General features: G+C 45.5%; 1 protein-coding gene across 1 annotated transcript; it reads left to right on the top strand.

Annotated features, from left to right (window-relative positions):
• Nucleotides 1–29169: 29169 nt before the first annotated feature.
• On the top strand, nt 29170–141070 carry ANKRD34C (ankyrin repeat domain 34C). Its single transcript, XM_069624181.1, has 3 exons — nt 29170–29382; nt 76943–77077; nt 137037–141070. The coding sequence occupies exon 3, from the start codon at nt 137088–137090 to the stop codon at nt 138693–138695; it is 1608 nt and encodes a 535-aa protein (XP_069480282.1). The 5' UTR covers nt 29170–29382; nt 76943–77077; nt 137037–137087; the 3' UTR covers nt 138696–141070.
• The last annotated feature ends 3109 nt before the right edge of the window (nt 141071–144179 follow it).

The raw sequence follows: 144179 nt of genomic DNA, 5'->3' as shown, positions 1-144179 counted from the left end.
TCAGCACTCTGGTACACGCAAGAGCTCTTCCTCAGCAAAAGAGTCAACTCCGAGCAACCCGCCGACAACTAATCAACACAGCCAATGCATCCAACTATCAGAATACCATAGCAGAATCCAACAACAAAAGCAGCACTCTTTTCAAAGCGGTCAAGTACTTCATCAACCCGCTACCCAATCCTGCCATACCACACTCCATCGAAAAATCCATCACAATCAACACCTTCTTCATTGACAAAATCAGCAAGATTCACAAGCACATAGATGCCATCTCTACATTCACAGACCCACCTCACATCCCTCTCGCAAAATCTCAACACCCTGGAAAATATTCAAGACACTCTTGGCAGAGGTCCTGGTAGAGACCCTGGCAACCCTCAAAGCCACATCGTATACAGATGACATCCTCCCGGCACCCATCTTCAAGACCCTCCCTGCAGAAGCTCTCCTTCCCCACCTGGAGATCATCAACAGCTCCCTAACTTAAGCCACCTTCCCATGGACCCTAAAAACAGGACAAATCCTCCCTCTACTAAAGAAACCCACTCTGGATCACAGCAACCTACGGAACTATAGCCCCATCACCCATCTTCCCTTCTTAGGGAAGATCATCGAAAAAAGAAGTAGCCACACAATTGCAGCAACACATCAACACCAACAATCGACTCCAAACCGATCAATCCGGATTCAGACCCAGGTGCTGCACAGAGACAGCAACCATACAGGTGGTCGACGATGCCCTCAACATCCTTGACGACGGCCACCCCCGCCTCCTGGTTCTACTTGACCCCTCTTCTGTTTTTGATACAATAGACCAGCAGGTGCTTACAGACACACTACATCAGCGCATGGGGATCAGCAACCTTGTCCTACGCTTGTTCAAGCCCTACCTTGCCAACAGCAAGCAGTTTGTTCAGATGGACTCTCTAGAGCGCCAATGCTACCCGTCACCTGTGGAGTCCTTCAGGGTTCCATCCTCTCCCCAGTGAACTTCAATCTATACATGGAGCTGCTGGGAGCCCTCTTAGCCACACATAACATCCACATCCACTAATATGCCGATGACACACAGCTATACCTCAAGATCGACTCACTCAAGAACATCCATAGGCTCAAAATCTGCCTCTCGCTGATCCAGTCTTGGATGTCCAGTGCATACTTGAAGCTCAACCCCTCCAAATCCAGATTCCTACTCCTCACCAACAACATCAAACACCCAGACATACAGACCTGGCTATTGATTGATTGATTGATTGATTTATAGAGCGCTTTACACCAAGGCGCTGTACAATGGAACAACAAAATACAGAGTAATAACAACAAATAACAATGTGAGCAAAGTGGCAACATGAATCATTCAACAGCAAAACAGTGCAAAGAGAAATTGTATGAGAGAGGGGGGGAAGTGGAGTGGGAACAGGAGAGTAAAGGGAGGGGCGGGGAAGGATTGAGTGAGAGTAGAAGGAAGGGAGAGAGAGTGTAAAATAGAAAAGGGAAGGTGGAAAGGGAGTGGAGGGATTAGGAGAGGGGAAAGACGGGGGGAATAGAGAGGGCAGGGGGGACTTCAAGGTGGGAATTGGAGGAGGAAGGATTTAAGGGAAGTGCGAAATGAGATGAGGGTAGTGGAAGAGCGGATTGAGAGGGGGAGAGAGTTCCAATGCAGGGGAGCAAGAAGTTGGAAAGAGCGGAACCGGGAGGAAGCGCAAGGGGAAGGAGGTACAGAGAGCAGGAAGTGGTCAGCGGAACGAAGGGAGCCAGAGGGGGAGTAGAAGGAGAGAAGGGAGGAGAGATAAGGAGGGGCAAGACCATGAAGGGATTTGAAAACAAGGCAGAGAAAGTGGAATTTTATTTGTAGGTGGAAAGGTAGCCAGCCTAGTCGAGAGAGCGAAGAGGAAATGGAGTCACAGGAGGTAAGGAGACAGAGGGTTCGAATGGCAGAGTGGTATATAGATTTAAGAGGGGCAAACTGAGATGAGGGAAGACCGAAAATTATAGAGGAGCAGTAGAAGAGGCGGGAAAAGATGAGAGAGGAGATTAGGAGTTTGGTAGCATGGAATGTGAGGGAGGGACGGATTTTGCGAATATTGTAGAGGTGGTATCTGCAAGAGCGGGAGGTGAGTGAAATGTGTTGCGAGAAGGTGAGAGAGGAGTCAAAAAGAACACCTAGGTTGTGAGCGTGAGTGGAGATAGGGAGATTGGAAGGAGGAAAGTGGATGAACAGGGGAGAAGAGGGAGGGGGAAGAGAGTTAGCGGGGAAGAAAAGGACTTCAGTTTTATCAGTGTTGAGTGAGAGAAAGCGGGAGGACATCCAGTTCTTGATGGCTGTGAGAATCGAGGAGAGTTTAAGGTGGAGGTCAGGTGTGAAGGAGGAGAAAGAGAGAAAGAGTTGGGTGTCTTCCGCATAGAAATGATGGGAGATGCCAAAGGAGGAGATGACAGGAACAATGAGGGAGGTATAGAGAGAGAAGAGGAAAGGGCAAAGTACAGAGCCTTGAGGAACACCGTAAATAAGAGGGAAGGAAGGAGAGGTCTGGCCTCCCTATGAAACAGCAAAGGAACGAGAGGAAAGGTAAGAGGAGAGCCATTTTAGAACAGGGCCTTTGAACCCGAAGGAGGAGAGAGTGTGGAGCAGGAGAGGATGATCGACAGTCTCAAAAGCGGCAGAGAGATCAAGGAGAATAAGTATGGAGGATTGCTTTGCATGGCGAGCAGAGAGGAGCGAGTTGAGAATCGAGGTGAGAGCAGTTTCAGTGGAATGTTTGGGACACAAGCCAGATTGGAAAGGAGGAAGGAGAGAGGAAGATGAGACAAAGGAGGAGAGTTGAGAGTAGGCGAGTCGTTCAAGGAGTTTAGAAAGGAAAGGCAGAAGAGAGATAGGTCTGTAGCTGGCAGTGAGCAGTGGATCAGCAGAGGGTTTCTTAAGAATAAGAATGATCGTTGCATGTTTGAAAGCGGAGGGAAAGATAGATGAGGAGAGGCAGGAGTTGAAGAAAGTGGTAAGGTAAGGGATAAGAAGAGGGTAAATTTTAGGGATGAGAACGGAGGGGAGAGGGTCAGAGGGGGCGGCTGTGGGGTGGGCTTTGGATAGAAGGGAGGATACTTCAGAAGGGGAAACAGATGAGAAAACCGACATGCTGGAAGAAGGAGGAGTGGGGGAGGAGAAGAGAGGGAGTCAGAGAGGGAGTTAATTTTTTTCCTGAGTATGATAATTTTGGAGGAAAAGTAGTTGGCGAAGTCAGAGGGAGAAAGTGTGGAATTAGATGAGGGGTCAGGAGAGGGAGGAGAGAGGAGGCGGGAAAGAGTTTGAAAAATCCAAAGAGGATGTGAGTCTTGAGACTGTAGAAGATTATAGTAATAGGTGGATTTGGCCATAGCAAGGCAAGAGTTGTAAAGTGCATGATAGGAGAAGTAAGAGGTTTGATTAGAGAGCGAGGGAGTTTTGAGCCAAAGTCTTTCAAGGCGCCTGAGAAGGCGCCGCATAGAACGAAGATGGGAGGTAAGCCAGGGTTGAGGAGGTTTCTGGGTAGGGCGGAAGAGAGAAAGGGGATAGAGATGGTCAAGGGCAGTGGAGATGGAAGATGAGAGGGAAGAGAGAGCATCATCAGGAGAGAGTAGTGCAAAGTCATGGTGAAATGGAAGAGACTAAGAGCAGGTGTCAGAGAAGAGGGTAGTGTCGAAATCACGCAGGTGACGACGTGATTGGAACTGAGGGATTAGTAATAGTGGAAGAAGAGCGAGGAGAAAGGGAGAACGAGAGTAATGCATGGTCAGAGAGATAGACAGGGAGAGAGGAGACAGGGGAGGAGGGATAAGAGGAGTTGAAGATGAGGTCAAGAGTGGAACCAGATGAGTGAGTAGGGGAAGAAGGAAGGGGGGAGAGGAGGTAGGAGTCAAGGATAGAGAGGGGGGAGAAGATTGGGGGGATGGCTATCAACCATGAACATTGAGGGCCTCACACCCAAGCTCACCTCCCGCTCCAAGTCCCTTGGGTTCCACATCGAAAGACACCTCTCGTTCACACATAGCTAAGTAAACTCAGACAGCTTGGCATCAGCTCTCCCTCCTGTCGAAAGTCAAGACCCTCCTCCCTCCGGACAGCTTTAGATCCACTGTTCAAGCACTGGTCCTATCCCACCTGGATGGAGGCAATGCACTCCTCAAAGGCATTCCGTCATCCTCCCTTGTGCCCCTGTGAAGTGTCCTAAATGCGGCTGCATGCCTCATCAAGGGTCTACGCAGATACAACCACATCACCCCGGCCCTCATTAACCTTCACTGGCTCCCACTGCATGCAAAAATTAACTTCAAGTCTTGCTGCATCATTTATAATGCAGTCGCCCTCAAGTCACCCAGCTACCTCGCAGAGAAATTCTGCATATCTGGCAGACAGCACACCACCAGAAGCCAGGACATGTGCAGACTTGAAATCCGCCGCTGCAAAATGGAAAGGACCAGAAAAAAAGCCTTCTCTGTCTATGCCCCAAGACTATGGGACCGCCTCCCCTTTGGCACCATACTCGTCCCCAGGATCCTACAATTCAGAAAAGAACTCAAGACCCACCTCTCAAGGAGTCTCTCCTCCTCAACACCTAGGCAATCACATCGCCCCATGCACCACCTGACTCGCTAGAAGCCTCCCGCCCCTATATTCTCCGCCGGTACAGCTGTACCCCACCTCTGTCCCCCTCTGTATCCTACCCCCCTGTATATCTGTTCTGTTGTTATCACTGGTAAGAGCTCTGTTATGCATCTGTAATGTTGTACACCTCTGTAAATTGCTACATTATGAATCTGTATTGGCGTATACCTCTGTAAAGCAGTCTGTTGCTTCTTGGAGCTAGGCCCATGCTCAATAAATACAATAATGATAATAATAATAATAATAATAATAATAAGGACTGTCCTAATCGGGATAAGGACTTGTACCTGGGAGCGGGAAAGGACTTCCTCCCAAAACGCACACTCCAGTATAACGTGTGACTGTACCCTGAGGCAAAGGATCCCTATCCCATGGCTTTACCGGTGCCTGTGCTGGCACAACTGAATGTGGCACATAGGTCTGTGCATGTTTACAAATATGGGTGTGCCCCTGCCTATATCTGAAACGGAAGGAAACTGTGTAAAGATTATCCAAAGTCCTATGGATGTCTAATTTAGTATTCCATTGTCCACACTCCTTATTTGTGGCGGTTTGTGGACAATTAATCTGGAGGAGGAAACTCACTTAACTCATACATGTACAAACAATGCACAGACATTGTAGGTGAAAATGAAAACCCAATGAAAGGTCATATCATTTTAAATTTTTCATGTGATTCAAAAATTCTTTTTGTTTTAAAGACTAAGAAATACAAAAAACACAAATTGTTCTAAATACAACATCAAAAGTAAGACAAAGAAAGCCATTAAAGATCAAATATAAATCAAATATTGATGCATAATGAAGGCAAGCGTCCCCAAACAGCACGATCCTCCCCGCAATGAGAGACAATGAAGGACTCTCCCAAAATGGGAATAAGGCCAAGACAGAGTGCGGGTGAGCGTAAATGGGAGTTTATCAATCAGAATAGGGCATGCAAAGGACTCTGCAAACTCCGAGAGCGCTCTGTCTGACAATAGCAAAGACAGGCGTATATATTTACAAAAAACGTCATAAGAACATACACACTATAGGGGGCACAAGTTCATGGGGATTGGGTGGCGACGACTAACTATAGGTGCTGCTGTGATGTGGTTGGCTTTGGCTGGAAGACGTCACTGGTCAGCCTCGTGGGTTGGGCTGGGCCTGGCAGGGTGGCAGAGTTCATCCAGGCGGTGTTGTGGGGCCATCGCGGCCAGTGGCAGAGATGAATGTCTTTTCCTGACTTATTAGCCCTAGGCCATGCACACCGCAGTCATTCAGGCATTTTGATATTATCTTCTTTAGTAAATCTTTCAATAGGTTATACAACAGGTTAATGCAACACAGGAGGAATGCACCTTGTGAGGGGACTGGAGGTAATACGTCAGGGCATGGTTACCAGTGTCCTGTTGACCGGGGCCATAGGTCGAGGGGCTAAGCTTCAGGGCCTGGGACGGGCGGTACATGTCTTTCTGCCTTGTTAGAAGTTGTTATAGATGTTCCGCTGTGTGTTGTCAAAGTGTTGGGTGTCTTGATTGCACAGGGCCATAAGTCTGAGATGGTCCGGTGGGTTGTGAGGTTTACGAGGGGGCGCGTGTGTTCAGGCAGAGGTTTACTGCTGTGCTGTAAATAATGCATGTGGCAGGTGGTGGCCTTGGGTGCTACAGAGGGGGTTACAAATCTTTGAAGCGACTCCAGTCTGGTTGGGGGAGGTAACGCAGCGCGGCGCGGTCTCTGCTCTCATGCCTTGGCAGCCTTCGTAGGGTAGGAGGGGGAATGGCCTTGCACGTATTTCACAAAGGTATCTTCCTCGTGTGTTGCCGATTTAGGTAAAGACATCACAAACATTTGAACACTCTTATAATACTTAATCAAAACATTACAAAACATGCATTTAAACTTTGCTGGATGTGTCTTGATTATACCCAGTCTGAGCACCTTATTTATACATTATGTTTTAACCAGTACAGTATTTAGTTATATGCATATATATTTGCAGTAAGTGAGGTAGAGTTAGGATTGGTGGAGAACATAGAAAGTAACTCGCCACTTGCTCGTGACGGTGGTGGCGCATGTGGGGCCTAGACATGCACACATGACATGTGCCTTCTTTTGCATTCTTCACATGGGCCCTTTGTATGGTTACATTCGTTTTCTTGTGTCCTCTAGCAGCTTTAGTTCAGTTATGGCGCGAGCCCATGGGGTGTAAGTTTTTCAGTCATACACGTAACAAACAGATTTCTGGTGCGTTCCTTTATTATTAGCAGCCAACTGCAATGGTATAGGCTCACCATCGCTTATATCATGGGAGCATGTTTTCTTGTAATTATACATCTTACCGGCTTTTGTAATATAAGGGATTTTATGGAAGAAAAGCATCTTTTGCAAGTAGTCTCAACATTAATATACAAAGATTGTCTGTCATCTAACGACCATTTTACTGTTCTTTTCATTTGCCTAGGCCTGTTGGCCGGGTCATGCTGGGAGCGATGATACACTGCGGGAGGTGAACTGTTACAATGTTAGTGTATTACACTAGCTCATGTCTGTCTTGTTCGTGGGAACGTGCTCGCAGCGGATCTGCCAGGGTGCTGCGGCAACAAGGATGACTGAAACCCTCCAAGGGTGGGGGCCGCGCTACAGTGCGCTGAGCTCACACCATCTTTACCAGACAAAATGGTTTCTGGGCCTAGCTAAATTATAATACATGTGGGCATTTAATATGTGCGGGCAATGTCTCCAGTGGGTGAGCCCTCCACCACCTGGGCCCGGGTGGCATGAGGGGACGCCCAAGAGAGCCATAGTCCTCACCTGGGGAGAAAGCGTAGGCGAGGGGAGGTCTTCTTGGACCAGTCCTCCCCTACATTTCCCCCCTTTCGTTACTAAAGTAACGAATTCTTTAAATCTTCTATCCTCCTACATTCTGCCTCGTCCATCACCGCCTCATCCCATGCAGGAGTTCCTTTGATGGGCATCCATGCTCTGCACACTCCCCTTAAGCTCTCACCTCTCCGGGCGTATTCATCTGGGGTACACATTAGATGTATGCACCCACCATCTCCTTCTAAATCTACCCAAACTTCCTCATACCATTCTAGTATACGGGGCTCTTTGATGGTGGTGTGCCACAACTTGTCTACAATATCTTTATCATGGTATATAGGCACCAGTTGGTACCTGGGCGAGTTATCTATCCCTGTTTGTACTTGTGCTTCTTGCATCGTTTTTATTGTACCGTGTGAGTTGCCCATTGTCACCATCATCATTGCACCATTTGGTACTGCGTTAGCACAAACTCGAAGACCCACCTGGCACAGGCAAAAAAGTAGAAGGAGGAACACAACAGCTGGTATTAAAAATTTCACAGTTGTTCCTAGCCATGAGGGAACCCAGGAGAAGATGTTGTCGAACCATGTACTCGCTTCTGCTCCACCTTCCATTTTCATTTTTTCTCCTAGGTTGTGGACTGCTTCGATCACATGGGACAGGGAGCCATTCTCTGCGTCTTCAGAAGGTACGAAAGTGCAGCAGGCACTTCCTATTTTTCGGCAAACACCACCGTCCATCGCCGTCAACAGGTCCAGGACATACCTGTTTTGCATGGTCATTAGTCGTAAAGCTCTTAGTTCCACTTTGATTATATTGAATCCTTCTTCAGTATCGTTTGCCAGCTGAATTAGTTCCCAGCGTGTTATCTGGAGCCATTTTGCGTTTGCCCTTGCTTGGACACTTGAGACGAGTGAGGCAAAAAATGTTTCTGCTGAGCTGAATAATCGATACTTGTCTGGGATCTGAGCCAATAGTTCTGATGATGCCTTTGATATGTAATTTGATGCTCGTCTGTTACGGGTCAGCACTTCTCCCTTGCTTCCAGAAGACAGGACATATATTTGTGACTCTGCAGTTGGTTGAGCCACACTCTGCATGCGTTCCTGTGTCCTTTTGCTCCCATCGATGTGGCTTTCTGGTATCACCATTAAGGCTGAGTGCAGAGTGGCCATTGAGCAGCTGCCACTCCATGATTGAGGGAGGTGTAGGTATGCCTGGTTGCCGCATACCCAGTATGTGTCCATCAGGGCCGCTGTTCCTTTCCTCAGATCTGGAATGGTGAGGGTCTTGTTGCAGTTCTTGTTTGTTCCCATGGGGGTTCTCCCTTCTCCTTTAAAGCACAGTTTATAGTCCATTTCGCTCTGCAGTTTGAACGGCTTTTCAATGGCAGTTACCCAAGTTAGTTTTGAAATGTGTTCTCTCCATACTGGTGTACATGTTTCCTCTATCCACTGCAATTTATCCGGTGCCACACCTCTTAGTGCTTCCGCTTTGCACAGTACTTCTTCATCCTTCCGCTTGTTGTCAGAAAAAAGTGTCCCTTCTATCACAAAAAATGGTTCTTTCAAACATACCACTCCTGCCGTTTTTGGGTAACACGTTTTCTCGTTCTGCAGCATTTGAAAAGTCACTTCGTGTGCCTGGAAGGTGTTCTTAATCCTGCACAGCGTGAGATGAAGGAGACATTGGGCATCCACAATAGGCAACTCTTTGGGTAACAACACTTTGGGTGTACCTGATGCATGGGGGATGAGGGAACAGACATAACAGCTCTCGTTTGTTGTCCTTTTAGCTGTGGCACTCATGTCTGCATACCACTTATTTGTTTGATGGGGGTGTCGTGGGTCTTCCATCTTATCTAGACCTAGCCCATAGTACTCATCATACTTCCTCCTCCCTGCTTCTCTCTTTCGTCTGTTGTTCTTGTTACTCATGTACTTCCCAACCCCCAGGACAGTGGACAAACTAGACCCCCCTTTCTCATTCCCGCCCCCCTTGGCCCATTCATCATATAATATTTCGTGCATTGCTAGTAGCTTTTCGTCTTCTTTCCTGACGTTATCTGGCAGATTGTTTTTTGGGATGGGGGCAAGCTGGCTGGTGGGGGTGTTATACAACCATGATATGGCAGACGGGTTTCGGTCATTGAGACTGTGGGCATTGTAATTGGATACCCCTGGTGGAGACACTGTGTTGCTCTGCATTTCACCATGTGGCTTTTCTCTTTGTGAGGTTACAACACTGGATGGTGTGGTATGATACCCCCACACAAGTTTAGTTCCGTCCCATATCAAAAAATCACCTTCCCTGGTATTGACACCTGCAGTTGCATTGGGCCCGGTGGTACTGTTAATTGGTCCAGTAGTGTTGTTACTCCCTCCCCCCTCGTACATCTCGATAGAGATGAACGCTATAAACCAATATGTACCCAAGCCAAACATTATCATAAAAAACAATGTGATGCATACTGATAATCCACACTCATACGAATATCTACATCTCTCATATACTAATTCTCTCATTCTACTAATTCTATCCGTTGCAGGCTGCCCGTTAGATGCCATGGAAGCTCCTGTTTGAGATATAAAAGTGCATTAAGTGCATGCATGTAAACGTTTTGTTGGCACCGTCTGTGCCAATACATTTGACGGGGAATGGAAGCGGGTAGGGATGCGGGGGAGGGGTATTCACAGACAAGGGTATAAACAAGCTATAATATTATTATTTCATTAATTACATACCACTCAACAAGATAAAAAAAAGAAAGCACATACACATTTTTTTTTTTTTTTTTTCTTTTTTGGAATATCCTTGTCAGTCATTATTCCATTCTAGTCCAGTGCTGACACACACACACACACACGCAAGTTGATATTTAGACATCCTACTCATTTGCATCGTTTGCTGTTGTTTGTGCCTCCTCATCTATCTCCTCTTGTACATTGCTGTATGCTTTTCGTACGTCGGTCAAATGCACCCAGTACCTCAAGCCCTTCACCTTCACTGCCGTGGGTGTGCAGAATATTACTTCGTATGGGCCATGGAATCGTGGTGCATTCCACCGACGCACAAAGCTTCTAACATAAATTGAGTCACCTGGCATCAGCTGTAGCTGTTGCTCTCGCTCCGTGACAGATCCTGTTACGTTTCCCTCTTCTCTAGTGAAGGGTGGGGAGAGTTGTTTTGATATGGCGCGCGCTGCTCTTGTCAATTTTCGTAAATAGTCTGTAAACTCGTCTCCCAATATTGCGGCACTTCTGTGAGCATCTGAGTGTTCGCGCAGTGGAGAGTGTGCTGTATTCATTCTCCTCCCAGTCACGATCTCGTGCAGGGACAAATGGTGGTCTTTGCTTGGCTGATTTCTTAGTTCAAATAGCGCCAGGGGTAGACAGTAAATCCAATTTTTCTTCAATGAGAAGCATAGTTTTGATAACCTGCCCTTTAACAGGCCGTTCATCTTTTCCACTACGCCATTACTTTGGGGATGATAAATCGAACACAATTTATGTTTTATACCCAGTAATGTGGTCACTTCCTTGAAAAGTTCATTCACAAAGTGAGAGCCGTTGTCTGAGCGAATCACGTCACAAATTCCCCAGCGCGGGAACACTTCCCTTACTAGGAACTTGGCGGCGCTTTTGGCATCAGGTCGCGCACAGGGTCCTGCTTCCACCCACCTTGAAAATGGGCACACAACCACGATCATGTACCGCGCGCCATTACACCTTTCCCCCATGTCTGCATAATCTATATGCAGTTCTCTGAAGGGGCCAATGGGTTTTGGAATTGTTCCCCGGAGTGTGCGTAATGTCATTCCTGAGTTATATATTTGGCATGTTGTACATTCCAGTGCTAATCGAGACACATGCTCCTGGAGACAGGGCACAAACCATTCTTCCTGTATTTCTACTGCGATGTGTTGTTTGGTATTATGTGCAGGGAAGTGTAGCTGTTGAAATGCAACTTCTAGTAACTGTAGTGGCATTACCACTTTCCCTGAGTTATTTTGCCTCCATAATAGGTCTGTTCCTGATTGGCTGCATCCCCGTTTTGTCCACGTCAATTTTTCTTCTGCACTAGCTCCTTCCTGCAATTCTAGTATTTGTGATAAGGACATCATGTTGTACCCTTCTGACAGTTCTTCGGTTGTTGTGTTCTTGATCATGAACTCACCTGTGTCGTATTTCTGAAAATAGGAAGCCTCCTTGGCGGCAGCGTCCGCTGCCGTGTTCCCTAAAGACACAACGTCTGTGTTGGATGTATGGGCCTGGCACTTCACTATTGCTACAGCAGTAGGGTTTTGTAGGGCCTCAATTAATTCTTTTAACAATTCTGCATGCTGCACTGGTGTTCCGTCTGCCCGTCTGAATCCCCTACGGCCCCATCTTGCTAGACCTCCATGTACTGTCGTCGTCATGTAAGCTGAGTCTGTGTATATTGTTACTGCACAGCCCTTTGCTGCGTGTAGTGCTTCTATGAGCGCAATCAGTTCTGCTGCCTGTGCAGAGTAATGCGATGGGAGGCGGTACTGTACTAGTGTTTCAAACTCACCTTCCTCTAATCTCACTACCGCCATGCCAACGTGTTTTTCTCCCGTGTCCATATCAATTGATGCGGACCCATCCACAAAGTACACTTCCCCCTCGCTGAGAGCGTTTTCACACACCACTGTGTCCTCCCCTCCTTCTCCTGTGTGGGTTGCGCAGTCGTGATTTTGCATATCCTCTAATGTGCACGCTTCTGTAATGAATGTGGCGGGGTTCACTGTTTTACATCTCACTATATGGATGTTGGCGCTGGACAATATAATCTCGTATGCTGTTGCCCGCTGTGTGGTCAGTGTGCTTTTTGATCTTTTAAGTATTGCAAATAATGAGTGTTCCACAAACAATGTCACAGGGCACCCCATTACTATTGTGGCACTTTTCTCAATCGCGAATGCGGCTGCTGCGAGCGATTGTTCGCACGCGAAATGACCCTGCATCACGGCATCCAAAGTACCACTATAGTAAGCCAGGGGCTTGTGTCCTAAGGATGTTTTTTGTGTCAGTACCGCTGTCATAAGTGTTCCTTTGCAATGGGAAAATAGGTAGAATTCGCGTCCATAATCAGGGTTTGCTAGTACTGGAGCGCTTGAAATTAGCTCTTTCAGTGATTGAAACGACATGCTCATTTCTTCTGACCATTTTATTTTTTCATTCTCCTGTTGTGCTTCTTTGAGTGCTTGTAGGAGGGGTCTCGTGTATGCTGCATAGTCTAGTATCCATGCTCTGCAATAGTTGCACATCCCCAAGAATTTCTGCATATCTTTCACTGTTGTGGGTTCTCCTACTGATCTTATTGCCTCTATCCTGTCGGGAATTATTCTTTTTCCATCTTTTGATATGAGCTGTCCCAGGTATAGGACCTCAGTCAGGCAATACTGTAGCTTCTCCCTGTCTACCTTGTATCCTTTGTTGGCTAGTAAAGTCAGGAGCATTGTTGAATCTTTTCTACATGTTGCTTCGTCTTGTGCACACACCAATAAATCATCCACGTACTGAATAATCGTACTCTCTACTGATAGGTTTCCCAAGTCTTCATGCAATATGCGGTTGAATATGCTCGGGCTCTCACAGTATCCCTGTGGCAGTCTGCAGTGTTCATATCTTTTTCCCCCCAGTGTGAACGCTGTAAGGTATCTACTCTCTTCAGCCAGGGGTATTGAGAAAAATGCGTTTTTCAAGTCTACTACTGTAAAATGTGATGCTGCTTTTGGGATACTGCATAGTATTGATGCAGGGTTCGGGACTAGAGGGAACTCTTTCTGGATTACATCATTGAGGGGGCGTAAGTCCTGTATCATCCTTCAAGATCCCCCTTTCGCTTTTTTGATTGGATAAATACATGTGTTACATGGGGAGTTTGAAGGAACTATTATCCCTTGTACTAGTAGTGCATTTATCGTTTCTTTTATCCCTTCTTCAGCCTCACGGGACAATGGATACTGTTTGACTCGGGGTAAGATAGCTCCTTGTTTTAGTTTTATTATCACAGGTTGTACTCCATGCAACAGCCCTACATCATGGGGGCCTGTTGTCCATAAATTGTTTGGTACTAGCCTCATGTCGTCATCAAAAAATGACGGTGGTGTTCCTACCACTGCCATCAATTGGACAGGGATCTCTTTGGCTTGGATCAAAATGTCACAGGGCATCGCTATTTCCATTACTATCTCACCATCTGCTTCTGTGTCTGAAAAGAGATCCTCATCTGTTACCTCGCGTAGGGCGAGGTTGGCGTTTGTACACAGCACTGTGCGCCACTCACATCCTTCTCTGTCCATTCCAATCACAGCGATCCATTTCGTTGATACCTGCACTGCGTGCAAATCCAACGACACCACTGATCCTGGTGCTGCGTTTGGACACACTATGGGGCGGAAGAGGAACTCTGCTGGAATCCTCCAATCCATGCTTTTTAGCTCTGGAACTATAAGGGCCAAAGTTTTTAGCCCTTCAATAAACATCTCTTCATTCTGTGGCAGCCCTCGTATTTCCTGTGTGGTTGTGTAGGCTTGCACTACCAACATTGCACGCAAGGGGCATATCCCGGGTGTAGAACACACTATCCCTCCTTGGGAAATGATATGGTCATGTTAAGTTTACTCATAAGGTCCCTCCCCAGCAAATTTATCGGGGACTGTTCATAATACAGTAAGGGTGCCTTTACAGTCTTGCCCCCTACGGTTACATCCAAAACTTCTGTGTAAGGAACTTCAATTACAGCCCCAGAGAACCCCTGCGTCTCTAACTTCCTGTTAGATAACGGGAACCGGCCCTCCCTGACACATGATTTCTCCGCTCCCGAATCAACCATGAATACAAACTGCCTGTCTCCTATCTGCGCCCCTACCAATGGTTCCTCTGCTGCACTGTGGGTGGTAGATAGAACTGGACACGCAAGTGTTCTCTGTGGGCTGTCCTATGCGGGGTGTCTCATCGCCCCCCCTTCATTGAATACGTTACCTGAGACCACTGACATGCCGTTGTAAGGTGCTGGTGCGGGGGCCCCGTTTGCTGCTGTCGCGAAAGGGTTGCCTGGTGTATATTGCATACTGTCGTTGTTTTGCATGTTTTGTGGGTGGTTCTGTGTTCTGTACTGGGGTCCCTGTTGCTGGCCGGCATTACCTTGGCTTGGGTTTCTTAGTTGTTGTTGTCCCATTGGGAGGCCATATGGGCTTCCCGGGTGGGGATGGCCATATTGTTCTACCTCTTGGAACCCGTTATTGGGTCTGCTTCTGCACTCTCTAGAATAGTGCCCCCATCGCCCGCAGTTCCAGCAACTTCCTTGTGCACCTCTAGGGCCCTGCCATCCATTTCCTCCCATTCCCCCGTACCCCGTTCCGCCTCCTCTTCGGCCCCTGTACCCACCTCGTCCCCCTCGAGGGGTCCACTCTTGCCACTGCGGACCTCCACCTTGCTCTTGCTCATTCCACTGCCGCTGTCCTGCTCCCGCCCAATTAGCTGCCATCCTTCCTTGTATTGCTATCAGCCCCTCCTCCTCATCGTCTCCCTCCCTGCTGTGTGGGAGTGCGGCTACTGCCGCTGCGACCTTCACCAATTTTGTTTGTACTAACTTTGCTTCGTCTGCCAATCTTTTCTGAGCTACCTCCCTCTCCCTTTCCTTTATTCGTTTACAATGGTGTACTATTATGCTCTGGATTTCTGGCCATCCCTTTGCTTCAATACCTGCTATCTTGTCGAGCGCTTTCTGCACTTCCTTTGGGAGCCCTCTTTTTATAATGAAGTAAAATAAAGAGGTCGATTGATACCAAGGCGTGCCCGTTTCCGCTCTCCACATCTCTTGGACCCGAAAAATGTAATCCATAGCCTCCTCCCCGTCATTCATTGTACACTGCATCACGGATTGTAAGTCAGGTGTATCTGGAAATGTTTCGCGTAAGGCGTCCCACACCCTAGCCCGTACTGTGTTAAAGGAGGCCCCATCATGGCGGTCGCAATCTAACGTTACTCCCGGGAAACCGGCTTTAACCCATACTCTTTCAGCCTGATCGCCCACTGTGGATACGAGCAGACTTTTCACATCTCCTACAGCTAGGGGTACTCCAGCAGTATGTTTTTCAAAGGCGTATATCCACTTACTTGCCCCTCCTGATAACGGGGGCAATAGCTTTAATAAGTTGGCTTTGTCCATTTGTGCCCATGGGATATAGTTCGGTCTCCCTCCTCCTCTGTGTATCAACGGGAGCTGTAGCTTTCCTTTCGTTATGGCACCCGGACCCGATGTGGGTGCTGATGCTTCTAGTGATGCCATTTTCCCCACTCTGTTCCTTAGTCGTCCCGACCACTCATCGTCCAGTGTTCTCACTGAACATGTGCCATCCCCCCCCTCGCTTCCCCCTCCCATAGCCATGCTCAACCTGTCACTTTCTTCTAACTCGTCCCTTATGTCGCATAGTAATTCCTCTCTATCCCCCATAGGCCTTTCATCATTGTCAGTATCTCCCTCACGTGTCTCTATTTCAATTATTCGTGTTGGTTCTTCTTCAATTCTGAACAGTATCTCACCTTTCTTCCACCCCTCTTCAGGTCTTCTTGTCTCGCCTGGCGCTCTAGACGTGCGCCCTGATCTAGTCGCATTAAGTGCTGTTTGTCCGCACATGTCTTTTATCCTCGAGAGCTCATCTTTTGCTATTGAGAGTCTTGACTGTAAATCATCTGTGAGTTTCTCTATGTCCACCCTTTGTGTACTCGCCTGGCCTCGCTCCCTTGTACTTTCATATGGTGGGGGTGCAGTGGGCCGGTGGGGTGTAGTAGTTGTCGGGGGAGGTACATACGTTGGATCACTGTATCCTTCTGCGGGTACAGGCTTTTTTAATATCGGGTACAAACTTATTACCTCTATTGGTGGCGCTACACTTGACAATTCTTTGATATCTTTCTGTATCATCAGTGGATTGTCTGTAGTGGATGGGAGATCAGGATTTAATGCTGGTGCTTTAGGCGGTGGTATCTCTTCAAACAACCTCCAGAGATCTATTATTTCCCTCCTATTTTGCAACTGTTTTCCTTTATACTTCAAGAAAATGCATGTGACCACCATATCCAGAACGCTTTTATCAAATGACCCTCCCTCTGGCCATATCTGGGGTAGCCCCTCTCCCTTCAACTCAGTTACCCATTGGTCGTGATATTTCTTAATCCGCTCCGCGTACCCTGGAAGACTTTTACAAATATGTGATAAGGGTGTTTCAGCCCCCATCTCTGTGCCCTCCTAGTGCTTATGTGTCTCTGTGTGCCTGCAACTACAATGTGAATGTAGTATCAATATTATTTTTCGTATTCTACCTCACATTCAATGTTATGCTCGGTTGGGCTCTCCCTCCCTTGACTGTACAAACAAAACTGACTGTACACAGTTTCTACTTTGTTCTCTTTGGGGGACACATACAAGAGCAACCCATCATTTATTTTGACAATATCAACCCGGAAATCAAAAGGCACCCACTCACGTCACTGTATCAACGTTGCCTTCAAAAAGTTTTATCCGGTCACACTTACCATGACCATTTAACAATTATACATTTATAGCCGTTTTACACATTCGCAACATCAAAGTCGTCCCCTGACACATACGAGGTGCACACACCTCTTAGTAGCATTCAATTCACCATTCGAGCTGCCCTCCCTTTCCTCCCTAGCCGGCTGTCCCTGTCTGTCTTACTTAGATAAATGGATGCGCATATACATATATTTGTGTTTTTTTTTTTTTTTTTTATTCTCCCCCTACCCCTAAAGAAAAAGAAAAGAAAGCAGTAATAGCGATCACTAATATATTCTCAGTGCCCCCTTTTGCTGAACACTTTTATCTTGTATTTCACTTCGTCATATATTCCCAGTACTAGTCAATATAGCACTATGCGGCGCCGCCTTCCACCCCCTTTCGGAGCTAGGTTCCCGTCACTTCTATCTCTTATTCACCTCGTAGTCCTAATGGCCATATGCAAAGAAAAAGAAAGGAAATTTTAGAATAATCTTTAGTATATCTTCGTACCCCCTTTTCGTTCCCTGTCCTACACTTCTCTCCCCGCTCCCTTTACAATCGCTCACACTCAGTACTCACGTGCCCGTCTTGAACCGATAGTCTCCGAAACTGGGTCCGTCCAGGCAGTGTCGCCGTCAGCTCAACAGTCAGCCCCGACTCCGGCGAGCGGTACTCAAAGGGGATTTTTCAACCGGGATCCCGTACCCTTTCTCTATTGAGTGCGCACTTCTTAGTGTACCGGTCGCCGTTGGCGGGCAGCCTCCCGGAGCCGGCTCACCGTGCGTATCCCTTTTCGACCGGAGATTCTCGTGCCAAAAGGGGACGGTTATAACGAGTTTAGGAAGAAATAATATCACGCTATCGGGGTCACCACTGAAGGCAAGCGTCCCCAAACAGCACGATCCTCCCCGCAATGAGAGACAATGAAGGACTCTCCCAAAATGGGAATAAGGCCAAGACAGAGTGCGGGTGAGCGTAAATGGGAGTTTATCAATCAGAATAGGGCATGCAAAGGACTCTGCAAACTCAGAGAGCGCTCTGTCTGACAATAGCAAAGACAGGTGTATATATTTACAAAAAACGTCATAAGAACCTACACACTATAGGGGGCACAAGTTCATGGGGATTGGGTGGCGACGACTAACTATAGGTGCTGCTGTGATGTGGTTGGCTTTGGCTGGAAGACGTCACTGGTCAGCCTCGTGGGTTGGGCTGGGCCTGGCAGGGTGGCAGAGTTCATCCAGGCGGTGTTGTGGGGCCATCGCGGCCAGTGGCAGAGATGAATGTCTTTTCCTGACTTATTAGCCCTAGGCCATGCACACCGCAGTCATTCAGGCATTTTGATATTATCTTCTTTAGTAAATCTTTCAATAGGTTATACAACAGGTTAATGCAACACAGGAGGAATGCACCTTGTGAGGGGACTGGAGGTAATACGTCAGGGCATGGTTACCAGTGTCCTGTTGACCAGGGCCATAGGTCGAGGGGCTAAGCTTCAGGGCCTGGGACGGGCGGTACATGTCTTTCTGCCTTGTTAGAAGTTGTTATAGATGTTCCGCTGTGTGTTGTCAAAGTGTTGGGTGTCTTGATTGCACAAGGCCATAAGTCTGAGATGGTCCGGTGGGTTGTGAGGTTTACGAGGGGGCGCGTGTGTTCAGGCAGAGGTTTACTGCTGTGCTGTAAATAATGCATGTGGCAGGTGGTGGCCTTGGGTGCTACAGAGGGGGTTACAAATCTTTGAAGCGACTCCAGTCTGGTTGGGGGAGGTAACGCAGCGCGGCGCGGTCTCTGCTCTCATGCCTTGGCAGCCTTCGTAGGGTAGGAGGGGGAATGGCCTTGCACGTATTTCACAAAGGTATCTTCCTCGTGTGTTGCCGATTTAGGTAAAGACATCACAAACATTTGAACACTCTTATAATACTTAATCAAAACATTACAAAACATGCATTTAAACTTTGCTGGATGTGTCTTGATTATACCCAGTCTGAGCACCTTATTTATACATTATGTTTTAACCAGTACAGTATTTAGTTATATGCATATATATTTGCAGTAAGTGAGGTAGAGTTAGGATTGGTGGAGAACATAGAAAGTAACTCGCCACTTGCTCGTGACGGTGGTGGCGCATGTGGGGCCTAGACATGCACACATGACATGTGCCTTCTTTTGCATTCTTCACATGGGCCCTTTGTATGGTTACATTCGTTTTCTTGTGTCCTCTAGCAGCTTTAGTTCAGTTATGGCGCGAGCCCATGGGGTGTAAGTTTTTCAGTCATACACGTAACAAACAGATTTCTGGTGCGTTTCTTTATTATTAGCAGCCAACTGCAATGGTATAGGCTCACCATCGCTTATATCATGGGAGCATGTTTTCTTGTAATTATACATCTTACCGGCTTTTGTAATATAAGGGATTTATGGAAGAAAAGCATCTTTTGCAAGTAGTCTCAACATTAATATACAAAGATTGTCTGTCATCTAACGACCATTTTACTGTTCTTTTCATTTGCCTAGGCCTGTTGGCCGGGTCATGCTGGGAGCGATGATACACTGCGGGAGGTGAACTGTTACAATGTTAGTGTATTACACTAGCTCATGTCCGTCTTGTTCGTGGGAACGTGCTCGCAGCGGATCTGCCAGGGTGCTGCGGCAACAAGGATGACTGAAACCCTCCAAGGGTGGGGGCCGCGCTACAGTGCGCTGAGCTCACACCATCTTTACCAGACAAAATGGTTTCTGGGCCTAGCTAAATTATAATACATGTGGGCATTTAATATGTGCGGGCAATGTCTCCAGTGGGTGAGCCCTCCACCACCTGGGCCCGGGTGGCATGAGGGGACGCCCAAGAGAGCCATAGTCCTCACCTGGGGAGAAAGCGTAGGCGAGGGGAGGTCTTCTTGGACCAGTCCTCCCCTACAATAACACAACATAAATAAATGTCAAGGTATCCCATCAATTAAGATTCATTGATGTTCCAGTGCATATCTGAATAAAAATTCAAAATGGAAAAGTGATGTATAAGTGGGTGATTAATTTCTGTAATCTTGTTTCATTCTTACATCCCACAGTACATCAATTTGATGCTTGAAATTGACATAATTCAACAGTTAAAGGACTATTCCAGTATATGGAATGTTCATTGTTAGTTAGAGGATTTCCAGAGTTGTCCTCCTAGTCCTTTGGCTGTGTGAATCCTATGTTAGGGTCTTGGGGTAAAATATTTCTTTGCCAATACATAGGTCTGTGCAGCCTCAGACTCCAGGTTCTCTCTTAGCTGTGCTTGCTGTGGCTGTACATAACCTGGGGACTATGGCATGGTCAGAGGTTGCATCTGTTCCGAGGGATAACCTGCAAACCTACTTGCTGGTGCATTGGGATTGACACGTGGGTCATAAAAATATGATGGACTCATTCTACAATCTTGTGACAAATGTCCCATCCTCCCACAAGACTAACACAGAGCTCCATGTGAGGAAATGAAAAGGGAGCACTAGACACTGAATCAACTTTGCGCAGAACTGGTAAGATAAATACACACATTTTTAAAGTTTTTAAAAATCACAGAAACAGGTGAACCTACAGCATGAACACAGTAAGGGAAAGCGTTGCCCACACCTCATATGAAATAATAGAGAAAAGTCATTACCTGGAATCTTGTGATGGTTCAACCAATAAATAATCAAGAGAAATAATAACATATGAGTCTCTGTAAGATGTAATGTGAATGATAAGTGAATCAACCAACACGTGTTTTGACGCTCGTGGGTCTTCCTCGCTGTTATGTACAGATTTGGGGAGCACTATAATAATCTCGGCTTCCTGGCAGTAGCACCCAACCTTTGGTATAAGTCTAAACTACACAGGTTGTAGTGTGGTAGAGCAGCCAGGCTTATCTCAAGAGGGGTCAATGTGAGCAGTAGAGGGATTACACAAAGAATCACAGTGACAGTTATTCAAACAAACACCTAAACTCAAGGCTTCTTGATAAAACAATTATTTATTTATTTACCGGTCATTTATATAAGCATTCTTTAGAAGGGAGCAATATTATAGGAACACACAAATACCTTCAAAATACACGCTCTTAAATCAGCAAGCACCCATTGGGGATGCCACACAGACACTTCCTACACCCTCAGGTGACATTAATTGTTAGGACACTGTGGACATTGATATGTTACTGTTAGCATTTAGAATAGTACTGAGATGTGCCAAAGAAAAGGTTACTCAGAACAAACAAGGGATCACAATATTCTTAAGAAGGCAAACACTTTTCAACCCTCCCCAGTGTCACAGGAGAGAAGAGTATTTTAGTGGAAACATGCTAGGGCAAAATCAATAGGCAAAAGTCTATGTAGCTGAAGCACTTCTTGCAGGTAAGTAGAAAAGTATTTGCACAATGTTTTAGAAGTCTTTAGTGAAGAAGAAGAATCAATGTAGGGGCACAAGCTGTTAGGCTTGTGAAGAGTAGAAACAAATCTACAACAAGAGTTACGTTCTCTTAGACTTTACAGTACCTTTAGTTAGAAGAAAAGCAGCAGATGACTTCTATTCCCATGCAGCTCTGCAGATCCTGGTGTTCCTGGGCCTCGGTCGTGGGGACAAGAGGGAGGACTTCTGGAGACCCTTGCAATTCAATGGGACAATTACCGACAGCAACCGGCTATCTTCAAACAAGTGGCAATTCGGTGTTTCAGCTCCTTGTGTCTACCGCAAACAGCACCACCGCAGTTCCTGGATGTTGAGACAGGCTTTCCTTGCATCTGGGGTCTAGCACTCTGTTAAGGTGGCCAGGCTCGGTCAGTCCTGCTTCCTGGGAGTCTGGAGGATCTTCCTAGAGCTCTTGGCCAGCTTAAAAGCAATGCACACAAACTGGTGTTCTTCTCCCTGGTATTTCGGTTCCAGCAGCAACTCTGTGGAATTTCAGCCAGCTTCGAGACAGACGTCCAGGTGGCTTACTTCGGGGTTGATTGGTCCCACCAACTCAAAGCGAGAAGTTGTCCTTGCAGGGGATTCTCTGTCGATGCGAATTTGGAGTTTCAGCACAGCAGCAGGGCTTCACCAGGCAAACCAATGGTCCAGGAGTTGCAGCAGGTGTCCTCTCCAAGTTCTTCTTTGGATTCCTTTGTCCAGTGGTGGACTCTGCCTTCCAAGCCATAAGCCTCACCTTTTATGCAGGTTTCTCTCATTCATTCCAGACTGGCTGTCAATCACCCAGCAGTGTGGCTGTCCTTGCTGGACAGCCAGCCGGACAATCAACTAGAAGTGCATTCCTGTCTCCCAGGAGACTAAACACATTGAGTTTTGGGCACCTTCCTCACTACACCCTGGAGCCAGAGGCAGGCTTCACTCGTGAATCCCGCCAAAGACAAAACAAACAAAGTGACCAAACCTGGTTTGGTGCACAGAGTAAATCTCAAGAAGGACCTTTCCACAAAGAAATGGCGAAAAAAGAAGACCGGGGACATTTTGACAAAAATGACACCCAAGGGTACTTTACTGCAGCTGAAAATGCAGCCCACCGTAAAGACACACCACGGTAGTTAAAGGTAAACCACTGCCAGCAGCCTTCATCAAGGAAAGACTAACATTAAAATGTTACATGAGAGGCTAGACAAAGGGGATACTATGTAACTCCTCCAGCACCCTATTGTGAGATAGTGTGTGCTGGGTCTAGAAAAGTGTAAAGTAAAGTCAATTTCACCTTACTACTCTTGGAAACAGTAGTTTATCCAAGAGAAAGGTGTTTTAAGCGTTTGGGGAAATCTGAAAGACTTCCCTGTAGCATTTCACCGAACGTGCTGTGTGCTACAATGTAAAATGATGCCAGTGGAGTTTGTCAGTCTCCAAAAACCAAAGTAGAATCACATTAAATTACATGAGAGAGCGAGAAAAAAGGGCCTCACTCTCTCCAGGTAAAAAAGAATAAGTCCTAGAATCCAGCAAAAGAGATGGGGGTCTCTAAGGTAGAGAGGAATTAGCACATTTCTGAAAATTCTCCCTAACACTCATGGCAAAAACATGTGTTCCTAGTCCCAGCACAATCTGGGTTTGACACTCAGTGTGGTTGATTGGATCTCAGATGTTGTACCTCCTTGGGGAGTCCCTTCTTTAGCATATGCTAATATAGGGCCACTTTTTTATTCCATGCCTCCCCTGTCTCCAATCTCCACATCTTCTGAATCTGTTGTATGTATCCTGCGGGGTCATCACCCACCTTCATGGTTTTAGACATAATTGAATTAATATTCAGCATATCGGGTTACATGACACTTAAAGCTGCCCAAAGTTTTGCCCTGCAATTATTAAAAGGTGACCCATCATGATTATTAGTGTCTAGCTGTACCCCTGGATACTCTGTTTTTTCCCCAAATTTCATATGCTGGTTCCCCAATAAGAGCAGTAAAAGAACAATGTTGTATCTCTGATGGCCAACATAACACATGCTGATTGTTTTTCTAATGCGTGAATCCACTTCCCTGCCCCTGCAGTGAGCGAGGATAGTGATGTCATTAGATTATGCTGGTCTCTATGTGACCATAGGACATACTGTGCTCTTTACAACCTCTTCTGAAGTAACGGGAACTGCATCTCTTTTAGCCTTGTCAGGGTCTTTCTCCTTTTACCCTTACACTTCCTTACTGCTACATGACCACCACAGCGTGTCCTAAGACCCCATAGTGTGATTTCCCTAATGGCTGTTTCTGGTGTTGTTCTGTGTTCTCCAGCCATTTCACATTCTTCCTCTTCATCTACCTCTACTACATTACTTATCCTTTCTGAGCTCAACAAACCGTAGCCTACTCCACCATGGTGCACGGTTTCTCTTTTTGCCAGTTCAAGTTCTGCTTTCAAAGAAACACATCCCTCTGCTAGGTCCACCTTGATATCTTTGATGATCACAATATCTATTTTAAAATGAAACTGTCCCAACGTACACTGTTCCAACCCTGTCTCTGCTACTTGCTTGTTATCTTCTTCCTGCTCCTCTCTTCCTAACTGTCTTACGTGTGCCAATTCTTCCTCTGCCTTCTGCAGTGCTTCCTCTAGACTTCTATGCTGTCAGGACTTCAGCAGTGGCTGGTGCAGGTCAGGGGCATCAGGTAGACATTGTGCACAAAAGACAGCAGCATGAGCCTAGGAAAGGCTTGGTGTTTAGACATTTGTATTTCAAGGCATTATTGTGCCTTTATTGAAGGAGAAAGGCTTGGGCGAAGCAGAAAGCATCCCCAAGCATATGGGTTGCCAAAATACTCCAATTCCCAGCAAGCTTGCGTGCTCTCGAGCCAAAGAACTACAATGGGACAACGCCCGACGATCTGCGCAACTTTGCCAACGGCTTTATACGTCACTCTATGTCACCAGTGTCATCACCATTGTTCTTTGTCCTGAAGAAAACTGGAGACTTAAGAACCTGTATCGACTACAGAGCCATAAACCGAATAACCATAAAAAAAACGATACCCGCTACCCTTGATACCCACCTTGTTGGACCAGGTGCGGGATGTCAAGATCTATAGTAAACTCGATCTACGAGGAGCTTACCATTTGGCGCGGGTGTGTGAGGGGGATGAGTGGAAGACTGCTTTTAGAACCAAGTATGGGCTCTATGAGTACCAAGTCATGCCATTCGGACTCTGCAATGCATCCGCCACCTTTCAGCACTTCCTAGACGAAGTCTGGCAGGGTTATTTGGAACTTTTTGCCATTGTCTACATAGATGAAATACTCATTTATTCCCGGAACTTGGCGGAGCATGAAGGACATGTAAAAGCAGTCCTGCAACGTTTAAGAGAACACCAATTATATGCCAAACTTGAGAAATGTGTATTCCACCAAACCACCATGGAATTCTTAGGATTGGTTCTCTTGTCTGAAGGAGTGACCAATGACCAACAAAGGTGCGAACCATTATTGAATGGCCATCACCCAAGTCAGTCAAGGATGTACGGACAGTAAAGGGGAGGCAGGTGTACGTGCTACCTCTGCGCAAGATTGAGTTCCTGACAGATGCACTTGAATTTCTACCTCCATTTACAACTGTTCCTCTATCCTGGCCACTGAAAGCATTATTCTATTTTCTGATTCCATTCTTAACCGTACGGCTTGCCTAGCCATTGAGGGTGTTGTTCCTTTCCTCCTCACAACTGCTGGGGTGGAGGATTGAGATGATGGAGGCTCATACTGGGGATTAGTATATCCCACAGTGAGTGATAAAGGAAGACACCCATAAGATGGCGAGGCGGTAGGGGACTCCGAGCCTTCCTGCATCTGCCCTATTTCTCCAACCTTATCCCCAGGGGCCTTCCCTGACTCTTCAAACATCCTCAAAAACGTTAAGATGTTCTGCCATTTCTCCAATGTCTTTCCCTTGTATCTTGTGGATAAAAAGGTGTACATATTCTTCAACACCCCTTTCTCATATGGCCCCCCGCTGGGTCTAGAACTGAACATTCTACCCTTAGTCTCTTGTACGAACTCTTTGTGGTACCTCAGAATCTCTTTCTTGTACTTTGCAAGCATCTGGCGTATATGATCCAGTGAAGTCGCCATACTCCAACACAACCTTTATCTAACAATACTCGAAAAACAATACTTTAACACAAAGCCAATCCTGCGGCCCTCCAAAAATTGCTGAAATTCCAGAACAAAAGTTGATTCTTTCCCCCAAAATTCTTTTAAATTTCTCAACAATTGCTCACCTCGCTCTCACCTACACCACAATCACCTTACTCAAAACTAATCCATAGAAACACGTTTAGACATAAGATAGGATAATATCAATAAAACATAATTACGGTGGTTCCTCCACTCCTTTACTGAAGCACAAATGAATGCAATGTTTTCCACTAAAACACTGCTCTCTCACTCCTTTATCACTAGTACAGTGCGTTTTACTACAACACTGCCTTTTCCCAACTACGGGAAGATTTACTCTCTCTACTTTGACTACCAAAAATAATAAACAAAGTAAAACATTGAAAAAAAGACTTACAGCATATAACAACTCACCATACCATCATAATCAGAAGTCAAATCTTACATTCTGTTTCAATTAACCTCCTGACTCCAAACAATTTGAACAACCTCTCTGTCTCCATACACCTCTTGCAAAATGCCAGAAATTAAAAAATAACTTTTCCATCTACCCCCTTGGTTTTCTCACAAAGTGCACTCACATAAATAGACGTCATTTGAAGCTCTCCGAGGGTGTGCCTCATCAAATAGCCTGCACAGCTGGACTGCTGCACCTTGGGTGAGTGAACAGGAAGGTCTTAAATCAATATGGTGCATGCAGGACATTCTTTGATGAGTACAGAAACTAATCACTTGCAGATAGGAGCCGCAGCCAAGCACGTGTGGCCAAGAACCCCCCACAGCGGAGAGCCTGAAGATCACATCAGGGTGACCAAATGTAGGAATGCGACTCCAAAACCCAATGCAAAAAAAACCCAGCTCCAACAAAGAGTAAATGTACTTTGTCAGAAAAGCATGTTTATTGTATGCTGACAGCCGAAAGGAGTTAAACAGCCTTGTGAAGCTAAAAACGAACATTTCCTTCCAGTGCTCAACAAAGTTGCAGCTTTTTTACAGATTTGAACAATTCACATAATCTCACATATTTTGTTACAAATTCATCCCGCAAAATGCAATTGGCTAACCCTGTACAAGGAAATCTAATCCCCCAACATTCTCAAACCCCATTGGGCACATTGACAAAACACAATCCCCTTCCCCACATTCTTTCTTTTCATAATCAGTCTTGACATTCTAAACATAATCTCCTTATTATCTAAAAACAATTCAATGTCTGACTTGTCCTATTTGGTAGGAAACCTTTAAGCCAGTACGTTATGTACAAGGCTTTAAAAAGAACTCTTCAAACTAGAGGAGGGAGAGAAACAAACAACCATGTTTTTGATCAAGCAATAAACATCTTATCATCCCAGATGTGATAGCGTCCCATGTTATTCCTTCTGCATTCCTTCAAGTCACGTTATTTGCAACAAACATCTCAGATCATACAGCCTCCCGCACACATCCTGCTTGCCTTCCTGAGCGCCCAAACAAAACGCATAAAACACTGGAAATCTCTGCCCTCCAGCACCCCTTCCATGTGTTTTATTAACTAACCTCAATTCAACTCACCATTTGGCCGGACTTAACAACAAGACTCTGTGCTCCCAGGAAGGTCTGTTCCCATATCCACAAACCCATCTAGTCGTGAACCCACGACCCAATGGCACTTCATTTGATCTTTGCCTCAGGTAACCATTTGATGCAATCACCAGCTACCCAAATGTGGTTCGCTTCATTCCTCCTTCCTTGATCTGGTCATCCAACCATTCAGGCAATGTAAAGTTCACCTGTGTAAACCAAACTCTCTGCGGCCTACACGAAACCCAGCTGTGTGAGAACGGTGCTCTGTGATTTTTCGATGTACTCGCAACAAACCCCATATTCCTCTAATATCCCAGAACATTTCTCCCATCTAAACCATTATCAAATCCCACATGTACATTTTTCAGGACTACCGCACCGCTCACAGTGGCTTTCCCCTCGCAGACTTCTCTTTCTCGCATGCATAAAGCTCCTTGCTTCCCACACTAAGCACTACACGTTCTACATTGCACATTTACATTGCCGTCCCCACAGCTTCTATTATGTTGCTAGTGATGCAAATCTAAAATGTATCCAAACTGAACACAAAGTAACACTTATAGTGACATTCAACCCCATACATTTATCTACACTGAACACGTTAAACTGCAACATTGCGTCAACATCGCATTTAACCTAGCCACACCATTGTTCTAATATGATTTGCGCAACGTGAACCTCTTCCCTACATTGGGATATGAAACATGCATTCCGAAATACCCGTTCTCTTTCTTTTGAGCATATGATGCTCTATGGTAAAACTTCTTAGCACCCCTCCTTACCTTCACTCTCTGGGCAGGATACATTAACACCCCATACCTTCCTACCCTATGCTCTCTAGGCAGGAGAATTGTCACTGCCCCGTTCTCTTTCTTTTGAGCATGTGATGCTCTATGGTAAAACTTCCATACAGCCCCCCTCTTCTTCGCTGTCTGGCAGGATACACTAAAACCCTGTACACTCTACCCCCGTGTTCTCTGGGCAGGAATTGTCACTGCCAAATCCTCCCTTTTGAGCATGTGATGCTCTATGGTATAACGTCTTTACCCCCCCCCCCCTCCTTACCTTCACTCTCTGGGCAGGATACCCTAACACCTCCATACAGAGGATAGCACAGGGGCAACGTGCTGGTCTTGGATGCAAGACCACGCAGAGTAACAGAATTTCGAATCCCTAATGTGCGCTTAGAAGCCCTACTCAGGTATTAAGCGCATTATAAAAAAACAACAAATAAATAAATAAATATTTTCTTATCGTGTATTTTCTGGGCAGGAATTGTCACTGCTCCATTTTCTTTCTTTTGAACATGCTCTGATCTATGGTATAGCTTTATTGCACCCCTCCACACCTTCACTCTCTGGGAAGGATACACTAACACCGCCATAGCTTCTAGCCCAATACTCTCTCAGCAGGAATTGCCACTGCCCCACTCCCTTTTTTTAGCATGCGATGCTCTGTAGCTGGACGCTTCTTTGCACCACGCCTCACCTTCACCGTCTGGCAGGATACACTAAAACCCTGTACCCTCTGAACCTCTGTTCTCTGGGCAGACAGCCCGTCTTCTTCGTGCACTCTGCAGGAACTTCACTGCCTGCCGTCCTCCCTGGCCAATGCCTTCTCTGCAACGATTCTCTCTGTGCATTAATGTGCACTCTGCCCTCCCACCCACATATCAGTAACCTCTGCCCCATGCACTGTGGGCCGGAGTCTCCTCTCCCCCGCCCCCACCTCCTCCCTGCTCCTGGAGACCCCAGAGCTGACAGCCTCGGGGTAGTTAGGAAAGAGCTGCCCTTATTGAATTACACGACAGTCTGCCACGAGAAGCTGCAGGTGCCTTGCTCACAAGACACAGCGGAGGAGCCTGGCAGAGCAGCCTGGCAGGACGTTGCTAAGGAGTAGTGTGTGTGTGTGAGAGAGAGAGGGGTGGGGGGGTGTAGTGGGTGTGAGGGGGGCAGTGTGTATGAGAGAGGAGGCGGGTGCAGCGCATCTCCATCTCTGTGGATATATATAAACTCTCCCAGACACACACACACACACACACACACCCCGGCTCCCACTCGTCCTCGGCCCTGCACGGGCGAGCGGGGCTCCTCTGCCAGCGCGCGGGGCACGTGTTGGGGAGGATCGCACTCGGGGGTCTGAGTTTGCTTCCTGCCGACTTTGCTGGCGGAGATCAAGATCGCAACCCAAGGGGTGCCCTATGAAACAACATCGGCCCGGCAGAGGTGAGAGCATGCGGCGGGGGACGGAGGGGGGAGAGGGGGAGTTGGTTCGGGCGTAACACCTGGCGACGCCTTCTCAAGAGACAGGAGCAGATCCCGCGCGCTGGAAGGATACCTAGACCCCGGAGAGACATTGAGCCCACAAGAGACTGTCAGCAGGGGACGCAGCGGATGAGGAGGGAGACACTTGAGAGGGGGGGGGAAATGCGGTCTGGGAGGCGCTGGTACAGGATAAGAGACTGCCTGGGGCGCAGTAATGACTGGGAGACGTGAATGGGGATCAATAGGACTCTTAAGGCTCAGTGAGAGTATAGGGCGCCCACATGGCTTGGAGACACTGGTGCTAGGGTACACTATATACTGACAGAGTATAGGGCTATGGTCAGCGAATGGCTGCGAGACACAGGCGCTGGGTCACGCTATAGAATGGGAAACGACCGACCAGGGCACCTGAGCATGCTGGACACTGGGGGTCATTTTGGGCTAAGGGAAACTGCAGACTGGCAGCCAGGGGGCTAGGGTAAGTTAGGACACTAGGAGATAATGGGGTGCGTGAACAGTATGGCGCGAGAGGCATCAGGGCCTTCTCCAGAGTGTGATGTGCTGGGGCTAGGGCACTTTAAGGTTCTGGCCAAATGTGGGTCTACAACAGATTAGAGCGGGGTGCACGGGGCTCTGGGCACTCTAGGGATACAGGCACCCGGCACTCGGAGGGACTGGGTCCGTGGGATTAATGCTAGGGCAGATCACAGCACTGGGGCGTACAGTGCATGGGGCACTTCAGGGACTGGGGGACACGGGTGCTGGTACCATCAAGGCACTGGTGGGTTAAAGCACACCTGCACATTGAATGCACAGAGGCTGGGGGGCATACAGGTTTAAAGGAGACTCGTGATAAGTCAAGCCAGGATAGGAAGTGGGCCCTGGACTAGACACACTGCCCACGAGACCGGTTGGCAATTGGGGGCAAGGCAGCATACCTGACAGGGAGATGCTTGGTAACATGCAACATGAGGAACTAGGATGAGATTGGGGCTAGGGGGCACACGGGGCAAGGCACCCTAGGGACTGGCGGACTTGGGATGAGAGTGTGACTGCGAACTAAGGGTGCTTAACCACTGGGGCTAGAAGATGCTCAAGATGATAGAGCTAGGTCAAGCTGGAGACTAAGAAGCACACAGGCTAGAGCAAGCTAGGCACTAGGAGGCACCCCGACCAGCCCTCAGTGTAGAGTGGAAAACCCTGAGCCACCATAGGAACCGTGAGACGCGGTGACTAGGACACACTAATGATGTGGGACTAGTGCAGACCCGATAATGGCAAGCACTGGGCTCTATGGAGGCTAGGGGACTGGTGCGGCACGGGCTCACAAGGGACTGGAAAACACTAGAGCTATTACACACTGGGAACTGGCGCAGACTAGGGATCCAGCACCCCTGGGCATTGGAGGCACTGGAGCATGGCACACTTGAGTTGCGTGACAACAAGGCTAGGTCAGCTGGCACCATAGGAACATATTGGGGCTAGAGCCCTGTATGGGCTTGGACACTAGCAGGCATTGTGGCTAGGAAAATCTCAGGTCTAGTGCCAGGGCGCACATGAAAGGTGAACACCCAGGGTCTAAGGCACGCAACGGCCGAGAGACCCCTGGGAAACGTGAACCCAAGGAACACAGAATCTGCAGGGGTGAGGTCTGCCCACGGGACTGGCTTCCCATGACACTATGGAAGCATGAGTGACTGGGAGATATTGGGGGGAGGGCAGTATGAGGGATTGGAATGCACTGGGGCTAGAGAAGCAGAATGCCTGCAACAATGGAAACTAAACACACCTAGACACCCAGAGACACTGGGGCTAGTGCACACTGTCGACTGGGAGACACCAACGCTAACGTAAAGTAGGGGCTGGTAGAGACCGAGGTCAAGACATGCCAAGTGACAAGGCAAGGTTGTGCTAATGCACCCAAGTTGGCCACTTGAGACTTTACGGCTTGGGAACTCTAGGGACTGTGAGACAAGCGACAGTACCAGTAAGCTTGCCGGTACCGTAGTTACCGGACCGGCAAACTACGAGTTCTGCTTGCGGGTGCCTTTTCACCCACCAGTTCGGACCTTGCAGGTGTTACGGCATCCGCGAGCAGAGCATGTCGGATACACGGCACCATTCTGAATGGTGCCGGTGTATCCGGCCTCCCCATTCCCATTGAGCCCTTTGGGGCTCAAAGGGAATTGGGAGTAAAAGTTTCTGGCCCCTGCTAATGGGGAAATATGGGGTCCACCAGGGTTGTAATGGCCTTGTATTTTCCCATTGCCAGGGGCCGGAAAAATTCACAAGTTTGGTGGCAGCCTGCAGGTTTTACCGGCAAAGCTACCGCCAAACTTGTAATGAGGCCCAGACTTGAAGACACAGTAAGGAACTGGGAGATACTGCGGTCAGGTCACTGACTGGAAAATCACGCACCCAGGCTAGTAAAAACCCGTGGACTGGGAGATAGTAGTGCCAGGACACTCGGTGGACCATTGAATACTGGCACACAGGAAGCTTAAAGGAATGAGGACACATTATACATGGGTAGACACCAGCGCTATTGTACATGTTGGCCTGGGAGAAATTAGAACATGGGTATTCTATATGGATAGGAGATTTTGGAGGAGGACACACTAGGGACCGGGGATCACCGAGCAGTGGGCAGCTTACTCGGCTATGAGACACTTGGGCACACTATGGAGTAGGTCTATGGAATGTGATATACTGTGATATGGGGGCACTAAACATTGAAAGATGCTGGGACTAATGCACCCAACTGGTGCGGTCTGGAAGACACTGGGCCTCATTACACGGTAGGCGGTGAGCCATGGCGCTATTAGCGCCATGGCTCATGCCGGTAAAATACCGGCACCGCCTTGGTGGAAAGGGGATTTACCGCCCCATTCCAAGGTTGGAGGGGCGGTAAATCCCCCTTCCACCATTGCCCTTCCCCATTTCTGTCCCATAGGGCTCTATGGGAATGTGGAAGGCGCTAATTACGACACCGCAATTTTGCGGTGCGGTAATTAGCTCCGAGGTCCCTTTGCAGATTGGATTTTAACGCCTGCAAAAAGCAGGCGTTAAATCCCCCAACCCGCAAAGGGACCTCGTAGTAAGGCGGTAAGGATTTACCGGCACCAGTATTTTACCGGTACCAGTAAATCCTTATCGCCATCCGTGTAATGAGGCCCACTGTCTAGTACAAAATGTAGAAGATGGGGATAGGATAAACTTAGGGCAAGGGAACGCTAATAAATTTCTCTAGCAAACTAAGAAACATTGCGGCTCAGTCAATCTCTGGACTAGGAGAGAGTGTTAATAAGGCCAAAGGGAGATTGGGAGACACAGGGACTAAAGATGCCTAAGGGATTAGGGGACACTGTCAATAACGCCAAATAGTGATCAAAAGTCACAGGGATTAAAGATCTCCAAGGTAATAGGGGACACTCTCAATAAGGTCAAACAGGGATGACCAAGAGATATTTGGACCAAAGAACACTAAGGGATTATGCATTACTTTTGATAAGGCCAACCTGGGATCGGGGGACACCCTGACGGAAGATCACTAAAGGATCAGGGAACAGTGTCTATAAGGCCAACTAGTGATCAGGGGACATTTGGCCAAAAGATCACTGAGGAATTATGTGACACTTTCGATTAAAGACAACCTGTGATCGGGAGACACACTGACGGAAGATCAACAAAGGATTAGGGAACATTGGGCCTCATTACACGGACGGCGGTAACCATGGCGCTATTAGCGCTATGGTTGCCGCCAGCATTTTACCGAGGCCGCCATGGTGAATGGCGGAATTACCGCCCTATTCCAAGGTGTGTGGGGGCGGTAATTCCCCATTCACCATGGCACTTCCCCATTCCCATTTTCGCCCCCATAGGCTCAATGGGAATGGGGAAGGTGGTAATTACGGTACCGCAAATTGCAGTACCGTAATTACCTCCAAGGTCCCTTTGCGGGTCACGTCCTTAATGGCTGGTAAAACCAGCCGTTAAGGTAGGGACCCGCAAAGGGACCTCGTAGTAAGGCGGTAAGAGTTTACCAGCACTGGTACCCATACCGGTACTGGTAAACCCTTACCGCCATCCGTGTAATGAGGCCCATTGCTACTAAGGCCAACTAGTGATCAGGAGACATTTAGCCAAAAGGTCACAAAGGGATTGGGAGACGCTGTCACTGGTAAGTTCTTTAGCAAATTGCCAACTTGCAGGCACGTAACTTCACAGTGTAGGAGTGTTAGAGAGAGCTTTCTCTCACTTAGGAATCATTGTGGAGGAGTCACAAACCCTGTAATGCTTAGGATATCATGGTGCGTTCTCCTGCTGCTGCATATGGGTACCGCAAGCATGGGACCCGCGTGCACCAGAAGGTCAGCACCAGTTGGTGCAGCTCCTGCGGAGAAATAGGGTAGAACATCTCGTGCAAAGTTTTCCATTTCTGTGCATGGCAGCTGACCTCTCCTCTCGAGCAGCGGCAGCGCGCGGTTGGTGGAGACTTCCCTCCAGCCACTTGCGGTCCAGCGTCAAACGACTGTGCATAATCTATCAGATTTTGGAAGAAAAGCACCACAAGGATGCTTTAGGAACGTAGTGATGGTTTTTTCATCACTCTTCCAGGTCCACCATCGTAGCAGCTTTGCCTTTAAAGGTGTGGTATCAAACAAAACACTGAAGTAATTATCAGGTGCACCTTGCAGAATAGCAATATACTATCTGACTATCATCTCCCCAAAGGAGGACTCAAGTTGACACGTCTGGGGAGCCATTTTAGGAGGAATATTTGCCCATCTCCAGCAAATGTTACAAAAGAATACACACATGACTTGCAGACTGACATTGTTCATCTGAGAATACATCCGTTTTGAAAATGCACAGGGCCACATTATATCACTGCCCTACACTGGAGACAATATCACTGAAAATGACATGTTTGTCTAGGTCTCGACCTCATTCTCTCTCAATCTCTGGAGGTATGTATGTGCAGACCTGTGTGCAGGTGTGTGAACACAGGCAGAGGCGTGTGTGTGCTGAGGTGTGTTCATATACAGGTATACAAGTGCATGCAAAAGGGTGACAGCCTGGTGTAAAAAGATGTGTGCATGCATAGCGGTGCCAACATGCATGTGTCTTCAAGCACATGCATAGTGTGTGAGCATGTGAAAATCAGGTGTCTGAGTGTGCGTACGGGTGTGCAAGCGCTAGCAGATGTCCACAGTGTTCTCATGCATAACTGTGCAGTCATGCATGTCAGTTTGTGTGGTGCATGTGCAGGTGTTTATGTGTGCAATTTGCCCTAGGGTGCAAGGAAGGAAGGGTGTGAAGAGTGGACTCCTCTTGCCCTTGAGCCCTGGGCCATGGCCTACAAGACAATCTTCTATTCACATCTTGAAAGCAGCCAACCCTCTGGGCAGCAGCTAACTCCATATCTAGAAACTGTGAGTTTGGAGGAGTGTGCGTGTGTGCTTGAGTGTGTGTGTGTGGTGCGGGTGGTACCCACTCCACTACCTTCCTAGGGACATTCAACCTTTGCCTTGCTGTTTTTGCTATGTTGCATTATGTTTTGTTTGGTATGCTAAGCCATGGCATATTTTGTCCTGTGTCACCACCATGCTATAGTGTCTATGCTCTGCCCTGCTTTGAAATTCTATACGCGCTTAGGTTTGTTATAAGTTAAGTGAAGGGGTGAGGTCTCCCCCTTCACTTTGTTGTAAAAAAGTGGAAAAATCGGTATAGAAAATTCTGCAAAAGAGTAGGTCGGCAAAATATATTCTGCAATCGTGTATTTTGTTTCAAAAATGAAATGCGTGTTCATTGGATTCTGCCTGACTGTTGCTTGTTTTTGATTTTCATTGTTATGTATTTATTCACCCGTTTTTTGGGAGCTGTTGCCAGTTTCCATTTATACTAGCTGGTTTTAGCGTGTGCTTTTTCATTAGGTCGCTTTGCTTTAATCTCTAATGTTCAAGCACCTTCAATCAGCCACACTTTGGCAGGTGCGTCTCCAGTAAGCAGGCAAATCAATAAAAACACAGGGATGAAAAGTAGAGCTGGAGGGGTAATCTTGTAACTTTTTTTTTTAAATTAGTTTTAAATTGCAAATTGGTTAATTAAAGCCTTACAAACTAAAACAAATTAATAACAATTACAATATTTCCACAAAACTATTAATCATTTATACATTAATCATCAAATCAAGTTACCCACAATTACTTCTATAAAAGCATATTACAAATCATTATTATTATCTCTTTGTTGGAATTATCACATAAAATCATTGTTCATACAGCCCTTGTAACACATTAAGAGGTTTGTCCACAACTCTCTTCCAAATATAAAATGCTGCTCCTATGTATAACAAAGGGTCTGCCATATATATTTGTGACCAAAATTGGTCAGTTCCAATCATATTTAAATTACATGTGAGGTCCTTATAAACTTTACAATAATACTTTTGTAACTCTTGGCATTCTGTTAACAAATGTCTCGAGGTTTCTACCAATCTACGACAGTGCCTACACAATCTTTCCTCTTCTGATATGCCTGACCATGCATCGATATACTCACGGCAGGGTAGTATGTTCAACCGCAGCATGATGATGAGTCTCACAAATTCTTTATTTCTAACCTTTAATAAATAATTTCGTGGAACAGAGGGTTTTAACCCTTGTAATGAATACATCTTGTACCTTTGCTTTTTATTTTGGGTAGTCAAGTCATCACTAGCATCCCAAGTGAGGGCTTTCTTCTTAAGATCTTTATACATAGGCCAGATATCACTTGCCGCCATAGACAACTTCACATTAACAGTTTTTAGGAACCTTAGGGCAGTGGACTTAAGACCTTGAATAAATGTATTCCCCTTTTCTTTCTTTTTTATATCTTCCCCTATTAAACTCACCAGGTTTCTTCTTTGTAATTCTTGACCACCATTTTGACATACAGTTTACAACACTTTATTTTCCTTAATGTTTCCAGCGAGGTAATGCCCAATTCACATCTAATCGCTTCGATGGGCGTTGATCTAGGCAAGCATAATGCTGTTTTCCACATTTTCCCTTCTATTTTTCCAAGATTCCCCATACTTCTTTCCCCCACAGATTCCAAAGCATATAAGGCCCCAGGTAGAATACAAGTTGTATACATTTCTAGGAGACCTTCAACCGAATATCCCCCTTTCTTGCACATATAGCTTCGGAAAAGGTTCAATTCTTTGGTCACTTTCGATTTCACCATATCAAAATGAAAATAACTTGGGGGTTTATTTATAATGGGTATTCCTAGGTATGGGTAACTTTCAACCACCTCAATTATTTTAGAGTCAATTTTCAATAGTCGCCTGCTTTTCGTTCCCCCAAACACCATGATCTTAGTTTTTCCGACATGATTACTTAGATTATTTTCTGTTGAATATAATTATATCGCATTTGCCATCCGTTGCAGACCCACTGGTGTCTTGTCTAGTAAAATGGTGTTGTCCGCGTACATTAGACATACAGGTTGGTTCCTTTCCTGTCCAAAGTATCAGATATAATGTAATTGAATGTAACCAAATTGTCCAAGGTACTATTATCTTGGCTAAAACCCGTTTGTTGCATAGACAGCAGCTGATTCTCCTTGCTCCACTTGTTAATAGTTCTTAATAGCAGTGAGCAAAAGATTTTACAACTACTATCTGCCATAGCCAAAATTCGATAATTGTACGGGGACTTTCTGACCCATTTTATATGCATTGGGACAAAAATGGCTTTCCGGCAACTATCTGGGATTTTGCTGCTTGACCAAATGGAAGAGAAAAGATGGAACAGTAGCCAGGCCCATTTGTCAGGGTTGCATTTGATGACTATATTTGCAATCCCATCCGGGCCGGGTGCTAGAGAAGATTTAAGTTTCTTTGTTACTTGTACTATATCTTGTTGGTCATATGGAAATGTGGGCCCGTTTCTCTTCCAATTCTGTCCATCAGTAATTTTACTGCTATTTTTGGTAAAGAATAGACGAGAAATATGATCTATCCACATTTCTCGGCCAACACCATTTAAATCTCCACCTCTCTCCTCTAAGAGATATTGGCGAAACAAGTACCAAAATGTCTTTGAGTTTTAAGTCCTACAAAGTACAAATATAATATGCCAATTCGCATTATTAATGTTCTGTTTATATGATTTTAACCAGTTTTAATATTTGGTCTTAAGTGACGATATTTTCTGCTTCTTCATTCTTTCCTCCACATACACTATCTTCTTTACTTTCCTTATATTTTCTTTCAGATCCTTTTTCCGGTTATTGATCTGACTATCAAAGACATTATCGTTTTTTTCCCCTACCTTTTGTACGACTTTCCAATTTCTATTATTTTTCAGTATAATACCCAACAAATTACTTATTACATTTAGACCATTTAGGGCAGTCTCCTGTCCATCAAGGGACATTCTATTAAACATGTTATCACATTTCTAGAGATTCCGTTCTGTCCACATTAGCCTATTTCGATTTAGGGAACTTTGCATATTCTGGGTCATACCCTCTTGCCAACTAAGATATGGCTTACTAGATCATTTGCATTTCAGTACTTTATGGTCACTCAGGTTACTATCCATATGTTCGAAGCAGTTTATATATTTCAAAAGCCCTCTGCTCACAAACATATAGTCTAAGCAGTAACTTAGCTTACCATTACACCAGGTAGTTTCTCTTTTCCTATTCTCATCCGGCTCTAAGTATTCCATGCCATGGTTTTGGAAGAATTTTACCTAGGCAATTCTAGTGTCCACCTGTTTGGGTGTCCTATGTTGTGTTCCCCCTATTCTATACCCTGATGGTATCATAGATCCACATTTTCCCTCCAATGCTTCCCATTTTTCCATTTCTACTTTCGCTAAATAACATTGGGCATTGAAGTCACCTACAGCCATCACCTCTGCCTTTGGGGTCTCTCGCATCCAACCTTCCATTGTACTAACAATAATTCCAACTATTGCTGGTATATTTGAACTGCACGGTCGGGAATAAACATTTATTAACAATAATATTTCTGGAAAACCCAGATTACCTACGATAGCACTCATTACAAAAGGTGAGCTGCCCCAGTTACTATATTCTCTCAGTGTAATATGGTTTTTTTACTCCTATGCAGAGTCCTCCCACTGGTCTTCCTTTTTCACCCTTCATACCACATTTATACAAAATGCTGTAACCATCTACTGATAGATCTCCACTTATCCAAGTTTCCTGTAATGCAACTACATCACATTTTTCCAGCATTTCAAATCCCCCTTTATGTAAAATGGGGTAGAATCCTCTACTATTCCAAGGTAGAATCTCTACTTTCCCCTTTCCCTCTAATTTCAGTGTACTTCTCGATAGTCTCCATCTGGTACCCATTTCTCAAAATTATCATCTCTCTTATATCCTTGTTTTGTAGGCATTTTTTGAAGTTGTGGGCTAATTACTTTTAAATCTAAATTTGCTTTGTTGTTAGTTAACACTATTTCATACACTTTACCGCATACAGTCTTAGCATGTTCCTTTAAAAAAACTACAATCACTGCTTTGCTGAATTGCACTATTGCCCAATTTTCCCAACTACCCACTTCTGGCAGTATCACTCTTTCAATATCTGTCATTTATATGTTCTGCAATGAGGGGCTCAGCAGTAATTTCTCTAGCAGCCATTTTCTGTTTAAGAAAGGGCTATTTTCCCGTGTATGTTTTTCAATTATTTTAATACTCTTTCCCAGGCTACAGTTCACATCTCCCCTTCTTATCTCTACCCCTCTCAGATTTATATTGCAGGTAGATCTATTAGTATACATTGCCAGCCTTTCCATTTCTCTTATGTATATTTCTCTTTCTCTGGGGTTCATTTTATCTACTACTTTATGAATCAGGATATCTAAAATTCTCACCTCAGGCTCCTCTACTTCTTCATGAACCTCCTTTTCCTTCGTATTTTCACATTCCACATGTTGTTCTTCATCTACAACTGTATCACATAGTTCTACACTTTCTGCTAGGTATGGTGCTATTTCTTCACTAACCTTAGGGAGGTTCCCTATCAGCCACTTGGTCATACCTTTCTCTTTGTTAATGGGATTAATAGTGTCCTCCCTCCTAGCCTTTTGTTTTTTGTTCAGCTGGAATCAGACGCCTGTGTCCACACGCTCAATCTCAATATTATTTGAGACTGTCTCCGCCAGGGCACCATTTTTCTTTTTAGTTATCTTCACTTTCTTAATTTTAGTCCACCCCTCTCCCCTATTTCTAGTTCCTTTCTTATTATTTCTTTTCCGTCAGGTCAGTTTTTTTGTACCATAGGAGTTATGCTGTTCTTCCAAGATGCTATTATCCTGCTCTAAATGTTCATTCATCTCCATTTCTATATTAGTAATCTCCACAATCTCTAACTCTGTGGCATCCACCCTTCCCCTTTCTTCTTCAGCTATAGGGCATGGTTCACTCAATTCACCCATATCTTCAAAAGGGATCTCCGTAGGGGCAGGGCTATCAGTCTCCAACAGATTGTATTTCGCAATTTCTTCAACACTTTATCCCAATATTTTGGTATTTTCTACTACCTCTATCATCAAGTTCTTAAATCCTGCTTGTTCACTCTAGAACTTGGTGCAGATACCTAAAAGTATGTCCACCATAGAGGTGAGGGCATCTAATTGTCCCGCACAGTTAAAGGGATGGTCTAGTAAAAAATTTTATTTAAAAAATAGATAGGCCACATAAAAAAAAAAATACTACCATCCTCCGTTTGAAAACTTCCTATGTAAAATTTTGAGCTATTCAAGCTCAAAATTCGAAAAAGCAAGCACAGGGGCGCAGCCATTTTGTGAAATGGAGGCCCTCCTGTGCTGGCTTTTGCTTTTGCGGCACTAATGAAGGAAAAGCCAGCCAGCTGTAGTAAACAAAGTCTACCACTGGGTGGCTTTCCCTTCATTAGTGCCGGGACTCGGAGGACGCGGACCGGAGACCAGAGCAGGAAAGCTGCAGCTGAATCTCGGTAAGTGCTATTTATTTTTTTTACAAAAAATAAGCACTAGCTGCGTTTTTTTTTCTAAGTTTTCCGGGCTGGAGGAGCCCGGAAAACTTACAAATAAAACCGCAGCTTTAAAAACGTTGTATTTATGTTTGCGGTCGCTTTTGAAGCGACCGCAAACATAAATACAACGTTATTGTGTTGGAAAACGCTGCGGTTTTTCTTTCCAAGTTTCTCAGGCTCCTCCTCATGTGCACTCCTGAAAATGCACACATATGCATGTGCACACAGCTATGTGCGTGAACATACACATATACATGTGCATTAAAAACTGTGTATGCATACTTGCCCATGCATCCATGCACACACCTTTCATATCTGCATGCACAAACTCTGCCAGCACCAGAGGTTTGTGCACATGGATGTGCATAGTCACATGCACACGTCTCTGCATGGTCACAACCCTCCATGCATTCTTGCACCTCTGAGTATGTGCACTCATGCATTTATTTATGCATGCAGTGTATGCTTCTGTGCAAAGTTGTGTGTAAAGTCATGCAGCCATAACTACATGATTGCACACACCTCTTCATGCACACACCTTAGCACGCACACCTCTGTGAGTGCACACATTCCACTGCTCAGACTCTCACACACAAGTGTTTGTACACCTCTGTGAAAGTGTTTATCTCAACACATATGTACACACACACCTATGCACTTGCAGACAGCTCTGTGCAGGTACACTCATCCACTTGTGCACAAACACCTATGGGAATAACACACACATCTATATGCATATGTCATGCTTTAACACACACACACCTCACAAATACTCCTCAGCACATGTACACACCACTGCATGCACGCACACATACTTCCACATGCGTATATACCTCCACATGGGTACACACACACCCACACACACCTACCTATATGCACCCTTACACACATCTACACACAGCACGGCATGCGCCCATATGCACATGCAATTTGCTGTCATGCACCTCTATTTGTATGTATCGATGTAAATGATTATGTACATCTCTGCATGATCTGCCACACATCTGCACATGCGCACACCTCTTTGTACCTGCATGCATGCAGATGTTTTTGCACATGGTATGTGAATGTGTACAGAGCTGTGTGTGCATGCATACACCTTTGCATTCATGCACAAATCTCTGTGCGCACACATACACACATGTCAGTGTACACATCCCCTAGCTGCCCAACCACATACACCTCAGAGTCCAACTCTGTACATGTACGCAGCACTGCTCGTGCACACCAGCACACAGTTGTGCATGCTCACAAACCTGCATTTTATTACATACATGTGCATGCACACATGCACAGGCACACACACCTATGATTGTACATGCCTGCATACCTACTCACACACCTAAGTGCACACATTTTGGTATACACAAATATGCATATGCACCTCTGCATACACTGAGCATTGAAGCACATGCTTACCCACACCTTTGGGTGTTCTCATATACCTAAGCACATACACCACCTCTGTGTACATGCATGAAATGAGGTGTGTTTGTGCATGCACACTTGCACTTTCCATCCCTGAGCCTGCATGAGGACAACTCTGCCCCCAGGCTCACACACATCTGCTTCTCCGCAATCACACACCACAGCACACACAAACCAATCCTGAGAGAGCGAGATAGTGGTAAATTGAACTCTAATGCTCAGTTATATTGTCTACTCTCTGGTGCAGTGATACAGCGTGGCACTTTCAGACAGGTTGCAGCCTCAGCTGACCAAAATCAGGCTTGCAGTCAATAATCTTTTCTTCTTATTCCCCTTGTAACATTTGTTTCAGAATAGCTTCTATTACCTCTAAAATGACTTGACAATCTCACCACTGGAGTCAATTTAAGAGATCATTTTGAGGGCTAATGTATACATTTATGAATAGCCTTTCACTAATCTCCTCAGTACCATTCATGATTAGTGTTTCTGACAGGTATTTTTTTTTTTTTATTGTTCGCTTGTTAGGCGCTTATACAGGAAGTACATACTGCTTCAAAGCACCCTCAGGGCAATTGATGAGAAACAAATTAAAATACATACAAAATATTCAATACAGTTGCGGAGGGGGAGGACAAACCTACTGTGCTTTGCGAGTATTTAGAATGTGCAAGTGCAGTGTTCATGAAAAAGAAATAAGTCTTTACAAAAATGATATGTCAGGATGTTTAGGCCGTTGGCCTCCCTTCCCCACGTTTTCAGCACAAGACAAGACAGTTCACTAGAGCATAGCACACTCTCTGGCTTCTTCGGCATGAGGACACAGTTCCATTACCAGCATCAGGGCCTTCTATGCCCAGGTCTCTTAAATTATCAAGGTCTCTTTATTCAGAGGGCCTGATGTACCAAAACAAATGAAAAGTTCCTTTCCTCTTACAAGTACTCAAGTCAGGTGATAGACTTTTCACCCTGGATCCTCCTCAGCCAGGCTCAGATCCCTTTCTTATACCACAATTGTGACTTTGGATCCCCCTTTTCTGGGGTCAGATCCCCTTCTCCAATGTTCAGAGTATATTCTTTCTCGGATGACTCACAGTTCACCCCGGATCCCCCTGAGCCGGGCTCAGATCGTTCCTCTTACACAAATAGTCTCCTTCAGCCAGGCTCGGACCAATTGCAGTTCCTAGCAGCTATTGAAGACTTTTGAATGTGAACAGATTTAGCTGGACCCGTTGCAGGACCACTTCTATTTCAGAATATACAATTTACATTTGCCACCTCTCAGTTGGATACCTAACAGAGACCTTCGAATGAGCACCCACGTGGTGCCGGACCACTCTGTATACCGTATCTATCTTGGCTTCAAAAGTTCAGTCACTCCTTGGATGTTCAATTATATTCACGTCGCTCATCACATATGCTTCACACACTGTTCCCTTCAGAGTTCTCGGCACAATGTTGCTGCTTGCAACCTTGATTCTTACACAGACCGGACTGCTATCAGTCTCTCCGACTCACTGGATATGCTAATTTTACTGGCACTGCTTTGTTGTAGGAGCCAAGGACAGTACAACAGCGGCAATCACTCCTCCCCGCCTTGGGTATCGATGAGGGAGAGCACCGTGTACCTCTGACACACAATGGACGTTTCTTCAGCTTTAATTCCCAGTCTTATGTTTCTTTTTCTTGAAGGCTTGTGAAAGTAGCAGTTTCTTTCCGAAAAGGTCAAGGGCACTTCCATTCTTGCAACCCTCTCTGGTCTTGTCGGATTTCTCCTTGTATTAAACTGTCATCTTGGAACTGCTGTTTCCTCATTTGCATTACCTTGCTCAGAGTGTGCTTTTGTGCTCCGTCTTTTATCCCTGTGGGGAAGTGTGATGGAAGTCAGGTGTGTGTAATGATCAGTAATTGCCTGAACCTGCCTGACCATTGTAGCTGGACATGTCAGGTTTTTGGCTTGGGTGTTAGTCTGTTTTCCCTCACAGTGAGTTGTCCATGAGAAAGTGTTTGTGTTGGAAAAGCGGGTTGGGGGGGTTGAGTCACTACGTATCCTACCTGGTAGGATGGGGTAAAGGTGTTACAGGGAAGGGGATACTGCGTCTCGCCGCCCGGTGTCCCACTTCCACTCCACGAAGACCCCCACCCAGGTGATCCTCCCGCACTGTTCCACCCCCAGGAACTAGATCCAAAAGTGATGGCTGTGTCCTGGCCATCTGGATGACAGATCCCTGGGGACTAGCGGGTGAGACGCCTTCAGGTTTTTCACAGTGCTCATGGGCGGACAACAGGTGAAGTGGAATGTAAGGTAATTGCAATCCTGCAGGGGTGGAGGGTGAGCTGAGGCAAGTGCTGAGGATAGACAGAAGCTGGGGCGATTTGGTATGGGAGTTTAGGGCTCTGAGGATGCATAAGGGCCCTGGACACCAAACAAGCAACTGTGAGATTATCAGAGGAGAGCAGGAGGGAAGGAGGAGGTGAAGGTGGTTATTATTATTAAGAGGATGGTCTTGAGTATCTTCCGGAATTTAAGAAAGTCCTGCTCAAGACGAAGAGAGAGGGGGAGGCTGTTCCAAACGTGTTGAACACACCAATCAACCAGTAAATACTGATATCTGGCAGAAGACCCCGAAGAAAAAGTGGAGAAACTACCACTAGAATAGTCTTCCAGGAGCTTCAATGTCAAATTGACAAAGGTTGAGCAAATTGGCAAAGGTTCCATCAAGTATTCCTTCTCTTCTATTCGCAATATGATGGTAGCCTCAACAACTCCATGTCCGGATTACAATGGGAATGCTTGAGTTGGTATCCATGTAAGATCAAGTTGGGTGCTTGGTGTCCTTCTATTCATCAAATAATATAACACAGTTCAATGTTAGAAAGAGGTTAGGCCCAGCCCACTTATTCACCGCATTTTGTGCTTCTGCTCAAGGATTCACACGTTTTCCTGGTTGGTAGCCAATTATCGCTGCTTTCTAGTCGTACCACTGTTGGAACGTCTGTAGGCTTTTCTCAATGGTATTCTTTGATTTCCCCATGCAGCAGTCTATCATAAGTCAAAGGTTCAGCATATAGTACGTCACGAATCGTGTGTACATCCTTGGGCCTCGCTTTCATAGTACTCCTTGGCACAGTGTGGTCACATCTACATTAGAAGTCTCTGTACACACAGTAAGCAATGAGAAGAATTGAGATGTGTGCTCCACATTAATTTCACCCACACTCTCCAGTAATTAAACCTTTTTCAAGAGAAGATGAAACTGATGGGGAAGTAAACCCAGCAAGTAGGGTGCGATGGGCAACACTAACTCTGTTTACCTGAAAGCATGCCATTCCCCTCTTCTTTTTCTTAACACCAGTTCGAAGAATCACGAAAACTGGTTAAAAATCCTGAAAATATAAAAGAAAAGGAAGCATTCAACCAAAAAGCCTCACCAATTTCACACTAGTTCATACAGCCCTCCCAAACTCCCTACGTCTAACCAAACTGCTGAGCAACAAAACCCAAAACCCTCAACTCCAGCAACGTAAAGAGTCTCCAACAGGGTCGGACTGGGGCATAAAATTGTCTCGGGCACCAACGAAAAAGTGCCCCACAGTTGCAAATGGGAATTCATTCATTTTGTGGCGCAGTTTCACTAGTACCCAAGGGCGACGTTTCTGATCAGATGTGATGCAAACTGCACATTTTAAAGAATATTTATTCGGCAATACTGGTCAAAACTATTAGCCGCATAGTGAAGTCACTCATCAAACTGTCCCGCATTGGCCAAAAAAAGTGCCCCACTTTGACCCAAAAACTGGCCCCCACAACCTTTTTGCATTTTTGGTTCAGACATTGGGCCTATTGCCCTATAAGACAGTCCGAGCTTGGTCTCCAAGTCCGACTGTGACGAATAAAACTGGGGAACACATAAACAAACCATAATGGTATATCAGTGCACAATTCCAAGCACCAACGGAACACTAAAAACACAAAATAGTCAACTTCAGAATCACCAGTACATGCTAATATTCCAAAACCATCACGCAGTGAACGACCATGCAGCGGCAACACCCCATCGCACAGCGAGTGACCATGCAGCAGCATCACCCCATCACACCGAGAGTGACCATGCAGCAGCATCACCCCATCACACCGAGAATGACCATGCAGCGGCAACACCCCCTCACACAGAGAGTGACCATGCAGCAGCATCACCCCATCACACCGAGAGTGACCATGCAGCAGCATCACCCCATCACACAGAGAATGACCATGCAGCAGCAACACCCCATCACACCGAGAGTGGCCATGCAGCAGCATCACCCCATCACACAGAGAGTGACCATGCAGTGGCAGCACCAACTGCAAACCAGAGACAGGAAGAAACAAAGGATTTTGGAAGTAACTCCTTACAATTGTAAATACACCAGCTCCTATTCCAAAGACATATCGTGTCTTGTAGTTTTCCTCTCTGCATTTGTGAATGGAGGGCCATCTCTTCCAGATGTATTCCATGCGGCATCCCACCTCAGTGACCCCCTTCCAAACGCCTAGCGCAGATGCTGAAACGGATTCTGCGACTGCAGCTGTTTTATTACCCCCCTTGTGGTTCTCTCCTGGGTATCCTGGGAACGTGCTTGAAGTGTGTAGTTAATATATTATGGGTCTTATTTCCATGCTAAAGGTTGCATGCCAAAAGAGAGATGCTATCTGAGATTATGACACTTATGGCTGGGTTGACTTGAGGATTGGCACCTGACATGACAACCCTTATCACCTGCGTTAGATGTTCCAAGATCCTTGTCATGCCCTGAATGGTCACGTTGAAGTGTACTGTTGATAGAAAGCAGTGGGTCCTTAGAGGTTACACCGCACTCTACCCACATGGCAACTGTGTGCTTAGACGCAAAACATGTTTCCCTTTCTGCAAGCCCTTGCTTTAGGAATCTCGTGTGGCTGAATATGCCTTTCAAAACCCTGAAAACCAGGGGGACAGTGGGTTTCCACTTTCCAATGGGTTTCCTGCATCACAGTCTGTGGGTAACTCATGTGATGGTTTTCCCTTTACCATAAGCATTGCCGGGTAAGGGTTGTCCAAGTAAACAAAGATATCCAGTCCCCACGCTCGCAACACCCAAAGGATGCCCAGGGGGGCGCAATGCTCTTTAAAACAGGATTACATTGACTCGGAAGTAATATTTTTACTCCAGGGGCAGGGGGCTCAGAATAAAAAGAAATTGAAGAGCACTGGCCCACACGTTTAGGAATTAAGGCAAGTTATGGAGTGCTGCTTTTTACTACATTTCCCCTTTTGGAGTCAGGTGACATCAGCTGACAGGCATTCCTGCTTTCTCCAACATTACGTTCCCTGTACAAAGGACGTCATTGGCTAACAGCAGCACGTTTACTAGTGGCCGCAAACAGAGCCCTGTCAGATACAGGCTTCCAGCCCCTGGACTTGCTCTATAGGAGGTCATGTTCCCAACAGAGATTAAAAACACTCAGGGATTCAGCTTAAATTTTGGCTGCGACCCCCTTCCCGCAACCTTCAGGAGCAAGACACACTGCTTGTGCCCTGGAGGAGAAGCCTGCTTTCTTTGGCCCTCTAGACAGTTGTAGATCTGACAGCTCTGGCAGATCTGCCATTGGCCAGCACATGGTCCTTCTGTTCGGAAACGGTAAAATTGTGGGCATTGTCAAGGTATTTAATTGGCAGCCTGTCTTCTTCTTTCTGGTTTCTTTCTTTGGCTCCCTGCCTCTCTGAAACTTGAGGAGAACCAGCTGTCTGATACTGCTCTGGTCACCTGGCTACCCTCTGATTTCGGGGCCAGGGCCCTACCCGTCCAGTTGCACACCCGCACTGCCTCCCGACAACCCTTGCACTTGGGTCTGTATTTTTAACTCTACAGTCCCCCTACCTGCAATTTTGAACATCTGCTGTCAGCACCTACCCTTGCACCTGCCGCTGCTGGCCACACTTCTTGTTTTGATCCCATGTGCAACCTCCCCCTTCCCCTGGCACTTTTCCCCTCCACCTCCCCTGCACTTGCGCAATCTCAATGTCACTTGGCCTACTAGGATCGCTGTCTCTGTCCTCCATATGTTTACCATTCCTTGCCTCGTCGCACCTTGAAACACTTGTGTATAGGCGTGTTACAAATGCCATATTATGATATGTGTATTTGGGTTCTGTGAAGCTGCATTCCAGAAGAGACTGGCATGGTGAAATGATATGATATGTCATATCATTTCACCATGCCAGTCTCTTCTGGAATGCAGCTTCACAGAACCCAAATATTGAACATGGGAGCTATTAACAACATCTACAGTGGAATAAAAAAAAACATTGCCTACAATACACACTACCAAGGAATCAGGACACATGTTTACCCTGTTCTGGCCAACCACACATTACTTTTGTAAGGTCATTGGAGCTGTTGGGCACTTAAATGTACCTACTAATAAACATAGATACTACTCTGATTAATGCCATTAATGTTACCTCCATGATGGTGCACAAAAGTGCGAACATCAAACTGCACAATTGTCACCCAGGGCACCAGGTACTGAAACGCGACCAACGAACCGTCCTTGGACTCAACCTTGCAGGGAACTTCTTCCTCAGATGGGAGCTTGAGATCCATCTCAGCCATTCATGGACCACACCATCTGCAACGTTTCCCTACTGGATTGCAAACAGGGAATTGTCCACATTGACTTTGTTCCTGGGTGCAACCTCAAATGGATATTATTATGGCTGTGATTCACTCCTAGACACCCCCACTCAGATTTTCCCTGAGTAAGGAAGGTTATTCCAGAGGCAGGGTTCCCCTACTGCACTTATTGTTCGGTACTGCTGGCAGGCTGGCATTAACCAATCACATGGACGGCATGGTCTTTTCCTTGCGTAAGAGAGGGCCATAACATCAATGCATTTGTATTTCACACATAGGATCTTGGAGGTGATCTTGGCATGCACTGAGAGCCAGTGAATGCTTCCAAGATGTGTGGAAGCCAATGGAGATGAGTCAACCAAAGGCATTCTAGACTTGGTATGGTCCCTTTGTTTTGATAGGCTGGCAGGCCTACATGTATTGCACTCTCATAATCTAGGCATGATTCGACCAGGACATCTTCAGACAGGAGGTTGGTTTCATATGGGATGTACAACATTTATTTCAGTTCATCTGTAGTCTGCAGTCTGAGTGCCCGCTTAACTCATAATTTTCTAACCCAGGTCTCAACAAGTGCTGTGCACATTTTTAGTTCCAATGGTTTAATTGTGTGAAGTTCCTAATTTTTCAGTTGGATGCAGTTGAAAAGATTCCTGTTTTGTTCGACTACACAGAGAGCAGTGTTCTTTACCCGCACCATTCATTTATCAGATTGCGTTTACCACCAATTGTTGTGGCTAAAACAACTGCATGTGTATTTGTATGAAGTTCACAAAAATACAGTTTTGCTGAGAATGTAAATACACATGACCCCATTTGCTGAAAAGTATTATTGATAAAGCACATCGATCTGAAAACAAAACATGCATTACTATATTTGCAGAATTGGATTAGTGCCAAAGTATATTAGCAGAAAACAAAAATTGCATCATTGCATTTGCAGAAGTTTACTCATGCTCGGTCCACATGAAGAAGGCCTCCTCTATGTCCACCATCCATCCCTCTGGAAAAAATAAAAACAAGCCGCAAACGTTTACACAAAATATGTGTTTGATAAATGTAATTGGTCATTACCTGTATTCCCTAGTAGGAAAAAATGAAATGCGAGGATCACTCAGCAGAGCAAAGACTGCATCAAGGTTCTTCCAGTCATGAGGATGTAGTCAATCATCGTTCCCAGGGCAGCCATGCTAGATAGACAGTTTAAGTGGAATACTGTCTAGCCTGTTGCCCACAGTGAATAGCATGCTTGTCTCTGTCATCCTTTTTACTGGGAAGGAATTGGTTTGCGCAACCATTTCTCTGCGCTGACTTTGTTGGTTCGCGAAGGGTGTATGTTAGTGACATATATTTTTGGGGAACAGTTGTTTCCGAAAGTGTAACCACAAAGCACCATTTATCACTGTAATTTGCATTCTTAAGCAACTGCAAAACCTAATAGACTGGTATTTAAAAGCACCTGAAAAAATGTTTACAACTTCATAAAGCGTGCAATGTTTTGCAGGCAATTTCATGAAGTGTGCGAATGCAAAGTTCCACAACTTAGCACATTCCTATTCCCAACACCAACCCACAAGATAGCCTTTGCTTTTCAGTGACCACTGCCCAGGTCTCCTGTACTGCATTATAATCCTGGATCAATAAATCCCTCTGTTGGAGACTTAGGTATGCTGCAGGTTATTTTTCATTTATTTTTATTTTTGTATTGTTTCTGTTAAGCCTTTTATCCCAAATAGAGTTTTTGTTGATGTCTTTTGATTCTTATTAAAAAATGTTGTTATTTCTATCCTGATTTACGAAATTACAACCATGATCTTTTGAAGGGCAACTAGCAATGCATTTTCCCAATGATTATATATCTCTGCATGTAGATATTAGCGCATTTAACACTTCACTGTTTACAGAAATGTTAAATTAGCACTATTCAGTGGACTGTGAGTGAACTTGGCACACACAACACTTGCACTTCTTCCTACTCTTAAATGTTAACTGTTTTGCACTATGAGTTTACGATGCCTGCATTCCCTGAAACACCGGCCGAGTTAAATAGCAAACTTGGCATGTACTAACGACTTGTGAGCGAGGAGCGAGAGAAGGGGGCTATTGGCCTATCTTCTTCTTTTTCGGCAGTCTGAATAAGTCTTTAAGGGCAACTGGTCTGATCCCTTACTCTTGACAAGAATCTAATCTAGGCATTTTCTTGAAAAATTGGTACAATCCTACATCCTGCAGCACTTATCAAAAACAGCATTAATCAATGCAAAGTGCAAAATATACTCAAGCGTCTTTGCCGGCAGAATTGCTCCACTGGAGGGATGTTTGGTCTATGATTGTCTGCATAGCATTATGCTGGGACATGATATGCCAAGCCATAAGGATTCTGTTTTGATATTCATTCATAATGCCATCAGGGCAGGATCCCGACTGGCCCAGATACATATGGATGCCAAGAAGGTGTTTAATGATGCAAGCCAGTTGTTCTTCTGAATGGTTATGGTTAAAAGAAATGCTCTGGCTAGCTTTCTCTGGGGGGTCGCAGCTTCATAGAACTGCCTGACACCTTCGAGTTACCCCTAATCCCAAGGAGTCAATTGACAAGATTAATGCTCTCACTTTTAAGTTTTGATCTCTTCTAAGGTATAAACTGAATCTTGGCTAAAACCTATGTGATCAAATGAAATATCCCAGATTCTTCTGCAACTCGGTCATGTGTTTAGGAGTTACTCTGCACCATAAAACAGGTGGGCTATCTGTGGCTGATATCGCTAAAGTATTAAATGAAACTAAACAATCCCTTGAAGGCTGCACTTCCCCAACACTTTTATTGATTGGCAGAATCAAAAACATTTAGTTGATGAATTTGCCCCATTGTTTGTTTATATTTAGAGCCCTTCCTCTGCTTCTTGATCAAGGTCATCCGAAGTATATTAATAACATCCTTTCTTTTCTTTGTCTGAGGCTGTAGGGATAAGACAAATGTATACAACTCATCCTAGATTATCATGCATGGATGCTGGGTCTACCAAGCATGGTTTTATTGAATTGCATCATTCTACTACTGAGGTAGGATGCTATAGCCTTATGGTATACTAGTGTGCTGCGATTAATGAAGGGCAGCAGCATGGACAAGGTGCACTTATTACTTCAGAGACAACCAAGTCTTCCAGGGTTTTCCCTAAGGACTTTTTTACTGGTACGGTCAACTCTGGCCAGGCCCCCTGGGTTGGTGCATTGTCATATCTACACCAGACTTTTGGGTAACTTAGTCCTAGTAAAGGAATATTACTCAAATGGGACTTTATGTGGGTGAAGGTTCTCTGACAAATGTTTGGTTATCGTGTATTTCTAACTTTTGCTCATCTGCAGCAAAAATATTTTGTATCGAATCAGCATTTAAAAAAATATTTTTAGTTGCTTCGCTTTTTTAGTCCTTGACATGATACGATCCCAGAGTCCGATCCACTAATAGGTGGAGTGATCAGTCAGGAATAACGGGGTAAGTTTAGGATAGCGACATTTTATATGTCCCTGCTGAATGAACACGTTGGCAGGAACCATTTCCCATTATAGCTATTCCACCAGCGAAATTGACTTTTAGCCTTAAAACACTTAGGGTCATTTATTGCTTCAACATACGTCTTAAACCATTATCAAATTGATTTTGGAACGCACCTTACTTACACATCTTACTGATCCATGTTATCCAAATGGGTCTGCATGTTGCCTATGATACACCGATTCGGATGTGACATGGAATTTATGTTTTTTGACTAAAATTGGTGTCTTTCATTTGTCAGGTCAAGGGACTGAATGGCAGTGATATAATATTCAGGGCAGGTGTTAGGTGGTTAGGTGGTTTGGTGGTTTTGTTGGGTGGTTTTGTTGGCATGCTTAATTATCAAATTAACAAGGGGGTCCTGGGAGTCCCTCTGCCAGACATTAGTCCTGGTTACGAGAGACTTACCCAGAGTCTTTAGCTCACTATCTTTCACAGAGAAGAAATATCCCAAACATATCAGTCTTTGTCCTGCCCTGGGGCAGTCCAGCACCAAAATGCTGGGAAATTCTCCTCTGAACAAGAGTACCAACAGAAACCCCAGACACGTGTTTCGGTCTGGTTGGACCTCATCAGTAGGGTGGATCTGTGCCTCTCTAGGAATAGTGAGCAAGGGGTCCACGTCTGGATTCCCCTAGTAACTTATGGTGAGACCCAAAGCTACTTAAATATGCAAATTAACAAGGGGGTCCTGGGAGTCCCTCTGCCAGACATTAGTCCTGGTTACGAGAGACTTACCCAGAGTCTTTAGCTCACTATCTTTCACAGAGAAGAAATATCCCAAACATATCAGTCTTTTTCCTGCCAGAGCAATTGCCAGTGGTTTGGATTAATTTGAAACCTTCCACCAATCACTTTTGTGGTCAGTATGCTTAATTATCAGTCAGTCAATTAACTTTATTCAGTCATAAGGCCGGCAAAGTACATCCTAATAACAAACATTTACATCATTTCCTTATTACGTCATGTTAAAAGAGATTTCCATTGGTTAATCAGAGCCCAATTCAGCACAGTTCGGGAGACCGCAAACTCCATAGGCCCAGTCAGCTTTGGTTCCTAGTTGGCCTTCTCCCCAAGGGGGAGATATTCGCTCCAGATAAAGGATATTTATTTTAAATGATTCCCAAATGGCCGACAGATCTACAATATGGGTGCAGAACAATTGAAATGCCAGACTTAGGTATCTGCCCAACACACCCAAAATCACCCACGACTCCCCTGGCCAATCTTTGGTCCCTGAATTCCAGTTTTACGTAATCATAGGGGGTTTCGCCCGCATTCGCCATTCTATTGCATGCCACTATGGTTTCCCTTGACAGAGAGGCATGGCCTCTAATAGTTCAAAGCCAGTGCAGGCATTTGTTTAGGAGGGCATCCCTTGATTCACGCTTGTTGGCTGCAAATTTAGGTACCCCAAGGAGAAATATTATTACATTATTAGACCCCCTGTGGTCGTAGTTTTTAATCATGCTCCCTTTGAGGTGGGGCCTGCATGCTCCAGTTCCATTTGTCTTGGAGCATTAGGTTTAGGCCTGGAAAAAGCAGTGCTCTTCCCACATTTCAGTTTTGGCTTTGCTGGCTCTCTGACTGCCTGTGGTTTGCCTTTTGGATGGCACTGGGGTATTCAGCAAGTCCGACATTGTTTTACTAAAGGTATCCACACTTCAAAAGTCCATTAACCTGGGTCCACTATCACGCATCACAAACTCTGTTATGTTTTGCTAAGATATTGTTATGCTGTGCCCTTCACCGCCATAGTGGTCTTCTGGCATTCAGCCTTGTTTTGGCAGTGGTGTATTGTGAACCTGCCAGGGTCTATCCAGTCCGTTGGTGGGAGGGAATAGATTAGGGACAGAAAAAAATAGATATAAAGATAAAAATAGAATGAACAAAGACAGGTTAGGTAAATGACGCGCCAGCCTGTTTAGTGGGGGGGTGTTAAAGGGAATGTCTGTGGTAGTAGGGATGTGTGTCTTTAGTCTGTGCTTGGTAATAAAAAAAGCATGAGAAGGAATTAAATTAATGTTTAGCTGGTTTTACTGTACACCTTTAACGTAAGTGGCAATATCTAGGCCTGGTGATGCATGGTCCTAGAAATAAGTAATGTGTGGTTCCAGGATGGACTTGAGATGTGCTCAAGAGTGCTTGTGTAATGTGGAGGCTTATTGCTCTGTAGCTCACATGAAACCACTTATGTAAACAGGGAAGAGCCGGTTTTTCCAAACCAGCTGACTAGATGTGACAGCGCCAACATGCGTCAAGAGGTTTGTATTGGCAAAATATGAGGAAGTGGATAAAAAAGTGGAAATGAAAAAATGGGAAAATTGGCATCCGATAGATTAGACTATAACAGTGATATTCTGCCTGAGATTACAGTGTCGCTCTGTGCTTGATATATAATGAATGCCGGTTATTTAAACCAGGAGTCACATTGCGGTAAAATGGGAGTGTCTCGGTCCAAATGAAGGAATGAGATTGATCTTTGGAATCTCATTGCATTCCCCCTATTCCAGTAACTGGGATATTGCAGAATCTTCTCTGTACAAATCTTTAGCAGATGAGTAAAATTAGTAACCTAGTGCATGAAACTTGTCCAAGAGTGACTGGGGAATTGAGGTGTGCTGAAAGGCAGAGACTAATGATAGAAACAGACTCAGACATCAGCCAATGTTTCATTAACAAATTCAACAAATTTCGCTCCTTCAGGAAATGCATCAAATTGAATTAAATCAACCCCTACGAAAAGACAACTATCCTACCTGCAACATCTGAAAACAAATTGCTTCTAACTCGTCTCTGAACACTCAAACAAGCCAATATCCTAAAAGCCAGAAGCCCCACCATCCTCCCACACTTGCACCCAAAAATCCAAATTCATGGGACTACACCAACTGGTCAAAAACAAGGCGAACAGACCCCCACACTGATCTCTTCCCACTGCTTATTATCAAACATATCCTTGCAATTCAATCACCTCTATCCTATTCTTATCCCTCGTCAATTCCTTCCAGAGGTCAGACCAGGCTATACGTAATTTAGAAAGCACAGGTAAAACCAGTGGTTAAAGATCCTTCCCATGACGTTGAAGGCTTCTCAAGCTACAGATCCATCACCAACATACAATCACAACTTAAAATCCTTTGTCTACCAGCAAAGCCTAAACTACTTTGAGGCACACTTCATGCTTTCCCAAATAAAGTAGGATTCTTTAACTCTGAGGGGTGGAGATGCCAGTCGGATCTTGGTCTTGGACACCATCCTACATAGAAAAGACAACAGTGATACTGGGACGCCCATCCTCCTTGACATGTCAGCAGCCTTTGACATGCCCACCCACCAAACACTAAAAAACATGCTCATGAGACTGGGCATACAATTGGCCCAGCAAGCATTCTCACTAACCTTGCCCCTTTTCCATCACAAGCCACACCACAATGCTGATTGTTATGTTCTTTGGCTCTTCAACGCATACATGATCCCACTTTTTCTAATCCTTCGGACTAAATTGCCACCACTTCGCCAATATCACCCAGATCACCATCAATGTAAACAAATCCACCACCATGGACATCCCTGACCTTATCAGAAGCCTGAAAGAATTCAAGCAATACCGTTACAGGACTACACCACACAAACCCGAAACCCTGTAAGTGGGGACCTTGCACATGTTGCACAACCTCTGCTGTGGCCTACTTGCATGGGCCTGTCCCCCAACCCGAGCAAGACAGTATGAAACTTGTCGATACTGACATGAATACACTCTGTCAAATCTCACATGAACAAGTAGCATAATCCTATCACCTGCACAATGCACACCTCCCACCACTACCTCGGTGGACCTCTCAACGCTTAGTTATGCTGGCAATGTACTGCTCTGCAATCCCACCTATTTTATAGGAAGACTTGAGAGAGTACAACATGCTGCCAAGAAACAACCACTGCACCTATCACGAGAACTCAGAGCTCGCCTTCCCTAAAGACCATATATTGAATATCCATTGAGAAACAGGCTGCTCTAAAGCTCTCTGCATTATGCACAGAATCTTTAATGTGGTATGCCCTGAGTTCCTATAGGATGAAAGAGCAAAATGATTCCCTAAAACACGCTCACATCAGGGATACCAACCTACTGCGGGTGGCTACTTAAAGAAAATAAAAATAGTCAGAACTCACTTCTCAGTCATGGCAGTCATCAAGATTATGAAGCTTGCTGCCCCTGGACTTCTGATTCACAGAACCCCACATTGCCTTCAGAGGGCGCCTTACAATATGGCTCTTCCCAACCTAATAATCTGGCCTATTCAGGGTTCAATGTGTCCCAGATATCCCTTGCATTATGCCTGACACCGCCTCCCACAACCAATACCTCCTTGCTAATCGTGCCTCCTCTCTCTTTCCCTATAATCATTAACCTCCACCTGCTCTTCATTTTACCATCCTAGCTGGCCACTTCACGTCACTTCCAGGCCCAACTTCGCCATCTCACTCCCACAATCTGTGTCTAAAGATCCCATTGTAACATCAGCACTCTCCACCCTACAATTCATTTTTACAGTCTAGCACCCTTCCATCACATACCCTCAAACTACCTTTCACACAAGATCCTATGCAGTTATTCTCCAAGCCTCTCGCCCACCTCAGCAAAAGGATCTACAAAGACAACACTCCTTACGCTATGAACACTCAGGGTAAAGTACCTTCCTGGGCCCACATTCAGCTTGCCACACCACTCCACCCCCATAAATCACCCCTCTTTCTCTCCGTCTATATTTACTTACACTTACCTATGCATCATACCATCCAACCTCAGCCCAGCCACCACAATAACATCTCCCACTGTATTCCAATCTCCTGCTACTCCACTGGTGCCCCCGCACTCCCTCTCGCCTCTTGCCCTTTCTCCTCTCCCCCCCTATTGTGCTTTGAAGTGGACAGAAGGTGGTGATATCACATTCAGGTGTGGTGAAAGCATGCAAAAACCAACCACCTTCATGGAGCACACTCAAAACAACATAAGCGTAACATCCTGAAGATACATTGGCCATTGTGGAGATACAGACACCTTTAGTTGGCATAGCACATAAGGACTTCACACTTGTGTGCAATGGAAGGTTTAGAAATCCAACCGCCCTAAGGGAACACAGTTATACTAATATGTACATTTAGGTCTCTCCGAAGCTTCAAAACCCTAATCAACCTGAGAGAACCCACCACCTGAGAACAACACACATACCTCATAGGGCTTGTCAACTAGCATCACAAGTGCTGCAGAAGATTGCGTTGCCCAGCCGGGCTGAGGACCAGGTCCATGCTATTGCTGTGATGTGCCTCACACCTCTGTGCACAGCCTCGCACCTGCATGCACAAGGATGAGCCACCACACACCGCACAGAGGTGCAACACACTCAAGTCCTAAAGTCCTAAAGAACCCATGTTTTAAGACCTTTAACCATGTGCCTTTTCATCTAATAGGTTGGTCACCGGTTTTGAAATTGCTTTTTATATTTGTAAATCACGGGTTGTCGAAATGCACATTGCATTCATAATGGTATGCTTTAGCGAAAAATAAAAGCAACCTAGGGTTTTTCAATTTAGCAGCACCCAGGAATCAAGAATCAGATAAGTGCCTTAGAGTTTTCAATGTGGGTCAAGGGTCACATGTAAGCTCAAAAGCAATTGATGAACATTTGAAAACTCAATGGGCAGATCCTCCAAACATTTATGGGCGCAAAAATATGGGTGGCAGCTGCTGGGTTTTTAAAGTATTGGGGCATACATGTTTACCCTCAAAGGCGTTCAAGCGAAGTGAGTGAACCTGCAACCACACATCCCTTTATATAAAATCATGGAGGTGTCCATCAGAAAAAATGTGCATTTCACAGAAACAATGAGTGCACATTACGCAAACATATATTTGTGCCATATCGTCCCTGAAGCAGTCCAGGATACAGGTGCCGCCAGTACACTGGGAAAATGTCAATTGGTAAATTATATGTCAGTAGAAATGGCACTGTTTTAAATGTCAAAGGTTTTGAAGGAGTTGCAACTCAGAGTGCAGCTTTAATTGAATTTTGTGATGCAAGTTGACAGTTTAAGTATTTCATGGAACGTTGTTAAATCATATTTTTGGAAGTAGGGTTGCGGGATTGTGCTGCACAGTGACATTGCAGTACAGCCCCAAAGGGATGTAAGGGGCTAGTGTAAGAACAATGCCACTTCCATTTTTGTTTCAGATGTTGAACAGGTTTCAGGCACAGTGGCTTGCAGGGTCGAGAGCGGAGAGGCGCTTTACAGCGTGTGGAAGCCAGGATAAGGTGTGGCGTTTTTGGACAGTAGCGCAATACTACTGCTGGGTGAAAGGCGGGAAAGTGGGAATTTAGTCACATGGGAGGTGCTGATGGAACCGGACGACAGTGGGAGCATTCCAGCCTGCGGCGTGATAGAGTTCAACATGGCGGGGCCTGGCAGTGGAAAGACTGGCTGCATATCTTCTCTTTTATTTATAGGGTAGGGTGACCAGACGGTTTTCTCAGGACTATCCCAGTATTTGGAGCTCTGTCCCCCTTTCTCAAGATTATGGTTCCATTGGAAACTGCAGTGGTCCCGTTTTTTTGTAGTAGGTCTTCATAGCTGGCAGGCAGGAATGCACAATCTCGAACAGAAGCTGCATTTTACAAATTAAGATAGTGCTAGTTTGTGATAAATGAATTATAATATGTGTTTCTTTGAACAATAACACTTAAACTCCCGTCTCCTCCAACCACTACTGAAGGATAGTGCCTTGACGTCCACTTTCAAGAGTTAGTCCTACTTTTATGTTAGTTGCCCTGTCTCGCCTTTTTACTTTTAAAATCTGGTTACCCTATTATAGGGCAATTTTGTTGAGTTCAGAAGAATTACCTTCATTTGTTTAAAAATTGTGTCAACGTCTTTCGGGGTGGCTGTAGAACAAACTACCTCTTTCCTTTCCCTTTAAAGAGAACATCTAGGCGACTCGTATATTATATGTGTTCATTTCATTGGTTGAAGTTTTCTTGGTCACTGTGTTGTTTACCTGCGTCTTTTAATTCCCCAATCATTTAGACTGTTTTGATTTCAGTCCAGTGGGACTCCTCCCTCCGTGATCATCTGCAATATGAACTGTTTGAAGAAATTGAGCCAATACAGCGCCATTTACAGCACACCTTTTGCATATATACTGAATAAAGTGGTGCACAGTTCATGAGGTCAGAGTTCACCTTTATCTGCAGTGAAAGTTGGAGCCAGGAAGAGTGCACAAGTAAAGACACAATGCAACTTCACTTAGCAAAGAACACCTGGCTTGACCAGGCCTGTGATCAGTGCATAAAGTTGGCTTCCAGTGCTTTACATGTGGGCGGCCATGTGGCATCTTCTACACAGCATGTAGCAATTCTACCTGCCCAGAGATATGCCCATGATCTGCTGACCTTCCTTTAAAAGGCAGCGGCGCACCCAGGCTCCCAATCCCAAACTCGGTGGGTGCCAAGATCTCTGCCCTTACAGGGGGAATCCGTGTCCTTCAGAGCAAAACAGAGGACATGGGATTGACGAGCAAGGGGCAATGTGAAGTAATCGATGTCAAAAATATAAGAAAGGAGAAAGGAACGTGGTAAGGAAACTGAAGGTGGGAGCTCCTCAAAGTAGAAAGATAAGGATAGGAAGACAGATGAAATGAAGGGGAGTGTTAAGAAATGGTGGTGGAAAGAGAGAGGGGGGAATTTCTGCAAGGATGAGGTGAAGCAGAGTGTCCAGGATAGGGGAGGAGCAGGGGAGCATGCGTGAACAGAAAGCGAGAAATGGACCAATGATGGAGGGGACTGGGCAAAAGGGAGTAGCTCTAGTATGCAAAAGGGCGGAGCTACAGCGATTGTGCTGAAGACGGAGAAGATGGGGATACAGTCATGCTTAAAGAGAAGGTGCGGGAATGGAGAAAGGCATTCATTAACTTGTTAGTGTAGGCCGTAGAAGACGCAGTTGAGTTCACCTGCTGCTTTAGAGACAGTGTGGAGTCTAAATAAACTCCCAAAGTGTTGATCTCTTTGGCCACTTTGATTGGGTTTCCATCAATGTTGATGGATACATAGCAGGGGTCTAGTTTGTTCAGGTGGGTTTGGGAGCCGATGATCAAGAGCTCTGTTTTTTCATTGTTGAGGCAAAGGCAGTGATCTGCCATCCAAGCCTAGATTTCGAGGTAAATCTCGTTGATTCTTTTACAATCATCTTCATAGCTCCCTGAGAGGGTGATGAAAACCTGGGTGTCATCCGCATAGTTGGTGTATGTGACACCCAGGTTGTCGACAGTGAAAGAGGAGCTTGGTGAAGATGTTGTAAAGTGTTGGAGAAACGCACAAGCCTTGTGGTACGCCGCAATGGATGAGAATCGGGTCCGCAGAGGCAGAGGGTGCAAAGACCCTGGTGGTGCGGTTGGACAGGACAGATTGAATCCAGGAAGAGGCATTGCTGAAGAAGGCAGCTGCTGTAGATAGGTGGTCCATGAGAATTTGATGGTCGACAAGATCAAAGGCCGCCGACAGATCTAACAGCAGGAGCATGGCAAGTTTACCGTTGTCCTTAGCCTCATTCATTTGGATTTGAGATCCAGGAGGGCTGTTCCCGTTCCATGTCTGGGTCTGAAGCCAGATTGTCTAAGGCCTAGAAGGTTGTGATCCTCCAGGTGCTTCTAGATCTGGAGGTAGACCACTCTATCTAGGATATTTTGGATGTATGGAATGGTGATGATGGGCCTATAGTTTGTGGGAATGTCAGGATCTATGTTGTTTATTTTTAAATTTTTAAATGGGGCATGACCCAGGCTTCCTTGAGGTTGTTGGGTACTGCGTTTGTCTCGAAAGAGGAGTTAATTAGCGCTGAGATGAAAGGGGCCAGCTCCATTGCGCCTTCTTGAATTACTGTAGCTCGGCAGAGATCACCTTGGCATTTGGACGGTTTGAGACTTTTGATGATTTTTTTCCACTTCTTTAGCTGAGACCGGCGAGAAGACAAAAGGAGGGCAATCTGGGGTGTTACGCAGTGGTATGGTAGAGGAGCGGGTGGAGTTCTTGGCCAGGCTGCTCTTTTTTTGCTCAAATTTGGATTCGATTAGAGCAATTTTATTTGCAAGTGATTTCTGAATGTTAGCACACCAGATTGCGTCTTTAGTGCAGGTTTACACAGGTGGTGCAGGAGACTCGAATTCCCTGAGAATACCAAAGAGCTTTTTGGTCTTAGGTTTGGCATTGAGGATGCAGTTGTCATAGGTTTCCTTTTTGCACTAAGGAGGGCAGATTTGTATGATGCGGCTGCTGCTGTGAAGAGGGCCTTATTGGTTGGGTTGGGTGATTTTCTCCAGAGGGTTTCTACTGCTCTTTTGGCATTCCAAATGTTTTTAAGATCAGACCTAAACCATTTGTTGAGGTGGGCAGGTGGTTTGGCTTTGGCTAGTTTGATGGGGGCGATGCTGTTAACAGCAGCCTCAAGAGTGTTGTTATAAAGATCCACTAGCTTGGTTGTATCCAAGCCCTTGAAAATGGTTGGGTCGAGGACGTTCTGGATTAGTTACCGTAGGTTTTGGAGCGTCAGGTTACAGTTATTCCTGGTGAGGACTTGTGGTGTGGTGAGGGAGGTGGGGTTGGTCAGTGCCTTCCCTAATAAAAGAGATGAAGTAATGTTCCGACCAGGCGGTAGGAGCATTTTGGAGGATGGTTGTAGAGCAGTTGAGGTCTGCTAACCAATCTAAGGTTCTACGTTTATTGTGAGTTGTGGAGGTCACACGATGGTTAAAGCCAAGTTGGGAGATGATGTTTTCCATGGATGAGGCATTGGTGTCGTTAGGATCAGAAAGACCTAGGTTAAAGTCACCAAGAAGTATTATTTGCGAGCTAGGTTTGGTGTTATTGGTCAGTAGGTCAAATATGTCTTCCTCGAAGGAAGAGATGTGGCCTGGAGGACGGTAGATGAGACGGATGAGGATGGTTTGAGTTGCTGAGAGTGGGAGCTTGACTGAGAGTAGCTCTGTTGATGTGGGGCTGACAGTGGGGGCGGCTCTCAGACAGAGGGATGTTTTGGCGATGAAGGCTACTCTGCCTCCTTTGCTATTTTCTCTGTCCTTCCTTATTATTGAGTAGCCATCTGGGATAGCTAATGAGAGTGCTGGGCCAGCTGCCTGATGCAGCCAGGTCTCAGTGATTGCCAGGAAGTGAAGGTCATTGCTCGAAATAAGGTCTGCAATGCCTAAGGCGTGGGCAACCAGGGAGCAGGCATTAATGAGTGCACCTCTCATGATGGGATGTTTATCTGAGCTTGGAGTTTCAGGAGCTTTGGGCGCAGAGAGTGAGAGAGGGGTTGTGCTGGTGGTGGGAAGCTGTGGCAGGCACAGTTGGTGGGTTCTCCAATGGGGAGTCATCCGTGGCGGAATCCGCGAGCCGAGTCTGTGTTTCCTTGCCTCCACTGGGTATTGGGTCCAGGGAGCAGGGGGGGGCTGCAAAGCGGTTGATCCATTCGGTCTGGCTGATGGGGGGCTTGAGGGGAGGTGAGATTTACAGTTGTTGCCAGTAGGGGGCATGAATGTGTAGGGGGGTTGATTCGATGAGTCTGGATGCAGTAGGAGGTGGTTGTCTGGTAGGGGCATTGCATTGAGGAGAGAGAGGATCAAAGCCATGGTTAACGTGTGGTACACCATACTCCACAGGCAAATTCTGAGGGCATAGCGCTGGCTAGTAGTGAGGTAGCAGGCTAGTACAATCAGGTAAGAAGCAGTAGGCCAGGTCACAAGGTCACAGGTGCATTAGGCTAGTACAATCGGGTATGAAGCAATAGGCCAGGTCACAAGGTGCATTAGGCTGGTACGATCAGGTAAGAAGCAATAGGCCAGGTCACAAGGTCACAAGGTGCATTCGGCTAGCACAATCAGGTAAGAAGCAATAGGCCAGGTCACAAGGTCACAAGGTGCAATAGGTTAGTACAATCAGGTAAGAAGCAATAGGCCAGGTTACAAGGTCACAAGGTGCATTAGGCTAGTACAGTCAGGTAAGAAGCAATAGGCCAGATCACAAGGTTACAGGTGCATTAGGCTGGAATACAGGTGCATTAGGCTGGAATACATTAAGTAGGCAACAGTGAGGTGCAGTGCCGAATAGGTGAAATGCATGAGTAATGCAGTAGAACCATCAATGCGGATGCATGCACAGCTGAGTGGAGAGGCGACGGCAATGTGGAACAATAACATGCAGGCCATACGATGATACATTTAGGCTTATATATTGGGCGTTATGCATGTCAGGGTATAAAGTAAGCAGGAAGTTTGCCTAGTTTGGATGCAAGCATGCACAGCAGAGATTACAAATACATTGGCAATGTGTCGCAATATCAAGCAGGATGTGCGTTCTACAGCATTGTAGAGCGAGCCACGTTATAGAGTAGGCACAGGATGTTGTATCCCAAGGTTTGTGCCAACCAGGATGATTGGACGTAACAAGGGGCCCAGGAGGGTGTCTTTGGGTTGGTTAACTGGCGTGGTGCAGCGAACTTAGCAGCTAGTGATGCTGTGGTTGGCGGCAAGGGTGAATCGGGCACGGCCACTGAGCAGGCAAGTTGCTTGAGTAACGCGTATCACAGGGCGTGTGGTGGGCTAGGAGCTGGCGTGCATGGGAGCACGCTGAAGATATAGGAAGCTGGGGGTAAGCATATTTTACCAGACGTGCTTATGGGCGCAGGCAGTTTGCTTCAAGCTAGCATGTTTATAGGCAGAGTCAAGCGTTGCTCACCTACGATAGTGTGTCCAGACTCTCACCTCAGCACAGTGCGGCAAACAGGAGGCAAAACAGGGCTTTATCCTTGGCCTTTGCCACAGGACGGCTGCCACCTTACAGAGGTATAGAAGAGTGCATGGGATCTGAACAGGAAGGTAATTTGTATTTTGTATTTTATGTGTCTTGTATAGAACACAGTACAATAAAATTGAATAAACAATTGAATCCGGATTACAATCACTCAGGGGTTTAGAAGTAGGTGTGTTTTTAAAGAACCACGGAAGAGAGAATAAACAGTTATAGAGCGAAGGGAAAGTGGGAAAGCATTCCAATGGAGAGGAGCAAGGAGTTCAAAAGATCGAAAATGAGACTGAGCACAGGGGGGACGAGTAACCAGTCTAAAGTGGGAAGAAGACCGCAGAGGGCGAGGAGGAACATAGAAAGATATGAGTTCAGTAATATAGATAGATTTAAAAACAAGACAAAGAAAGTTAAATTTAAGTTGAAAGTGAAAACGTAGCCAATGAAGTGTTGCGAGAGAAGAAGAAATAGAGTCCCGATAAGGAAGAAGACATAATAGATGGATTGAAGAGTTAAAGAATTTAAAGGGGCCAGGCGAGATCTGGAAAGGCCAAAAAGGGTAGAAGAACAATAGAAAAGTTGGGAGGATCCACCAGGAGGCGCAGAGATGCACTGACGCATCTCCACTCGTCTCCTCCGAAGGGCGGCGTCATTGGGACTTGAGCCCCCCAGTCTCCCCCGGAGTGAAGAGCCAACCCCCACCGCAGCCTTCTGACGACGTGGGGCTCCTGAATACCCCAATTCCGATCTCCCGACATGGAGCGTTCGCTGTGCACTGAGCTTTTGAAAACAGGAGGGAGGGAGAGCCCCGCCTCCCCCGGCGCCGCGGCTCCGCACGAAAACAACAGAGAGCCACATCTCAGGTGAGGCCTGCAACTCCATTGGACAGCGTGGAGAGAGTGCCCCCCCCCTGAACTCGACCGGAGCGGTCTCCCGAGCCACACAGAGCCCAGGCGGGGTCACACGGCGCCTTGGGCCGTTTCCTTCCATTGGAGCTCCATCCCGGAGCGGCACACTGGGTTCGGTGGCTCGCTCCGCTCCCACAGGCGTCAGCGCGCAGTGGAGCCGGCGCAGGAGAGCACATCGGAGAGCAGGTTAGCCTCCGCGAGACTTTCGGCCCCTGCCCCACCCAAGGGGCCAGCCCTCATTGGGGGCCACCAGGAGCAGAGGCCCCCGCCGGTGTCTTGGAAGAGCAGTCTCCCCCCACCCCCTCAGGGGTGCCCACAGCAGTCCTCCCACCCCCCCCCACATCGGGCCCTCCCTGGATCTAGCGGTTGATCGGGAGAAGTGCCAAGGGAGTACTGGAGCCCCCACGAGGTGTGAGGCTGCCCTAGGGTTCTAAATAACATCAGAGGCAAAGAGGGCCTGCCCCTGGTCTATCGCTTCACGGTCACTGCCTGACCCCATAACAGTGAACACTTCCATCCAAGGACTGTCTGAGCAGAGGCGACTGAACCCAACGCTGGGACAGGGGGTGACAGGCCCCCACTGGCCTTGAACTGGAGAACTGGCCCGAACAACCCCCCACCCTAACAGTGGGCACAGGGCCTGGGCCGCAGGCAGGGAGGACCCCTTTGGAGTTGTTTTGTGGCCTGACGGCGGGGCCCACTAGGCTTGGGGCTTTCAGGGGTGGACCCCGTGGAGTGGTGATGGTCCGGGGAGGCCTATGAACTGGAAGGAATCCCTGCAGAGATTCCGACGCTTGTCCCCTGGCTCCCCGACTCTCCCTGAGATGGCGGCCTCAACGGATCAGGAACTAACAGATACTGACACGGTCACCAAAGGCATGGCTGCCCTCCTAGAGGAGATCAGATGCTTCAGGGCGGATATAGCGCTACGACTGGACACCTTGGACAAAAAAGTGGACAACATAGATGACAGGGTTCAAGCGCTGGAAAACAACATGGCTTCGAATGACATTTTTGAGACGCAATTTGACATGCGCTTGGCGGAGCTCGAGAGGAGGGAAGAGAAATGCTCCCTAAAACTTGACCATTTGGAGAATAGGGAACGTCGATGTAACCTGCGTTTTCTAGGCTTCCCGGAGCGTGAGGGTCAGACGCAAGCAGACATTATAAAAGCTGATAACGCGGTGGTGGGATCACTCTTTACAGGGGCTAATACGAACGGACCAACTATTGATAGAGCCCATAGAACAGGTGCAGCCAACAGAGGCCCCAGGTCCATTCTTGTACGATTCCACTACTTTGCGGAGAAAAGTAAAATTCTTGAACTAGCTTGCAAGAAAGGCCCAGTGGATTGGGAGGGAGCCAAGATCTCGGTGTATCAGCATCTCTCTGCCTTTACCCTGGCAAGACGTCGGCTCTGCTCCCCGCTCACGAAAATGCTTCAGGCCAAGGGGGTCCGGTACAGGTGGGGATACCCTTTTTCACTTTCCTTTGAGCTTGAAGGCTACAAGTGTGCCCTGGTCACTGAGTACGAAATTCACAGGGTGTCAGGGGAGCTCCTGGATGATTCGAACATGGAAATGGGTGAGCAACAACGCGAGAGAGCCCCATCTGGCCCCAGGGGGATGAAGGCTCCGCAGGAAAGGCGCAAAGTCTGAGGTCACAGGAAATTCAGGAGAGTGGCTCTGGCGTCCCCGGATCAGCCCAACACTTGAAGAGCCCCCGGGAGCTCGAAGATCAAGCTTGTACTCGATTCTGTGAGTGGGGGTGTGATGCAATTGTTCATAGACTGGTTGGGGTAAGGGGGTGGGGAGGCTCGAGTTGTTGATTTTGAGGAGTTAAAGAGCCCGGTGGGGGGAGACATGGTGGCCTGGATTTGCGACAGGATGAAGCCGATAATCAACCAGGCGTTCGGGGGGGGGTGAACAGTTGGGGTTTGTTTATTGGGGATTTAGTTGGGACACGCCAGGTTTTCAGGTCTATTTTGCACCTATAGGATTGTTTCTGGGCATCAGCAGGTTGCGGAAGCACTGCGGGAACAATGACATTTCACGGTCCACGGAGGGAGCCATGAACTTCTACCATCGCTTTCATGGATGATTCGCTTCAATTCTTGACAGTGGGGTCGTTAAATGTACTTGGGCCTAACTCTCCTACAAAAAGGTTGTTGGTGGTGAGAGAATTTACAAGGGTCCGGCTTAATTTCCTATCTGCACAAGAAACCCACTGGGTTTGGGCAAGGAACCAAAGCTAAGGTCAAAGACCATTGATCAGGTGTATGTGGCATCCTTCCAGGCTAAAAAATGTGGAGTGGCCCTACTGGTCTCTCCCGGGGCCCACTTCGTGGTCAAAGCTCAGAGGTCGGACCTGGAAGGACGATATATTATGGTCAAAGGGGAGGTGAGGGGCCGGCTGTTCACTCTGGTTTGCATATATGCTCCGATCGAAGCACAGGATAGCTTCTGGGAGGGGATGAAAGAGAAAATGATGGCTTTTTCCAAGGGCACTCTACTGGTGGGTGGGGATTTTAATATGGTCCTTTGCCCCGAGAGGGATAGGAAGTCCGCCAATCCATGTCCTAATTTGCGACTCCATAAAAAACTAGCAGAAGCTTTCCAAGAAGTTAATGGGGAACTGGGCTTGAGTGATACGCACCCCATTAAGCAAGGCCGAGACCCCGACTTTACCTTTTATTCAAAGCCGCATGCTACATTCTCCCCTATTGATTACATTCTGGTCGACTCTACGCTTCGGGGCGAGGTCACGGACTCGGGGTGGAGATTGTCCCTTGGTCGGACCACGACTTGGTTAGAATAAAAATGGGTATTCCCCCTGCCCATGCATCCGGGTCCCAGTGGAGGTGCAACGACCTCCTTTTGCGCGACAAGGAAGTATGCCAATCCCTCTTAGAAGCCATAAAAGATTACTTCTCTATTAATGACAATGGGGAGGTTGGCATCATGGGAGTTTGGGAGGCATTCAAGGCAACCATTAGGGGCATCCTTATCGAGATAGGTTCGAGAAAAAAGAGGGAGAGGGGCCACGAGGAGAAACCACTGAGGGAAAAGATAGATACTATCCAACCGGGGGGGACTGAAAACGCAGATGTTCCCCGGACAATGGAAGGAGCTACAAAGACTGCGCTCTAAGTTGGCAGACCTCCAGGTGGGACAAATGGAAAAGAAGCTGTCTTTCCTGAAACAGAAATACATGGAAAAGGGGGAAAAAGCAGATAAGATATTGGCTTGGAGGCTTTGTGTGCTTAGAAATAGTAGGAGGGCGAATTCCATTTGCACCCCGGAAGGGGATTCGACCGTGAGAGACAGTAAGATAGCTGAACAATTCAGACAATATTATGAACGGCTGTATTGCTCGGAGTACGCAGGGGACGGGACCGAAATAGACAGCTTCCTGGACTCCCTCCCGATTCCGGGCCTCTCGGTTTTACAAGCCCTATCGGTCTACGCTGGCCCCGTTTATGGCCAAGATGTTTAACTCAGCATTGGAATTGGTTTCCCCCCTACCCACGATGATGTCCGCTCTGATAGTAGTACACCCCAAAGAGGGGAAGGACCCCTTCCAGTGCCAATCATACCGCCCTATATCCCACCTTAATGCCGATGTTAAGATTTTGGCTAAACTTTTAACAAACAGACTGCCGAAACTCCTCCTTTCCCTAGTACATGGAGATCAGGTGGGCTTTATTCCGGGATGCCAGGGATCAGACAACATACGGAAGACCCTGGATCTCATGCATGAGGCTTCAAGGCAGGGGGTGGAGGGCTATCTCCTTTCACTAGATTCGGAGAAGGCCTTTGACCGTGTCGAGTGGCCTTATATGGGTAAAGTCCTCCGAAAACTGGGTCTGGGGGACAATTTCTGTGGGTGGGTCTCAGCACTTTACAATGGCCCCTCAGCGAGAGTTTTGGTCAATGGCGGCATCTCAGAACCTCTGGCCATATCTAGGGGCACCCGTCAGGGCTGTCCCCTGTCACCCCTTCTATATGCTTTGGCAATGGAGCCCCTGGCTATAGCGATCAGAGCTGACCAGGAAATCACAGGGATTAGATGTGACAACTGCGACTTTAAACTCGCCCTGTTCGCAGACGATATCCTGGGCTACCTGGCCAACCTTCAGGATTCTCTACCCCGATTATTCAGACTTATAAACTACTATGGTACTTTTTCGGGGCTCAAGGTAAATACATCCAAGTCTAGCATTATGCCCATGGGTCCCGGGGACCACGATATAGGGGGTGACTCCGTAATATTGGGAGTAAGAATAGAGCGGTACTCCACTAGGTATTTGCGCACCACCATTCCCAGGGATCTGTCACACCTCTATCAGTGCAACTTCCCGGTGATCTTGGCTAAGATTAGTAGCGATCTTAAATGATGGGCACCCCTTACACTCTCTTGGTTTGGGCATATGGTCACGGTCAAAATGAACATCCTGCCCCACCTACTTGACCTCTTTGCGGCTCTCTCGGTGGTGATCCCTGAGGCCTTCTTCAAGGTATTGCAGTCCCGAGTCCTTCAGTTCATTTGGGACGGTAAAAGGACAAGAGTCAAATTTTCTACCTTGACTCTTCCTAAGTCTCATGGTGGATTTGGTCTCCCGGACTTTAGGCTATACTATAAAGCAGCCCAGCTCCGAGTGATGTTAGAGCACATGAGAGACGACCTGGGGACATACTGGACTTTCATTGAGGATGTCCAGACTCACCCAAAAAAAGTCAGGGACCTGTTATGGGCCCCCCCTAAAGCCCTTCCCCCCACCTCAAAACACACCCCACTTTAGCGGCTCTCTGGGCAGTCTGGAAGCCGAACAAGGACAATAAACTGCTGTCTTCCTGGCCATCCCCTTTGACATTGCTGTGGGGCCCCCCCCATCAACCTAGGCACCAGGGGCTTTCGAGATACACAATCATGGTCAGACATGGGCCTGGAGATGGTCGCTCAACTCTCTCGTGAGGAGGGCTTCATAGAATATGACCAACTGACTGAGGCACTGGGTGACAACCCGCACTCTATCTTTGAATATTTGCGCTTGAAGGGAATCCTGACCCATCCTCGGTGTGCCGATAACTTTAAACGCCCCCTCACCCCTTTTGAAAATGTTCTAGCCAAAAGCACCTCCCGGAAGGGCTCTCTATCTAGGTTTTATAGCACATTGATAACGGCTAACTTGGAGGGTAGACAGCCCTTCAAACGAATATGGGAAGAAAGGCTGAGCATGACGTCTGACGACCACACGTGGAGCGCAAACTTTAAATCTAGATTCACGGGTTCACTGTACACCGCTGCCATGGAACATAGCTTTAAGATACCCCACTCATGGCATCACCCTCCAGCCACCCTGTCCAAAATGTTCAAAGAGGTATCCCCTTTTTGCCCCAGGATATGTCAACAACGGGGCACTTGGTTTCACGTGTGGTGGGGATGCCCTGTCATTCAGGTGTACTGGTTGGAACTGCTCAGCTGGATTAAGGATATAGAAGGGTATTCCCTGACTCTACTTCCATTGGAAATCCTCCTGGGTACTCCTATGCCGGAGACAGAACAGAATGCATTCCGAGGGTCATTGGTGCCATATTGAGGGCCGGGAGGTTAGCACTGGCCCAAAAGTGGAAAAGTGTTTTAGCTCCATCCAAGGAGGAATGGCTTTGTAAACTCAGGTCGATCTTTACTTATGAAAAACTCACTGCAATAACAAATGATACCATGTCGGAATTTGTACAGGACTGGACTTCAGTGCTCCTTAATGATGACTGCATCTCTATGCGTTTGTAAAGTATGACCCACAATGCCTCCATTTTACAAGTCTCACCACCAGCCCCAGGAATCTAGTTGGGCCCCCAACTTGCTGTGAACCGATCTGACCCCACTATGTCAAAATGTACAACCAATAACACAATGATATTCGAATGTTCCCTCCGCAGCTTCTATAACCTGCATAGCATCAAGACTTGGTATGTTGATAAGTTGGGGGGGGGGCAGGTGAGGGGAGGGGGGACGGGAGTAAATGGTAAAAATACCGACATTTATGTTTGTTCAATGTACTGCTGGCAGGGATTGCTCACGCACCATACCTTATATGTATGTCAATAAAAACAAAGTTAAAAAAAAAAGAAAAGTCAGGAGAAAATCAGAGATGAGATTAAAAGGCCGGAAGCTTGAAAAGTGAGAAATTGAGGAGCTTTCAGATATTGTGGAGATGGAAACGACAGGAACGTGAAGTGAGAGAGATATGGCGAGATAAAGAAATATTTGAATCGAAGTGAAGACCGAGATTATGAGCTGTGGTTGAAATTGGAAGCTTGGAAGGTGGAAAAGATATAGATGGAGGTGGAGGATGAGAAGGAAGAGTGTTTGCAGAGAAGAACAGAACCTTAGTCTTCCCTGCGTTGAGAGTGAGAAAATGGGAGGACATCCAGGATTTTATTTCAACAAGACAGACTGAGAGAGTGCAATGAAAATCGGGGGAAAAGGAGGAAAAAGAAAGAAATAGTTGAGTGTCGTCTGCATAGAAATGATGTTATAGACCAAAGGAAGAGATAATAGCAGCAAGGTGTGATGTGTATAAGGAGAAAAGGAAGGGGCCTAGAACTGTCAGAGAGGTTGTCAGAGATGGCACATCAAACAGGCCCATCAGAATGACCCCAAAACGAACAATAAGGCAGGTGAGTTACCGAGAAGTGTGCACGAGAGGGGCATGGTATGGTAGCTAGGGCTTAGTGGTCACAACTGAGGCTAAAGGCCCAAAGCACTCTGCTGCTTTCTTGCTACGTTTGTCCTATATAAAACTCAACTAGCTGTCCCCGGCCATGCGTTGCTGTGCCTCTGTCTGGTTAAATGGAAAAGAAAGAAAAGAGAAAGGGCACATTTCTAATATGCTTAATTTCACAATGCTTGTGGGTATATAATATTTTTTGTTGTTCCATTGTCTGTGCAGATATGCCGACTGTAGAACACGCAATATATAATTGTCGATGTGAGAAGCAATCCGTGTCTAGATCTAAACCGCACAATTCTAACAATTGACCTTGAGCTTTGTTGATGGTGATTGTAAATGCAAGTTGGCATGAATTGAGCTGTCACGATTTCTGCATCGAACAAAGTCATTTGGAAGCATGAGTTGTATTTCCTGATGTTAGATAGGAAATGCTTTGATTCAGCGGTATATCCGGCAAGCAAAGTTTTTAATGGCTCTAGCGATTCTCCAAGTTGAGGCAGTTTAATTTTCCCAGCGGCGCAAAACATTGCTTTCATTTCGCCATTACATTTCAGAGCCTTGCAATAAGGACACACTTCAGTCATGGTGCTGATGAGAACATGCCGACTCAAACTATAATCATCAGCTGGGTTGTACCTGATTGCAAGGCGATTGTAATCGCGTGATTGCTGAGCATGGAGTGGTGTTTGACGCTGATTTGCTGTTTCTCGTTGACGTCTTTCAGCCACTCTAAGCCTGTTGCGTTCATTCTGTTGAGAACGAAGCAGATCTGAGGCTGCTTTTAAGGCCAACAGATGGCGCTGTATTTCAGTAAAATATTTGGTATAGCGTGTGATGCTTTTACATCCAACAGATGGCACTGTTTTTTAGAAAAAGCATGTTTTCACCTGTCACAGGTGTGACATCTATCTATAGTAGGTATATAAAAACACGCGCATATTCAAATGCAACATTGTGTAAAAATGTCAAAGCAATTGGTGAAGAACTTTCAGAGATTTAAGATTTTGAACAAACGAACATTTACATTTTTATTTATATAGATTACAAATAGAAATACCAAATAGAAAAGTGATTTGTTACTGGGGGGCCTCAGGGGTCTAGAGTGAGAATGAGACGCTAAAATTGTTGAGTGGTTACACCAGGGAGAATGCAATGGTGTTGACTTTCGAAGGGCTACTAGAAGGTGATTGTGATTTTTCCAGAGGAACTTTCGAGTCACTAGGGTGAATGAGATGGTGTCAGAGAAGGAAACGGTGCTTTAAATGTGGAGGTATTGCATGTGTTCCCAATAAACAATGAAGGTTCCTTATGAAGAAACCTAAAGCACTTGGTGGCCATAGGTTGAATAAAATGGACTCCGAACTCTCCCACAGGCTAGCGGGGGAGGTAGCATTGTGAACGTATCTTTGGCATAGGATGAGAGGTGGATTAAAGGGGGCTCCTGAAAGCAGAGGTGTTCCTACTGGTAAGCATTATGGCACCCGAGAACTCAAATGGTCAGTGAATCATTTTGGCCTGGACTTTTCATATGATTTAAGTTATAGTCTGTGTCTGCCTACAGAAAAAAGAAAAAAAAACATTTTGGAGGTACGAGCCATCCACGTTGTGATTGTCCATGCGCCTTTGGTGCCAGATGTCCTGCTACAGGGGTTGGGGCACGGGGGCTTTGAAACAGGGGGAGTTCTATTACTTTTCTTAATCATAATGAGATAGTATGGATAGCTTCTTCATCGCTTCGCAGTATGTTGGTTGCCTGGCTGATGTGCCCGGCGGGTTGGGAAACAGATGGCCATGGTCTGGAGTGTTTCAAAGGACACTTAAGTTCTGTTAGCCAGAAGCTCTTAAGCGCATGCTCCGTTTGGAATTAACAGAATGAATCCTATAGGGGGCCAGATTTTCATAATAAAAAATGGGACAGTCCTCCGAACTACACGTTGGACTACAATTTGTCAGTGCATACCATGACCCCTGTTTGGTAGCAAAAAAAGGGCGTTGGGGAGGAGGGGGGATTCCGACCATTCACCTGGACATAAAATGTGTGGATCTGGCTGTGACTGTAAGCATGTTAAAAACAAAGGAGCTTTTGGTCTGAAAGAGGGTCCCATCCGGGACAGTCCCGGCAGAACTGGGGACGTCGTGTCACCCTAGCATCCAGCTTCTTCCAAACCACAAAGGTCTTCAGGCCACGTTTACAAATGGTGGTTTCCACTTTTCAGCCGGAAACATTGAGGCTCATCATGAGTCTGGTGGCATATGGTAAAGGTGGCGGTAGCGGAATTACTGCCGCTTTTACCATACTGCCGATTAGGAGTTGGTGGTAATCCCACCTGCAAATTTACTGTTACTGCCAGTGGTGTGGGTGTGCTCCTGCCAAGTTATAATATGGCAGTGATTCCGCCGAACACCACAGTGGCGACTGTAATTCCGCTGAGGCGAAATAACTGCCGTATTATCATCCAACTCATAAGGAACCTGATTATTGTGCCAACCTAAGAGGCATGCAACGTCAAGGAGGATCCAAGGGATTGAGATGCCGCTTGTCTAACAAAGAAAGAATGGCAAGAATGTTGGTTGGATGGTACAGCCACGTCATGAGGAAAGGTCGTTTCTGGTATGGGAATCGCGGGCCACTCCCAGGAATGATATACTATCACCCCATGGGAAAGAAGCCCAGCCGCCTCTTCACTAGGCTTGATTACAGAGGCGTAGCCAGGATTGTCTAGCAAATGGGGCCTGATGCTAATGTAGTTGGGCCCACTGCACTGACACACATATCTGTAAATAAAACCACACAGCGCTGCTGAGTGGGCATTTACAGATTTTGGGTGGGCCTTGCCCCTCAGGCCCTACCCTGCCTACGCCTCTGCTTGATTACCCACCAGTCTCGATGTATCCAAAACAAAAAGTATGGCAGGTTCTTGTTCCCAACCTAAAATACGAACTAAAGCTATCAAGTAAAATGAGTTGTACTTTATTGAAACAGAAGGTGGAGTCTTTATCCACAAACACAACTATCTCTTTGTATGTGATCCAGGAATCCTCCTAGCCTCGCATTGGCCTCTACTCTTGGCAACAACCTGCTCCACAACTTTAGCAAGCCTCTGCGTTTCCTCTCAGTCTCAAGCCTCTGCGTTTCCTCTCAGTCTCAAGCCTCTCTGTTTCCTCTCAGTCTCAAGCCTCTGCGTTTCTCTCAGTCTCAAGCCTCTGCGTTTCCTCTCAGTCTCAAGCCTCTGCATTTCCTCTCAGTCTCAAGCCTCTGCATTTCCTCTCAGTCTCAAGCCTCTGCGTTTCTCTCAGTCTCAAGCCTCTGCGTTTCCTCTCAGTCTCAAGCCTCTGCGTTTCCTCTCAGTCTCAAGCCTCTGCGTTTCCTCTCAGTCTCAAGCCTCTGCGTTTCTCTCAGTCTCAAGCCTCTGCGTTTCCTCTCAGTCTCAAGCCTCTGCGTTTCCTCTCAGTCTCAAGCCTCTGCGTTTCCTCTCAGTCTCAAGCCTCTGCGTTTCTCTCAGTCTCAAGCCGCTGAGTTTCCTCTCAGTCTCAAGCCTCTGTGTTTCCTCTCAGTCTCAAGCCTCTGCATTTCCTCTCAGTCTCAGCCTCTGCGTTTCCTCTCAGTCTCAAGCCTCTGCGTTTCCTCTCAGTCTCAAGCCTCTGCGTTTCTCTCAGTCTCAAGCCGCTGAGTTTCCTCTCAGTCTCAAGCCTCTGTGTTTCCTCTCAGTCTCAAGCCTCTGCGTTTCCTCTCAGTCTCAAGCCTCTGCGTTTCCTCTCAGTCTCAAGCCTCTGCGTTTCTCTCAGTCTCAAGCCTCTGCGTTTCCTCTCAGTCTCAAGCCTCTGCGTTTCTCTCAGTCTCAAGCCTCTGCGTTTCCTCTCAGTCTCAAGCCTCTGCGTTTCCTCTCAGTCTCATATGAACGTATGGTTTGTTGATTCATGCTGCACTTAAGTGGTTGACTCACTGTTGCAACATTCGTTTCAGTCAGTCTTAGGTTACAGTCCGCTTTCTTCAGGTCTTTGCCTCCTTTGCACTTGGCAGTCTTTGGATATCAAATGTTAGAGACGTCATAGCCTTCATCTCACAACATGCACCATTTAGAGCTCTTTCAATGCCAGTAAGCCTGAATATACTTTAATCCCCAGTAAACATATTGCTTCAGTGGCTGATAGAATTAGAGTAGACTTTGTTTCACACAACGCAATTGTTTTTACTCGGGGTTAGAGTTAGAAATGATTGTGCTTGAAAAAGAACTTCACTTTGCAATCCTTCTTTAGGTTTAAAATAGATTGTGCTTTAAGAAAAACATGACTTTGTATTCCTTCAATGAATTTTAGATTTATGATAAGTAGTACTTCACAACCCACTTCACCTGTTTTACTACCTGCAGTGATTATTAGACTTCGAGTACACTTTGCTTCACGACCCACATCACGTTGTATTTTTGTTTTGCTGAATGTAATACTGAACATGGACTGGGCTTTCCAGCACACATGTGTCTCCCCACTTTCAATGTTTATCGGAGGTGGCCTGGGCATTAACTCACAGTGCTTTGTGTATTCAACTCTCTTTCCCTTAGAGCACTGGACTCCATGTCCTAGCATGCATCAGTTCTCTCATTCTTAGGGCCTCATTACACGGATGGCAGTAAGGATTTACCGGTACTGGTAAAATACCGGTACCGGTAAATCCTTACCGCCTACTACGAGGTCCCTTTGCGGGTTGGGGGATTTAACGCCTGCTTTTTGCAGGCGTTAAAAACCAACCCGCAAAGGGACCCAGGGAGCTAATTACGGTACCGCAATTTGCAGTACCGTAATTAGCGCCTTCCCCGTTCCCATTATGCCCTATGGGGCGAAAATGGGAATGGGGAAGGGCAATGGTGGAAGGGGGAATTACCGCCCCGCCAACCTTGGAATGGGGCGGTAATTCCCCTTTCCGCCAAGGCGGTGCCGGTATTTTACCGGCATGAACCATGGCGCTAATAGCGCCATGGTTCTCCGCCATCCGTTTAATGAGGCCCTTAGTCTTTTACAGATTTGGTGTCGATTTGGTTCCGACCATTTCAAAAGTCTCTCTATCCTAGGAGCTAGGCCATGACTCAGCATGCAACAGATTTCCCACTGGGACAGGGCCAGTACACGGACCTTGTCAGAAGGGGAAAGGTACCCCTCTTGGCTGTGGGTGGGAGGCATACCAGGAAGCCACCCAGAGCCCGTCCTGAACCTGAGGTGGGCAGTGGTAGTGGAGAGGACTTCAATTCCTGACCCCCCTGTTGTCCATATGTATCTATGAAGAACCATCTCTGTTACCATGCCTCTTATGGGAGATACTCACCAGTGTTTCCCTTCCTGTTTCAGATACGCTGCAGCACAAGGCTTTCATATTGACTGAATTGAGCAAGATGCAGCCGTAATACCACCAACATCATGGAAGAACCCCTAAATCTACCAGCAGGGGTGGACTGGCCTATAGGGAACTATGGATATTTCCTGGTAAGCCTCTGCACCATGGTTCTCTTTTGTGTGGTAACTATTTTATTTTCAAATGTTCTCAAAGGAAAAGGTTGCGCATGTCTCTGGAGCATGTCTCAGGGGCAACATGCTCGCCTTGGAAGCAAGACCCCGGATCTGCGCTTAGGAACCTCCGGGTATTAATCGCGTTATAAATAACCAATCATATCATATATCCTGAAAATATGTAAAAGGTATTTCCAGGGCCTCTTTTGGTTCCCAGTCCACTGCTGCCTACCGGGCGGTTCCTATACCCGCTCGAATCAGCGTGGAGCCGCTGGTGAAACAGAGGGGGAGAGAGCCACAATGGGAACCTACAAGCGTATGCAGCAGTTCCAGCGACAGCGCTGTCCCAGTTGAAGACACATCGTTGCCTTCCGTGCACGTCCACTAAACCACCATTGACTACAAAGGCTTATCTACAACAGCGTGAACATGAGCCCCGACAATACAAATAATTACCAGAGACTTGATATGGCATCTTTACACAGCGAAGGCCTGGGGAACCGGTGGACGGGGCTTAAGTCTCTTTTAAAAGATTCCCTCTGTATATACATGACCCGGGGTGAGGAAAGCAAACCAGATTGGCTAGGGCAATCCCTCAGAAGGAGGGTTATTTAAGAGGGAAGAGAAACAAGTTGTGGGTTTATCTTGTGAGGTCAGCAGTGGATGAGGAGGATGACCAACAGACCAGCGTAAGGAAGTTAGGAGTGATGGATGGTGAAACAAAGTGCAGCAGTAGGTGAAGTGTTGGTTTAGGAGTGTTAGTGGCCTTGCAGTTTGACTGCGTATTTGTTTGGGGTGAAAGAGTAGCAGAAGATAGTGTAGGGTGTGACTGTGAAGCATGTGAGTGGGTGTGTGAGTATTAGTGGAGGAGAGTAGTAGTAGTGACAGGAGAGTAGTAGGTTTTGGGGTAGAGTAGCAGTGGTTGGAGGAAAGTAGTAGTGGTTGGAGGATGGTAGTAGTAGTTGGAAGGGAGTAGTAGTGGTTTGAGGGGACAGGAAGTGTAAGAGGAGTAGCAGACTGGGAGTAGTAGTAGGGAAGTAGAGACCAGCAGAGAGAGATAAGGAGGTAGGAGAGAGGCGGTGTGAAACATCAAAGGGATAGAAGAGAAGGTGGGGAAGAGTTCTTTTGAAGGTGTAGACAGCATAGAATGGAAAGGTGACATCAAGTATGCGTGGAATAGCGTTTCTTGCAGAGTGTCTGTGGGCACTGTTCCTGTCTCTATTAGAAAGCTTACCTGTGGTGAGAGTAGAGCCAGTTAGGAAGTACTTGAGGGAGTTAGTGAACCTGTATATAGGGAACATCTTGATAGTAAGAGGAGCAAGCATTTTGCGGGTAGGGGTTACCGATCAATAGCACTAACACAGTGATACGGACACCTGGGTAAGGGTGGAAAGCCCAGGGGAGGCGAGTAAGAGAGGGATGGCCTAAGATCCCACAAATCAATCAATAAAAACCCTTGAACCATTCTTGAGACTCAGAGTGGTTTCTGTGCCATCTGTGACACGTGAATGTGGGATGCGAAAAGACCCCTATACATAGGTTGTCAAAGGCCACAAGAAAAGTTGTGAGAGTCGCAAGTACAGCCCATGTTACAACCCGAATCACATGACAGCTGCTCGTTGTGATCTATATGTAGACAAGGAGGCCACTGTTCTGCCCCAGGCCCAAGCATTAGTTTGGACCAGTTTTCGGATGTAGATTCTGTTGGGAACATATAGAATAATAGGTTCAAAGTTAGGCCTTGCCACCAAACATTCCCTGGAGGTTGGGTCAGGAGTGATTAACCGAGACCTTTGAGGGGAGATCAAGGTATTCTTGCTAAAACTGCCACAGCAACCCTTAATCCTAAAAATCAGGGCTCAATTAATCTGTAAATAGATTGTAATACCAATAGAAGAAGTGGATAAACCGAGTACGACAGAGAGAAAAGGAGCTGAGTTTTGAGTGATGACCTCAGGGAGGGGCCGTCCTATAGCTGATCATCCTGTGTCTAAGGAATTCGCAGAGGACAGATCCCCTCCTGGATCAAGTTTGAAAGTCCTTGGTGTCAGAGGCTGAGAGCAAGACTTTGCAAACCCCACACTTCATCGAGAAAGGAGGGCTCCTGTACTGAGTCTGTATCGACCCACAAGGTGATGGTGTTAACTATCAACAATTGTTGGTGCCTAATCATTTCTGGAGGGCTGTGATGGAGCTCTCTGTTTCGAATCTGACCACTGCGCCTCTCGACCTCGATAAAACTCAGAAGACTCTCCTCATGTTCTACTCACTTGGGGTACACTCTGAGGGGAAGCAGTTATGTGCCTGTTGTCCCATCTGTCACATAACTTCACCTGATGACATACCCAAGACACTCTTGCAACTCATGCCCATTACTGAGATACCTTTACATAGAATTGGCATCAATGTGGTCAGACCCCTAGAACCCTTGTAATTGGGGAGCAAATATATTCTGGTCATCATTGACTATGCAACACCATATTCAGAGGCATTCCAGATGAGAAGCAATGCCACCAAGGCGATCCTCAAAATATTGGTACCTTTCTTCACCAAGTGGATTTCCCATCAATAATTCTGACTGATCAGAGGAGCAGTGTCAGCCCCACAACTAATGAATGAGATGAAAGTCGAAATGAAGATCAGTACCCTGCGAACATCTATATATCACCCACAGACTGACGGGTTGGTAGAAAGGTTCAACAAGACATTAAAACAAATACTGCAGAAACTGTTCTCCAAAGATTTCAAGAACTGACATTAACTATATCCCTGGGCCTTGTTCGCTATTCAGAAGACCGCACAATCCTCCACGGGATTCTCCCGATTTGAATAAGTATATGAAGGGAAACCGAGAGATCTTGTGCATATTCTTTGAGAAGCATGGGATTACACTAACAGTGGACCTAACAGAGACCACCCACCATCCAAAACAGCTGGGAATACATGGCAAAGGTAAGACTACTGGTGAAAACTAATATGAAGGAGGCTCAAACCCGACAGGAAAGGTTCTGCAAACAGAAGGTGCAGCTACATGCTTTTCAAGTGGGAGAACACGTTATGGTCCTTTTGCCAACCACCCAAGACAAATTACTCACCAGATGGCATGGGCCATATGCTGCCGCGGAAAAGCCCTCACGTTCAAGGTACAGCAGTCTGACCGACGAAAGCTGTCTCAACTCAACCACATCAACAAACTCAAACTATGGAAAGAAAATAGCAATCCCCAGCTCTTAGCATTCTATGCCAACAATACACGTCAAAGTCTGCTGCCAACTGAAGTACATGAAGTGGTTATTCCGATCGCACTCAGCCACCACAAGCATCGGGAACTCACCTGGTGGATAACAGGCTATGTAGACGTCTTCTTTTCAAAACCAGGATGAGTAATCATCACACCCTCAGGAAGAGTAATGTGGTTGAAGCCCTACCATCTACAGGAAGCACACAAGAAAATCATACTTGAAGAATTATAAAAAATGCTCGGCCTGGAGGTAATTCAAAGAGCACACAGCGATGAAGAATTGAATAAAATGCTCAACCTGGGGGTAATTGGAAGATCACACAGCAACTGGTCGTCTCCATTTGTCCTGGTAACCAATCCAGACCAGAGCTGGAGATTTTGCATAGACTTCACTTCAGGTGCCTGAATGAAATTTCACAGTTTGATGCATATCCCATGCCACAAATTGATGAACTGGTAGAGAAGTTGGGCTCAGCAAAATATATATCTACCCAGGACCTCATGAAAGGGTACTGGAAAGTACCCCTCAATGAAGATGCCAAACGCAATACTGCATTCTCCACAGCCAAAGAGTTGTATCTGTTCAAGGTACTACCTTTTGGGATTCATGGAGCCACAGAATGCACCATATGCTAGCACCCAGCAAGCGTTTTCAGTAGCCTATATAGCTCCATTTGGGAGGAACATCTCAAACACCTCACAGCAGTCTGCAAGCTACTCTGAAAAGCCAATCTAACAGTGAACCCAGTGAAATGCCATCTAGCCCAATCCAGCATGAAGTATTTGGGCTTCCAAGTGGAGAACGGGAAGGTCCTACCCCAGAATGCGAAAATTGAGGCTATACAGTTGGTGAAGAGACTGATCATGAAGGATTAGATTCAAGCCTTTTCGAGGGCTTGTAGGATACTACTAATGTTTCATACCGCAGTTCTTTGACCTAGCCAGACATGCTGCATCAAGACTGTCCCAACTTCCTTGTCGTAATTATGCCAGACCTTGACACAGAGTTTCGGTCTAGGGGATGTACTGTCCCAAATGGAAAACGGGGAGGAAAATCCCATTATTATTTTTCAGCAGTAAACTACAGCCCAGGGAATGCAATTACTCCATAGTCGAGCTGGAGGCTCTGGCAATCAAGTGGGCCCTGCATAGCCGATGCTACTACCTGACTGGGAGATATTTCTAACTGGTAACAGATCAAGCACCCATGGTCTGCATGGCCAGGAATAAGGGAACACACCCTAGAGTCTTATGGTGGTTTCTGGCTATACAGCCTTTCACCTTCACAGTAGAAAACAGCGCAAGCATGAAACAGGAAATGCAGATTTTCCATCCCGATACCCAAAGCCAGTAAGAATATAGTGAGGTGACATAGAGGGATGCGACTTTGAAGAAGGGATGGAAGTTTGTGACAAGTCCAGTATCCTGACCTTGTCAGGAAGGGGCTGGAACCCCTCTCAGCCAGGGGTAGGAGGCCTAGCAGGGAGCCTTCCAGAGTGTGTTCTGCCCCCCTGAGGTAGACAGTGGCAATGGAGGGGGGCACAATTCCTTACTCCCCGCTTTTGCCCACATGTATCTGTGCAGAACCATGTTTCATAATAGGCCTCTTGCCAAAGATGCTTTCCAGTGTTTCTCTTCTTGTTTCAGAAACCGCAGCACAGGCTATCAGACTGATGGAACTGAGTGAGATGCAGCCATAACACCACTTGCATCAGGAAAGTATCCCAAGTCCTATGGAGCGACCCTATGACCGCTTGCATCAGTGCAGAGCCGTCCGGTGAAACAGAGCACAAGAGACAGCCTCAACAGGAACCCCCTTGAGTGTACGCGGAAGTCCCAGTCACAGCACGGTCCGGGTTGGAGACACAACCTGCGGCTCCCAGGCACATCCAATAAACCACTAGGGACGGAAAATGCTTACCTACAACACTGGAAACCTGTTCCCACAAAATGCAAACAATTACCAGAGAAGAACCATAGAGCGTGGTTTCAGCTTTGTCCCCTTTTGAATGATTCCCCCTGCACATACATGTCCCAGGGTGAAAAAAAGTGAATCAAAAGGGCTAGGGCACGAGCACCAATCCCTGAGAAGGGATGGGTAATTAAGAAAGGAGAAGAAACAGGAAGTTGTGGCTTTACTGGGGGAGGTTAGCAGTGGGGGAGGAGGATGCCCAGGAGACCAGCGGGAGGAGGAAGGAGTGGCTGACTGTAGAAGAGAGTGCTGCAGCAGGAGAGGTGTTGGTTTGGAAGTACTAGTCATTCTGCAGTATGTTTGTGTGATGAAAGAGTAGCAGAAGATAGGGTAGCGTGTGACTGTGAATCGTGGGTTTGAGTAGTGGTGGGAGGATAGCAATAGTGGTTGGAGGGAAGTAGTAATGGCTTGATGAGATAGTAATGGTGGGAGGGAAGTGGCAGTGGTTGGAGGAGAGTAGCAGTGGTGGGAAGAGAGTACTGGTAGTTGGAGGAGGGTAGTAATGGTTGGGGGAGAGTAGTAGTAGTTGGAGGAGTGTATTAGTGCTTGGAAGATGGTAGTAATGGTTGGAATGGAGTAGTAGTGGTTGGGGGACAGGCAGTGTAGGAGTAGCAGTAGAGTTGGAGTAATAGTAGGGAAGTAGGGACCAGCAGAGAGAGCAAATCAAGGGGTGGAGGTAGGAGGTGGAGTGAAACATTGAAGGGATAGAAGAGACGGTGGGGAGGAGTTGTGTTGGAGGCATAGGTAGTGTAGAAGGGAAAGGTGAGAATGAGCATGCGTGCGGCAGATGTATCTTACAGAGAATATGCAGGTACTGTTCCTATCTCTGTTAGAAAACTAACCCGTGGTGAGAGACGGGACAGTCACCTAAAAGCTGAGACCCAACCATGAATGGCAATTTTGAGCTCACTCAAAGAGGTGTTGAGGAGCTCATGAATTAATGGCCACAGACGCCCCAAATATTCTAATTCACCTCCTCTCTAAAGACTCTTCACACAAAGGGAGACCAAGTCCAAACTTAACCATCAACCCTAGTCTTCAATCATATCCCACAACAGATGTCATCTCCCTTTTCAGCTATGGCATTGTTTTTAGATTTCCTAATGGAGGTCAGTGTTCTCTGAAATTCTCAGGCATTGAAACAGTTACTCAACATATGAATGCCTGCTGAAGAACATGGGGCAGGAAATGCATCTGTATCTGCATGGATAAGTAGATGATTTGGTCAGTTCTGAAACAGATCAAGGTTTACCAAAGCTCTTTCATCAAACAATTACGCGTTCAACTGCTCTAATTCTATTTATATTTGGTGATATGTCTTTAATCGTCAAGCATGTGCTTCATTTATATTAAGTTAAGAATATTTCGATTTTATTGCTTTTAATATAATTGTGTACATTTTGTCTTACATTTTATAGGTGGTTATATTATTAGATATATTTCTCAGAATTGGGCTTAGCCTTAGAGTAGCAAATCAGTTTTCACAAGTCTAGATTCATTACCTGTTTCGTGGCTTAGATTGTGTCACACTGTGTTATAGGGTTGGCAGTATATGTATGTGTTTTGTGAGAAAGACATATTCTGTAGTCCTCTTGGTTAGCACCGAGAAATTCTGGGAGGCAGGGAAACCCTGATAATGTGATGCGACTCCTGGAGGTGGTCCATGAGAGATCCCACAGACTTTGTCTCCCACGCCCAGCCCTGGTCGCTGTCAGGATATTGTACCCTCACATATTTCCATTCATATACCTCTTTCCCCAATATGCAGTCATTGCACTTGTCAAATAGGAGAAGAAACTCTTACATTTCCTATTGACTGACAGCTGCAGAAGAGCGACGTGGATCCTGATGAGTTCTACAGGAGGAGAAACCACCTGTATTGTATACACTGCCAAGTATGAGCATGTGAGCACCTCTGTCATTCTGAGGGACATAGAGAGGTCTTATTTCTGGACATCTGTGTGTGAGCGCACTGATATCTGTGAATCTGTGATCCCTCATTCCCAGAGCAGAGATTGCGTGCCAAGCCACAAATGCCCACTTGTGCTTTTGCTTTCAAGGTGCAGACCAAGTATTTAAACCCTCAGTCTGGCAATTTAATAATTAGGTAAACCCATACAGAGAAAAAACGAACATAGTTGTAGGCCCTGGCCAGGGAGCATGAGATGTCGGGTAGTGGGTGGGAGTAAGCGAATCGCACTGCGCTTCAGGAATATCAAGAATACCTACCCAAGGCCACAAATTATAAGGTGATCTAGGTGAAGCCCAGGAAAGAGAGAGACGAGAGTGTGGAGAGATACAGGAGAGAGTGGGGAGCAGGTGGGAAGCAAAAGCTAACTGAAACCTATTTCTCAGTTTCTGCAGTGGTAGAAGTGTACCGAAAAAAGTAGTGGAACTGCAGGGAAGAGGGTAGGCGGAAGCATGGTGCAACATGCGGCAAAGTTTTGGGGCCGGGGCATTGCAATAGTCTAAGTGACTAGTAACTAAGGCTCCTATTACAACTTTACACTTGTACACAGAAATGAATGGACACAACATCTTTATAGAATGGTGAATATGGTCATAAAAATTAGAGGAATGGTAAACAGAAAAAAATAAAAGTAGAGGAACACCACTCCCGACCGCTCCGCTTGCTTCAATCACTGAGGTCCTGAAACAAGGCAGATAGCATTCTGACACACTACTCAAATAGCAAGGCGAAAGAGCTGTTAAGTGTCTGTGGCAGGGGCCAGAACCAGGAGATCAAAGCTGAGGAACTATTAAGGACTCTATCATAGTTTCTGCTGGGAGCAAGAAACCACCAAGGAGAAGCTAGAGTCTGGGGACTGGAGCCTAAAGGGGAAACCCTTGGCTGGTGGGTGACACTTTCTTTCTGACCAGGACCATGGCATGGGGGTGAAACCCCAGCTGGAAGGCATCCCTTATTGCCTGGCAATATAGGCAGATCCTCAGGCAGGTGTTTGCTGCATCTACCTTCACTGGCAGGCGGGGGATGATCATATCTGACCAAAGTAGGAACTGTAGAGGAGCTAAAGATGCAAGCTGGGCACTACTTCCCCCGGTACTGTGTAAGAGTAGGGAATCAAAACGTGGGCAATAGTTCTTATTTAGAATTAGGGATTGAGGACTTGGACATTTGGCCCTGTTTAGATTGAGCCTTGCATATATTTGTTTTATGCCGCCATCCTGGCATGATTTATTCAAGCTGCCCTTCTTCAGGTTGACGTTGAGTCTGTAGGCATTGATACAATTCCCAATTATTGTCCAATTAAGGTGCTCAACTTTAACTTGGGCTGAAGCTCAGGTTTTCAGTTGAACCCACATGTCACTGTTTTGTAAAGTTAAATACAAAAGTGAGTCTATTTTCAAGCACACCATTGGCCTTGACATAGCACCTGAGGTTCAAAGCTCACGTCAGTATCTTTTTTGTTCCGTGGAAGATGCCAAGTGACCCCATCTCATGTGTGATGTCTGGAGCCTGTCTTTTGTTTTTATATTGTATGTTGGTAATTGCAGGCCCATAGTGCCTTCAGTGCCTTCTGCTCTCCCGTTGTTCAGCTAATTTAAACCTAGTTTTTTCCTGCCTGATGCTTCAATCACCGTATCCTTGCCCCCTCCTAGTCGGCCACACAATCTACCAACATCGGGTCCATCCAACCAAGAGTGTTGTCTCCTTGCTGTATCCTCTTTTGCAACTTATACCTAGCCGCCCGCACTGCCTGCCACATATACCTTGCCGCTAAACCTATGCCAACTGCCTGCCGCAACAAGCATATGAGATCCAGATCACTTTACAACCTCAACACTGCTTTTCAACTTCTCGTTTTCGTCGCTTCCTCAGAGGTCCACCGAGCTTCCCGACAAACTCACCCAAAACACCCCTGCCTCTACCTCCTCTGCCATTAACACCCATTCAGTCGCCTTCACGGATGCTCATGCGATAACAGCCTCTCCTAGTCTGCTTAATCATCTTCTACACCCAGTGACCGAAGTGAACGCCGGTCGCAGATCGCCCAAACATACTCTCTCCAGCAGGCCACCTATGAACTCTACTGCTGTCAACAGGGTCCACCGCCAGCGAGCAGCATCGGTTGCCCGTCGCATTCCAGTAATGCTGACCAGCGTAAACACAACAATGTTCACCATTACAAACTGATAACTCCTTTCCATGCTGCATCTAATGTTGACACTACTGTTATGATATGATATGATATGATATGATATGGCATTTGTAACGCGCCTATACACAGGTGTTTCAAGGCGCGACGAGGCAGGGAGGGGAGGAAACAAGGGGAGACAGACAACGATCCTACTAGGCCAGGTGTCATTCAGATCGCGCAAGTGCAGGGGTGGGGGAGGGGGAAAAGTGCAAGGGGAAGGGGAGGGGGGAAGTGCAGTACAAGGTAAGTGGCGTAAAGTAATAAATAAATAGGGCCAGCTGGTGGCAAGTGCAAGGTAAGTGCAGAACAAGTGCTGGAAAAGGGGGGGGGGGCTGTAGGGATACAGAGACAGTCCCGCAGTGCAGATGGGTTTCAGGGCATCAGTGCAAGTGGAGAGTGGCTGGGCCCAGGACCGAGGCCGTTAAGAGTGGTCCAGTGGCAGAATCAGTGCAGTTTCAGTGAAGAATATTAGCTGTTCAGCAGGGGAGAGGGAGAGAGAAAGCAGAGGCAAAGAGGAAGGTTTTGAGGTGCTTCCGGAACCGGAGATGGTTCTCCTCAAGTTTCAGGGAGGCAGGAAGGCTGTTCCAGAGGGAGGCCCCTGCCGCGGAGAGAGATCTACCCCCAGCTCGTTGCTTCGAGAAGCGGCTGACCCTGAGGGAGTTGGAGGCAGATGAGCGAAGGGCTCGGGAAGGAAGATATCTGGGAAGAGAGAGTTGAAGGTATTTAGGACCAAGGCCCCAGAAGGCCTTGTGGACAATGCAGAGGGTTTTGAACTTTATCCTCGCAGCCACTGGGAGCCAGTGTAGAGATTTCAGTCCTGGAGAGATACAGTCCCTGGGCTTGAGGCCAAGGACAAGTCTCGCAGTTCTGTTCTGTATGAGTTGCAGAGGGCGGAGAGTGGAGGCAGGCAGATTAAGGTAGAGGCTGTTACAGTAATCCAGCTTCGAGAGAACCAGGGCTCGGGAGACAGTGAACTTCTGGGGGAAGGAGAGGAAGGGAAGAATACCTCTGAGGAGGTGCAGCTGGTAGTGTGACTTCTTAGCGACGTCAGAAATATGAGGAGAGAAGGAGAGTGTGGAGTCGAAGATGACCCAAGGTTTTTTGCATTGCAGGTAAGACCAGGGAGGGGGCCAAGGGAGGCAGGCCAGAGAGCTGCAGGGAAGGAGGGAGTGGGTGTACCGATGAGTAGAATCTCAGTCTTACTGGCATTAAGGCAGAGGTCATTGGCGGCACACCATTCCTGGATAGCAGACAGACAGTCAGAGATGAGGGAAGGAGAGGGGGAGGCTGAGGGTAGCCTGAAAATGAGCTGGGTATCGTCCGCATAGCACTGGAAATTAGGGCAGAGAGCGGCGATGTGGTGGCAAGGAGTGCCAGATACTGGTTGAACAGCCAGGGAGAGAGATTAGATCCCTGGGGGACACCACAGGTGGAGAAAAAGATGTCGGAGAGGAAGGACCCCAGTTGGACCTGGGAGGGTCGATTTGAAAGGAAAGAGGTCAGCCACGCCAGAGCCTGACCAGTGATACCCAGGTTTTCACGGAGACGGTTGAGCAGGATGGCATGGTTGACAGTGTCAAAGGCAGAGGAGAGATCGAGCAGAATGAGAACACACGGAGTGTTGGAATCGAGGTTCAAGAGCAGGTCTTCACGGATGTTCAGGAGAGCAGTTTCCGTGCTTCTGGCAGCTCTGAAACCAGATTGATGGTCATGAAGACTACCAACAGATTCAGCATGGAGGTTAAGCTGGGAGATGGCCAGTTTCTCCAGGAGCTTGCCCAGGAAGGGAGTGATGGAGATAGGGCGATAGTTAGCCGGGCAGGAGGGGTCGGAAGAGGGTTTCTTGAGAAGAGGGTGCACAAGGGAGTGCTTGAGGGGGGAAGGGAAGACTCCAGAGGCGAAGGAGTGGTTGCAAAAGTCAGCCAGGGCAGGAGCCAGGGAGTCGATGTGGTCCTTGATAGTTTTGGAGGAACAGGGGTGAACCTGTTTAGACGAGACTTTCATAGATCGGACTTGTCTGGAAACCTCGTCAGCAGAGAAAAGTGGAAAGGCAGAGAAAGAGGGAGGAGGGGTGACTGCAGAAGGGCCAGAGGAAGAGCCGGGAAGGGAGGGAGGGAGGTGAAAGGAGGAGAGCGAGGACAGGATGTCCTGAGTTTTAGAGATGAAGTGAGAGGCCAATGCAGTGCAGAGGGCCTGGGAGGGGACAGGAGAGGTAGAGACTGCAGCAGGGTTGGCAAGCTCCTTGCAGATTTTAAAGAGTTCGGCGGAGTTGTTAGATGCCGCAGAGATGCGGGCTTGAATAAGGGCTCTCTTCTTGGTGAGAACGGAGAGCCGATACTGCCTTTGGAGCAGGCGGCAGGCCAGTTTGTCAGAGGATGAACATGAAGCACGCCATTTCCTCTCTGCAACCCTGCACTTGCGTTTTAGGGTGGCGAGATCCGAGTCATACCAGGTTGCCTGTGCGTTGCCTTCTCTTATGCCGCCTATTGTCTCTAATTCAATGATATGTCCACTACTGCCTTTGACACAACTGTTGACTGCGTGATGTCATTGCAAGCACTGCCAACTGCCTCTAATGCCTCACAGAAATTAAATGATATGTCCACTACTGCCTTTGACACAACTGTTGACTATGTGATACCATTGTCTGCGCCGCCTACTGCCTCGAATGCCTCACAGAAATGCAATAATATGTCCACTACTGCCATTGACACAACAGTTTACTCTGTGATGCCATTGCCTGCACCGCCTACTGCCTCTAATGCCTCATAGAAATGCAATGATACGTCCACTACTACCCTTTGACAAAATTGTTGAGCAGGTGATGCCATGGGCTGCGCTACCTTCTAACTCGAATGCCTCACAGAAATGCAATGATATGTACACTACTGCCCTTGACACAATTGTTTACTGTGTGATGCCATTTCTTACGCCGCCTACTTACTCCTATGCCTCACAGATTTGCAATGATATGTCCACTATTGCCACTGATACATTTGACTGTGCCCTGAAGCCTCATACACATCTCACCATCGCTCTTGCCAACCTGAACTGCAACGTTATGTCTACCCGCACTGACAATGTGCCCCTCGCTGAACCTAACACCATCGACACCTACCCGCCACATACGCCGGACCCACCTACATCTGAATTCCCTAACCTGACTGCTTACACCACTGTGGCAGCCATCCCGAATACCTTCCACCTCAACCTAGCCTTGATCAATGCTCTCTCTCTGCCTGTGCATGCCTTGGACATCCATGACCTCCTTATATCAAAAAACCTCAATGCCCTAGCTATCACAGAAACCTGGCTTCACATGGCTTCTGGCCGGACACTATCTCTTGCTATCCCAACAGGATACACCATCTTCAGAAGCGATAGACAGGATTCGAGAGGTGGAGGAGTTGCCCTTATTGCAAAGGACCATCTGCTCATTAGACAAACTAACTCTTCTCTTAACAACAATTGTGATATCCTCTAACTCAAATGTACCACTACCCCGACCAGCACAATTTCTGTCCATCTTGTTTACCGTCCACCAGGCCCCACCCTCTCATTTGAGGAGGACTTACCTCCTATCCTAGGCGACAATGTCAAACCCTCCTCACAAGTGCTGCTACTGGGTGATATCAACCTAGGTCTTAATGACCTCTCTGACCTGCCAGCTACCTCACTAGGCAAAGCTCGCAGTACCCTTGGCTTCACTCAGAGCATTCTTGACCCCACACATGTCAAAGGGCAGTGACTTGACTAGTTAGCTGACTTCAACTGCCACATATTCATCAAAGCCAATTCTCCATGTCCCCAGTAGGACCACCATATCATCACCTTCTCACTCCCCATGCGCCCACATTCCAAACCTTCGACCAACCCGCTCCCACCCTCTCTGGCCCGCTGCTCTCGAAAACTCACCAAGGAGAGCCCCTCCCCTCTACTCAGCGTCCTGAACTCAGAACTCCTGCATACCGTTGACCCTCTGCACCCAGCGGGTCTCTACACAAAAACTCTAGCTAGCGCCATGGACTCCATAGCTCCGCTGGTACCTAAAAAAGCTAAACCTATAACCCACTAAAATTTCTGGTTTACTCCCTATCTCGCAACCCTTAGAACTGAAAAAAGACTTGCTGAACACTGCTGGAAAAGTAACCCTGTAGAAGTTTGTAAACTCAAATCCTCCAACCTTTCAAAACAATACACGAAAGCCATCATCCAAGTTAAAGCTAGCACTTTCAACTCCAGGATTGCCAATGCTAAATCTAATTCAAAGGAACGTTTGCCATCCTTAGAGAACTTGAAACCCAGTTCCCCAACCCTCCACCCTAAACAAAGATTCTGCCTGGTGTGATAGCATTCAGGAGGCCAAGCTGCTCAAAATCGACACCCTAAAAAAGAAAATTCTCACCAAACAAGCCAGCCTTTCACTCCTGCACAGGCCCTCCTTGGGCCCTAGCATCAACAAATGAGGATTCCCCTTGTTTAGCTTCAATGAAATCACTACACAAGAAACCCTATGCATCCTACAAAGTCTCAAGCCCTCAAGATGTAAAAGATATGTCTGCCCAGCCCATCTTGTCAAAGATTGCGCCGAAATCCTAGCACCTTTTATCACAGCCTTCATCAACGCCTCCTTCTCCACTGGAGTGGTTCTCTCTTGCCTCAAGGAAGCCTGGGTCCTCCCACTTCTAAAAAAACCCTGACCCATTACCACGGTACACTTCCTCCTCAAAATTCTCGATAGCGCTGCCTATATTCAATTTCAAAACCATCTCGAGCCAAACCAAATCCTCAGAATGCGCCAATCAGGCTTCCAACCAGGGCACGGTATGGAATCAGCGCTCCTGTTTAGAGATGAAGGGAAGATTTCCATGCTTCTACTCTTAGACTTGCCTTCAACCTAGTCGATCGTAGCACACTATGCAGTGGTGTAACACAAAATGTGAGGGCCCCCTGCGAGCGATGCTGAGGGTCCCCCTTGAGAGTCCCCCCCAACTCTGCAACAAATCACAGGTCACGCCACACTGTAGGCGGGCCCAAATTACCATGCATGTGCAATACCCACACAGGTGCTGCTGCAGGGGTATGCCGCACACTGCACTAGCAGAAAGAAAGATGTAACTATGTGTTTTACTGCATTATACAGCACACTTTCTGAGACAAATTAGCTAAAAGGCCAAAGCGTTTGCAGTTGTTTTGCAGGGTAACACCAATCGGAGTCGGCACTGAGTCTTGAGTGTCTTGGAGGAGACACTGTGCTTTTCGTTTTGCTGCTACTGTTTGGAGTCCCTTGTCTAGCTCACTGTCAGCCAGGAGGCGGAGCTATTCCTTCAAAAACCAGGTGCACCCGCGGAGCGGCGCGGAGTCGTCACTGAGTCTTGAGTGTCTTGGAGGAGACACTGTGCTTTTCGTTTTGCTGCTACTGTTTGGAGTCCCTTGTCTAGCTCACTGTCAGCCAGGAGGCGGAGCTATTCCTTCAAAAACCCAGTGCACCCGCGGAGCGGCGCGGAGTCGGCACTGAGTCTTGAGTGTCTTGGAGGAGACACTGTGCTTTTCGTTTTGCTGCTACTGTTTGGAGTCCCTTGTCTAGCTCACTGTCAGCCAGGAAGCGGAACTATTCCTTCAAAAACCCAGTGCACCCGCGGAGTGGCGCGGAGTCGGCACTGAGTCTTGAGTGTCTTGGAGGAGACACTGTGCTTTTCGTTTTGCTGCTACTGTTTGGAGTCCCTTGTCTAGTTCACTGTCAGCCAGGAGGCAGAGCTATTCCTTCAAAAACCCAGTGCACCCGCGGAGCGGCGCGGAGTCGGCACTGAGTCTTGAGTGTCTTTGGTGTATTTAGTCCTTTGGTTCCGTGGACCCCGCTGGTGCGCTGGTGTTTTCTCTCTTTTGTTTTTCCCCGCCTGCATTTTAAGCAAGTGCGGGGCTTTTGTAACTATTCTGATGGAAAACAATGAAACAATGGACATGCCTCAGAACCGGTCAGGCCTACGCCGAGGAGGAGGTAGCTCTACCAAAACCGCGGTAAGAAGAAAAGCTTCGGCATATATAATAAATGCCGATAAAAATGACATAGTCAATACAACATCAGCCTTAAATATTGCCGATTTATTAAATGCTTCTAAAATGCATTCATCGGCAGGCGATAGTACAGAGACTTGTATGCAACAGTGTATGCAGGAGTGTATGCAGAGGCGTATGTATGAGTGTTGTGAGAATGGTGAGTTTGATGAAATTGGTGAGGTGAATGAGTGCTGCGCCTATTGCGAGCCTGAGCATGGTACTGAGATTGAGAATGGTGCTGAACTAGCTAATAACTCTATTAGCGAAGGTGATAATGATTGCTTCATTACTGAAACTAAAACCAAAACTGAAAAGCGAATTGAAACTGAAATTCAAAGCAAACTTTCTAAACCAACTACAACAACTATAACAAACAAATCTCCATTTACTATTGGCTTTGTGTCTGAACCTAGCACTGCCACTAAAGATGGACCCCGAGAATGTAAATACTACTCATGTTCTGAGTTCCCGATTGACGGCAATATAGACGGAAAAAAAATGGTACCAGCAGAGATCTTTCCTCAATTGCGTGACTTAGCTGCAAAAATTGTCCAATGTATAAATGAAGATAATAAGTCGAATACTCTGCCTCAGCCTCGAGAGTTAATGTGTGGTGAGCGGACTCAAGTCGAACTTAGCCCTAAAACAGGCCACACGATTGAAAAAATGTCATTACAAATAAGTGACGATGAACAACCCCAATTTGGCAATTGTAATATATTGGATCAACAACCACTTATCAAAAATCAAGGTACAGCGATCTATGAAAGAAGGGATTTAATTAGCGTGGCTGATACACTTTTGAAAGATTTAGTAAAAATGAACTTGGATTTCCACAATCGGACCAACAATAAACAAAAATGCTCTTCCACATCAAATAAAGGGGGTGATATGACGCGGTTGTTATCTCATGATGATGCATATACGGAAAATTTCGAAAAAAGAAAGAATTTCTCGGTAGATCTTGATTCATCTATGACATCTCGCAGTCCTGCACACAAAAGAAAAAGAGGCAGAAATAGCCTTTCAGGCGACATAGCCTGCTCACAAACAAAATCTCTAAAACAGTCATATACGCTTCATTCACCAATAAGATTTACAGCAATTGAAAACAAAAATCAAACGCATAGGAAAGGACTAAGCGAAACTTCGACCCTCGCAAATGAGAATAGAAATATTTCATCTTCATTATCGACTTCTTCTACGTCTGATACTGATGACTTGTCTTTAATGGAAAGACCTTTTCCAAAAATAAGACGCGAGTATGGGAAAAAGAAGACGTCTTATTCAAAAAAAGAAAAGGGCGTTTCTGAACTAAATATATCTGACATACAAACAATGGTTATGTCCTCTATGAATATTGTACTCTCTCCGTACCTCAAACTATATGAACAAATGGATGGAAACATTAAAGACTTAACCACGCTAATAGCTTTGCTAAACACCAAAGTTGCAAACATGGTAGTTGAACAACAAAGAAGTCAGGACAACCGAAAACAAGAAAAGATTCAAAATGCCAACTTTCTAAAATTAATCTTAGATGCTAATCACAATTCACGTGAGGACAAAAAATTAATAGCTGAAGTTGCCCGAGAAGCGCTGAAGCTTTTTAATAAACCTCACATTTCTGCCTCAAATGATGGTGCTAATAGCAATTCTAGTACAGATCACTGCTGTAATACTCCTATTATGGAGAAATATCATCTGTCAACAGTGCATCCTAATTTGGAGTGCGGAAATATTGAACAGGTATGCAAAAAGAATGACTTTTCACTTCTGGAAAAAGATAAAGAAATTGCAATAGTGCTTGCAGAAAAGGATAAAGGAAAAATCTGGCAAGGATGCCAACCGTTGTCAGAAGAATCATTTACTGCACCCAGGGCTGAGCGTGAGATTTTAGTGGATGGTCTGCAAGAGAAAAGGCTTGATAGACCTAAAAAGGACTTGAATGTTTCACCAGAAGAGCGTGCTTGTACCCTACAAACTAAACAGAGTGAAAATAGAAACATTGAAAGCTTTGAAAATCCTCAGGCGAAAGATTTAATTGAAATAATAGAAATAATTGATGTACAAAATGTCAGCGAAGATCGGTCCAAAACATGTGCTAAAGTTAGCGCAAATGAAGATCTTGGTACTAAAAAGACAATAAATGATAAAACAAAAAAAATGGATAAAGTTGTCTCAAGTGAGATTAAAGATCTACAAGAAAATAATGTAGGAGCGCCTAAGGTTCTTTATGATATATTTGAAAAACACAGCCTAAAACAAGCTCCAAAAGGAGTTCTGCAAAAAAAGAAATCTAAAAATCAAAAAAGAGTGAAAATAACAAATGGGGCTCGAGCCTTCTTAAGAAATTTGAAATCAGTTACTGTTAATGTATCAGCTAACAACTGCGATACTTTGAAAAATATCCCGGAGCCACCCCAAGATCTCGAAATACAAAATGCAACATCTATACCTCCAAATACAGATCACAACACTGGAACGGAGGCTGAAGCAGCCGACATTGAGACTTTAATGAATCTCTCAACGTATGAAGATCCACAGGAAGTCAAAAAAATGGGATGTGATAATGAAAATGAGGAGATTGAACTGGCTCCGTCTAAGACATCGACAGAATCCATCGAACCAACAAAAAAAGGAGAGGAATTAGCGTCTGAGCGACTTTGTGAATGGGTGACTGAACCAAAAAAACTCACCACTGACTCTTATAAAGAAACAGTCAGTCCTTTTAGAACCTTAGATGAAAAAAGGAAAAAACTCACATCTATGTTGTTAAGCCAAGATAACATCACTCTAAAAAAGAATATCGCTTTGAATTACAAACCAGCTGACACAGAAAGAACATTGGTAGAGGACAAATTATTTCCTACAAATAAATGTGTGACGATCAATGCGTCTGCAGATCGTAATTTCCGTAAAGGGAAAGAAGACCTCTCTAAAGTTCAAAGAAAAAATGCCAACACTAATGGCGAGAAAAACAATATCAATAAAATAAAGGCAAAATACTGCCTAAGTCTTGAACGAATTCTGAATATTAAGGATGGACTCACAATGAATAGGAAAAATGTGTTAAGTCTGCTCCATCATGTCCCTGTGTTACGTACCATCGAGTCTAGTGACATTCAGGCTGTGGAATTTAAGGATGATACTGCATTGGACAGAGTGTTCTTATATGTAAATTCTAGACTTGTTTGTGAAACTCTACTGCAAGGTGCTGCAGCTCTACTACCTTGTGGCTTTGACATTGTGGAAGTAGACAGTTCCATCACGACCAAAAAACCAAATGATGTGGTCCTTTTGACAGAATGTCAGCGAAATGAAGTTCCAAATGAAAAGCAATCAAATTCGCAAATAATTGAAGATGAAAGTTGGAAAGCGGACTATAACCAATTCAACCTGCTTTGAAATGAACAGTTCAATAATCAAAAAGCGAAACAATCTGAGTTAATCCGAATTACAGTAAAAAACACTCATCAAATTCCACAAAAAAAAGGAAGCGAAATGAACCAAGTACCGCATAATGAGTGGAACTGGTTAGCAGCAACTTTAGCGAACAATAACCGAAGTTAATGCTTACTGAAGCCGAAAAATGTTAGCCTAGCCATTGGCTCGTGGAATACAAGAGGTTTTACACATTTATATAACTTCAAAAAAAATTGGATGAATGAGATAGATATAATATGCCTGCAAGAAACTTGGTTGGATATCTGCCCAATTGCAGAGGATTATGAAATAGCACTTAACCCTGCTATTAAAGGGATAAAAGGACGTCCAAGCGCAGGCATTCTCACTCTTGTAAAAAAAGCCTCTGGTTGTAGGCTGATGGAATATAACAACATATCATCCTATATTCAAGTTGTTACCATCAAAAGGAACACTAATGGTGACAATAAACATCTGACACTTTTTGTCATCAATTTATATTGGCATCATAGTAAAGCTGGAACATCGTCCTTTGTTGAACAAATTATGGATACAATTGACGAATTAATGATCAAAGATACCAGTGCTGGCCTGATCATATGTGGAGATTTTAATTTGGATTTTATAGAAAGAAGCAAGAATGATCTCTCAAGGAAACAGAATTTGATACAAAAATGGTCCGAAGAACTAACCTTAAGGAGAATCTCCAGGCTGAATGGTAACGTCGAGGGAGACATACCTGCCAAACCAACCTGGCAAAGAAAGGAACAGAACTCCATTTTGGATTACATTTTTGTATCTGAAAATTTATCACTCCGGATTTTAGATTTCGAAGTCCTTAACACACAAGTCAGTGATCATAATATGATCATAGCACATCTTGAAATGCCACAACAATTATCCTCAACAACATGGAATTGGAAAATAATTCCCAATAATAGTGGTAATAGATTAAAACTTAATTCACAACATGTGAATATATTGAAAAAAGATTATGAGAAACAAATTGACTTGTTGGGCGTAGATTATACTCCCCTGTTAGAACAGTATAAGATTTCTAGAAACCCAAATGGTATTCAGTCTCAAAAATACTCACATATTTATAACCCTGAACCAGTCATGAGAAAGAGAGAAATGCGCAAGGCCCTGCGTCAATTAAAAAATGACAGTCATTTGGATGCCCTGAAGAAGATGAAAAAGATCAAACAAAACTATAAGAACTGGTTGATAGCACATCGTGCCTTAACTGAACAACATGATGCTGAACAAATAATGAAGTCTATGAAAGAGAAAAACTCTGCAGATTTCTGGTCAATTATTAATAACCAATCTGGAATACAGACAGCATTGAATAAGAACATGGTCACTGAACAAAAATGGATTGAGCATTTTTCAATCCTGTTCTCAAAAAAGGGTAACACTCCTGACCCTCCATTACCTGTTCTCTCTTCTTGGGATATTCAGTTTGATCAGGTTGAAATTTTGTCAGACATCAAAAAACTTTCCAATTCTCGAGCGCCTGGTCCGGATGGCTTAACAAATGCCATGTTAAAATCTGACCCGGAAGCCTGGGCTGAGTTTTGTAAGGTTCTGTTTGATAAAACCGCTATGGAAGGTATCACCCCAGTGTCATGGAAAAAAGCCATTGTTGTCCCAATATTCAAAAAGGGCAATCGATCAAACCCAACGGATTATAGGCCTATTGCCTTGTTGGACGTATTAGGTAAGGTTTATGCAACACAACTCCAGCATAAACTGATGGATTGGCTAGTATCAACCAATCAAATTGACGCCAGACAAAGTGGATTTGTGAAGGGTGTTGGTTGTTGCCTAAACTTAATACTCATTAACTTAATAAAAATGGACATGATCATGAAAAAATCGAAAGTGTACCTTGCATTCGTTGACCTGTCTCGTGCTTTTGATAGCATAGACAAAGAAACCCTTTGGACAAAATTAAAAAGCTGGAATTGTCCAAATAGCCTGTTACATGCCATCAAGGATTTGCATACCGATACTAAAATCTATATTCGGTTGGAGGCAAGTGGCTTTCTATCGGAACCCATTCGTACCTACTGTGGAGTCAAACAAGGGTGTCCTTTAGCGGCAATAATATTCAATGCTTTCATCTCTGACATTGGTGATGCACTTGGAAAAGCAAAAGGATTTGACCCGAAAATAATCAACACTACTTTAAATGGGATCCTATATGCTGATGACCTTGTCCTAATGGACCTTACACCCATTGGACTACAACGGAAACTACATGTGTTGGAAGAATACGTCCAAGCTAACAGTTTACAGATACATCCGAGTAAATCTGTCATTTTAACATTTCAAAATCTGACTAAAGATACATCCAAGAAATTCAACTGGTGCCTTGACGGCGAAATACTCCAACAGGTAAAACAGGTAAAATACCTGGGTATGTGGTTAAATTCCAACATAAATGATCATACTTGGATTGAGAAAACAAAATCAAAATGTCGTCAATTAAGTGCCCAAGCTATGGCCTTAGACATAAAATATGGCAAGTTCTCACTGGTTCCGACTTTAAAGTTTTACAAACAAAAAGCGGTGCCTGCGATAATCTATGGTGCCGAAACTGCGTTTGGATGCCCTGCAAGTTTGTGGGATAAACTTGAAAACATCTTTTGGGGCAGAATTCTGAAAGTTGGTAGAGGATTGCCGGCAGTTGTAGTAAGATACGAATTGGGGCTGATTTCAATAAATGCAAAAGTTACATGGAATACTCTGTCAATCTTTCGCAAGATAATCCTGCCAAATGGTGCACCGCAGATGAAAATTCTACATAATTTGGCTGACAAACAATCAAATACAATTTTTTCAGCCTGGATAAATCAATGTCATCAAATGCTAACGGATATAAAAAGTGATGTAATCACTTTGATGGAAAACCCAGATGCTGTAAAAAAAAAGTTATGGGAAATCGAAATCGATTGGATCAGCACCTGCACAGACAGAGCCAAATATTCGCTCATGAAAAATGTTCCCCCAGAAGGAAAAGCCTACAATTCAATCTATAAATATCTCGAAAAATGTCCGGACAAACAGAAGAGAATCCTGCTTATGAAATTCAGGCTAAATCAATTTAAGACAAAAGAGGTAATTAGACGATGGACCAAATATGAGAAGCTGAACCCGAACTGCAGATTCTGTGACCATTTTGAAGAGAATATTAAACATCTGGTTTTAACTTGTGAAGCTTTCTCCACGAGAAGAATGACACTGTTTAATACAATTGTGGCAAATAAACCTCTTCATACCATGGAAGAATGGTGGGTGGAATGTTTCACAGAGGCTAATAATAAACTAACATATGCCTTGACATTTCTCCTTAAAAGCATTGAAGATGACCTAGCCAAATCACATGAACAAATGTACGTAAATATTGGCTAATGATCTGTGATGTATTTTGCCTAATTCAGTGTTTATTTCTTTTATTACTTGTATTATTTTAATCGTTTATATTGTTTATATTCCTTACTCTGTGACATTCTCTGTCTTCTCTTGCCTATTGGTCAATTATGATATTTTGTATATATGAATAATTAAATGTGATGTTATTTTCTTTAAAGGTTTTTTATAAAAAAAAAAAATAACACCAATCTAAAAATCCAATGCATGGAAGTCACCAACAGTGCATATGAACATTAATGCTTTAATTAATATAATGCTTTGCTTTTAAAATGCCATGCCACAATGAAATCATGTCCAAATGGCTGCACAATGTAGACCAGTCTAGACACGTAATAACATATTATGGTAAAGCATGCCAGGTCACATTTAGATATAACTAGACTGGTTGCACCAAAATGCCAGTCGAAGCAATAACACTTATCATGATTATTTTATCACAGATGCCCAGAAAAATATACAATGCTGCAGTAAGAAACAGCTAGACTGGCAGCACGCAAATGCCAGTCTAGCCAGGTAATTACACTTTGCAGAACTGCTTTATCAGAGATGCTGAGTTAAATAAAAGTCAAACCAAACTAAGAAATTACTAGACTGGCTGCACCAAAATGCCTCTCTAGCCACTAATACCACATAGCAAGCCTGCTTTGCCTGGTCATGGATGACCATTACGATTTATCACACAATCCCCATCCCACCCCACCCCCATGCCTCCTCACACATTTCCTCTAACTCCACCCACTGCCCCAACCTCTGCCTATAATTACCTCCATGTCCCTTTTCCTTGTCCCAGTGCTTACATATGATGCTCCTTTCCTCATAGGTAAGTGCTGGGATGAGGAAGAGTGGGGCCAGGAGTAATGACGATTACAGGTAACTAAGCCAGGCATTACCTCCATGTCCCTCTACCTCATCCCAGTACTTGTGTATGAGTTAAAGTGCCTCATAGACATGTACTGGGGTGAGGAAGAATAAGGCTATGAGTAATGAAGATTGCTTATAAGTAAACAAGGGATTAAACACAAGTAGTAGTGCAACACCATTGATCTGGTTTGGCTTCAGCCCGGTAATTCCCTTTCACAGGACCCGGAGCCAGTACGTCCCCATTCCCATTTGAGCCCCCATTTGGCTCAATGGGAACGGGGAGGATGGTAGCACCGGTACCGTTCATAACGGTACCGTTGCTACCATCCTGGTCTGCTCGCGGGTGCCGGGCATCCAGAGCAAACTCGTAATGTTGCAGCATGGCAACAACGGCTCCGGTAGCACTACCGGCGCAGCTGTTGCCTTACCGCAACAGTCGCAATGAGGCCCAATGCCTTTATGAAGGCAGAGTGAGTTCAAAAAGAAACTATTTCTTTTTGAAGTCATAGTGCTCCACCACCCCATGACATGGAGGCCTCCAGACTAGAGGCTTCTATGTCATGAGGTGGAGGGAACCCTCCGACTTCAAAAAGAAATAGTTTCTTTTTGTAGTCACTCTGCCTTCATAAAGAAATTATTTCTGTTGCGCTGTAACTGAAATAATGACTTTATGAAGGAAGAGTGACTAAAAAAAAACGTTTTGTTTTGTCCAAGTGGGGCCTCCTCCCAGGACATGGAGTGGTGGGGCCTCCTGCACAACAGGGTGTGTGGGGGCCCCCGTTACGCAAGTGATACTATACCACCATCTCACATCATCAGCCGCCTTCTCCCAGGAAACAGCCTCTTGGATCGCCTCCTTCCTTGAAGGAAGAGTAATGAAAGTCTTTGCTGAGAATGCATGTGCGTCATCTTCCCCGATCAACTGCGGGTTCCCACAAGGGTGATGCGTTTCACCCACGCTTTATAACATATTCACAAAGCCCCTCTTTGACCACCTAGACTCCCTCCGCATTGGCTACACTAATTATGCTGATGATATGGACATTCTCCTTCCTCCCACTGTCGGCCATCTCGACAATGCTGCTACCCTGAGCTCCACTTACACGACTATTCAAGCATGGATGGCTACCCATGGACTCTGTCTCAATGATGAGAAAACAGAACTTCTCATCACTGGCCCCTCTTCTGCACTAAAAAACTGCACTCCAAGTATTCAGCCTTCAACATTGATCGCTCTATGATCCCAGTCTCTTCATCCGTGAACACTTTGGGAGTTTACCTCAATGCGACTCTCTCCCTTACCTGTCACGTTAGCGCCATTTCCTCGGCAGCAGCATACTCTACTAAACGTATTAATGCTGCCAGACCCTTCCTCACCAGTGACAACTGTCTAACAATCGCCTGTGCAGTGGTGGGAGCTAGACTAGATTACTACAATGTCCTATTTGCCGGCACTTCATTCCGCAATCTAAAGAAACTCCAGACTATCCAAAATAATGCCCTACGTGCTGCACTCCACATTTCTAGCTCAGAACACATCTCAGCTGCCTGCAGAGCGGTGCATTGGCTTCCCATCAGACAAAGAATCTCTTTTAAAACACTTTCAATCACCCACAAATGCATCTCCAAATCAGCCTCCCCATACCTGTCGCAAACAATCACCAAATCCCTGCCGACCAAGCATACCATACACCCATAGGCTGGTGCAACCCAAATTCAAACGTTCGAAAGCAGGAGGCTCCAGCTTTCCAGTCATTGCAGCAAAACAGTGGAACTAACTCCTGCATGCTCTTATAGCAGAAGATTCTTTCTGGGCCTTCCGCAAGCCCTCAAAACATGGCTGTTCAACTAACTAACATGCCTATTTTTTGTCTGTAACATCTACCTATGATGTTTTCCTTGACTTCGGGCCCCATGTAACTGGTTCCTTAGTGCCCTGATGTCTGAGGGTTTGTGCACGCAATACAAATGAAATAAATAAATAAATAAATAGTGTAAAGGCAATAAAAGTGAAAGTGACTCCAAGAATGAAACGTGAAAAGCCAGGACTGGCTAATATTGTCATGTATGACATCGGTGCAACTTGGACTCTGTCTTTAATAATTTCCCTCCTTGCTGTGGTCAGGCCTTGGTAGTGGTCCATTCGAGCATCAAGGATGATTGACATCGGCCTGCATTGAGAGAGTGAAGACACTGAAACCAGAAGCCCTTTTCCCCTGCTTAGGCTTGGCTTTCTGTTCAAACCCAAAAAAGACAAGATTCTCACGCTGTCACATTTATGACATGAGTTGCTAATCCAGTTCTTTTTGCAATTTGCATTCAGAGACTTGCAGTTCTATAACTAAAAAGTGGAAATAATTGCACTTTAAGCAAAATCAAAAAGGTGGACAGGGAGCGGTGTCCTAAATGTCCTAACGTGACATGAAATGGGCATGCACTAAAATTGAAGGTCATGTCCTTATAATATAAATTCAGCATTCTGTTAAGCATCATAATGGTATGAGGTTCACCCAGGTTCCTGCCTGTTCATAGTTTGAATTCCCATATGTATATTCATTGAGAAAACTTTAGTTAATGGACAGTTAAGGTGGACAGATTTAGTGCAACAAAACCTTTGAAATTCAGTGGATGTGGGAAGTTATGATCATCTTAACTCAGCATCCCCCGTTCATAACTCCTTGGATCTAATGATGCGTTATTTATATAGCGCTTACACCTAAGTGCTTAACATCGAACACATATTCATACAATGTCACCCACCCAGAGTTGATACTCATTTATCAACCTTGGAAGGATGAAAGGTCGGAGTTCGCCTTGTCAGGATTTAGACCTGTGACCTGCAGATCACAGCAGCAAGCACTCAACCCACTGAGATATCTTGCCACCCTGTAATTCTGTTTGTCATTGTGAATCCCATCTGTTATGTATGTGCTCATGGGCTTTGCAACAGGGTGGGGCACCGAGTTAATATGATCTTCACTTCCCATATCCATTGAATTTCAAGGGTTTTTTTGTGTTAAATCTCATCACCTTAACTGTCCCTTAAAGTTTTTTCACTGAATTTCAAGTTTATTTTAATACCATAGTTTATTCAAGGGCCACTAGCCATGGCCTTTGGCCGTGGCTGCTGGACATATTGCACCAATAGGTTTCTTTGGGCCCACTGACCAGGGCCACCGGCACAAAGACCAATTTCCACCTCCCTACTAGATGTGATCACAACAGATGCCCCCCATTTTTTTTTCCCTCAGTTACCATTCCCCTGACAATTTTCATAGTAATCTTGCTATAATGTTGTGGTAATCTCACACACCTACTGCGATAATGCTCGAAAATTAAAAAGGCCTCTCAGGCAGTACACATGTGCCTCCTTCCTTTTCCCTAGGTCTCCCCACCCACCTCAGTTGATTCTTACCTCCCTGGTTCTCCCATTACTCTCTTTCTCTCTTTGCTTCGTGTGATGCTTTTTCATTTCCGAGCATGTCTTGAGTTATTAATGCGCCTGATACGATTTCAACCTTTTTTTCTCCTTCAAATAGCTTTTTTTGCACTTTTTGTTTTTTCATTCCCCAGATATAACTGCAGTAATCGGTCGCATCCAGCAAAAAAACAATGGAGCCTTCTAATTTCTGAAAAGCCTCTCTGCTGCAAAGCACCCTGGGAGATATAACCATATTTTTGGGAGAACGGGCACCTTGTTCCCCATCAAATATCTTAAAAATTACTGAACAGAATAACCCCAAACCTGTCATGGAAATTAAGTCAACGCTTTGTGCACAAGTTGTTTCTTATTTGGTCCAGTTCCCTCCAGCGGTTTTTGTGCTTAGGCTTGATAGCCTTTGGACTTTCTCTCTATGGGAAAATGAATGGCAGTAGGCAGAAAACAGAAATTTCTTGCTTTCTTTATAACTTTTTCATTTGTTAACAGATCTTTCCCACAATTTCCCATTTGGGGGTGCCTGTGACAACATTTGTGTTTGGAAAATATCAGCCAAATCCATCTTGCAAGTCAAAAGCTATTAGCAATAGAATTGTCGGATTTCCTACGGCTCATGTCACTCACCTTAACTATAGAGCTGTGACTGCTGCACCATAAAATATTTATTTGTTTTTATTGATTTGGTTTTAAAATTAAACCTTTCAATATACAAGTTATACATTTCTTGATTACAGTTAGCATGAATAACATTCCAGTTCAATTTACAATATATGAAATTAATTTTACAATGTATGGTGATTGGACTCGAGTTGCAGGTTGGCATTCAAACAGCTATGCTTGTTTTGTCCAATGTATTTTATTTACAAGGCTGGGAGTTGCATAAGTCCAATCATCATTAGATATAAGACATGTGTACATTTTGATCAGTAAAAGTTATCTATACAATATAATGGTTTAAAACATAACGACATTTTCGGTTCAAATTTATTTTTCAAACGTTATCAAGCAATAGCGAATTTATGAATTTTATCGTTGCTACAATAACTGATATTTGCTTGCTATTAAAAATTAGATCCCATAGATTGTCTTTGGTTAAACCTTTATAAACTTTAAACAATTGTTGGAGATACAATTTCCTGGCTGGCAAAAGACCTGGACAGTCAACTACAATGTGTTTTAGTGTTTCCAGCTGAGATATATCGGTGCAGAGTCTACAGGTTTTTTGAACGAAAGTGGCGCTAGACCTACTTCCCAATGCAGATCTTATTGGCCAGAAATTGAGCCGAAATCTCATGAACAGATTACGATATTTGTAGGCTGTAGATTTAAGTAGATACATTTCTGGTTAATTGTAGGGTTTCTTGTTAAAACTACCAATTGTGAAAGAGTGATATTGCCCACATGGCTGCCAGGTCCTTTGCCAATCATATATCCACAGTTTGATCTCAGCTCTGTTTGGGTAATTCACTAATAGGTCAATTGAAATATCTGTATTAGTCATTGCAGTTGTTATATGACATTTCCATTGTCATAAGAATGTATCATTATCGGCTTACAATGTCATCACTATTAGAGACAAGAGTGACTGTTGAGTTGATGACATTGCACATTTTCTACATAGACTTAACATTTTCGATAATATTGTTATATGCAGAGATAACAGGCCTAATTCAAATCGCACAATACTCATAGGCTGGCTCAGAGGAAGGGTCAATAATTTTTTCCAGAAGTGGCCTTCAAGTCTAGTCCAGAATAGGGCTCCTTTATAAGCCCTAGTTTCAGCGCCATAGGTTAATTTAGGCACTACCTTTTGTTTATGATATATAAGCAATGATTTACAAGAAAACTTGTCATATTTGCTATGGATTATTCACGCTTGTGAGGCTGCAATGATAACGTTCTTTCTTAGTCCTAGGCAGTAAGGCAAGTCCACTAATTTTTTTTTTACGTTCATCCCTAAATAACAATAGTCATTAACTATTTCAATCAGTGTCTCATGAAGTAGCTATCTGAATGTGCATTTTTTTTATAGTATTCTTCGATGCGTTAATGATGATTTTACTATTCTCTAGATTAATAACTAGATGATTCGCTATTGAATAACACTCAAGCGCTCTCAGAAGATTCTGGAGGCCTTTAGGAGTTTTTGCTATAAGGACTAAGTCATATAACAACCATGGAAGAGATGACGTTCCCATTTTTGGAGAATCTGAAACCGTGGCTTCAAAATGTTTCCCAATATATGCTATAAAAAAATTAAATAGGGTTGACACCAGAAATCCCCCCTGCTTCAGGCCCTTTGCAGTTCGATTGGATGATGTGAGCTTGCCATCTTGAGATAGCCGAATTTGGACAAAAGTGCCTAAGTACAATTGCATAATTAATGCTTGTATATATGGTGGACATGCAGCTTCTGTCATTTTATCAACAAGAAGCTCTCTCGGGACTGAATCAAATGCCATCTTAAAATTAACAAAGGCCATGTAAATAGGTTGGTTTGAGGAGTGACTTTGAGCTTTGATTATTGCAATAGATAATACATGTACGGCAGTTCCCAACCCCACCACATATCCTGTTTGATATCTGTCTGCCAAGGTCTTAGATTGTATCCATTGGTTAAAATCTCTAAACAACAGCTGCTCAAATAGTTTGTCTGGTACATCCAATAATGCAATCGGACCATAGTTAATGGGTTGATTTCAATCACCCTTTTTATATATTGGGATCACAATTGATCTTTTCCAGGAGGGTGGTATTCGCCTTTTTCTCAATACCTGACCAAATGTGATGGAAAATATCGCAGCCCAGGCTTACAGTTGCTCTTTTGCTATCAAATTACAGAGCCCATCTGGTCCTGGTGCCCTAGATTTGCTCAGTTTTGAAATTTGATAAAGAATGTCACCTCTGTCAAAGGTGAGCGTTTCCTCCTCAACCCACATGCTTTCTGCACTCTCTTCAGCTGGTTATAAAGCAGCATATAATTAGCCATAATGCTGAGCCCAAATTGCTTCATGTATTGGGTTCAGTTGGTAGGGAAGTTGAGTGTCCTGATTCGCTGTGTTCAACAGTGCCCATATTTGTGCAATTTTCTTTGCAGCTAAACTCGCTAACAAGAGTTCACCATCAGTTTGAAATGTAAAGGCCTGATGATTTATTTAACCAGTTTTTATATCGCATTTTTAACTTTTTGTTATTAAGATTTTTGTTGCGAGGTCATAAGACTGTAAGGCTCTTATGTCTTTCCTTAGCTGCTTCTTTTTAGGGAGGACTATGGGATCGAATATATGTTTATGTTTGTAGCACTTTTTTTGTTTATTGCTGGCTGCTGCTTAAACCAATTCATTAGCGCAACATAATTACCCGCTCAAGTATTTGTGTGTTCAGATCTAGATGGCTGGTTTGAAGATGAATACTCAATTTTGGACGTCTGTCCATCTAAACCTGTTTCGATGACCCGTTAGTGTTAATTGTCCCTGATAATGGATGGTGTGTGTATTAGACATGAATCACAGACCACCCCCTCCTCGTGTCCTTTGTGAAGAAAGGCCAGAATTAGCTCATATATGCTGAACTATACATTCATGCACAATAACAAGTCCCAGACCCTGGTGTCTTTTTTATACAAAACTTCAACTCATTTATTCACATAGACACCTCCTTTTTGGGGAGTGTTTTATCTAAAAAACGTATATCACATCAAAAAACAATACATAATAAATGCATACTATTATTTCATCAATCAAGGGTTAGTATAGCAAGGAATCTTAACAAACAAAAACGATGTTTAAAGATGTCCAGCCAATTCACAAGCATCTATTGTCAGAGAGAACAGAAAACAGAGAGGAACTCAGCACTATGCTCCTATTTCCCTTATAATTTTTCTTATGATCTGTTTCTGGTTGCTGATCAGGCACTCTGGCTTGTTTTAAATTGGTAGCATGTGCTGATCTTAAAGCTTCCTTTGTTTTGGGCAATTTAAATTCCATATGATTTGTATTATCAATCTGTCCACTCCATTGATTTGCCGTAAAGGAACTCAACGATATTTCAATCTCCTGTCTTCTTTGTTTAGAACGTCAGGTAGTTGTGATGGGTTTTTAAGTTCATATAGATCACTAGCAGTGTTACTGTCATTCTCTGTGTTAACAGACTGGGATGCTTCAGTGGACTTAGTGGAGGTAATTTTCGGGGCTGAATTTAATCCTGCTGCCTCATGTATTAATTCATGTAAAGGCTCGTAGTCCATATTAGAATGACCCAATTGCCTGGGGTTTTGAGGGAATATTCTCTTCACCTTTTGTCTTTGAAGATTTTTCTTCTTTTCTCTAGAAGCCACATTAGTTGATCGAAATGACGATTTAAGGGGAGTAGTTAACGATTGAATAAACTTTTCTTGAGCCAAACTGTACTGCCTTTGAGTGCAGTTTCTGATTTTTACTTTTCTTAGTACGTTAAATATTGTAATTTTTGTAGAAATATTTTTGCTTGCAAAAATGTCAAAGGCAGGTTTGGCCAGTAAGAATGGGACTTCTATCACTTCTTCACTCAAATTCAGTATGCCACTCTTAGTGGGTTCCTTTATGCCCATAAGGTTCAAAGGCTAAGAAATGTCATCAGCAGCAAACTTAAACATTCGCTGAGATGTCCGCAAGTGAGGCGGGTTCACATTGTGTATGCACTGACACATTCTTGACATCTCTATGTGAGTTTTAATTGCCTCATGTCTGACTGCAAGAACAGTGATTAAATCGGTCAACATGGTGTTCTGGTTAAGGACCTTGGCTTGATATATCCTTGTCTAGGATGTCAATGCCGTATTCATTACAGTTAGCGTAATCTCTTTCATATTCGAAGAGTCTTGTCTATTATTCATTGGTTCCTTAGTGTAGGATTTACATAGGAAATGTCAGAAGACACAGTTGAATCGAAAGACTCTGCATATTAAATGGAGGAACGAGAAAGACTGGGTGATTGAGGACCCTGCAGGCTGGTCTTTGTGTCTGGAACTATCACGACTTCTGGGATTTCCTGATTGATTGTAACATTCAAGGATGGAAGCTCAGTTGCAGTTTCACTCATGTGTGAGACGTTTATTGGGTTCTGATCACAACCACTCTCTCTCGTACCAGAGACTACATCTAAGTTAGTAGTCAACAAATCAGAATTTTCTCAGCATGAATCTGCACTAGAGTTGTTAAATTGTTACTGTGCATGTCTGCTGGAATGTTTTCAGTTTCGATAACCCATGGATCATCAGCCAAAATTGCAAGTGACGGCTTTTCAGGCAACATGGGTACAAGAGCCGCCATGGCAGTATCTGAAATTTCAGTCAATTCCATTAACATATTCTGCTCTGTGACATGATTAACCAAACATGGAGCGGTATCAGGGGCATCAATGGAAGCAGTGTCATGATAAGCCATTGGAGTTGGGTTGCAGGGCTTACAAAAATCTCTGATGTCAACCGTTAACGATTGGGTGCATTTGGAGGTAGAGGTTGCGGTTCACCGCCTCAAGGGCTCTATGGGTTTCTTTTGCAAATAATAGGAGACTTATGAGACTCAGAGTTTTGTAAGTTAAGTTGGGTGAGCATAGCCATCTTCATGGTATAAAGGTTAGACATTCAGAGTGTAATTGAACAATGGCAACCAGGGTCGTCAAGATGTGAAATCTCAGGTGATTCTAAGATTGCTAAGTATATATTATAAGCATTTATTATAAGCCAACAGATTGCTATAACGTGGCCTTAACCTCCGTCCCTCTGCCCAACTGCGTAACTGCACTCCTCAGCACTCGACAAATGCGCTGGCGCAAATGCATACGCCTGGTTGTTTTTGTAGGCAGATGGAGTAGAGAGGATGGTGTCTGTTCACTCTTTAAAGAAGGATAGTCAATTTATGCCGGTAAATCACCGTAAATCGCCCAATGTGTACTCTATAAAATGGCAGATGTTAGTTCAAGATACTGTCCCAACGTTACTTGTTAATGTTAGCGGTAGAGTCCAGGTCAAACAATTCAGCGAGCGGACCGTTCAGCTAAAGGGCTCCTCCTGCGTAACTGCACTCCTCAGCACTCGACAAATGTGAGCGCGCAAATGGGTGTGCCTGGTTGTTTTTGTAGGCAGTTGCAGTAGAGGGGATGGAGTCTGTTCCTTTTTTTAAAGAAGGAAAGTCAGTTTATGCCGGCAAATCGCCATAAATCGCTCAATGTGTACTCGTTCAGCTACTTGGCTCCTCCTGTTGAACTGCACTCATCGGCACCCAACAAATGCGTGCCTACAATGTGTATAAGTATTTACTGAAAAAACATTGTTAAATAGACATTATGGTTAAGTTGCACTAATAAAAACCTATGAAATTCACTGAAAAACTTTGTTAAAGGGACTTTATGTTTAAGTTGCACTAATAAAAACATATGAAATTCATTGTTAAAGGGACGTTATAGTTGCAAGATAAAATCGAAAAACCAAGGAAATGTGCCTGTATGGTAAGCTATGCAACCATAACTTGTGCCAGCACCATGCACTGCTAAGACTAACACACAGGACATAAAAGATGACATCACAAATGGCCAGGCACCAAAGTTATATCTCTATGTTTTGTACTTAAATTTTGACACTTTGGAAAAAATAAAACTCAGGACAGATTTTCAAAAGCATGCTTTCAAGTCCTTCCTGATTCTCCTAATGCAAGTTTGTTGCAATCCCATCCAGCACTTCGGGCTGTAGCTCCAAGCAGAATGTATGTTTCCCATTCAAACCTATAGCTTTGGCCATGCCATATTCCCCAATAAGCAAATCAGAGTAGACATTGTTCCTTGCTGATGGCCAGGCCCACTGCCCAGGCACCAAAGTTATATCACTATTTTTTGTACTTACATTTTGACACTTTGGAAAAAATAAAACACAGGACAAATTTGCAAAACCATGCTTTCAATTCCCTGCTGATGCTCCTTGCGCAAGTTTTGCTGCAATCCCGTCCTCCACTTCGGGCTGTAGCCGCAAGCACAATTATTTTACCCATTAACACCTATCCCGATTTCAATAACTTTATTGCATAACCGGTCCCTGGTGGTCATGTCCACTTTAACCCCTTTGCCGGGCCGTGGTGGCCATCTCCAGTGGTCATATGACCTGGACAATCTGACCACCGGCCTTGGCCACAGAGTATACCTCAGTCACCAAAGGTGCATCACTATTTTTTATACTTACATTATGACACTTTTCAAAGAATAAAACACCTACACATTTGCGAAACCATGCTTTCGGGTCCTTGCCGAGTTTGCTGCAAATCCGTCCATGTTTTTATTTTTTGAAAAGTATCAACATGTAGGTAAAAATTAGTGACATAACTTAACCCCCACTACACAATTCAATAAAATGTTGCCCAAAGATTCAAGGTTTGGTCTATAATCGTTTTCCAAACCTTTGTGCAGGTTTGTCAAATGGCACCAAAGTTAGAAGCCATCTAGAAATGTTAACACCCCCCAATTTTGCTCCCTCTTGACAACATCTCACCAAATCTTGCAGAAACATTCAATATAAGTGTAACAAATGTTTGCAAACTTGTACACAGATTCATCAAATGGTACCAAATGTATAAGCCATACAAACATTTTGGGACCCCCCTCTAAGTTTTCCCCCTCCGGGGGAAACCGCACCAAGTTGAGTCTACAACGATATTGCAAAATTTCGTGCAGTTTCATTGAATGGCGCCAAAGTTATAAGCCATCGGATCCGACGATGCAGGGTCCACTTTTCTTTTTTTTTCCTTCCAGTCCCCTGCCTCCAATCCTCAGGAAGCGGGAGACACCCCTGCTGCCCCCAAAGGCCATCATTACCGAACATGGGGATCGAGGGAATGATCACCCAATGTGATCGATTTTAATTGACCGAATGGTACTGGCCAAATTTGTTGTGCAAGGGACAGAATCATTGACAGTACTTTACTTGTGTAACCAGAGGACAGGATCCAATATAGCTTTCAACTATGTTTTTGTTATTGGCTTTTTTGTGTTTTAGCTGTGCAGTTTGGGCCAGCGCGATTACTGAAAATGCAGTAGAATCTGAAATTTGAAAGAAAAAGTGCAAAAGAATAGCAAAAGAATTGCAAAGATGATAGGTTTGGTCGTGCAGTTAGGCCAAACAATACTTGACGGGAAAACCAGTGTCTTCTCATAATAGCTTATTAGAATGCTGCTACAATACTGACTCTTAGTACATTTGCATAGACATTGTTTTTTTGTTGGAGTCATTAGGTGGTGTTTGCACCACCTATAAGCCAAAACTATTGCATTACAGTACAGACAGCAAGAAATGGCATAAGAGGAGGTACATAAAATTTGTAGGTGCTGTTTGATTTTTTTGCCCTCCCATTGACTGCCCGTAACCATGATAATCCCTGTGGACATTCCCACCCAGTTCCTGCCCCTCCCTGCCCAAAACACCTCCTCTTGGAAACTCTTTGAGCTTGCTCTAATGAAGTCTTGCCATCAACCTTTGCACCCAAAGTGTCTGCCAGTCATTCTTTTTGAAGCAGTCTTCTGAGATTTGAACCTGTAAACGCGCTACTGGTGTGATAAAAAATGTCTTAACCAGTTCTGCCACTCAATATATAAATACTATAAAAGTGCTTCACTGTTAAAACCATGATTGGCAAAGCCAACAATTTTGGCTTTTGTATAATGTAAGGAACTCTTGTTGGCAACAGTAAAGACAGACAAAAGTGATCACATTTCATGGTTGTTTATTACACTGTTAATGCAGGGTGGAAAAATGCCTAAACTAAACCTAAATCTAAGATGGGAGCAGGCGTCCACCATCAAATGCAAATAAGGCAGTCCTGGTTGTGTTGTGTCAAAATAAAGGGCCTATATATCAAGAAAAACCTATTGCCAATACCTTACGCTAAATACAAAAGAGTGTGGGATAGAATATTCTAATAAAAGAAAAGTGTTACCAAAGAGTAGGTCATCACGTGATTGCCTCGAGTCTCCCTTCCCCATGTTTTTAGCACGGGACAAGGTGGGACTTTGGAGCAGAGCACAGCTGAGCTGGAGCCTTTCCAGCACGAGCTATGAGGGTTTTCGTTGGTTCAAATAAAAGTCTCTTGCCTTTGAGACCTGATGCTCTTAACAAACAAAGGCAAAGTTCTTGTTCAATGAGCACGTTGGGGGATGACCTCACCCCTGGGTCCCCCTTTTCTGGGCGCTGATCCTTCGCAAGTTTTATTTGATAACTTATACAAACACATTGGGTGATGGCTTCACCCCTGGGTGCCCCTCTTCTGGGAACTGACCCCTCACAAGCCGTCTTCTCCAATTTAACAAAACCAGTTCCTTTCTTAGTGAACTTCTAGTGGTAACTTTCCACCTCTGGATCTCCCTCAGCCAGGCTCAGACCCAAAATGACAAGGGGGACACTTCCTTCCCCCTATCTTGCAATACTCCTCACTTTCACAAATCTTAAACAGTTCCTCGGGCTTTGCCCCTGGTTGTCAGCTTCCCTCTACTGGGTTCACTTTTGCAAATTCTTACCAACACTTCCTTATGTGACTTTAGTATACTTCGCTCCTTCTCGTTAGCATCTCTCCGCCAGGTTCACTCTTGCCAATCTTTATGAAACACACATTCTTACTGAACTTTTGGTGGTGACTTTCCACCCCTGGATCTCTCTCGGCCGGGCTTTTGGTGGTGACTTTCCACCCCTGGATCTCTCTCGGCCGGGCTCGGATTACAAATGACAAGGGGGACAGTTCACCTCCCCTTGACTTGTAATGCTTCACACTTTCACAAATCTTTGTGCCATTTTTCAACATGCGGGATCCACTTCCCTTTGCTTTCAACATGCAGTATTCACTTCCCTTAGCTTTCACAGTTCTCTGTCGGTCAAAGACTTTCAACGGATTTTAAGAGACCCCTGTATAACCACTTTGACCCTTCTTCTCCTCTTCTCAAGGCCTTCTGGTTATGGTAGTCTTTTTACTGTTGGGTAATCGGCCAGAGATTCTTGATTGAGCACCCACGTGGTGCCGGACTCCTCGCCTGCTGGTTTTCCCCCTTCCAAATATCAACAGTTCTTTGTTTGTTCAAAGTCCACTTTGCTACTTTTCATTCAACACAGTACAGTTACTTATTGGTTCTCCCCTCGACTCACCGGCTGTTATGAACCGCTTGGATTTCCTTCTTCTTGGAGTCAAGGTTGGTACCATCAAGACAAGCGTCTCCCCTCAGCTTGGCATTCAGTGGAGGAGGGTCTTATGTACTGTGGACAACTGTTGCAACACACATTGGCTATTGTTTGCGGGTTTAGTGTTCACTCTTCAGAGGCTACACGGGCCTTGGTCGGAAAGGACAAGGTCGACTCTCCCCTTGCCACCCTTTCAGTCTGCACCGTCTTTCTCCTCCTCTTGAATTGCTGTGCTGGGTTAGCTCTTACATTGTGCTCTCTGCCTTGCTCATTCTGTGTTGTGGTGCTCCACCTTTTATCCCTATGGGGATGGGAAAGGGCCATCTTGTGTGTATGATTCAGGTCAATTGCCTGACCTTGCCTGAACCTTGTATTGGGACATGTAAGGTAAACGGCTATGTTGTTAGTCTGTTGTCTTTCGTATTGTGCGAAAGTGTTCATGCGGGAAAAGGGGGGCAGAGTTTTAGAATATCCTATGTGGTAGGATGGGGAAAAGGTGTTGGAAGAAGGGGGATATCACATCTCCCTCATCGATGTCCCCCTGCGCAAGGACTCTCCATCCACGTGATCCTCCCTCACTGGTCCACCCCCAGGAATTGGATCCAATAGCGATGGCCATGTCCTGGCCACCTGGATGACAGATCCCCGGGGACCAGCCAGGAAGACACCGTCAGGTTTCTCACATATCCTTCTCCCATGCGAAGTGGATATACCTATTTTTTGGTTAGATTTCCTGTTGTTACGACTGGTCAAAGAACAGGGGGGAGAGATGTCCAGGCTCTCTCACATATTCCACTGATTGGTGTTACTGGGTAAAGGTGAAGTGATTTTATCCGCCTCTCTACAGTAACCTATGAATTGGGTTTCAAAGGCTGTCTTGGGTTTCGTGGGTTGGGAGTTTTCCCAATCCCATACTGGAGAGTTTTGGGAGTTGTGACATTCTTGCCAGGACCTCTGAGGTAGAAAGTATTCAAAGGAGGCTGGAGATTCTTGCAGGAGAGTAGAGAAGATGGGGAAGTCTCACCCCAGGATGACTTCCTCAGGGAGCCCTGGAATTATGGCTGATGTTATTTCACATGTCTTGTCCCGGATTTCGATGTGTACTGGTATTTTAGGATAGATTTCATTATCCCCATGTACACAAGTTACTCTGTCTACGGTGGCCTGGTCTAGGTCTTGTGTTGTAACTAAATCGGCTCGTATAGCGGTCTGTTTGCTACCTGAGTCGATTACAGCTTTTACCTGTTTCCCATTTACTCAAGCCTTTTCATAGGTGAACTCAGTGGGGGTTTGACATAAGCAAATGCTAAAGGTCTCTAGCTCTTCCTCAGCTTCTTCCCAGTCTTCACCCTTCAAGCAGCCTATTTACATAGGTGCATATTTTATATTCTTTGGACAGTGTCTAGCTAGGTTTCCAATCTCTCTACAAGAAAAACAGACCAGAGGAGTTGGTTTACCCTCTTTTGCTTCCTCCCTTCTGCTTTTATCTTTAGGTCTTGGATCAGGTTTCTTGACCTCGACTCTTTCTTGAGGCATCCCTTCCTTGACTCTATATGATCCCCTTTGTTTATTCCGTGGGATGTAGGGGGGTGCCTGGGCTTGTGATCTCTTCAATCTTCCCATAGATGGGCTTGCTGGAAGTATTTAGCTGCATCCGCATAGTTTTGCGCAGTTTCAATAGCCATAGCTAGGGTAGGTCGATTTAATTGAAGGACGGATTTCTGCATAAAAGGGGGCAAGGGATTTGTAAATTGTTCTAAAGTAATCATCTGAGTCAGTTCTTCTAAAGTTGTATTATTTGTCCACAGAGGGACCGTGTTTTTGACCTGTTTGACCATCTCTAAAATAGTTTCTCCTGGGTTCAACCTAATGACTGGTAACATCTGCCGATGAAAATTGCAGGATTGCCCTACCCTCTTCAACAAGCGTTCTTTGATGGATAAGAAGGAGGCTACCTGTGCAAGGTTGAGTAGTTGATGAGAAGTTTGGAGTTCACCTTTTAGCAAGAGTCCCAAATAGCATTTCTTAAGGTTCTCCCCCCACCTAATTTGTTCGGCCAGGCGTTCGAAGTTTAGGAAAACATTGTGGTGGAGTTTGTACCCCGGTCCCTTCCTCCCCTGCGAACACACGCTCCTCACCTGAGCTGCTGGAGTTGTCGGTCTCTTGTAGGCACCGCCGCGTAAGGTAGTCTCTCCCCTTCTTCAGATGGACATGCTTGTCACGGAGGGAAGCCACAGTGACCGCTGGTAAACAGCTGTCCTGTGACTCCCCTTCCGGAATCAAACCAGAACAAGGGAAAAACCCAATCGGGGAAAAAACCCTTGGCGGAGTGTTGACTCTTTCCAATCCGGATGGCAAGACGGACTGCTGGATGGAGGTCTATGTTGAGATGCAATCAACAGATGAGTAACCAAGTAGAATGTCCAAAAGTGTGGATGGGAAGGAGCCGCAGTTTAGAGGGAAGTCGTAACAACCTTGTAAGCGGAGGCGTGGCAATTCATAGGCTGGTACTGGATCCAGGGAGGCACGACCAGGAAGAGGCAGAAGGTGAGTTGGGCACACGGTCCCGGAGCATACAGAGGGAAAAAGTATGAGGAGGATCACCAGAGAGGGAGAGAGAGAGCAGAGAGAGAGAGAAAGGAAGGGGGTGTCCTACAGAATGGAAACCGCCAGGAGAATGGGAACTGCAGTGCACTGCTCAGAGCAGCGGCCGGGAAAAAATAAGGAGAAAAGATGAGCTCCGTAGGAAGCACGAACACTGGAGTACAAGAAAAACCTCTGGCAGATCCGAAGAGAAGTCTGGAGCGAGGAAGCCCAGAACAGGAAGCATCCAAGAGGGTTGCAACGCAGCGTCATGCCGGGGGGCGGAGAATTAAATACTCCCAGCGGCGTTGCGCTGCGTCAATGGAGCCGTATGCAAGAACACAGAGAAGGGACTAAAACACCCTACCTCTGCGTCGCCAGCTCCAACACGGAAGTATCCGCCAATCTTGGCTATGGCCGTGATGGCGGATGACAAGCATTTCCCAAATCCTTGCCTTCGAGATAGGGTTAAAGTATGCTTGCAATTCAGTTAGTCTAGTTGAATTCTCCTGGAGGATTTTTTGGCTTGTATCTGATGGGCTGCCAATTGGGCGATAAAATTGGCTAGATTGGCCATTTCCTCTGGGAGTGTAAGGGTTCCCCTGTGGTGTCTGAATCAGAAAAAAACAACTCTCGATCCCTTCGGATAAGGTCTCAAAATCTTCAGAGTCGTCTGATTCTGAGTCTGTTAAAGGAGTAGACTGGGATAGATCAGGTTTTAACCCGAATGGTCCCATCGCCTATGGAGACTGAATATCATGAAAAAAAAGGCTCAGAGGGAGGAGGACTCAGAGCACCGGGTCTGATGAAAGAAAATACCAGTCGGACTCTTAGAATTATTCGGTCCCAGGGGCGCTGTTGCGCACAACTAAGATGGCCGCCTGATTGGAGCGCTCCGATCCCACGAACATCCTATATATAAATAAATCCTTTTTTGAGCCGCGGAGAGAAGAAACTACTACACCGTCCATTTCCCGTACTCCTGCTGCACAATGTGTGCAAATCCTGCTCAAATCCGCGGAGGCGCGAGGGAGTTCACAGCTTCCTTCGGACTAACGCCTTCTCCAGTGGAACGCGGCCCGCCCCAGGGCTCCGGAAGAATCCTACGCCAGACCGAGGTGCCGTCATCAGCACAAGGCCGCGTGGGGGAGCAGCACCGATCACCGCTGTGCAGCCCCACTGCACGGGCCTGGGGGCGGACCGTGTGGGCAGACATCAGGACCCAGGGTGGACACGAAATGGTCTGTGACTCCGGCCCACCTCCCGGATAACGTCTGGGTCGGCACGCCATCTTTCATGCAGGGCCCCAGCCGACTCATGCCTCGGGCCAGCCGCCGAGCGAGCCCTCGTCTGACATGGCAAGAGCAGGTGAGAGATGTAGAAGCGTGAGGACCCAGAGACAGTGGCTGTGTCATGAAGTAAAGTTTTATAAAATCCTTTCTACACTGGCTGCCACCCAGAGACAGTGCTAACGTGGGAGGTCGCAGAACAACCGAGGACCCGTGTGGCAACGTCATATACGTTACATAAGATTCGGTACACTGGTACCCAACAGGTTTCACAATATAGGTATTGACGTTGTTCTGTACAGGCTATACTAATCCTGTGTGGACGGCTGGCATGACCCGTGTCATCGACCCTTGCTCCGCACGGGTGACTCATGGGCCGCAACGAGAAAAAAAAAGCACGGGCGTGAAAAAAACTGGCCCAATGGACTCCTATGCCAGCTCCCAACCTCAGGGGACGGCGGCCGCCATAAACATGGGGGATGACAATACTGCTGCGATTGAACATGACGACAGAGAAGACCGCCTAATGACCATGGTACAGAACAGCTTCCTGGCAATGAACGTCAAGCTGGACGATATTGTTTCAACTATCAGCTCCCTTAAGGCTAGAGTGGATAAGGAGAGCACTCACGTTACAGAAGCTGAGAACAGAATCAACACAAATGAAGATATGCTAACACAACATGGTCGAGACATAGCACAGCATAAAGGGGAACTGCGTAAGACTCAAGCAAAATGCGATGACCTGGAATCTCGATCTAGAAGAAACAATATCCGTATTGTCGGCATTCCAGAATCCCTCTGTAAGGGTCCGATGGAGCGACAAGTTGAGGTCCTTTTGAAAACTCTTCTGGGCACGGAATCCTTTTCTAACCACTTTCTTGTTGAGAGGGCTCATCGCGCCCTAGCACCGACACCCAAGACTGGGGCGCCACCGCGCACGATTATTGTGCGCCTCCTGAACTATAGGGACAGGGACGCGATCCTAAAACTTTCAAGGGAAAAAGGCTCCCTGCAATATGAATGAAACAGAGTCCACATTTATCTGGATTTTTCGACCAGCGTCCAAATGCAATGCAGATCCTATGAACAAGCCAAAAAGCTTCTGCGATTGCGTCATGTCCCATACGCCCTCATCTTCCCGGCGAAACTACGGATTCAACATGGAGGCATGTCACATTTCTTTGAGACCCCTGCGGAAGCCATAGCGTACATTGAGGCGTCCATCCCCATTCCTCCCAAATAACATCCACGAGATCGGAACAGGCAACCACGACCGGGAGACGAAGTCCCGGACTCAGCCGACTGAAATGGAGTTACGGAAACATACTTACTTAAGCTGTGAAGATGTCTCTCCCGAGAGCAACAGCTCCAATTGATATTGTTTGAAGAGGGTGGGATCGTGAGCCTCCGCTGATGGAGGCCTTGCAACTGCAACGAGCGACCCTCAGGAAAGTTCCACAGGTTATGGGAAAAGGGTTACATCATCGGGTTGGGGTTGATGGTGCGGGCGGGGGTGGGTGTAGGGTACAAAATTTTGCCATGGTTGGCAAGAGTTCTAAAATGCAGAGACTGATTGCAGCGGGTTCAACTGTTAAGGTTGGTGGCGTAAGCGAATCACTTCAGACATTGATAGTAATAGAATACCATGGTACTGGGTGACAGGGGGGTAACTGTTAAACTTCTTTCATGGAATATCCGGGGCCTAAACAACCCGATTAAGGCCAGGAAAATCGCAGCATACATAACCAGACATAACTCCCAGATCGTGTTACTGCAAGAAACTCACGCACTGGGGCAGGTCTGTTCCAATTTTCTCCCTAGATGGGGCGCATTGCGATATTATACTGAATATTCCTCCCAATCCAGAGGGGTTCTGACCCTAATACATCTGAATCTGGGCTTCCGTATCCAGTATGCAAAAACTGACACACAAGGGAGATATGTTGTAATCTGGGGTGAGTTGACGGGACGGAAGATGGTTATAGTTAACACTTATGGCCCCAACATAGAAGTCCCTGAATTCTACAATGCTATATATAATTTGTTGGTTGAAGCCGAGGATGCGGCCGTGATCTGGGGAGGTGATTTTAATACGATACTTGACACGTCCCTCGACAGGTCTACAACTTCCCATAGAACCTTGACCAAAACCGCATTAGCTATACGACAAATAATGCAATCAATGACTATGGTAGACATCTGGCGAGAACTACATCCCCAAGAACAGCGCTTTACTTTCTATTCATCAGTGCATGATTCTGAATCTCGAATTGATTACTAGTTTATCAGCTCAACACTCATGAATATGGTCCAGCACTGCGATATGTACCCCGTACCCGCTCAAATCACTCCCCTGTGTCAATTACTTTGTGTATCGGCGAAGCTGCCCCGAGGGCCAGACGCTGGAAAATGCCCTCTGGTCTACTAAGAGATCCTAACGTTTGTGAATCACTTCGCACTGAAATAGAGGAATTTTTTCAACTAAATGAAGGGTTGGTAGACCAGTGCGCTACACTGTGGGAAACATTTAAAGTATGGGTACGTGGCGCAATTATGACCAAAACTACGGGTCTACTGAAGGCAGTTAGGCAAGAGTTGGACACAATGGAGGCCAAACTTGAGCTCCTGGAGTTCGAATACACCTGTACACATAGTAAAGAGGCCCTTCTGGATATTCACACTACACTGGCAGAATTTAATAAACTTGCTGCGAGGGAGGTACAATACATGGCTGCCCCGGTCTGAGCTCATAGATACGGGGAAAGTAATAAAGCAGGGAGATTCCTAGCCCGGATGCTTAAGGCCGAACACGGCCATCCCCCTATAGCGACAATCCAGACACCTAGTGGTGACATAGACAATGGGGACCAAGAAATTAATGATATGTTTGCCGCATTCTATAAATCACTATATTCCAATAGGGACACCAGAACTAAAGAAGAAATAGTGAAGTATCTGGACGTGATTTATCTCCCAACCCTGACTCCGGAGACATGCATGATATTAGACACCCCCATATCACTTGAGGAAATTACAGAGGCAATGAAAGCATTAACATCAGGTAAAGCCCCCAGCCCCGACGGTCTAGGTGCCGAATTATATAAAGAATTCCATGACATACTAGCCCCTGTCTTACTGAAAGTATGGGAAGAGGCGATGGAGTGCGGCATACTGCCAGACACTATGCGAGAGGCAGTGATAACGGTCCTTCTTAAACCCTGTAGACCCCCTCAGGACATGGGGTCATATAGACCCCTCTCACTCATTAATACCGATGCGAAGATTTTCACAAAGGTTCTAGCTACCAGGCTCCTGCCCTATATGCCTATATTGGTACATCCCGAACAGGCTGGCTTTATACCAACAAGGTCCACTGCTCTTAATCTGCGCAGACTCTTTGGAGTGATGACACAGATAGACCCAGCGGCGGATGAGGTGGCGGCGTCCCTTGATGCCGAGAAAGCTTTTGACTCTGTCTCCTGGGTCTATCTGTTTCAGGTCCCTGAGAGATTTGGGTTGGGAAGATACTTCGTTAGCTGTTTCAGGTTACTGTATACTTGCCCGGGAGCAAAGGTACTAACAAATCAAACCATGTCATCCCTGTTTCACCTGGGTAGGGACACCAGGCAGGGCTGCCCCTTCCCCCCAATCCTTTTCGCACTTACAATAGAAACCATGCATGTAGAGGTCTTCGTATGACAGGGAGACCACAAATCATTTCCTTATATGCAGATGACACCCTACTATATATTAGGAACCCAGAGGTAAATCTAGCGCCAATTATGGCTGAGGTTAAGAGGTCCTCTGAATAATCGGGGTACAGGGTTAATGTTTTTAAGTCAGAACTGTTTCCGCTTACACCTAAAACTAGAGATATGTCAGACACACAGGGATTCAAATGGTCACCAACACTCATCCGCTACTTGGGGATCAGGGTATCCAGAGACGGGAGTACATTGCTCGCAGAAAATCATGGTGAACTCCTACAATCCCTAACAGTCAAACTACAAGTCTGGAACAAGCTCCCTCTATCCCTATATGGGCGAATATCGTTACTTAAGATGATAGTGCTACCCAAACTCCTATACCTTTTTTGCAACATACCGATTTGGCCGGGCAGAACATTCTTCACCAAACTCAATACGCTCGCCACTACATTTGTATGGGGAGGGAAAACTCCCAGGTTCAAGTGGTCCAAAATGACAGAACCCTTTGCAAAAGGTGGGATTGCAGCACCAGACTTTGAACTTTATTACCTAACATCACAGGCACACTTCGCGAGACACTGGTTCGACCCAGAGGACACAGCACCACACATTACCCTGGAAAGATTTGCGACATCCCCCTCAGACCTGGGAGCTGTTATGTTTGACCTTAATCGGAAGGACACGTGCAAATATGATCCTGTAAGCGCCACTGCGCGTGCATGGGCCAGGATGTATAAGAGACTTGCCATTACAACCCCGTATGATCCAGAGGTGCCATTGTGGAACTTCCCGGGCATAAGCGCCACGTTTGATAAGGCACTCCAGGGTATCTGGGACCCACAGAAGCAATTTAGAATGCGAGACATGTTCCCGGAAGGGAGATACTGTGCATTAGATGATTTTGTCGGGGCAGTGGGTGGAGATCACCTTAAGCGATTTCAGTTTCACAGGATGAAATCTGCCGTCGCCGCCAAATGGCCCTGCTTCCCAGAAGAGCCACCCACACACAAATGTATTGCAGCTATGACGGAACCAGGGGGACAAAGGAAAAGTCTGTCTGCATTATACAGCCTTGTTCAGATCCATTCCAAGCCATGCAATAACATTAAAGAGACCTGGGAACGAGATCTGGGTGTGGAGCTGTGTGAAACCGCATGGTTGAGATATTGCCAGTTGACTAAATGTGTATCCATGAACTCAGGGCTAAATCTTATTCAGTTTAAAGTTCTGAACCAGTTCCACTACACCCCAGCCAAGTTAGCTAAGTTTGTGCAGGGCCACACGGGAAAATGCCCTAAATGTGACGCCCCTGACGCAGACTCCTATCACATGTATTGGGCCTGCCCGCTGATAACTAAATTCTGGTCGGAGGTAGCGGAGATTCTGGAAGACATTACGGCAATACCTGCTACACCTTCCCCACGGAAATACCTTTTTGGGGAGATTGGTAAGGCTGCAACTACCACTAGACGATTGTTCAATTTAGCATGTGTGGTTGCGAAACAAAATATACTGAAATGTTGGAAGTCCATAGATCCTCCCAGGCGACTGGACTTCTTGAAAGACCTCTCGATGGTTAATGAACTTGAAGAAAAATGTATTATTACATTGCCATCGAGATGCCGCCCCAAAGACATATGGACGCTGTTCAGACTCTATCTATGAAATATGTTATCTGATGAAGAGGACAATCCATCGTCACCGCTCTAGTATTGTCAAACAAAGTGCAAATGTGTAGTGTATACTGTAAATGTTCATCTATGTTGTTATATCATGCTGTGATTCGCTAGCCGCTGGCCAGTTTGGTCTGGTTGTACCTCTCTCTGAACAAAAATAAAAATGTTTAAAAAAGAATTACTCGGTCCCACAGTTGTATGTTATAATGAGAGAGTGGGAGGGTGTCTAGTAAGACTTGAGTCTTAAAGAACAGATCCTGTTGACTAGATGGAATATGTAAATGAGAGGACAACACCTCTTTAAGGTGGATACACGGTCAGAATCTAGGAAATCAACTATATTTTCCTTTTCCGGTGGTACCATTTTGTCCGTTGAATCACATCCCACTCTGACACCATATGTAAGGAACTCATGATGGCGACAGTAAAGACAGAAACAAGTGATCACAGTTGAAGGGTGTTTATTAAACTGTTAATGCAGGGTGGAAAAATGCCTAAACTAAACCTAAATCTAAGGGGGGAGCAAGTGTCGACTATTAAATGAAAATAAGGCAGTGTTAGTGGCATTGTGTCAAAATAAAGGGCCTATTCTAAGAAAAATCTATTGCCAATTCCTTATGCTAAATACAAAAGAGTGTGGGATAGGATATTCAAATAAAAGAAAAGTGTTCACAAAAAATAGGTCAGGATGTAATTGCCTCGAGGACTCCCTTCCACATGTTTTTAACACAGGACAAGGTGGGACTTTGGACCACAGCACCGCTCGCGCCTTCCCAGCATGAGCTAACAGTTCCATAGGAGCTATCAGGGTTTTCATTGGTTCAAATAAAAGTCTCTTTACTTCGAGGTTTTTGTTCAATGAACACGTTGGATGATGGCTTCACTCCTGGATCGCCCTCTTCTGGAAGTTGAGCCGTCGCAAGTCTTATTCGCCAACTTATACAAACATGTTGGGTGATGGGTTCACCCCTGGCTCCCCCTATTCTGGGCGCTGATGCCGGACAAGTCGTCTTCTCCAATTTAACAAAACCAGTTCCTTTCTTAGTGAACTTCGGGTGGTAACTTTCCACCCCTGGCTCTCCCTCGGCCGGGCTCGGACCCAAAATGACAAAGAGGACACTTCTTCCCCTTGTCTTGCAATACTCCTCGCTTTCAAAAATCTTAAGCAGTTCTTCAGGCTTTGTGCTTTGTTGTTGGCTTCCCTCTACCACGTTCACTTTTGCCAATTCTTACCAACAGTTCCTTATGGGACTTTAGACTTCGCCCCTTCTCGTTAGCATCCCTCCGCCGGGTTCACTCTTGCCAATCTTTACGAAACACAATTTCTTACTGAACTTTGGGTGATGACTTTCCACCCCTGGATCTCCCTCGGCTGGGCTACTATCCCAGATGATAAGGGGGACAGTTCAACTCCCCTTGGCTTGCAATGCTTCTCGTTTTCACAAATCTTTGTGCTATTTTTCAACATGCAGGATTCACTTCCCTTAGCTTTCACAGTTCTCTGTTAGTCAAAGACCTTCGACGGTACGAGGATTTTACGAGACCCCTGTATGACCACTTTGACCCTTCTTCGCCTCTTCTCAAGGCCTTCTGGTTATGGTAGTCTTTTTACCGTTCGGTAATTGCCCAGAGATTCTTGATTGAGCACCCACGTGGTGCTGGACTCCTCTACTGCTGGTTTTCCCCTTCCAAATTTCAACACTTCTTTGTTCAAAGTTCAAATAGCCACTTTGCCACTTTTTTCGTTCAACACAGTTCAGTTTCTTATCGGTTCTCCCCTCGACTCACTGGCTGTGATGAACCGCTTGGCTTTCTTTCTCCTTGGAGTCCAGGTTGGTACCATCGATACAAGCGTCTCCCCTCGGCTTGGCAATCAGCGTAGGAGGGTCTCATGTTCCAGGGACATCTGTTGCAACACACGTTGAGTACTGTTCATGGGCTTAGTGTTCGCACTTTGGAGGCTTCACAGGCTTTGGTCGGAAAGGACAAGGTAGTTTCTCCCCTTGCCACCCTCTCAGTCTTTGCCGTCTTTTTCCACCTCTTGAACTGCAGTGCTGGGTTCGCTCTTACATCGTGCCATCTTCCTTGCTCATACTGTACTGTTCCGCTCCACCTTTTATCCCTGTGGGGAAGGGAAAGGGCCGTAAGGTGTGTGTAATTCAGGTCAATTGACTGACCTTGCCTGACCCTTGTATTGGGACATGTCAGGTAAACAACTCTGGTGTTAGTCCGTTGTCTTTCGTGTTGTGCAAAAGTGTTCATGCTGGAAAGGGGGGGGGGGGCAGTGTTTTAGAATTTCCTACGTGGTAGGATGGGGAAAAGGTGTTGGAAGAAGAGGGTTACCGCGTCTCACCTGTCGGTGTCCCACTCCCACTCCCCAAGGACCCCCATCTAGGTGATCCTTCTTCACTGGTCCACCCCCAGGAACTGGATCCAATAGAGATGGCCATGTCCTGGCCACCTGGATGACAGACCCCAGGGGCTAGCCAGTGAGACACTGTCAGGTTTCTCATAATACGTATTAGGCATTTGAAAGGCACTGCTACCAGATGCCCATGTATTCGCACTATGCTGCACCTGCTACCACCAAAGGACAGTTAATACCTCTATTGCAATTCCAGACAGGTGTCTTTAACATGCCTACACAAAAGCCCAAACTGTTACCATTACCAATGCTTGTCTTATAAAGGCGTGGTACCTGCTGCCATAATTGTGATTATGCAGAAGCCTATGGGCAGCTGCCAGAGAACAGAGAACAGGATCAGGCTTGAGAATCTTGGAAAAGACTTACTAGTCTCTTGGAATGGAAACTTCTCCTCATTTATTGGTTGCTACCTCTGATCTTGGTTGCAGTCCTATCAGTTCTTGGGTCAGAAAATGTTCTCTTCTGACTCAAGATTCACTGTGGCTCTTTCAGCACACCACAACATCAATTTCTCATTCCATAAGGTTGTCCCTTTACTCTCCTCTTGGTCAGGATTTGTTGTCACATTTATGGATTTGCTGGCTTGTCAGTGATTCAGATCTCACTTCTTGAAATGGCAGTCCTTCTTAAAATCCTTTCTGCTTTTTCATCTCAGAGTAGGATTTAGGGTTCTTGATATGTGGCTCTTAAGCACTGAGGAGAGCATGGGTAATGTTCACTTTTCTTCTCATGATCCTGATTGGCTAACACTAGGTCTCAGGGCTGATGTGTTCAGTTCTCTTGGGTGAAGGCTGTCTGGTCACAGCAACTGAACCCTCTGACAGAGCGCAAGTGGTACTCACAGTGGCACTTCACCACTTTCACCAGGCTCAGAGCTGCAGTCTTTCTGAATGTGAATGTTTGTCTTCACTACCATCTGAAATCACTTAAAGTGGCCATCTTGGATTGGTGACATCACTTCCAGTAGCAATCTTAGATCTCTGACATCACTTCCTCTACCCATATTGGATCAGCCCTATCTCCAGCTGAAGGCCACAAGAGGCTCCTCTGGGAATATCGATCAAAAAGCAATCACCTCATCCCAGCAACACAAGGGACAATATCATAGAGACCAATCACTGATGGAGTAGGGGATCAGGTGACAAGACTGCGTGTCATCCCTTTTGGTTTTTGGCTTCACTTGCTGTCTGGAACTACACTTCCAGCAGCCATCTTGGATTGGTGCCATCACTTCCAGTGGCTATCTTCGATTGGTAACATCACTCCCTGTCAGAACTAAGAAAGGGAAGGGTATCGACACCCTCGCCCAACCACGGAAGCCGAATGGAACCGACCCTTCCACCTCGGTTGGCACAGGTTCCTGATGTTAAAACCATAGGTGACCACGAGACAGCCAATGGGGGAGGAGGGAGTAGGGAGAGGTTGTGGATGAGTAGGGGGAGATAGGGAAACCGGAAAGAGGGTTAGGGTATCGCTATTGGATGAGTTAGTGAATTTAGCGAAAAACCTTGATACCTTGTGACTCCTACCTAACGACCTGACCTAACCTGCCTCCTGAACCTGCATATAAGAACATCCAAGCCTATTTCCTGATAGTGCCTCCAATACCCTCTAACCCCTACACATATAAACAAAGAACGTGGACATTCATATACATGCAACACTTTGTCACAAAACCTTTGAGACTAATGAACATGGGAGTATAATGAGATAAACAGTAGGGAATATTCACATATGATAACAGACTCAAGGCCTTGTAGGCAAAGCATGGAATTGACAGAAATCAACTAGTACATAGGACCGCATCCCAAATTGTTTCTTCTTTTCCTGAACATAGTAGTTTCACCTATCACATGTTTTATAATCACACATGCATACATTAAATCAAATCACATAGTATTCTACGAATTGTAGTGTTGTGGTGAATCGTGGCTAAACGTTTTCACAAGCATGTGCTGGTAGCCACACATGAAGTCATTAGTGCGCAATCATGGTGAAAATGCGGCACTAAGCCTGGGTGCCTCCAGAGACACCCCCTGCAGAGGTGAGGTCTGCATTCAATAATAAACTCCTTCAGCATCTTTCTGCCTGTTCTGGAGCTCCACACCGCTGAGGCATTGACACCATGCCTCACCAAATGCTCCTCATCGCTGCGTCCGCCCATGCCTAAAATCTTCAATAATCCGGCACGGGTGGAAGGCAGCCTTATCAAGCAGAGGTGCAATGCTATTCACGTGGGTGAAACCCCCTAAGGCTCCTGGGTAGTGTAGTTTGTGGCCCCAGAGTGTCGTGCTGCCAAGGCTTGTCAGCCTTAGCCTGATGGCTGCGGCCACAGGCAGTTCCACCTACCCCCAAATCACATGCCATCACCATTTTTCTGAAACTTCCTGTGGCCATCTTGGATCAATGACATCACCTCCTTCCAGGCCTATCTCCAGCTGAAAGCCACAAGAGGCTCCTCTCGGAACACCAATCAGGAAGAATTTGCCTCATCCCAGCATTACCAGGGACACTATCAGAGAGAACAACCACTGATGGACTAGGCGATCAGCTGGCAACAGCATGTGTCATCCTTTCTGAACTCCTTAGGGATGTCCCAGTTAAGATCCCAGCAGTAATGGGTGAAGATCAGTCATTGACCAGCCTCTTTGTTTCTTAGGCTATGAGCCTTTCCTTTGCCATGTCCTGCTACTTCTCTATAAGTACTGTGATGAATCATAAGGAGTCATCACTGATCCCCAACTTAAGTCTCCTCCCATGTGGCCTGGTGTAGGCAGCCGCTACCTGATCCTGACCCTGCAGGTGGTATTTTGAGGGTGGATCACATGGGAGGAGATGATTGTCAGAGGAGAGTGCTGACTCCAAAAGGAGAGAAGCAGTATACTTCCCTTCATTATGAGGAAGATCCCTTAATTCTGGAGTTTTTTTTATGGCTTTCTGCCATTATTCAAAACCATCTGATTATAAAACTCTGAGAACCACTTTGTATAAACAAAACAATATTCAATCCTCATGTGTATATGGTGAACCTAGAACATATGAAACAGCTGATGTTTATGGTGATTGTAATGTTAATGCAACTGTTCAACCATGTCAATTAAAATCAGTTGAAACTTCCTGGCACTCCAAGTCCGAGAAAGCATGAAGTACTGTGATGAGGAAGAGGAGCAAGGAGTTCATGTGGAGGAAATTTGACCTTCAGAATAACGTGCAGTCTAGTTTTCACAAACCTAATCAGCTGCACAGGACTTTTAAATGACCAGATTACCTGCAGCAAATGGAACAAAGAAGGAGGGAGAAGGAAGGCTGCAGAGTGCCCGGAGCGGGAAACGTGACCGGTGACAGAGGAAATCCCAGAAAGGACCAAAGGGAAAACAAGAGATGCTCTAGCCAGAAGCAGGCTCGCAGCATTTGGGACCAGAGGAGAGGAACTCCGGAAGAAAGCAGACAGTATGCAGAGGGGCTGTGAGAGGAGCCACGGTCCTGCGGAGCTGCGCAGGTATTGGAGGCAAAAGACATTAGAGCCGACGAAGAAACTGAATGAAATTCAGCCCGGAAAGGGCAAGCTGGCCCCTCGCAAGCACATCTCAGCAGCCACATGGTAAACCGGTGAGTCAGCTGAGCATCGTAGGGGCCCCCGGGATGTGCAAATACACTAAAAAGCATTTTGAAGGCAATTTTGAATACCAACCAAATAGAACTGAAAGGAAAAGGTGAACATGGCACAGTTCATCTGACATGAGATGCTAGTTGGGGGAAACCTGGGACCAACATTGCCTATACCAAAAGACATTAAAAAAAGAACCGCAGGGGAAGGAGAGATGAGTTGGGAGAAACCTGGAACCAACATTGCCAAGAGCCAAAAGAGCTTGGGAGAGAAACATAAAGGCAACATTTGTACAAATCTCCAGACATGAGATATCAGTTGGGGGAAGAACAAGCATTAATAAGAGTCAGGAGAGATTGAAAGAAAGTTTGACAGACAGAGTTTTAAAAAAGCTCTCACAAATGGGATGTCAGTGTGGGGGACATTGGCACAAGTAACAACTGAATTCAACAGAATTGTGCTAGTGAAGAGGCACACATATGTGATACCTAAGAAGACAGTGAATGTTGCAGAGAAGACTGATAAGGGTATCAGGTAGTAAAATACTTTTGGAATGAAATACCTAGCAAGAGGATACACCAGGGGATCTATGTGAGCCAAAAGGGGGATATTCCTGGCAGGAGAGTAAATCAGGATATCAATAGTTTTCCGTTGAGAAGTTTCCTGGCCGGAGAGTGTACTGGGAAACACATTGGCCCTCATTATGACCCTGGCGGAAAGGGGTTTACGCCGGCGTAAACCATGGCGCCCCTTTCCGCCTGAGTACGAGTTCCCGTAGCGCCATGGTGATTTTTACGCCTGCTTTTTGCAGGCGGAAAAATCCATGGCGCTACGGGACTTGTTGTTAATTACGCCACCGTAATTTACGGTGGCGTAATTAACACCTTCCCCACTCCCATTATACCCTATGGGGCAAAAATGGGAATGGGGAAGGGTAAATGGGGATTGGGGACTTACCGCCCCGCCAAGGTCGGAATGGGGCGGTAAGTCCGCCAACCACCATGGCGGAGTTGGCAGCTTAGCGCCATGGACCATGGTGCAAATTGCACCATGGTTCTCCGCCAGGGTCGTAATGAGGGCCATTGTGAACTGGTGTGTCAGAAAGTGAATTTTACAGAGAATCCTGATACGGATATCAGGTAGTGAAACCTTTTTGGAAAGAGAGAACACCAGGGGATCTATTTGACCAAAAGGGAGATATTCCTGGTGGGAGCATTAACCAGGATATCAAGAGTTTCAGTTGAGAGGTTTCCTGGCAGGTGAGTGTACCGGGAAAATCTCTTTGAATTGGTATGTTGAAGAAATACTTGGTTATATATATTAAGTTCTTGTTTGTTTCAATTCAACATTTTGTCAACCAGACATTTTGAAAAGACTAGTGTCTTGCCATATTTAAATCATTGTTGTGGAAAAGACATTTGTTTTGCTATCCTGAAAAGTAGTAAAGATCTTCCTTTGCCTTATTCCAACACCGTATCCCAACCAGCGTTGTGGAAAAGACATTTGTTTTGGCATCCTGAAAAGTAGTAAAGACTTTCCTTTGCCATATTCTAACCAGCATGTGGAAAAGACATTTGTTTAACCATTCTGAAAGACCAGGAGAAACTTCCTCTTTGTTATATTCTAACTAATCTTTTAGAAGGAACATTTGCTTTACCATCTTGTGGAGAGTATTATGTAAAAGAGACATTTGTAACACCTTTACGAGACTGGTCCTTAACATAAAAGACAGTGAACAGTTTATCTGAAGTAATCCAGGGGAAGGAAATCAAACCCTGGATACAAGAATTGTTTTGGTTATGTTATATGTTTGAATGTTGCACTTTTCTATTAAGTTGAGCTTTGCAACATTTAACTGCACCTTTTGCTTGTGTATTTTAGTGTGAGGGTCAGATTTAGTTTGGACACAGGGTCAGCCTACTATAGTTTTAGTTTCAAATAAAGGCACATTCAGGTTTGGATAGGGAATGTTAGGCCTTCCTCCAAACCCCTTTCTGTTGATAAAATGGATAATGTTTAGAAGGTAACCACTTTGTGTCTGCCTCTCATTTCTGATCCCTCGCAGTACCCTTAATTGCTTCTTCTCAATTACATCCACGTCATGCACTTCTCGTGCTATCTCTTCCTTTCCCTTCTACTTCTCTCTTCACTCTCCTCCGCTCAGAGCCATCTCAACTCTTTCCCCATCATCTCTTGCTCTCAGCGCCACCTCTCTTCTCACTCCATTACTCTTTTATTCACAAAATTTACTCCAACCCTGACTTCCATTACACATCCTCTTCTCGCATCTAACCTCAGCAGCTCTCTATTCCTCAGATTCAAAGTTGCTTTGCTTCGGCATCTCACTCTCTTTCTATTGCTCTTTGGAATGCACAGTCTGTCTGCAATAAAAACCTCCTTTACCTCTGACTTCTTCCCTTCACATTCTCCTTCTCTTGGCCTTGTTAAGCTTATTGAGACCTGGATCTCTGCCTCTGCAACCCTTGCTGGCATTCCAGACCCTGCCAACACCCTTTCTCACTCTCCCCACCCCACTGGTAGGGGTGGTGTTGTAGAGCTGTTTTCATCATCCAAACTTCCTATCTCACCTACTCCCCTATTTCCTGGTTTTTTCTCTCATTTGAATACACTATCTCCACAATTACTGCCCCCTATGGCATACATATTATATCTCTCTATCAAACACCTGGTCCGGTACGTCAATTCTTCGACCACATCTTCCAACTAACTGACTCTCTCCACGTCGTTGTCATTGGTGACTTCAGCCTCCCCTCTCTCTCTCTCTGCTGCTCTATCCACTTTAACTCTCTTCTACTTAAACACCCACTCTCATCCGTCTGCTCTCGGTCCAGACATTAAAATGGAAACTCCCTTGACCTTATTCTCATCTCCTCTCAACTCTCTGTCTCTAGTATCTCCACTGTGCCTTCTCCCTACAATCACTCTATGGTCTTTTCCTCAATCGCGGTCCTGCTTCTTCCTCACTCTCTCCATCTACTACAGCTATTACTAAGAGCAGGTTTCCCTCCTCCAAACCCCCTAACTACCTCAGAACAGTTTATCTGAAATAATCCAGGGGAAGGAAATCAAACCCTGGATACAAGAATTGTTTTGGTTATGTAATATATTTGAATGTTGCACTTTTCTATTAAGTTGAGCTTTGGAACATTTAACTGCACCTTTTGCTTGTGTATTCTAGTGTGAGGGTGAGATTTAGTTTGGACACAGGGTCAGCCTACTATAGTTTTAGTTTCAAATAAAGGGACATTCAGGTTTGGATAGGGAATGTTAGGCCTTCATCCAAACCCATTTCTGTTGATAAAATGGATAATGTTTAGAAGGTACCCACTTTGTGTCCACCTCTCATTTCTGACCCCTCGCAGTACCCTTAATTGCTTCTTCTCAATTACATCCACGTCATGCACTTCTCGTGCTATCTCTTCCTTTCCCTTCTACTTCTCTCTTCACTCTCCTCTCTGCCTCTGCAACCCTTGATGGCATTCCAGACCGTGCCGACACCTTTGCTCACTCTCCCCACCCCACTGGTAGGGGTGGTGTTGTAGAGCTGTTTTCAGCTCTAACCTAGACCATGCTCTCTCTCCTCCTACACTGAACCCACCTTTCCATGCATTGAAGAAGCCTTCACTAACTTTAACAATGCTTGTTATGCTCCCCTATTCCTCTCACTATGGTCATCCTACACTCACTCCTAAATCCTCCACTCCTAAATCCCCCCTCCACTGCCCTCGATTGCACCTCTCATTCACACAACAATGCAGAAAAAGCTTTGCTCTTGGCAAAGGTCAACACACTCCTCTGATATCCAACTCTATCTCACTGCTATTCAAAACTACTCTCTACTCTGCCAAACATGAATTCTATCTCTCTCTCATTTTGTCTCAATCCTCTCAACCTAGGCACCTCCAAAAATCTCTCAACTCAATTATCTCTCACCTCCAAAACCCACCTCCATCTCCCCTACACTTTTTGTAAATGATCTTGCTCTTTACTTTGCAACTAAAATGTCTACCATTTGCAATATCCTCACTAATTATCTTCTATCCCATACTCCTGCTCTATGCCTTCCTTTGCCCCACCACTCCTACCCTTCTCTCCCGCTACTATGTCTTCCTTTGCCCCCCAACAACCATGATGATATTATTGCCCTACTCTTCAAGGCTAACCCTTCCTGTGCCCCCTGACCCACTGTCCCCGCACATTGTGAAGCGCATAGCTACCAGTGTTGCTCCACATCTTACTTCCCTCTTCAACTCCTCTCTTGACAATGCCACTTTTCCTTCTTCCTCGAAGAGAGCTACTGTCACCCCCTCTCCTTAAGAAACCTGGTCTGGATCCTAACTGTCCTGACAGCTTTTGCCCTGTCTCTCTTCTAGCACACTATTCCAAAATCCTAGCGTCAGTTGTATTCAATCGACCCACTGAGTTCCTTGATACTCACAACCTCTGAGACCCTCTTCAATCCGGCTTCTGACCTCTGCATTCTGCTGAGACAGCTCTCCACAATGTAGGCAACTTCATCTATTCCACTCGGCATGTGAACCTTTCATCTATTCTTATTCTTCTTGACCTCTCTGCTGCCTTCAATACTGTCGACCATTCTGACCTTCTCTCTACATTATCTCTCCTTGGCAATCATCAGAGATAAGGTCCTTGCTTGGTCTGCTTCATACCTTGTCCACAGACACTTTCAGGTGTCCTGGAACAGCCTAACCTCCCCACTCACCATGCTTGCTGTTAGAATTCCCCCATGGGTATGTCCTTGGTTCACTTCTCTTCAATCTCTATACTTCAGCTCTTGGCACCCTGATCTTCTCTTACGGCTTCTCCCATCAACTCTTTGATCTTCTTCTTCTTTCACTCATTATCTGATGAGCTCTTGTCAAAAGCTCAAAATGTCTCTCCGCCATAGAATATTGGATGGTGTCTCACTCACTCATGCTCAACTCCACCAAGACTGACGTTCTCTACTGTCTGGCCAAACAGGCTATCTCTTCTTCTCTTCTCTCCTGACTACCTTCCTTAGTCTGTTTCCGCTGGTAACCTTGTTGTCATCGTCAAGCCATCACACAACTTCTGGATCTTCATCTCCAAATCTGCCACTGCAGCCAGACTCAACCTCCTCAATATCAGAAAATGTTGTCATCGTCTTCCTTTCAATACTGCAAAACACCTAATCTCCTAGATAGTCCTTTCTAGATCTGACTACTGTGCCAATCTACTCTATGGCCTTCCCAACTATGCTTTTTCACCTCTGGACAAAGTCCTCAACTTTGCGGTCCACATATTTTTCAACCTTCCTCGCTTTACCTCTACCTCCTCTGCCCTTTGCCAGATTGGGTGGCTATCTATAAAACAAAGGGCTCAAGTATAAACAGCTGCTCATCTCATTCCCTACTCTGCTTCTTGCTCAGTAATATCATCCTCAGCTCCCCTCCTTGCCTCCGTGCTCCCTCTCGTTTCCCCTGTTTCTCTCTCCTCGCTCCCCTACTCTGGAATGCTCTTCTTCTTACTGTCCCTAGTACACCAACTTTAGTACTGTTTGAAACCAACATCAAGGCTCGTCTTTCTGAAGAACCTGTTTCCTAGCACTGTATGCTACTGCATCGCCCTGTTTTCCTCTCTCACTACCCTTCATGGACATCCCTACAGTACCTTTGCATCACCCCTCCATCCTTAATTCAGCACTTTCTCCACCATCCCATTCCGGTGCCATTCCGTCCTGTAATTCTGCCTTGTTTCTGTTTCCATCTCCACCTGCAACATCTGGTCTTCAGGTCACATTCTCTCACCCCATTGTAAAGGACACATGTCCTCCACTCTGTTATCAGTGGTAAATGATGTACGTGTTTTGATACCAAAAATGCATTGCTTTCCCTGTGATTTTAACAAATAAATAACATAAATACATTAATAACTCCTTGATACTGGCTACTGACCTTCACAGTTATATAGTGCATTTACCATGGAATGTTCATCCACCTCCTGATTTCGGTTTTCATTTAGTGAATTACCCATGTCTCTTGTTTCTTTTCTGTCACTTCTCAACCAGCGTAATGCTGAAATTAGTTATGGCTTCTTAGGTTCCTGCGAGAGAGCAATATGCAGGTCCTCGGGTTGGCTTTTGCAGTTACATAGCGGTGATAGCAGGCGGGACCTCAGATTTGGCATATTTCATTTCTTGATTTCCTTTCACTTATGCTCCTTGTTTGCTGAAGGTTTTGTCTTTTCTCAGACAGCTTTTCTTGATTTAAGGTGAATTCTTCTGTCTTGGTTTTTAGTGTAAGGCTCGACTCTCAGCTGGCTGAATTGTGTGTCGTGTGGTAGATCTTCCTTTAACACATTGAGGTCAATTACTTGTATCTTGTGGTGGTTGGTAGGAATCGGTTTGACAAAAGCCCACCTTTCCCCCAGATTTCGTAAGATTTCATGAGTGACTGGAAAATGACATCAATGGGCTTATCTATGTTACGGGGTACATTGTTGTCTATGGTAGAATCGCCTTCACATATCCCACTTTGAACCCTGGAGGCGACGAAGTAAAAATCAGGCCAGTGAAATAATTCTACTTTGTAGTCGACGTTTTCAAGTGGTATCCTAAGATGTCCCCCCAAAAAAGGTGATACGTCCTAATTTTACAAATGTAGTGATTTTACAAATTAAGTGATTTTGATCTACTTTGTGTTAATTTAATCAGCAGTTTTTTAACAAGATGTTATTATTTTAATAAATGTCTCTTTTGCCTGGACATACTGTTCTTCATTTCCAGTCTGTAACTGTTGTGTCATGCAGTAACTAGAGTTTAGATCTTGCTCTGGACTCGGTTAGCATGGTGTGACAACACAACTTTAAGGAGCTGTATTTTGAATGTCTCTTCAAGCTAATTGAGTCCAGGTCATGTAGAAGTTAACACATAGCTAGAAAAGTAACCCTGCCTGTGATCTGACCAGTGAACTCCCCAAAGCCATTAATGTCCCAGCAGTGCCACCACTGTGCCTGATGCCTTGGTATTAGTGCAATAGTACACTCTATTGCAAACAGTCCCTGCCCTCTGTGCCCACAGATGGATGATTTGGCAGGAAACACACTACCCAGCATCTGATGTGTCCCCAGGTCTGAGTCATAGTACCAGAACACACACCATGTCCAAGTGTCTCCGTTTTTTGCCCCTCTGAGGGTGAGATATAGTATAAAAAGACACATTTATGCAGGGGTCAAGTCCTAAAAATTAAAGTGGGGGGACACATCAGCAAATGCAAAGGGATGTGAGTTCGCCAGAAATTAGCATACCAAGGTGAAATATGCACATTCCATTAAATTGACTTTGCATAACTAACCAAATTGCATTGGACGAACTTTCATAAAATCAACACACACACAAAATTAAGAGAGGAGATTTTCTTCTAATGTGTTTTTTAAAACGTTAAAAGGTGTGCATGTTTTAAAATCCAAGAACCAATACAAATCTTTTCCCTGGGACTTGCAGTACCGAAATGAGACATTTAACCTTCAGTTGTTTGCCATTTTTCATCAGGTTAAATAGTGCAGTGGTGAAGTGTCCGGCTTACAAACCTTGTGACCGTGGTTCGATACCTGTGCTTACCTTCTATGTATAAATTCAAAGAGGACATGCAATGTTTCTCATTTTAGCTGGGGGGGGACTGAGTCCACCCTCTAAAAGAAGTGGGTGGACTCCGTACCCCCGCCCCCGCGTGTACCCTCGACTTGAGCCCTGCATTTATGCCTACACTCTATGTATTGTTGTTGAGTTGTCGAAACCTAAGTGCATTATAACGACTTCTACCTGAATGTACAACCCTGACATTTCTGTTCCATTTCCGCAGGTGATGGTGGCCACCACCGGAAGTGGACGCCCTTGAATCTCCTGGACTGCGATGGATGAAGTGAGGGAGCTCCGGACAGACGGGAACTCTCTCCTGAAAGCTGTGTGGATGGGGCGGCTGCGACTTGCGCGCCTCCTGCTGGAAGGTGGCGCCTACATTAATGAGAGCAACGAGAAGGGGGAAACAGCCCTGATGATAGCTTGCCTAACAACACACCAGGACCAGCAGAGCAGTAGCAAGGGCAAGATGGTGAAGTACCTTCTGGAGAGGCAGGCAGACCCCAACATACAGGACAAAGCGGGCTGCACCGCCCTTATTCATGCCTGCTTGTCAGGGGCTGGCGGGGAGGTAGTGTCACTGCTGCTTGGGAACGGGGCCGACCCAAGTCTGGAAGACCACACTGGAGCATCAGCCCTGGTCCATGCCATAAACATGAATGACCAGGAGGTTCTAGAGCACCTCGTCACTGCATGCAAAGCCAAAGGCAAAGAGGTCATCATTATAACCACTGACAAGTCCACCTCTGGGTCACACACTACCACGCGATACCTTAATGTGCCACCCAGCGCCAGGTTAGAAGAGTCCAGGCCTCGATCTCTGGGCCAAGGCATGGCACCCTCAGACTTTCAGCTGAAATCATCAGATCTCATATCACCAACCAGTGGTAAAGCAGAGGATGCGCTGAACTTCCACACAGTTCACTCCAGCATGTGTTATTCCCCCAAGGTGCCCAGTGATCAACCATCACCTGCCAGGAAAACAGCAAATCCCAGGAGGGCACGCCTACCCCAACTTAAGCGACTGCAGTCAGAGCCTTGGGGTCTCATTGCCCCTTCTGTTCTAGCTGCCAGTCAATGCCACGAGGAGCCAAAGCGTATCGGCTCTGATGAAGGAAGTTCGCAGGGTCTTGGTGAACTGCCCTTCTCAAGGAAGACGTTACTGTCCCGCAGTAACAGTGCCGAGAGCAAGGACGGGGCCACTCTCTTCCCATCCTTGGGTGATCAGGCTAGGAGGGGATCATCCAGCTCTGCCCCAGTGTCCCGGAAGACATCCTATGAACAGGCCCAGTCACCACACCAACCGCTGACAAGACACTGCTCTGTCCCTGTTGACCAAGAGAGCCCAGACAGCACTCCTGCTCAAGGTTTTTTGTTAGTGGATCCTAAGTCTGGTGCCGAGCACTACGAGTCAGACTCCCAATTGTATTGCGGCTCTGGGCAAGCCTTCGTTCCAGACCACATGGGAAAGGCAGCCCCAGAAAGGAAGATGCTTGGCAGTTCTCACTCACGCTTGTCCAGTAGCTCGCGGGATTCCCTGGACAGCTCCAGCAGCGCCTCCCCTGGGGCAGCACGCCACAGGCCGCCAGGCCTCCTGGAAAGAAGGGGCTCAGGGACCCTACTGTTGGATCACATCTCTCACACAAGACCAGGCCACTTGCCTCCCCTGAACATCAACCCCGGTCCACCCATCCCGGACATTGGGAGTAAAAGCACGTCTTCCTTGCCATTTACCGGAGGGATGAAGTCACCAGCTTCCTTCACAACCCTCTCGGCACTCAGGCTGGACCACAGGTCCAAGAAGAAGCTTCTCCGAAGGCACTCCATGCAGGCTGAGCAAATGAAACACCTCTTAGCCTCAGAGGAAATATTACTTCTGTAGGTGTTTGTGTACAATGGTCAAATATCTCTGGGCTTTGTCACAAAGCAAGTCTCACCAAGGTTGCCAAACGTACTTTACCAGCGGCAAGATAGGTCAAAGTAGACTGCGGACCAGCCGAGGATTCAGGAAGAGGTCTCCATGGCATCTTCCTACCTACTGCACTTCCCAGCGTAGTAGGCATGCCCATAGTGCAGTTGGGTATAGTGTACAGCACGGTAAGGGCAAGCTGACCCGGGCATTTCCTGACGCAAAGAACCAGCCTGCCCAACGGAGGACAGCTGTTGGGAACGAAGTAGAGCTCTGCAGAGCCAGAGACACAACACGGCATCAAGAACATGCGTAGCGACAGACACAGTGTCACCGTGCTTGTAGGATGGCATTGCAGGCTGACAGTGACAGCACTACATGCAATATAGCAAAGGGCTGCAAGAACAGATAATGGAATCCAGCAGTGCACAGCCAGTAGACATAGCAAAGCATTGCATGGAGAACCTTCCAGGCTGCAGAAGTGGTACTATATGGAACTGTGAGCCGCATTGCAAGGACAGTCCACTACATAATATGGGGTAAACTGCTGGACACACAAGGAGTTGTTTGGCCACAGAAACATCACAGGAAGGCAAAGAGGTCAGAAATGGCAGACATAGAAAAGAAGTGCTCTGGGCAAGAAGGCCGTCCTGCAGAGCACCTGGAACATTGCTGTCAGGTCACAAAAACAACATTGCAGGGTAACAAGCACAGCACTCCATGACTTACGGGTATGCATTGCGGGATCGTAGAACGAACACTGTAAAACTGAAAACACAGAACTCTATGGTGTCTACAACATCACTGTAAGCTACCAAAGTAGCCCTGCAGAGTCTCAAGAGCACCACCGCACCAGGGCCACAAAAAAGCCCCTTTACGCCTCTAGTATAAGCACTGTCAGGCCGAAAGAGTAACCCTTATACAGATCAAGAGGGGAGCACTGCACTAGTGGACCTCAAGGACAGCACCGTAGAGCTCTGGGAAGGCTTTTCTGGTTACAGAGATTGACAATGTAAGATACACTTAATAAGAAAAGACATGCTCAAGGTATGGAGTGTAGGGTCATGTTCACACCAAAGTAACGCCACATGGAAACCATTTAGCAGCTTCACAGCACATGCACTGTGGCCCCTGTTCTGATCATGGCTCTGTTTTCATGTGGACGAGGAAAGGCAAGTAGTACTGATTCTGGGAACAGCATCTGATGGAGTCTACGGCACTTCACAAGCTAATGGATTGTACCATCTCAGCATAATATTTTCAATGAGTCGAATAAAAGGTATCAAAACTTGGATTGTTTGGGAATCCATTAAGGGACATTGATGTATTAGCCATCCTGGGTGTGGGTTTGGTGTCTGTGAATGGGTTGCTTTGATCCCGCCTCTCAAGCCTGTGTTCATGGGAAGGACCCCTAAAACTTTTCTGCCACTTCCAAAAGTCCCGATGAAGGTTTGAAGAAGGCTGGAGACGCCCTTTAATCAGCAGCCAGTGGCTGTTTCTTTTGAACACAGCATCCAATTGGAAATGAGACAAATGGATGAAGATGATGAAAATGACAAGAATTAGTTTTATTACATTTTGCAATATAACGTATATTTTTACAATGTACATTACATTTCTTATTGTTTCCCTTTAAAAGCAATTTTTCCCGTTTACAAGAACACCCATCTGGACATTTTGTGCATTTGTTTATTTTCGGTGTTCGAGTATCATGGAAGAAGTCAGATCCTGGTGTCTTTGAAGGTGGGTGAAAATAACAAACAGTGGGATCCTTGAGGTAAAACTGGGGGTAAAAAGTGAAGTTTAAGTTCCAACCGATTGTAAATGACCCTTATTACTCTCATCGGATGAATGCTCATATGAGCACACGCCTTCATGGAAAGCTTCTTTACTCAGGGTCTTCCGGTGGGTCGGTTCTCACGCATGCGCGTTGCCATGGATCCCATTATGCACAATGGAACTTTGCGCAGACTGCTCATTGAGGACGACCAAGTCTCTATCATTTCACTGAGCTGGTTAGTCAACCCTCCACACCTTGAACCAGTAAATGCTGGGAGTTTAGTAACGCTGGCTTGCGGTGACCAGAACTTCACAAACATAGAGTGAGGAGTTTGGTAATTTGCCAGTGGCATTTAAGAGTGTGCAGAGTGATATTCTGAGCTATAAAAAATAATTTTGTTTTTATTACTTTTTGCCCTGTTGTATGTAAGAATAGTGGAGTAAAGCTAAGATTTGACTTTCATCTACATAGCATTGTTCTTTCATAGAGTACACATGAAGCATTGTTGATTTTCGAATGGTTTGGTCTCAATAAATAGGCATCTTCAATTATTCCAACTCCTGATTTTTCAAAATTCCCCATTAGCTCCTTACAAGGCCTGCGATACATGGTATGGTCCTACCTAGGCTTGCTCTGCTTGACGGCGTAATGGGTGGCGTCCACTGGAGTTTTCAGCGACATCCGCAGGGATGAAATTGAGTTGTTTCTTTTATGTCAACCGAATGGTGGGATTGGCTCAAATGTCCCATGAATGATACCCGGGCAGAATTTGTCGAAACTTCGAACTGAAAACCTCTTGTGCAATATTTTGCTGATAGGGAGTCAGCGAAATACACAAATGAACAGTGGACCATGTTGCTTCCCTGTGCTTTATTGCAGGAGATGCCCCAATCTAGGCGAGTTCAAAAGGGGAGATTGTTGCAGAGTGGGGAATGCCCCGTTTTACGGTTTAATAGGAGTGAATGTCTATTTTGCTTACTGGTAATACTCACTACTCCCCCACTTTCTCCTCCTCCCAAAAACTTCCTGAAGGGGTTGTATCATCAGCTCTGCCAAGCAACCTCCAGTGCAATCTTTCTGAAAAGGGCCCACTAACTAGCCCCTAAGAACTTGGGAGGTACCATAATTGAACCATGTGCCGCCCACTCCACCTGTATACACCTCAGCTCCTTAGTCAATGAAAGCTAAGAGTCTTAACCTCTAAGGGGCTCTGTGGCAGGGCAATAAGTGACGGGACAAGGAAGTGAGAGGTGGAGTGATGAAGATTACCAGCCGGTAACACACCCTCTGCTTTCATCATCCCATTACTTACTTAAATGGGTAAATACGCCAAGCAGTGTGATGGTGCTTTGACCACAATCCCACTAATCTACATTAACACCAGCAGTCATGCAGTACCCAAGTAATGTATCGGAACAATCAAAAGATTAGTGTAAAGCAGCCTCAAGCAGTCCCCTGCACTCTGGGCACACATGGCAACTCCTCCATACCCACATTCAGCAGATAAAGTAAGTTAAAATTGATGGGGAAGTTCACCCTAGAAATATAAATCAGGGATGCAGCCTGAGCACCTCCCCAGGATAATACACGACTCTGTTAGAACATCCCTGAAACCCCTAAACGTGCTCCCTGAGCAGAAAGGTAAGCCAGGGAAACACGGACCTGACTCAACTAGTTATTGTTCCCACTGACAGCTTCTTGCACCTTACCAGCAAGACCAGAATGTACAAGAAGACTGCTACACTTATAAAAAAGAATTTGGGGATGGGAGGATAGCTTAGGGGTGAACGCAGAGCAACACAGGTATGAATCCCAGTCCTGCGCTTAGAGACTGGTCCCCAGTATTAAGTGTGTCCTAAAAGATTAATTAATTAATTCATTCAGTCTCATTACCAGTTCAGTGTTGCAGTAAATAGTTGGTGTAATTCTGTTACTGACACTTGTTTGGTGGTAACTGGATCATCACCAATTTTAGCTCACCACCGAACTCTGAAATGGCAGATGTAGTGGAGGATTCCCCTCCAGCATACTGCTGGAGGCGAGTCCTTCACTTTACCTCCAAAAATTAGATTTACCATGACGGAATCACTGCTCACTGTAAATCCACAAAAATCCCCTAAAATGGGGATCAAACGCCATACCACCATTTGTAATCCATCCGTAAACCTGGCAGACTGATTCACAGTAACGGTGAACCAGATAATTCTGCAGAAAAATCACAGAAAATCAAAGAATTACCAGCAAACACGAGGCCGATTGTACTTTTCAAATAGAGTTTGACTGCTCCCTTCACATCAAGCATATGAAGGCTGTCTTCCTCAAGGGAGAAAGGTTTAGTTCAAAAAGGAACAACACAATATCGTGGATACAGTGAACAGATGATACCTACCTCAGCAATACAAAACAAAAACATCGCTTGGGAACGACATGATGTGAAGCATTCCTATTGAAAGGGGCTTCAGCCCTGGGAGATTCCAGCTCATCAAACCCCTGGCTGAGGTAATTGTAGCCAGGAAAATAACCATCAATTATAGTAATTTCAGTTAGGAATACTTCAGTGGCTGAAAGAGGATTGAGGGGGGCTCTGATGGTGAACAAGTCTGAGGGGGACAGGTGGTGGGGGAAGTAGGAGCCATTCAACTAGATACCGGACTAAGTAAAGAAAGCCCCCTGTGTAGTCTAATAGAAATTGTTGATATGGTTGTTTAATAGTTCAACCTTTTAATATATACAACAATTAGTTTCAAATTCCATCATACAACATTTATAAACTTAAAAATGAAAGTTAAAAATGTTAGTAAACACTTATTTGTTAAATAGAGGTTATTAAATTGTGCTAAAATCATTATTTACTTTTAACACATTGTGATTCACTAGATCTATTATATTATTAATGCCAAAGTAGGTGATTCTAAGCATTTCATTACTGCTAAGGTAACAGGTGCAAATTGACCACTACATATTGAGCACCATAATTCTTCAGGAGAATATAAGTGTTAGAGATAGAGTTTTCTTAAATCAGGCAGAGCTGGACATTGTACCAAAATGTGTATTAACGTTTCTAAGATTAGACAGTTTTTACAATATCTATAAGTCCTATCGATAAAAGGTGCCTTTGCTCTTATGCTAAGTAGGTCTCTAGTCGGCCATTGGTTCAATCTTATCCTTAGGAACGTGTTTCTATATTTAGGGTTTGGGAATTTGGGAATTTGATCAGATAAAATTCGGTCTGATTCAAGGGTTTCAAAGCAAGGCTACCTTCTTTAAAACATTGGTAACTTAGACAACACTGCCATGTCGTCTGCCAATCATACCTCATTAATTTGATTTTAGCTCGATTTGGATCACTGATCAACAAATCAGGTGATATGTCGGCAGATTCCATACCGTCAAGTTGTGAGCTCATCCAAGGTTTAAGTAGGTTATCTATATCAGGGGTAACCAGAAGCAACACACTAGAAAGCAAGGTCTTCGAGGGACCAGCAACCAACCACTTTTTATATAACGTTACTAATTTCCAAACCACAATAATGTGAAGTGATAATAGTCCCATCTAATACCTTATAAACCCCATGGGATGGCTTGAAGGGAGGGATAGAACTTTTCTCCAAAATTGTCCTTCTAGTCTGGTCCAAATGTTTATTCCCAAATAAGCTCTGCTCTCAGTACCACATGTT

This window comes from Ambystoma mexicanum, chromosome 11, assembly GCF_040938575.1.
Source record: "Ambystoma mexicanum isolate Mex_15411 chromosome 11, UKY_AmexF1_1, whole genome shotgun sequence".
Lineage (NCBI taxonomy): Eukaryota > Metazoa > Chordata > Amphibia > Caudata > Ambystomatidae > Ambystoma > Ambystoma mexicanum.
Note: the sequence above shows the minus strand (reverse complement) of the source record. Positions and strands in the feature narration are given on the sequence as shown.

Coding starts and splice junctions, on each gene's coding strand:
- ANKRD34C (XM_069624181.1), top strand. CDS start 137,088: ATGGATGAAGTGAGGGAGCTCCGGACAGACGGGAACTCTCTCCTGAAA.